Raw genomic sequence first — 136,205 nt, 5'->3', positions numbered from 1 at the left:
CCAGGCAATGTTTCGTCCTGCACCGAAGGGAGAACTGTTGTTAAAATGAATTTTAGGGACGTTACAGTAACACTTAAAAAAACGGGATAACTTTTAAAACAGGTTTTAGATCTCAACATGTATAAAGCACCCGCCCCTCCCAGGTCATATAATGTCGGAAAGCTGGGTAGATGGGAGGATACAGCTCGTTCGAATGCGCATTTGGTGGCTCTGAAAAGAGCCTTTGTGCTGTGTACGTAGGAGGGACGAGTATCTATGCTCTCTCCCCTCGGATCCTGCGGGCCAGCTGGATGTCTTTGGGCATGATGGTCACTCTCTTGGCGTGGATGGCGCACAGGTTGGTGTCCTCGAAGAGCCCCACCAGATAAGCCTCGCTGGCCTCTTGCAGAGCCATGACTGCTGAGCTCTGGAAGCGCAGGTCGGTCTTGAAGTCCTGGGCGATCTCACGTACTAAGCGCTGGAAGGGCAACTTGCGGATCAGCAGCTCGGTGGACTTCTGGTAGCGGCGGATCTCTCGCAGAGCAACAGTGCCGGGACGGTAGCGGTGAGGCTTCTTCACGCCGCCAGTAGCTGGGGCGCTTTTCCTGGCAGCTTTGGTCGCCAGCTGCTTGCGGGGAGCTTTCCCGCCGGTGGACTTGCGAGCGGTTTGCTTAGTTCTAGCCATTATTCAAAATTATAATGAATATTAAAGACGGCAGCTTAACAATCCTATTTATACATAGCGCTGCACGATGATTGGATGAGTTAAGCATTCCCCCCTCCTTTGATTGGCTTAAAATAAACTGTGGACTATTTCAAATTAACCCGCCAGTAGTAACGTACTTCCCAGATCAACGGTATACTAAGTCTTATTAGCAACTCGGGAATGAATTTGAGCGGGAAAGCATTACTTTGTTTCCACGCAGCGTTCAAACAGATGTTATATTTACTGTGTGGGAAAAACAGCCACCATTAACCCCATGCTCACCACCAGTTATTGGGATCCGCCGATCATTTGTTGCCACCGAACAGCCAGAAATTGCAGTCAACACTTTCTTCACATTTTAGTTTTTTCTTATTTTTATTGGTATTCTCTTAAAACTAAGCCGATATCAATCCATCACACAAGTACCCAGCAGCATCAATAAAGGTCCAGTACCCGTTGGAGTCCCCCTGTTCTCTGAAATATGCCAGTCACACTTCTCCAAAATGCTCCACGTGTATAGTATAACCATGTATGTCACCGTGCCATTAGAATATGGTCTCTCAGGGTTATATCATAGGACAAAAGGTTTCCCTTTCTGAGGCAGGTGATAGCTTGGCAAATAAGGTTGCTTTTGGGCCAGTCAGTAAGCTGGCAACAAACATGGGCTATGCGTTACCCTGGTATCCTCACAGATGCCAAGCAATATAGAGCAGACAGATTACCTTTTATCCAGAGACACATAAAATAACACAACTTAAGTTTTCACATGTAACATAATTTGTGGGCAGTGTTAGAGCACAGTTACAATCTTTTTGTTCCTTTTTAAGCTAAACTGTGGTCATCATAAACACGCACAACTCTTTGTTCCCTCATGCTCCCCTCCCCTTCTCATATACCCCTCCTCCACTCCATGCAGTCCTTCCATTCCCTCTCCTTTATCTACCCTCTGTCTCTCACCATGGGGTATATTTAAGAAAGCATGATAGTGCTCTTACCGGCAAATTAAGCTTCCTGGGTGTCCTCCGCAAATTTATGAAAGGTGCATTGCAGCAGATATCGTGGATATCTGCTGCTTTGCACTCATCTTCGTTTTTAGGAGTAGTTGACATTCAACAGTATGGTGACTGCTCCCAGCTCAAATCTAACAAGTTCCGAAAAAATCCAATGCTGTCATCTCTGCTCCGAAGAGCAGAGCTGGGCAGCGCATGTGTGGAGGGATCACAGGATCCCTCCCTGTCACTTACAGCTCTATCTCTGCAACGATAGTTGCAGAGACAGAGCAGGGATCTCTGTGCGCATGTGCAGTTCTTCGAAATGCACATGCGCAATTGAAGGATGAAGAGAACGAGGAGTAGATCCGGAGACAGCGCTTCCGAAGAGGGGGGGTAAGTATGATTTTTTTGTAATCACAGAAACAGCAGTTTTTCGAAACAGCTGTTCCTATGATCTGTTGTTCATAAATTTGAGAAATAGTTCAATCCTTATCCATGCGATAAGGATTGATAACTATTTCTCACTTTTGCCGATGATTGATAAATGCGCCCCATGTCTCCTTGCTCAAGTCCTATACCCATCCTCACCCCCAGCTCCCCCCGTCCTACCCTAATCACAACCCACCTCCCCGCTCAAGTAACCCTGCCAATCTCATCCATATCTCCCCACTTCCCTCCCTCGCTTTCTCCTGTGCCCTCTGGAACTGCAGTGTCATGTGCAATAAACTGCCCTCTGTCCGCAACCTCTTCATCTCCATCTCTCTTAGGGGTCTATTATTACCCTACGCTTTTTCAGTATAAACTTTTCAATCCCCATCCCATAGATGCGGATTCAAAAGTTTCTCAAATTTATTAACTCTCCGTTGGTGCCCCCTTTGGTTCCTTCCACTTACCTTGTCTTCCGATCAGCACCTGTAAGACAAGAGAGACAGCACAATGACAGCCCTTCCCAACACCTCTGTTACTTACCCGATCCAGAGGGACCGCTATGGAACTCACCACACCGGACGTTACCTTAGACCGACCACTCTCACGTCCTGAGACGCTGTGCCCCACAGGCCTGCGCCCGCGGCCGTTAAGCCCGTCTTGTCCTGAACTTGGGTGCCCTTCCGGACGGATGGATGGGGTTCTATAAACCGCTCCAGAACTCTTCTTAGTACCTACTTAGGAACCGAGTGTTCCGTACTCTACGTCAGGTCCTAGCGTCCTGCTAAAAGAGTAATTGGTACTCACTTGTTCCGCGCAGGAAACTCAGCTTGACCCGCCTTCTTCGGGTCTTCCAGGCTCTCCAACCGCCGGCGCCTCTTCTCCTGTTTGGCGCTGTCAAAGGCTGCTTTGCGGGGGCGCTCTTAGCCCTTACAAGGGCTCCCCACCGACGATCTCTGCTCCGGCGTCTTGCTTGAAGTCTTCGGGCATCAGGGTAGCTCACAGCCCTTACAAGGGCTGCCTAACGCTTCCGCCGCTGCTGGACGTCTGGACGCGCCGCTGCTGGACGTCTGGACGCGACGTCCTCCTACTTCCCCTCCGCCGCCGCACAGCCCTCGCGTTGGCGCCCGGCGACAGAAAAAGCCGCGGGCACACTGACGATATCAGCCGTTGCCGCGAGCCCTGATTGGCTAGCGGTGGCACCAGTAGTTTGAATGGCCGGAGGCGAGCCAGGATTGGTTCGCCGACCCGGCCGCTGATTGGCCAGCAGCGGGAAGTAAGCCGGGATTGGCTCATTTGCCCGCTGCCACCGGGACCTTTCCAGGGAGGAATGAATACTCACCGCTGGACTGGTGAGTAGCTTTGTCCTGCGCCTCCCTCTCGGCCGCCTTGTCGCCGGGGCACTTCTCCACACTGCTCACCCCTCTTTCAATCCCTTTGCGCATGCTTCGACCGGTGACCTCGGGCATGCGCACAGAAATCCCTGAATGAAGAACATGCGGAAAGTGACATGGAGGGATCATGTGATCCCTTCACACATGCGCTGTGCAGCTCTGCTCTTCTGAGCAGAGCTGTTTTCAGTGAAAGTTTTCAATCATGTTAATGTTCGCCAGCTTCAGATGGCGTATATTAACATGGTTGAAAGCTAAGTTTCGGTCACTGTTGCATAGAGTTACTGAGCACTTCCCATGCACTGTTATGGGGAGTGCTCAGTAAAACGATGAGAGATGCAAAGCAGCAGATATCTGAGATATCTGCAGCGATGCTAGAATAATACATAGTAATTTAGCCGATAATCCTCGAAAACTGTTGTTTTCGAGGATTTACCGCTAAATTAAAAGACGGATAGCTTTGATAAATAGGCCCCTCTACCTTCTAGCCATCACTGAAACTTGGCTCTCTTTTTCCGACACAGCTTCCCCCACTGCTCTCTCCCATGGGGGCATATACTTTAACCCATTCCACCAGACCGGATGACCCTCCAGGAGATGGAGTATTGACATTACCATAACTAGCCATTTTAGTGCCCTGGACGAGACAGGGAACCGGCGCCCCCCATCTAAGTGGGAGGAGTGCCAGTCGTCGAGTGGGCGTGATCAACCTTATGTGGGGGGCGTGGCTAGCGCTTTACAAGTTCTAGACCGCACTGAAGCCCCCTCCCTCCCCATTCTTCTCGGTCTGGCTTTGTAAGGATCTTTATGTAATAAGCCTCCATAGAATCAAAGTACTTTAAATGCAGATATCACATGCTAGCTGTATAAAAATTAATTGGTTATTGAAATAAAACTCACTGAAACAAATTAAAACATAAATGTAACGGTACCATCTGTATCACACTGCCCAATCATCACACTGTGCCCTCCATCACAGTTTCTCCTTTATCACACCGTGCCATGGAGCCATCTTTATCACAGTGGCCCCCTTATCACCACCACCCGAAATGAATTATATATATATATATATATATATATATATATACATATACATACATACACATATATACACACACATACAATATAAAGAGCCTCCTAGTGTCCGCCATACCTTACAGAGAGCATTCCTGTGACCTCCATACAATACAGAGAGCATTAGTTTGATCACCATACAATACAGAGAGCATTCCTATGACCCCATACTATACAGAGAGCATTCCTATAACCACCATACTATACAGAGAGCATTCCTATGACCGCCATACTATACAGAGAGCATTTCTATGACCACCATACTATACAGAGAGCATTCCTATGACCACCATACAATACAGAGAGCATTCTTATGACTGCAATACAGATAAATACCTCACCTGAAATTAAATCAACTAATTGGCTGGAATAATCATATGACTGGATGGTCGCCACTAACATTACTAAGTGACGCTAGTAAATCAGACAATTCGCTTATACAGTCACATGACCGGACGGTTGCCATCAACATCGTTAGGCGACGTCAGCAAATCAGATTATTGGCTGATGCAGTCCCATGACCGGACGGTTGCTATCAATGTCGCTGAGTGACGTCAGCAATTATGGGAGGATTTTCCCATTTATAAAGCCAATTAACACACATCCCGGCTTGCCTCGAAAAAGCCTCTTAGCGAAACGCGCGTCAACGGACGCTGCGTATGCTACTCATGATAGATTTAGATTGTGAAAGCATTTAAGATTATCTAGAGAGACAACCAACTACTAAGTAGCTATGAAGTGATGCTCATTAGATATAGCGCTTTTTCATTGAAGTAATGTGTGAATGAGAATTCCAAAAAAGTAGCTCTGTATGAATGATATCTATACTAAGGAACAAGTAAATATATACTAGATAGAAAATCAGTCCCTAAAACGTGGAGTGAATGAAGTTTTGAGTATTATATACATGTACCAATGACAATAATTGAGCTATACAAATACTCTAGAAATAGACATTTGGGGGGAAAAACTTTTACTCAATAGTAATGGTTTGATGTGGATTGGATTAACAATTCCCACTGAAACTTTATAAATAAGCAACTTCTTTTGCTGCAGTAATTGAGCAACATTAGCTCTGAATAAATATCACTTGTTCTGAAATACAAAAATACTTCTTACCAAACAGACTTTAAAAAAAGTGGACCTGTAAAGTATAACTAGAAATGGATAACTGAGTTCTATATTTCACTATATTTCAAGGGTCCCGTATAATACGTTCATACCATATATAGTGACTATTGGTACAATATAATATATCACTTATAGGACGTCATGCCGCCAATGACCAAAGGTGGCAGACATCCCAGTTAATCCAATTTGTTCTCTTTAGTACATTTAGAAGTATCAGCTATACTTCAGAGTAGCAGCGCAGCAAGGTATTTTTTCCTGTTTCTACCTTCTTAACAGTACATATTAACCTGGTAAATACAATTCACATTCTATTTTAATATTTCGCTACAGGCCTACGAGAAAACACTCTCCATATAATAAATAAATAATATACTTTTGAATGCAAATTAATAAAGTTATATATTTAAAAAAATTCTGGCCATTAGAGTGCCTCTATTCTAAGACACACTTTTATTTTTCTCCTTTTTTGTCAATTGTTACCTCGCCAGCTGACTGATACTGAGGGCCGCGACTTGCATGTCCCTTGCAGCGAAGTCCATACCTTCTTGCGGTGGTTCCTGGTGAAAACCATGGGCGTGTTAGACTCTGCGCCTAAGTACTCAGTAGCGCCAACTGCTGGCAGGTATCATCAATTCCACCTAGTGATTCTGACAAACGTAGTCTCTCCCTGACCCCTAGTTGGTTTGTGGTTAGGTCCCTGGTGGATCCGCTGGTAACAGTGTAAGAGTGCCCCACCATAGCCTCACAGTTGGAGTTGGTGGGAGGCTGGGTAGTGTCATTACAGGTGACGTTAGGACGCAAGGAGTCAGGAGCTAAGGAGATGAGTGATCAGGTGAGTAAAACACTAAGTCCCCTTTTTCAGAACGGGCTCCCACCTTTTGGTGGGTGGAGTACTTGGGCGGGATTGTTCCTAGGCCCTCGTACTCTCGGCGCCGAAGTATTAGACTAGAGCAAAATAAGGTGTCGGCAGCCGGGGTAGAGTCAGTGTCTCTGACTCGCAGCCGTCACCTCGGACATTGCCCTTTCGTCGAAGGGTAGTAGAGCCTCCAGTTTGTTTCCCCGTGCAAGGGTCGTACCGGTGGCGTGCAGGAGGAGGAGGAGCAAGGCGAGCCTCAGATCATGGGAGGTGGTTTTCCATAGTATTCCCTCGGGATCAGGTGAGTAACTGGGGGTGGGATAGGGGATTGTGCTGCACGCTTTGTACCATTTTTAGCACCCCTTACATTCTTCTCCTGCCCTCCCCTCTCACCCAAATCTAGCTTTCCTAGGTGCAATCTAGATGCTCTTGACCCCACTACTTTCTCCTCCTCTCTCGATCCTCATGCCACCGCGATTCTCCGAGCCTGCAGGAAGTGTCCCGGCCGTCTCCTCGGCGACCGGGTTGTCACTTACTGGTTCGCCCCGTCCGTTTCCTAGACAAGAGTGGGGACGTTGTGAGTGATAGCGCCGCGTCCCAACATTAGGGGCAGCCGGGCGCGTGCGCTAGTACTTGAATTAATTAATTAAACAGCTCCTGGGGCCGATTATCATGCTGTCCTCTGTGTTTTGCCATTGATCAGTCTCTGTATATAAGGCATGGATGGCTTAGCCTCCCTGTCGGTTATAGTTCCAATTTTCTGTGTATTAGCCTGGTGCTGTGCTTGAACAAATATTTCTATTAGGCTTCCTGTGTATGACCTTTGGCTTTGTTCTTGTGGACTTGATTCTTGCCTGTTGCCCTGACCCTTGCTTCATTCCTGGATTATCCTTGTCTGCTGCCAGTCCTGACATCTTGCCTGGCCTTGACCACAATACCTGCTCCTGGACCCAGACCGTGGCCTATCTTTTGACCATGCTAGATTCTACACCCCGTTACTCTACGCTACAGTACGTTCATACACCTGTACAACCGCGAGTATAAGTCCTTGCCTGTACAACCGCGAGTATAAGTCCTGGGGGCAACCAAGTACCTGTGAGCATAACGAGCTCTACTGGAAAGGCGGCTGCTAGAGGTGAAGAACTCTCTACCTGGTTCTACAGGTTGATGACAAGTCGTAGCATTATAACCGGTCAGTGAAGTTCTGGAAGAGTTCGCTTCCATGGATGAAAGCGGGACGAACCCCACTCCAGCCCAAGTTGTTGCAGGCCAGATCCAGACCATATCACAGGTGGTCCAGAACCTAGTTCAGCATTTGTCTGCCCAGGAAGAGGCCACCAGAGCCTCGCAAGCCCAGCAAGGCCTTCCGGGTCCTGCAATGGAGCCCAAATTGAAGCTACAAGACCGCGTCTACGGTGACAAGGCTTCTTTTCACAATTTTAAGGAGAGCTGCAAACTCTACTTTCGCTTGAGACCACGCTTCTCTGGCTCTGAACAGCAAAGAGTTGGCATCATTATCTCCCTGCTCCAGGGTGATCCTCAGTCCTGGGCGTTTAGCCTTGCTTCCACATGCCCTCCACTATAGTCCGTTGATGCATTATTTGATGCCCTGGGGTTGCTTTATGAAGAGCCTGACAGAGCTGCATCGGCTGAATCACATCTCAGGGCACTAAAACGGGGTCACCGCTCTGCTGAGGAATATTGTGCTGAGTTCAGGCGCTGGTCCACAGATAACGAGTGGAATGATCTGGCACTCCGGAGCCAGTTCCGTTTGGGTCTCTCGGAACACATAAAAGACTCCCTGTTGTAATATCCTATTCCTGCTACACTGGAGAGTCTAATGCAATTGGTCATTAAAATTGACCGTAGATTTAAAGAGAGAAAAGCTGAGAGGGATACTACCGTCACCTCATGCTCTTTTTAGACTCCTCCTGCTGCACCTTTTGAAGCTGCTGAGCCCATGCAGCTAAGTGCTTATCGCCTTTCTTCGGAAGAGAAAACCCAGAGACGAACCTTAGCCCGTTGTCTATATTGTGGCAACTGGTGTCATCTCCTCCAAAACTGTGCCAACAAGTCAGACCAGCCGGGAAAAGAACAGGCCTAGAGATGGTGGAAGAGGTTTGTCTAGGTCTGCAGATTATATCTTCCAATAAAGCACTCTTGGTTCCTGCAGTAATTTCCTTTGGTGCACAATCCACATCTGTCTCTGCTTTCCTAGACAGCGGTGCTGCAGGGAATTTTCTGGATCTGGATTTCGCTTGTACTTTGGGATTTCCTGCCATTAAGCTCGAGTCGCCCATCACTGTATGTGGTCTGGATGGTGGTCCTTTACCAGGTGGTAAAATTTGTTCCCAACCACAACTGTTGCCGCTCACAGTGGGGGCGCTACATTCTGAAGTCTTGTCCATTGTTATGAATCCCAGTGCATTCACAAAGTGCAACGGAAGTGTAAGGCTAAGTGTCTTTATTCAGGTAAATATATTAACAAAGATAACTCAAATCCACGGATAACAGGTTCCAAAAGAGACTGTATAGTAAAATGTCAGGAACAAGTATAATAAGTTTACCCCAGTCCAGAAGGCACAAGGCTGTCCAGGAAAGCAGACAGAGTCCAGGGATCAAATAGAGACCAGACAAACAAATCCAAATAGCCAGGCAGAGATCAAGCAAATAGGCGAGGTCCAGAAGTCTTTTCAAAAGGTCAGGGCAACAGGCAAAACAGTGTGGTCCAAGGTACAGGCAAATGATTCAGGGTCTCAGGCAAGCAGGCAAGGTCCAAGGTACAGGCAGGGGTCATACACAGAAGTTCAGTCCAGCAGGTATATACCAAATAGCACAAGAGCAGGTTAGCAGCAGCCAGGAACAAATGGATGAACTGCTCAGAGCACAGCTAGAGGCAGGTACTTAAAACAGTGTACAAGGTGCAGTTCTAATTAGCATCAGACAAGGAGATTAACTCCTTCAGGCATGTTGCAGAGTTCAGGTGCAGGACAGCAGCAGCACCTCTGATGGATTATAGGTACTGCTGCCAGATACAAAACAAAGGCAGTCATAACATACCCCCCCCCCCTTTAAGGAGCGGATTCCAGACGCTCCATACATGCTCCCTTCAGGTTTTTCTCCTCTTCTTTTTCTTTTTATAAGATCTCCCTGGAGACACAATTGGGCTCTTCTCTAATGGAGTACAGAGAAGACCCGATTCTTCAGAAGCAGAAGAATTGTAAAGTTTGTCCACTAACTCTCTAGTATCCTCCACAAATTCAATTTCAGAGTCTGAGTCCCAGCCTAGAGTCGGGATAGGACCTTTTATTTTATCACCCGATGATGATATGCCCAAAAAGCCAGTCACCAAGGTTGGTGTTTGTTGTGACTGAAGTGGCAAAGCAAAGGTTTTTCCATTCTTGTTAACCTTCTCCCTAGGTGACCTAGACTGTCTGATGGAAGACACATTCATAGAGGTCTTATGGACAAGTGCAGGAACTGACGCACAGGCTGGAACGGGCACAGACAAATCGTAATCAAATGACTTGACTGTGGATGGAGTCTACTTCTGACAAACAGTATTAACAGTCCATGGTATTATGAATAATGGGGTCATCTGAATTTAGTAATGAGAAGTCCCAGGTTTGTGGCTCCCCTCTAAAACACATAATAATTGAACCCACTTGGTTAAATTGATCAACAAAATAAACCGGACAATCTTGAAACTGTTTCATGGAAAGTTTGAGTACCATAACAAACTGTTTGATGTCTCCATCAAAGAAGACTGGAGGAGGATCTGATGACTCGGAAAAGGCTTTTGGGCATTCAGGCTCAATAGCAGTCTCTGGAGAGTACCCAGCTTGTGCAGCAGTCTCTGGAGAGTCCTCAACTGGAACGGCAGAGCAGGAGTCCCGACTGGGATGGCAAGTTAGGCACACTTGATGGGAAGCCCGTACTGGGCACAGAACTCTGACTGGATTGCACTGTGAGATGTCTCAGAGCAGACAGCACTATGAGATGCCTCAGAGCAGACAGCACTGTGAGATGCCTCAGAGCAAACAGCACTGTGAGATGCCTCAATGCAGAAAGTACCAAGTGGTAACTCGGGCTGAACCGCATGGACAGTCAACTCGGGCTGAAACGCATGGGCAGGCAACTCGGGCTGGACCGCATGGACAAGCAACTCGGGCTGGACCGCATGTACAGGCAACTCGGGCTGAACCGCATGGAGAGGCAACCCGGGCTGAACCGCATGGACAGGCAACTCGATAGGGGACTGGAGGTACAGGGCCCTCTCTGGAACGGGCTGGAGGGACAGGGCCCTCTCTGGAACAGGCTGTAGGGACAGGGTCCTCTCTGGAATGGGCTGGAGGGACAGAGCCCTCTCTGGAGGAGACTGTAAGGGCAGCGCCCCCTCTGGAGCTGAAGACTCAGGAGTAGAGGCAGCGGCTGAAGCCCAGGGAGTAGAGGCAGCGGCTGAAGACCCGGGAGTAGAGGCAGCGGCTAAAGACCCGGGAGTAGAGGCAGCGGCTGAAGACTCGGGAGTAGAGGGAGCAGACTCAGGACCGGACACAGTGGACTCAGGACCGGACACAGCGGACTCAGGACTGAAGGCAGAGGCTGGCACCTCGGAACAGGAGGCAATGGCCGGAGACCCAGTGCCGGCGGTAGCTGGAACTGGCATCACAGGATAGGCAGTAGCTGGAACTGACACCGCAGGACAGGCGGCAACTGGAACTGGCACCGCAGGACAGACGGCAACTGGAACTGGCACCGCAGGACAGGTGGCAACTGGAACTGGCACCGCAGGACAGGTGGCAACTGGAACTGGCAGATTAGGCTGAAGTAAAGCAACAGGAGGTGCTGTGCAGAACAATCTAGGGTCTGGAGAGGAGCACACTGAAGGCTGCTCCATAGGATGTTGTGGTCTGCGGAGCGGACAACTTTGTAAGAGATGTTCGCCACTGGCACAGTAGAGGCATAGTTTACCAATCCTTCTGCGCCATCGTTCCTCCTCAGTGAGAGGGGGATGCAGGTAGCTTGGTCGTTTAGAATCCCTAATGGTAGGGACCGCTGGCAATATCATAGATGCAGCACCAATGTCAGAAAAAGTTCTGGGAGAATTCTCTGCAGTCTGAATGCTTTCATTAGAGGAGTTTGTTGCTTTAAAATCAGAATTAGTGTTGAAATTACTTATCACAGCAGCAGGAATAGTTTTGAGTAGTTCTTGGAGTAAAATGGATAGTTGTATGATTTGGTAACAGAGATGAACAATGTCCATTTGCAGCATTTGTAATTGTGGATTTACAGACATGTCTAATAGCCAAACACATAGTTCAATGCAACAACACTAGGAATTTCAGGACTAAGTCAGAGGGTGTGCAATCAGCAGGCCCAGATTGTATGGCAGTTCATCATGTTATGAATCCCAGTGCAGTCACAAAGTGCAACAGAAGTGTAAGGCAAAGTGCATTTATTCAGGTTAATATATTAACAAAGATAACTGAAATAAACGGATAACAGGTTCCAAAAGAGACTGTATAGTAAAATGGCAGGAACAAGTATGATAAGTTTACCCCAGTCCAGAAGGCACAAGGATGTCCAGGAAAGCAGACAGAGTCCAGGGATCAAATAGAGACCAGAAAAACAAATCCAAATAGCCAGGCAGATATCAAGCAAATAGGCGAGGTCCAGAAGTCTGTCCAAAAGGTCAGGGCAACAGGTAAAACAGCGTGGTCCAAGGTACAGGCAAATGATTTGGGGTCTCAGGCAAGCAGGCAAGGTCCAAGGTAAAGGCAGGGGCAGGGCCATCTTTTCCATTGGGCACGGTGGGCAGCTGCCCGGGGGCCCCCACGAGCAAGTGGGCCCCATAGGCACTTCTCTTAATGAGAATAAATAATCCTGCAAAAGAAAAAAAAACAACAAAAGAAAAACTACATGGGTCACTGAGCAAGTACATCTATCAATCTCTATATATCTAGATCTATATCTGTATCTGTATACATCTAAATATCTATATCTATATATATATCTATATATATGGGCCCCGGTGCACTGCTTTTCCCGGGGGCCCATAATGTTGTTAAGATGGCCCTGTGCAGGGGTCATACACAGAAGTTCAGTCCAGCAGGTATACCAAATAGCACAGGAGCAGGTTAGCAGCAGCCAAGAACAAATGGATGAACTGCTCAGAGCACAGCTAGAGGCAGGTACTTAAAGCAGTGCAACAGGTGCAGTTCTAATTAGCATCAGACAAGGAGATTAACTCCTTCAGGCATGTTGCAGAGTTCAGGAGCAGGACAGTAGCAGCACCTCTGATGGATTATAGGTTCTGCTGCCAGATAAAAAACAAAGACAGTCATAACATCCATTTATCTAATTAATTGCTCTTCCGTTCTGGTGATCTTGGGGCATACCTGGCTGCAGCTCCACAGTCCGGTCATCGATTGGAACAAGGGAGACATCATTCATTGGAGTCCTTCTTGTTCTTCATCCTGCTTATCTGTGCCTGTTCGTCTGCTCCAGGTTCCTCTAGATCAGCTTCCGTCACCCTACAATAAGTTTTCTGATGTATTCCCTAAGCAGTCAGCTGACACGCTACCTCCTCATCATGATTATGATTGCACTATTGACATAGATCCTGGCTCTAAAACTCCCAAAAGGGAGACTGTACTCTCTCTCGTTACCAGAAACACATTCCATGGAGGAGTATATTAAGGATAACCTTAAAATGGGCTTTATTAGGCCTTCTAAATCCCCGGTAGGAGCCAGGTTCTTCTTTGTGACTAAAAAAGGACGGTTCTCTTCGACCTTGAATTGACTTTAGTGGGTTAAATACAATCACATCAGAAACACCTACCCACTTCCACTCATATCAGTCCTTTTTTTTTATAAACTCAGAAGTGCTTCAGTATTCACCAAGATTGATCTACGAGGAGCATACAACCTTATACGTATCAAGGACAGGGATGAAGGGAAGACCGCATTCAACACCCACTCAGGTCACTATGAGTACCTGTCCATGCCTTTTCGTTTATGCAACACACATGCTGTCTTTCAGGATCTAATAAGCGATGTTCTATGAGAGTTATTAGGGCGCTTTGTCATGTTATACCTGATATATTCTTCATTCGTGGACCAACACCGCCTTCACGTGAAACATGTCCTTTCTAAACTTCTGCAACATCAACTCATTGCCAAGCTAGAAAAGTGTGAATTTGAGATCCATAAGGTCTCATTTCTAGGCTATATTTCTAGGATGGGTTACTCATGGATCCCAGCAAGGTCCAAGCAGTCTTAGATTGGGTATGCCCAACCAATCTGAAGGCCGTACAAAGATTCCTAGGCTTTAGAATTATTACCTGATATTTATTAATTCCTTCTTGGACCTGGTAGCTCCTCTAACTGCCCTAATCTGCCAAACGTCTAAATTCCAGATAAGCACGCTGGGCCTTGTTTTCTACCCGCTTCAAGTTTATTATTTCTTACAGACCTGGTTCCAAGAATGTTTAAGCGGATGCACGGACGCACTCTCCCGCCGCTTTATGACCTCTCATGCCCCTTCCACTGTTCCGCTCTCTACAGTTCCTTCATCCTCAATTCATTTAGGATTGACCCAGGATTTGGGTGCTGCTCTCCACCATTTCCAAAGAATTGCTCCTCCTTAGACTCCTTCAGATAAATTGTTTGTACCAGTCCATCTCAGGAAGGCTGTACTATCTGAGGCTCATGACAACAAGATTGCCGGACATCCTGGAGTTTTCAAAACCACTGAAGTCCTCCTGCGCACAGTTTTGTGGCCCTATTTGGCCACTGATTTTAAAGAGTTTGCACTCTCATGTAGAGATTGTGCTAGAAACAAGAGTATCAGAAGCTCTCCGTCGGGTCAAATAATGTCGTTGTCCACTCCAAGTAAACCTTGGTCACATCTGTCGATGGACCTCATTGTAGATTTACCCTGGTCACCCGGTCACAAAACAATCTGGGTGGTGGTAGATGAATTTAACAAGATGGCCCACTTTATCGCTTTGGCAGGTCTACCCAATGCCCGAACTCTGGCATCACTATTCATTCGCTATATCTTCCATCTCCACGGTCTGCCTGAAGATATTGATTCTGATCGTGGGTCTCAGTTCATGGCTCAGTTTTGGAGATCTTTCTGCAACCACCTTGACATCAACATCAGTCTGTCTTTTGCCTACCATCCACAGTCAAACAGAAAAAGTCAATCAGTCATTGGAACAATTCATCTTATTATATTTTTCCAAATGCCATAACAATTGATCTTCTTTACTTCCGTGGGACGAATTTGCCTATAATAACTCTTGCCATTTTTCCACCCGCACATCTCCATTCTTTTGCAACTATGGCCTCCATCCCAGGTCTAATTCTCTTGCTTCAATCAACTCTTCTGGTTCTCCTGGGGTACGCCAAACAGCCTCCCATCTCACAATTATTTGGAAGAAGTTCCATTCCGCCCTGCTTCAGGCCACCTCTCGGTCAATTTTTTTTGCAGATCGTCATTTCAGGAACTGTTCTCTTAAGGTGTGAGACAAAGTCTGGTTGTCCACCCGGAATATTAGGCTCAAACAACCCTGCAATAAATTGGGACCTAGGTTCATTAGACCGTTTTCTATTGTTAAAAAAAGTTAACCCTGTTGCCTTCAGGCTGAAGATTCCACCTTCTTTGAGAATCCCTAATATGTTTTACTGTTCCCTCCTGAAACTTGTTGTCTCGTCCTCCAAGTTTGAGACTCCTGAACAACCCAAACCCCGACCAGTCAACTTGCATGGTTCTCATGAATTTATTGTGGAGAAATTCTCGACTCCAAGAGGATTCAGGGACAAACCCATTTTCTGGTGCATCCGAAGGGATCCAGTCCAGAAGAACGCTCTTGGGTTCCTGAGAGGCGCCTGCACGCTGACAGACTGCTCAATAGATTATTGAAACAATTCCCTGGAAAACTTGGTTTTTGAGGTTCCTTGATCCCTCCTCAAGGGGGGGGGGGGGTGGGAAGTACTGTAACGGGTCGTGGTGGTCCCTCAGGTCACCGCAACTATCCATGCCCGCAGGAAGTGTCCAGGCTGTCTCCATGCCGGGACGTCACTTCCTGTATCACCCCGGCCGTTGCCTAGACAACAGTCGGGACGCTGTGAGTGATAGTGCCGGGTCTCAGGATTAGGGGCAACCAGGCACGTGCGCAAGTAATTGAATTAATTAATCAGCTTCTGGGGCTGATTATCATGCTGTCCTCTCTGTTTTGACATTGGTCAGTGTCTGTTTATAAGGCAGTGAGGGCTTAGCCTCCCTGCAGGTTATAGTTCCTGTTTTCTGTGTCTTAGCCTGCTGCTGTGCTTGGCTTTGTTCTTGTGGATTTGATTCTTGCCTGTTGCCCTGACCCTTGCTTTGTTCCTGCTTTATCCCAGTCTGCTGCCATTCCTGACCTTGACCATGATATCTGCTCTGGACCCAGACCTTGGCCTGTCTTTTTACCACGCTAGACTCTACACCACATTACTCTACGCTACGGTACGTTCATACACCTGTACCACCGCGAGAATAAGTCCTGGGGGCATCCGAGTACCTTTGAGCATAACAAGCTCTACGTGGAAGGCGGCTGCTAGAGGTGAGGAACTCTCTACCTGATTCTACAGGTTGAATATAAGACCGTTAGTCGTAACACTTCCATCGTACATTCGTAGTTGACTTCTTTGTCCTCTTTTTCACTGTTCGCTGAACACCTAAATTGTCCACCAGTAGCGGTGTTGCATAATGCCCCTCAAGGGGAGCCGCGTTGTTCCAATAACGTGCCGTCTAGGGATATCACCGGATGACGTCATCCACACGCAGTTCGATGGACCGTGATGCAACCGGAACCAAAGTGTCGCCAGTCCTGGCTCTTAAACTCCCACTGTTTTGTCCTTTGTAGTCCCTATAAAGAGAGTCTAAGACCACACGTAACTTGCAATCCGGTTGCTGGGGCTACCCAAGATTGTCCTCAGGGGCCTTATGGGAGGCAGGATAGCGGGCAAGGCCCTGTGGGGCTGTCTCCTACTAGGACTGGAAGAGGGGTCTGGATGACCGTATCTTTGGCAGGTGGGGGATTTGCTACATCCTCAATGTGTGGGAACATGAACCAGAAGTCCTCCATCACCACCAGTGGGTCAACTTGTTCTTCCGCAATTGGTACCACCAAGTGTGATTCTGAAAATAAACAGGGTCGCAGCATATTCCTGTGCTGTACTGTCACCCGTCCATCTCCATGTTCGGGCACTATATCATGCACCGGCCATCTGGATACATGTGCCTTCAGACTACGTACGGTGTTACCTGTCAGCGATCACTCAACTTGTAGCTCAGCCTCTTCATGCATACCTGCACCCTCTGTCCCAAGCGTCATGCTCCTGACGTTGCTAGCGACAGACCTTGGTGCAACCGTTTGCTAACCACATTGTGAGCTACCCCCAACTGGTGGTTACTGCTGCTAGACACAGCTGGTTGGTTCCATTTTCTTCATTATCAGGGGATGTGAGTGAGTGATAGGTCTTGCATCTCCCTTCCCTGGCAGTTGAACACTAAAATTTACGGTGTGTACCCAGTGGTGTATTGAACGCAGTTGTTATAAAACTATGCCACTTCTTGCACACATTTAACCCTTGTTACTCAGTGTCTCGACTTATCCCAAGCACATCTTCCTCCTCCAGGTCCAAAGACTCTGGCCTAAGCCACTGATCTGTCCCGTAAGGATCTCACCTGGTTCTGGTGGTGGGGTAGACAGCAGTACACAGTTCCTGGATGTCCCATTGGAACTCATTAGTGCGGTCACTCAGCTAGAGTGGAGGTTGACACTGTCATGTAGCAAAGTATGAGGCAACAGGGGAGAAATTGGGCCACGCATATGTGCAAAATAGTGGTAGCAGAGTTGTTGTCTGACATTCGTTGGGTGACTTCCCCAACCCCAAATCCCCAATTGCAAGTAACCCATTGGCAGACGGGGCTTCTCGATGCCTATCTCCTGGTTAACCCTGTGGCTGGCTGTCTGACTGGTTTGCTGGCTGTCGAGATTATGAGCCAAATATATGAAATGTGATATCAGGGATAAAGTTGCCTGTACTACTATGTGACATGTAGTGGAATGCAAAGCAACCTCATCTATGACATAACTTTAAAGCTGCAATGAACCGCTATAGGAGACAAAAGCTTTCACTGTAAACAATGTCCTGTCATTGAAGTAACTCTTAACACATAACAAGACACCAGGGATCCAGATCAGAGAGGGGGGCTGCCAATCACACACAAAGGGACCATGTGATCCGAGAGCGCATGCATGTTTCCTATAATCCACATAAGAAAAATCTAATCCTTCCTAAATATACTTCCTATAATTGATATTAATACTTAACAAACATGTGTCCATTATTTATGAATATAATTTCTCCCCCTAATCTTCGCTCCTAATAAAGAGAGAACAATGTTATACAGCTAATATGTCAGTTATACAGCTAATATGTCACAATACAAAAACAGGACTAACATCTGTATTGAGGCACATTGTAACAGTCTCTCTTAGAATGCAGGGAAGTGTACAGACTGAAACAAAGAACAGATTTAATATACAGTGTCAAATCACATATTATATTTACTATGTATCATAACCGCTGCATGAACAGTGGCAATCACATCTCCATTTTCACAGTGCTACATTGTCCCATGCTATGAATTAAAACTATTGTATGTATGATTAAAACAAATACCCAGTTCTGTGGTGAATGCTTTCTGCTGTCCTTTGAAATGTAAGAGGGAATGAGCCAGGCTGACTTAAACTTTACTTTCATTCATGCCATCTCCCTGCTCTTACCAGACCTCACATATATTATAAAGTCTGCACCAAGATATCAATTATAGGGACACATATTTAGAGTTTTCTGGAAAGATAATATATTGTTCAAATCGTGAGTTGCACCGTTTAATGTTTTACACAGACTGCAATACCACTGGTCACATTTACTCAGCAAAGGTATCTGTGCAAGATGTAATTATTATATAATCTGGTATGCTTTACAATCGTGCATTGTTACCAGCAGGACGCGATAGTCTCTTATTAACAAACTTTTCTAAGGCAACACTGACACGCAGCGATCACCTTTGCATATGTTTCAAATAGCTAATCGTGTATCCTCGAGGATACAAAAGTTAAACAGATCACCGATATATAGTGGGGAGAATTCCACACATTCTACCGAGTACTAGGGCAATATTACAGCTCTCTAATGGAAGAGATGGGCGGCCCTGAAAAGGACCTTTGTGTGTGTAATGAAATTAGACGAGAGGAGTCAGTGCTCAGCCTCCGAATCCATACAGAGTACGGCCCTGTCTCTTCAGAGCATAGACCACATCCATAGCGGTGACAGTCTTCCGCTTGGCGTGCTCAGTGTAGGTGACGGCGTCCCGGATGACGTTCTCCAGGAAAACCTTCAGCACCCCACGGGTCTCTTCATAAATGAGGCCAGAAATACGCTTTACACCTCCTCTACGAGCCAGGCGGCGGATCGCGGGCTTTGTGATACCCTGGATATTATCCCGCAAGACTTTCCTGTGCCTCTTGGCGCCTCCTTTTCCGAGTCCTTTACCGCCTTTCCCTCTGCCAGACATGTTCAAAGGTAATCTTCTTTCCGTCTACAACAAACGAACTAAGTTACACGCTAGACAAGCTGTCCTTTTATACAGGAGAGGCGGACCTGATTGGGAACTTGAGGGAAATAGGGGAGGAGCACCAAGCAACAGGTTCCTGAGTCATACCAACACTGCCAGTTTTCAGGCCGTTGTAGTACAATTATATTTTGGTCCTGTAATGTCAATCAGGGCGACCTTTTGTTGTTAGAACGCAGAACGTAGATGTGTTCGGTTAACTCAGTATATGTTTCTGTTTTCTGAGCTCTCAGGCTGGGAATAAAGCGCTGCTTGCACTTTCACTCACTTTCTGTACCAGTCTGTGACCATTTATTCAGCGGCGGTGGCTGCATTCTGCATGCTCCGTGTTCAAACTGCCGTGTGACCATCCTTTCAGTGTTGTCTGGTAGGAGACTGTCGCAAATGTTAAATCGGGAATAGTGATTACTGGACATATTCAGAGCTGACGATTGTGGTGCATGACTGTATGCCTGTCAGTATGGAACATCTGTGTAACGTGACAGTCTCACAGGAGTCTGAAGGTTTAAAAAGGTAGAAATAAGACGTGAGAAGTGAAACATGACATAAAAGGAGAAGTAGGAAGGTTTACTCTGCTCAGTCACTGGGGGATCCGGGAGCTTTCTTTGGGCGCATCCACGTATTTGATCATAAGTTAAGATACAGAGAGGAGATTTAGGGAGATGGGGGTGTTGGGTGTATTTTCAGTGTATTTGCCCGGGGTTCCTCAATATAAAAAGTCTACACACGACGAAAGGGCGTCACAATGTGCTGATGAAATAAAGGACAACGAGCCGGTATTATTACACTTCATATTAAACTCATTTCTTTCAGCCATAGAAACACAAAGCGGGAGCCGACATTCTAGAACGGCGTCCATGAGGATAATGGGCGTGGTAACAATACCCCCGGAATCTGCGCACATGATTGGCTCTTCACCACAGCCAATGGCTTCGCATACCTGGGCTCTATATAACAACTCAGTTGATGATTATCTGCATGTAAAAGTTTTGTTTCTATTTGGTGCACGGAAAATGTCAGAGACAGCTCCCGCCGCAGCGCCCGCTGCTCCAGCAGAGGCCCCCGTCAAGGGAAAGCGTCAGCCGAAGAAAGCAGCTGCAGGAAGCTCCAAGAAGGGCAACAAAACGTCCGGTCCAAGCGTGTCTGAGCAGATTGTTAAATGCGTGTCCGCATCCAAGGAGCGCAGCGGTGTTTCCCTGGCCGCCCTGAAGAAGACCCTCGCTGCTGGAGGTTACGATGTGGAGAAGAATAACAGCCGCCTGAAAGTGGCGCTCAAGAGCTTGGTGACGAAAGAGACCCTGATCCAGGTGAAAGGCAGCGGCGCCTCCGGTTCCTTCAAGCTGAACAAGAAGCAGCTGGAGAGCAAGGATAAGGCAGCTAAGAAGAAGGTGGCGGTGGTTAAACCCAAGAAAGCGGCAGCCAAGAAAGTGCCCAAGTCCCCGAAGAAGTCTCCCAGCGCAGCCAAGAGCCCGAAAAAGGCCAAGAAACCGGCAGCAGCCAAGAAAGCAGTAAAAAGCCCTAAGAAGCCGAAACCTGCTGTGAAACCCAAGAAGGCGGCCAAGAGCCCGGCTAAAAAGGCAGCTAAGCCCAAAGTGGCTAAGAGTCCGGCTAAAAAGGCAGCTAAGCCCAAAGTAGCCAAGAGCCCGGCTAAAAAGGCAGCTAAGCCGAAGAAGGCTGCTCCTAAGAAGAAGTAACTTGGAGCCGCACTCCTGTCAATCACACAAAGGCTCTTTTCAGAGCCACCCACTCGGTCTCGACAGAGCTATATAGTATATATCCCCCTCCACACACACTTTTCTGTTACTCTATGGGGGTGGATGTGTGCGCTATGAAGCTGAGCTCTAGAGTAGCTGTTTCTTTCCGGCGGTGGTGCGAGAAAAGAGATTATAGCCGTATATACTGACTCCTGCCGTCTTATTATAAAGTGTCTGCAGCTTGTTTAAACGTAACGTCAGTGCACCGTGACAGTGCCATATATGGTTCACTTTTGTTTAATAGACGACACCGCCAATCTGGATGGGGGAGTTTAGTTCAACTGTGTCCGTTATCTAACGAGCATTACAATGTAACCTCGTCTAACTCGAGTTAACACACAGCTAAAGCGGGATGTTATAGTCGTGGATCAGCTCTTTAGGGACGGGGTGGGTGGCTCTGAAAAGAGCCTTTGTGTTGTGGGGACAATTATCCAGCAGGAAATTACTTGCTCTTGGTTGGTTTATGGCTCTCGGTTTTCTTGGGCAGTAGGACGGCCTGGATGTTGGGCAGGACTCCTCCTTGGGCGATAGTCACCCCACCGAGTAGCTTGTTGAGCTCTTCATCGTTGCGCACAGCCAGCTGTAGGTGACGGGGGATGATGCGGGTCTTCTTGTTATCACGGGCGGCATTCCCAGCCAGCTCCAGAATCTCAGCAGTCAGGTACTCCAGCACCGCTGCCAGATACACCGGGGCGCCAGCTCCCACACGCTCCGCATAGTTCCCCTTCCTCAGCAGACGGTGAACGCGACCGACCGGGAATTGGAGACCGGCTCGAGATGAGCGAGTCTTGGCCTTAGCACGGGTCTTACCGCCCTGTTTGCCTCTTCCAGACATTTCAACTTATGTGTAAGTCAATCTACAACAATAAGGCTATCTGTCCCGCCTCCGTATATTTATACGCTGTAGGGACAGACACCCTTCTCTCATTGGTCCGCTATCAAATTAGCTAGTGCCGCTCAAGTTCAAACAAACACCAATCCGCAGCAGCGGGTGGGATTTGACATCGCACAACATCCAGTAGTGCACAGAGCAGACTGTGGGTCTCATTTACATGGGCTGCCTATAAATAGAGCGGCTGTGGGAGGTATCAGGAACAGTTTCTGCACATTGTGATTGGGATCGTTTTGTCGCTATAATGCCTGAACCAGCCAAGTCTGCCCCAGCAGCCAAAAAGGGCTCAAAGAAAGCCGTCACCAAGACCCAGAAGAAAGATGGCAAGAAGCGGAGAAAGAGCAGGAAGGAGAGTTATGCTATTTATGTCTACAAGGTGCTGAAGCAGGTCCACCCCGACACCGGCATCTCCTCTAAGGCCATGGGCATCATGAACTCCTTCGTCAACGACATCTTTGAGCGCATTGCTGGAGAAGCTTCCCGCCTGGCTCACTACAACAAGCGCTCCACCATCACCTCCAGGGAGATCCAGACCGCCGTACGTCTGCTGCTGCCCGGAGAGCTGGCCAAGCACGCCGTGTCCGAGGGCACCAAGGCCGTCACCAAATACACCAGCGCCAAATAATTCACCCGTGATATCCTGAGACCACAAAGGCTCTTTTCAGAGCCACCCACCTTCTCTCTGATCGGGCTGTATTCACATTCCCTGTAAGTCATGGATAACAGGTTTTCCTATACTGTACCACCACCATCCCCTGTACGAATGTTTATTACAATACATACAATTCTACCAGCCAACGTTCTAAATAAGCCGACTTCAATTTAATATTTTGTCTGTCTTGCAGTATCTATTTAACGGCTTGTAGAATGAATCCGCTCTCGCCCATTGGGTAACCCAGACGTACTTTAGTTACTCTAGGAATCAGTATAGACCCAGGCAATGTTTCGTCCTGCACCGAAGGGAGAACTGTTGTTAAAATGAATTTTAGGGACGTTACAGTAACACTTAAAAAAACGGGATAACTTTTAAAACAGGTTTTAGATCTCAACATGTATAAAGCACCCGCCCCTCCCAGGTCATATAATGTCGGAAAGCTGGGTAGATGGGAGGATACAGCTCGTTCGAATGCGCATTTGGTGGCTCTGAAAAGAGCCTTTGTGCTGTGTACGTAGGAGGGACGAGTATCTATGCTCTCTCCCCTCGGATCCTGCGGGCCAGCTGGATGTCTTTGGGCATGATGGTCACTCTCTTGGCGTGGATGGCGCACAGGTTGGTGTCCTCGAAGAGCCCCACCAGATAAGCCTCGCTGGCCTCTTGCAGAGCCATGACTGCTGAGCTCTGGAAGCGCAGGTCGGTCTTGAAGTCCTGGGCGATCTCACGTACTAAGCGCTGGAAGGGCAACTTGCGGATCAGCAGCTCGGTGGACTTCTGGTAGCGGCGGATCTCTCGCAGAGCAACAGTGCCGGGACGGTAGCGGTGAGGCTTCTTCACGCCGCCAGTAGCTGGGGCGCTTTTCCTGGCAGCTTTGGTCGCCAGCTGCTTGCGGGGAGCTTTCCCGCCGGTGGACTTGCGAGCGGTTTGCTTAGTTCTAGCCATTATTCAAAATTATAATGAATATTAAAGACGGCAGCTTAACAATCCTATTTATACATAGCGCTGCACGATGATTGGATGAGTTAAGCATTCCCCCCTCCTTTGATTGGCTTAAAATAAACTGTGGACTATTTCAAATTAACCCGCCAGTAGTAACGTACTTCCCAGATCAACGGTATACTAAGTCTTATTAGCAACTCGGGAATGAATTTGAGCGGGAAAGCATTACTTTGTTTCCACGCAGCGTTCAAACAGATGTTATATTTACTGTGTGGGAAAAACAGCCACCATTAACCCCATGCTCACCACCAGTTATTGGGATCCGCCGATCATTTGTTGCCACCGAACAGCCAGAAATTGCAGTCAACACTTTCTTCACATTTTAGTTTTTTCTTATTTTTATTGGTATTCTCTTAAAACTAAGCCGATATCAATCCATCACACAAGTACCCAGCAGCATCAATAAAGGTCCAGTACCCGTTGGAGTCCCCCTGTTCTCTGAAATATGCCAGTCACACTTCTCCAAAATGCTCCACGTGTATAGTATAACCATGTATGTCACCGTGCCATTAGAATATGGTCTCTCAGGGTTATATCATAGGACAAAAGGTTTCCCTTTCTGAGGCAGGTGATAGCTTGGCAAATAAGGTTGCTTTTGGGCCAGTCAGTAAGCTGGCAACAAACATGGGCTATGCGTTACCCTGGTATCCTCACAGATGCCAAGCAATATAGAGCAGACAGATTACCTTTTATCCAGAGACACATAAAATAACACAACTTAAGTTTTCACATGTAACATAATTTGTGGGCAGTGTTAGAGCACAGTTACAATCTTTTTGTTCCTTTTTAAGCTAAACTGTGGTCATCATAAACACGCACAACTCTTTGTTCCCTCATGCTCCCCTCCCCTTCTCATATACCCCTCCTCCACTCCATGCAGTCCTTCCATTCCCTCTCCTTTATCTACCCTCTGTCTCTCACCATGGGGTATATTTAAGAAAGCATGATAGTGCTCTTACCGGCAAATTAAGCTTCCTGGGTGTCCTCCGCAAATTTATGAAAGGTGCATTGCAGCAGATATCGTGGATATCTGCTGCTTTGCACTCATCTTCGTTTTTAGGAGTAGTTGACATTCAACAGTATGGTGACTGCTCCCAGCTCAAATCTAACAAGTTCCGAAAAAATCCAATGCTGTCATCTCTGCTCCGAAGAGCAGAGCTGGGCAGCGCATGTGTGGAGGGATCACAGGATCCCTCCCTGTCACTTACAGCTCTATCTCTGCAACGATAGTTGCAGAGACAGAGCAGGGATCTCTGTGCGCATGTGCAGTTCTTCGAAATGCACATGCGCAATTGAAGGATGAAGAGAACGAGGAGTAGATCCGGAGACAGCGCTTCCGAAGAGGGGGGGTAAGTATGATTTTTTTGTAATCACAGAAACAGCAGTTTTTCGAAACAGCTGTTCCTATGATCTGTTGTTCATAAATTTGAGAAATAGTTCAATCCTTATCCATGCGATAAGGATTGATAACTATTTCTCACTTTTGCCGATGATTGATAAATGCGCCCCATGTCTCCTTGCTCAAGTCCTATACCCATCCTCACCCCCAGCTCCCCCCGTCCTACCCTAATCACAACCCACCTCCCCGCTCAAGTAACCCTGCCAATCTCATCCATATCTCCCCACTTCCCTCCCTCGCTTTCTCCTGTGCCCTCTGGAACTGCAGTGTCATGTGCAATAAACTGCCCTCTGTCCGCAACCTCTTCATCTCCATCTCTCTTAGGGGTCTATTATTACCCTACGCTTTTTCAGTATAAACTTTTCAATCCCCATCCCATAGATGCGGATTCAAAAGTTTCTCAAATTTATTAACTCTCCGTTGGTGCCCCCTTTGGTTCCTTCCACTTACCTTGTCTTCCGATCAGCACCTGTAAGACAAGAGAGACAGCACAATGACAGCCCTTCCCAACACCTCTGTTACTTACCCGATCCAGAGGGACCGCTATGGAACTCACCACACCGGACGTTACCTTAGACCGACCACTCTCACGTCCTGAGACGCTGTGCCCCACAGGCCTGCGCCCGCGGCCGTTAAGCCCGTCTTGTCCTGAACTTGGGTGCCCTTCCGGACGGATGGATGGGGTTCTATAAACCGCTCCAGAACTCTTCTTAGTACCTACTTAGGAACCGAGTGTTCCGTACTCTACGTCAGGTCCTAGCGTCCTGCTAAAAGAGTAATTGGTACTCACTTGTTCCGCGCAGGAAACTCAGCTTGACCCGCCTTCTTCGGGTCTTCCAGGCTCTCCAACCGCCGGCGCCTCTTCTCCTGTTTGGCGCTGTCAAAGGCTGCTTTGCGGGGGCGCTCTTAGCCCTTACAAGGGCTCCCCACCGACGATCTCTGCTCCGGCGTCTTGCTTGAAGTCTTCGGGCATCAGGGTAGCTCACAGCCCTTACAAGGGCTGCCTAACGCTTCCGCCGCTGCTGGACGTCTGGACGCGCCGCTGCTGGACGTCTGGACGCGACGTCCTCCTACTTCCCCTCCGCCGCCGCACAGCCCTCGCGTTGGCGCCCGGCGACAGAAAAAGCCGCGGGCACACTGACGATATCAGCCGTTGCCGCGAGCCCTGATTGGCTAGCGGTGGCACCAGTAGTTTGAATGGCCGGAGGCGAGCCAGGATTGGTTCGCCGACCCGGCCGCTGATTGGCCAGCAGCGGGAAGTAAGCCGGGATTGGCTCATTTGCCCGCTGCCACCGGGACCTTTCCAGGGAGGAATGAATACTCACCGCTGGACTGGTGAGTAGCTTTGTCCTGCGCCTCCCTCTCGGCCGCCTTGTCGCCGGGGCACTTCTCCACACTGCTCACCCCTCTTTCAATCCCTTTGCGCATGCTTCGACCGGTGACCTCGGGCATGCGCACAGAAATCCCTGAATGAAGAACATGCGGAAAGTGACATGGAGGGATCATGTGATCCCTTCACACATGCGCTGTGCAGCTCTGCTCTTCTGAGCAGAGCTGTTTTCAGTGAAAGTTTTCAATCATGTTAATGTTCGCCAGCTTCAGATGGCGTATATTAACATGGTTGAAAGCTAAGTTTCGGTCACTGTTGCATAGAGTTACTGAGCACTTCCCATGCACTGTTATGGGGAGTGCTCAGTAAAACGATGAGAGATGCAAAGCAGCAGATATCTGAGATATCTGCAGCGATGCTAGAATAATACATAGTAATTTAGCCGATAATCCTCGAAAACTGTTGTTTTCGAGGATTTACCGCTAAATTAAAAGACGGATAGCTTTGATAAATAGGCCCCTCTACCTTCTAGCCATCACTGAAACTTGGCTCTCTTTTTCCGACACAGCTTCCCCCACTGCTCTCTCCCATGGGGGCATATACTTTAACCCATTCCACCAGACCGGATGACCCTCCAGGAGATGGAGTATTGACATTACCATAACTAGCCATTTTAGTGCCCTGGACGAGACAGGGAACCGGCGCCCCCCATCTAAGTGGGAGTGCCAGTCGTCGAGTGGGCGTGATCAACCTTATGTGGGGGGCGTGGCTAGCGCTTTACAAGTTCTAGACCGCACTGAAGCCCCCTCCCTCCCCATTCTTCTCGGTCTGGCTTTGTAAGGATCTTTATGTAATAAGCCTCCATAGAATCAAAGTACTTTAAATGCAGATATCACATGCTAGCTGTATAAAAATTAATTGGTTATTGAAATAAAACTCACTGAAACAAATTAAAACATAAATGTAACGGTACCATCTGTATCACACTGCCCAATCATCACACTGTGCCCTCCATCACAGTTTCTCCTTTATCACACCGTGCCATGGAGCCATCTTTATCACAGTGGCCCCCTTATCACCACCACCCGAAATGAATTATATATATATATATATATATATATATATATATATATATACATACATACACATATATACACACACATACAATATAAAGAGCCTCCTAGTGTCCGCCATACCTTACAGAGAGCATTCCTGTGACCTCCATACAATACAGAGAGCATTAGTTTGATCACCATACAATACAGAGAGCATTCCTATGACCCCATACTATACAGAGAGCATTCCTATAACCACCATACTATACAGAGAGCATTCCTATGACCGCCATACTATACAGAGAGCATTTCTATGACCACCATACTATACAGAGAGCATTCCTATGACCACCATACAATACAGAGAGCATTCTTATGACTGCAATACAGATAAATACCTCACCTGAAATTAAATCAACTAATTGGCTGGAATAATCATATGACTGGATGGTCGCCACTAACATTACTAAGTGACGCTAGTAAATCAGACAATTCGCTTATACAGTCACATGACCGGACGGTTGCCATCAACATCGTTAGGCGACGTCAGCAAATCAGATTATTGGCTGATGCAGTCCCATGACCGGACGGTTGCTATCAATGTCGCTGAGTGACGTCAGCAATTATGGGAGGATTTTCCCATTTATAAAGCCAATTAACACACATCCCGGCTTGCCTCGAAAAAGCCTCTTAGCGAAACGCGCGTCAACGGACGCTGCGTATGCTACTCATGATAGATTTAGATTGTGAAAGCATTTAAGATTATCTAGAGAGACAACCAACTACTAAGTAGCTATGAAGTGATGCTCATTAGATATAGCGCTTTTTCATTGAAGTAATGTGTGAATGAGAATTCCAAAAAAGTAGCTCTGTATGAATGATATCTATACTAAGGAACAAGTAAATATATACTAGATAGAAAATCAGTCCCTAAAACGTGGAGTGAATGAAGTTTTGAGTATTATATACATGTACCAATGACAATAATTGAGCTATACAAATACTCTAGAAATAGACATTTGGGGGGAAAAACTTTTACTCAATAGTAATGGTTTGATGTGGATTGGATTAACAATTCCCACTGAAACTTTATAAATAAGCAACTTCTTTTGCTGCAGTAATTGAGCAACATTAGCTCTGAATAAATATCACTTGTTCTGAAATACAAAAATACTTCTTACCAAACAGACTTTAAAAAAAGTGGACCTGTAAAGTATAACTAGAAATGGATAACTGAGTTCTATATTTCACTATATTTCAAGGGTCCCGTATAATACGTTCATACCATATATAGTGACTATTGGTACAATATAATATATCACTTATAGGACGTCATGCCGCCAATGACCAAAGGTGGCAGACATCCCAGTTAATCCAATTTGTTCTCTTTAGTACATTTAGAAGTATCAGCTATACTTCAGAGTAGCAGCGCAGCAAGGTATTTTTTCCTGTTTCTACCTTCTTAACAGTACATATTAACCTGGTAAATACAATTCACATTCTATTTTAATATTTCGCTACAGGCCTACGAGAAAACACTCTCCATATAATAAATAAATAATATACTTTTGAATGCAAATTAATAAAGTTATATATTTAAAAAAATTCTGGCCATTAGAGTGCCTCTATTCTAAGACACACTTTTATTTTTCTCCTTTTTTGTCAATTGTTACCTCGCCAGCTGACTGATACTGAGGGCCGCGACTTGCATGTCCCTTGCAGCGAAGTCCATACCTTCTTGCGGTGGTTCCTGGTGAAAACCATGGGCGTGTTAGACTCTGCGCCTAAGTACTCAGTAGCGCCAACTGCTGGCAGGTATCATCAATTCCACCTAGTGATTCTGACAAACGTAGTCTCTCCCTGACCCCTAGTTGGTTTGTGGTTAGGTCCCTGGTGGATCCGCTGGTAACAGTGTAAGAGTGCCCCACCATAGCCTCACAGTTGGAGTTGGTGGGAGGCTGGGTAGTGTCATTACAGGTGACGTTAGGACGCAAGGAGTCAGGAGCTAAGGAGATGAGTGATCAGGTGAGTAAAACACTAAGTCCCCTTTTTCAGAACGGGCTCCCACCTTTTGGTGGGTGGAGTACTTGGGCGGGATTGTTCCTAGGCCCTCGTACTCTCGGCGCCGAAGTATTAGACTAGAGCAAAATAAGGTGTCGGCAGCCGGGGTAGAGTCAGTGTCTCTGACTCGCAGCCGTCACCTCGGACATTGCCCTTTCGTCGAAGGGTAGTAGAGCCTCCAGTTTGTTTCCCCGTGCAAGGGTCGTACCGGTGGCGTGCAGGAGGAGGAGGAGCAAGGCGAGCCTCAGATCATGGGAGGTGGTTTTCCATAGTATTCCCTCGGGATCAGGTGAGTAACTGGGGGTGGGATAGGGGATTGTGCTGCACGCTTTGTACCATTTTTAGCACCCCTTACATTCTTCTCCTGCCCTCCCCTCTCACCCAAATCTAGCTTTCCTAGGTGCAATCTAGATGCTCTTGACCCCACTACTTTCTCCTCCTCTCTCGATCCTCATGCCACCGCGATTCTCCGAGCCTGCAGGAAGTGTCCCGGCCGTCTCCTCGGCGACCGGGTTGTCACTTACTGGTTCGCCCCGTCCGTTTCCTAGACAAGAGTGGGGACGTTGTGAGTGATAGCGCCGCGTCCCAACATTAGGGGCAGCCGGGCGCGTGCGCTAGTACTTGAATTAATTAATTAAACAGCTCCTGGGGCCGATTATCATGCTGTCCTCTGTGTTTTGCCATTGATCAGTCTCTGTATATAAGGCATGGATGGCTTAGCCTCCCTGTCGGTTATAGTTCCAATTTTCTGTGTATTAGCCTGGTGCTGTGCTTGAACAAATATTTCTATTAGGCTTCCTGTGTATGACCTTTGGCTTTGTTCTTGTGGACTTGATTCTTGCCTGTTGCCCTGACCCTTGCTTCATTCCTGGATTATCCTTGTCTGCTGCCAGTCCTGACATCTTGCCTGGCCTTGACCACAATACCTGCTCCTGGACCCAGACCGTGGCCTATCTTTTGACCATGCTAGATTCTACACCCCGTTACTCTACGCTACAGTACGTTCATACACCTGTACAACCGCGAGTATAAGTCCTTGCCTGTACAACCGCGAGTATAAGTCCTGGGGGCAACCAAGTACCTGTGAGCATAACGAGCTCTACTGGAAAGGCGGCTGCTAGAGGTGAAGAACTCTCTACCTGGTTCTACAGGTTGATGACAAGTCGTAGCATTATAACCGGTCAGTGAAGTTCTGGAAGAGTTCGCTTCCATGGATGAAAGCGGGACGAACCCCACTCCAGCCCAAGTTGTTGCAGGCCAGATCCAGACCATATCACAGGTGGTCCAGAACCTAGTTCAGCATTTGTCTGCCCAGGAAGAGGCCACCAGAGCCTCGCAAGCCCAGCAAGGCCTTCCGGGTCCTGCAATGGAGCCCAAATTGAAGCTACAAGACCGCGTCTACGGTGACAAGGCTTCTTTTCACAATTTTAAGGAGAGCTGCAAACTCTACTTTCGCTTGAGACCACGCTTCTCTGGCTCTGAACAGCAAAGAGTTGGCATCATTATCTCCCTGCTCCAGGGTGATCCTCAGTCCTGGGCGTTTAGCCTTGCTTCCACATGCCCTCCACTATAGTCCGTTGATGCATTATTTGATGCCCTGGGGTTGCTTTATGAAGAGCCTGACAGAGCTGCATCGGCTGAATCACATCTCAGGGCACTAAAACGGGGTCACCGCTCTGCTGAGGAATATTGTGCTGAGTTCAGGCGCTGGTCCACAGATAACGAGTGGAATGATCTGGCACTCCGGAGCCAGTTCCGTTTGGGTCTCTCGGAACACATAAAAGACTCCCTGTTGTAATATCCTATTCCTGCTACACTGGAGAGTCTAATGCAATTGGTCATTAAAATTGACCGTAGATTTAAAGAGAGAAAAGCTGAGAGGGATACTACCGTCACCTCATGCTCTTTTTAGACTCCTCCTGCTGCACCTTTTGAAGCTGCTGAGCCCATGCAGCTAAGTGCTTATCGCCTTTCTTCGGAAGAGAAAACCCAGAGACGAACCTTAGCCCGTTGTCTATATTGTGGCAACTGGTGTCATCTCCTCCAAAACTGTGCCAACAAGTCAGACCAGCCGGGAAAAGAACAGGCCTAGAGATGGTGGAAGAGGTTTGTCTAGGTCTGCAGATTATATCTTCCAATAAAGCACTCTTGGTTCCTGCAGTAATTTCCTTTGGTGCACAATCCACATCTGTCTCTGCTTTCCTAGACAGCGGTGCTGCAGGGAATTTTCTGGATCTGGATTTCGCTTGTACTTTGGGATTTCCTGCCATTAAGCTCGAGTCGCCCATCACTGTATGTGGTCTGGATGGTGGTCCTTTACCAGGTGGTAAAATTTGTTCCCAACCACAACTGTTGCCGCTCACAGTGGGGGCGCTACATTCTGAAGTCTTGTCCATTGTTATGAATCCCAGTGCATTCACAAAGTGCAACGGAAGTGTAAGGCTAAGTGTCTTTATTCAGGTAAATATATTAACAAAGATAACTCAAATCCACGGATAACAGGTTCCAAAAGAGACTGTATAGTAAAATGTCAGGAACAAGTATAATAAGTTTACCCCAGTCCAGAAGGCACAAGGCTGTCCAGGAAAGCAGACAGAGTCCAGGGATCAAATAGAGACCAGACAAACAAATCCAAATAGCCAGGCAGAGATCAAGCAAATAGGCGAGGTCCAGAAGTCTTTTCAAAAGGTCAGGGCAACAGGCAAAACAGTGTGGTCCAAGGTACAGGCAAATGATTCAGGGTCTCAGGCAAGCAGGCAAGGTCCAAGGTACAGGCAGGGGTCATACACAGAAGTTCAGTCCAGCAGGTATATACCAAATAGCACAAGAGCAGGTTAGCAGCAGCCAGGAACAAATGGATGAACTGCTCAGAGCACAGCTAGAGGCAGGTACTTAAAACAGTGTACAAGGTGCAGTTCTAATTAGCATCAGACAAGGAGATTAACTCCTTCAGGCATGTTGCAGAGTTCAGGTGCAGGACAGCAGCAGCACCTCTGATGGATTATAGGTACTGCTGCCAGATACAAAACAAAGGCAGTCATAACATACCCCCCCCCCCTTTAAGGAGCGGATTCCAGACGCTCCATACATGCTCCCTTCAGGTTTTTCTCCTCTTCTTTTTCTTTTTATAAGATCTCCCTGGAGACACAATTGGGCTCTTCTCTAATGGAGTACAGAGAAGACCCGATTCTTCAGAAGCAGAAGAATTGTAAAGTTTGTCCACTAACTCTCTAGTATCCTCCACAAATTCAATTTCAGAGTCTGAGTCCCAGCCTAGAGTCGGGATAGGACCTTTTATTTTATCACCCGATGATGATATGCCCAAAAAGCCAGTCACCAAGGTTGGTGTTTGTTGTGACTGAAGTGGCAAAGCAAAGGTTTTTCCATTCTTGTTAACCTTCTCCCTAGGTGACCTAGACTGTCTGATGGAAGACACATTCATAGAGGTCTTATGGACAAGTGCAGGAACTGACGCACAGGCTGGAACGGGCACAGACAAATCGTAATCAAATGACTTGACTGTGGATGGAGTCTACTTCTGACAAACAGTATTAACAGTCCATGGTATTATGAATAATGGGGTCATCTGAATTTAGTAATGAGAAGTCCCAGGTTTGTGGCTCCCCTCTAAAACACATAATAATTGAACCCACTTGGTTAAATTGATCAACAAAATAAACCGGACAATCTTGAAACTGTTTCATGGAAAGTTTGAGTACCATAACAAACTGTTTGATGTCTCCATCAAAGAAGACTGGAGGAGGATCTGATGACTCGGAAAAGGCTTTTGGGCATTCAGGCTCAATAGCAGTCTCTGGAGAGTACCCAGCTTGTGCAGCAGTCTCTGGAGAGTCCTCAACTGGAACGGCAGAGCAGGAGTCCCGACTGGGATGGCAAGTTAGGCACACTTGATGGGAAGCCCGTACTGGGCACAGAACTCTGACTGGATTGCACTGTGAGATGTCTCAGAGCAGACAGCACTATGAGATGCCTCAGAGCAGACAGCACTGTGAGATGCCTCAGAGCAAACAGCACTGTGAGATGCCTCAATGCAGAAAGTACCAAGTGGTAACTCGGGCTGAACCGCATGGACAGTCAACTCGGGCTGAAACGCATGGGCAGGCAACTCGGGCTGGACCGCATGGACAAGCAACTCGGGCTGGACCGCATGTACAGGCAACTCGGGCTGAACCGCATGGAGAGGCAACCCGGGCTGAACCGCATGGACAGGCAACTCGATAGGGGACTGGAGGTACAGGGCCCTCTCTGGAACGGGCTGGAGGGACAGGGCCCTCTCTGGAACAGGCTGTAGGGACAGGGTCCTCTCTGGAATGGGCTGGAGGGACAGAGCCCTCTCTGGAGGAGACTGTAAGGGCAGCGCCCCCTCTGGAGCTGAAGACTCAGGAGTAGAGGCAGCGGCTGAAGCCCAGGGAGTAGAGGCAGCGGCTGAAGACCCGGGAGTAGAGGCAGCGGCTAAAGACCCGGGAGTAGAGGCAGCGGCTGAAGACTCGGGAGTAGAGGGAGCAGACTCAGGACCGGACACAGTGGACTCAGGACCGGACACAGCGGACTCAGGACTGAAGGCAGAGGCTGGCACCTCGGAACAGGAGGCAATGGCCGGAGACCCAGTGCCGGCGGTAGCTGGAACTGGCATCACAGGATAGGCAGTAGCTGGAACTGACACCGCAGGACAGGCGGCAACTGGAACTGGCACCGCAGGACAGACGGCAACTGGAACTGGCACCGCAGGACAGGTGGCAACTGGAACTGGCACCGCAGGACAGGTGGCAACTGGAACTGGCAGATTAGGCTGAAGTAAAGCAACAGGAGGTGCTGTGCAGAACAATCTAGGGTCTGGAGAGGAGCACACTGAAGGCTGCTCCATAGGATGTTGTGGTCTGCGGAGCGGACAACTTTGTAAGAGATGTTCGCCACTGGCACAGTAGAGGCATAGTTTACCAATCCTTCTGCGCCATCGTTCCTCCTCAGTGAGAGGGGGATGCAGGTAGCTTGGTCGTTTAGAATCCCTAATGGTAGGGACCGCTGGCAATATCATAGATGCAGCACCAATGTCAGAAAAAGTTCTGGGAGAATTCTCTGCAGTCTGAATGCTTTCATTAGAGGAGTTTGTTGCTTTAAAATCAGAATTAGTGTTGAAATTACTTATCACAGCAGCAGGAATAGTTTTGAGTAGTTCTTGGAGTAAAATGGATAGTTGTATGATTTGGTAACAGAGATGAACAATGTCCATTTGCAGCATTTGTAATTGTGGATTTACAGACATGTCTAATAGCCAAACACATAGTTCAATGCAACAACACTAGGAATTTCAGGACTAAGTCAGAGGGTGTGCAATCAGCAGGCCCAGATTGTATGGCAGTTCATCATGTTATGAATCCCAGTGCAGTCACAAAGTGCAACAGAAGTGTAAGGCAAAGTGCATTTATTCAGGTTAATATATTAACAAAGATAACTGAAATAAACGGATAACAGGTTCCAAAAGAGACTGTATAGTAAAATGGCAGGAACAAGTATGATAAGTTTACCCCAGTCCAGAAGGCACAAGGATGTCCAGGAAAGCAGACAGAGTCCAGGGATCAAATAGAGACCAGAAAAACAAATCCAAATAGCCAGGCAGATATCAAGCAAATAGGCGAGGTCCAGAAGTCTGTCCAAAAGGTCAGGGCAACAGGTAAAACAGCGTGGTCCAAGGTACAGGCAAATGATTTGGGGTCTCAGGCAAGCAGGCAAGGTCCAAGGTAAAGGCAGGGGCAGGGCCATCTTTTCCATTGGGCACGGTGGGCAGCTGCCCGGGGGCCCCCACGAGCAAGTGGGCCCCATAGGCACTTCTCTTAATGAGAATAAATAATCCTGCAAAAGAAAAAAAAACAACAAAAGAAAAACTACATGGGTCACTGAGCAAGTACATCTATCAATCTCTATATATCTAGATCTATATCTGTATCTGTATACATCTAAATATCTATATCTATATATATATCTATATATATGGGCCCCGGTGCACTGCTTTTCCCGGGGGCCCATAATGTTGTTAAGATGGCCCTGTGCAGGGGTCATACACAGAAGTTCAGTCCAGCAGGTATACCAAATAGCACAGGAGCAGGTTAGCAGCAGCCAAGAACAAATGGATGAACTGCTCAGAGCACAGCTAGAGGCAGGTACTTAAAGCAGTGCAACAGGTGCAGTTCTAATTAGCATCAGACAAGGAGATTAACTCCTTCAGGCATGTTGCAGAGTTCAGGAGCAGGACAGTAGCAGCACCTCTGATGGATTATAGGTTCTGCTGCCAGATAAAAAACAAAGACAGTCATAACATCCATTTATCTAATTAATTGCTCTTCCGTTCTGGTGATCTTGGGGCATACCTGGCTGCAGCTCCACAGTCCGGTCATCGATTGGAACAAGGGAGACATCATTCATTGGAGTCCTTCTTGTTCTTCATCCTGCTTATCTGTGCCTGTTCGTCTGCTCCAGGTTCCTCTAGATCAGCTTCCGTCACCCTACAATAAGTTTTCTGATGTATTCCCTAAGCAGTCAGCTGACACGCTACCTCCTCATCATGATTATGATTGCACTATTGACATAGATCCTGGCTCTAAAACTCCCAAAAGGGAGACTGTACTCTCTCTCGTTACCAGAAACACATTCCATGGAGGAGTATATTAAGGATAACCTTAAAATGGGCTTTATTAGGCCTTCTAAATCCCCGGTAGGAGCCAGGTTCTTCTTTGTGACTAAAAAAGGACGGTTCTCTTCGACCTTGAATTGACTTTAGTGGGTTAAATACAATCACATCAGAAACACCTACCCACTTCCACTCATATCAGTCCTTTTTTTTTATAAACTCAGAAGTGCTTCAGTATTCACCAAGATTGATCTACGAGGAGCATACAACCTTATACGTATCAAGGACAGGGATGAAGGGAAGACCGCATTCAACACCCACTCAGGTCACTATGAGTACCTGTCCATGCCTTTTCGTTTATGCAACACACATGCTGTCTTTCAGGATCTAATAAGCGATGTTCTATGAGAGTTATTAGGGCGCTTTGTCATGTTATACCTGATATATTCTTCATTCGTGGACCAACACCGCCTTCACGTGAAACATGTTCTTTCTAAACTTCTGCAACATCAACTCATTGCCAAGCTAGAAAAGTGTGAATTTGAGATCCATAAGGTCTCATTTCTAGGCTATATTTCTAGGATGGGTTACTCATGGATCCCAGCAAGGTCCAAGCAGTCTTAGATTGGGTATGCCCAACCAATCTGAAGGCCGTACAAAGATTCCTAGGCTTTAGAATTATTACCTGATATTTATTAATTCCTTCTTGGACCTGGTAGCTCCTCTAACTGCCCTAATCTGCCAAACGTCTAAATTCCAGATAAGCACGCTGGGCCTTGTTTTCTACCCGCTTCAAGTTTATTATTTCTTACAGACCTGGTTCCAAGAATGTTTAAGCGGATGCACGGACGCACTCTCCCGCCGCTTTATGACCTCTCATGCCCCTTCCACTGTTCCGCTCTCTACAGTTCCTTCATCCTCAATTCATTTAGGATTGACCCAGGATTTGGGTGCTGCTCTCCACCATTTCCAAAGAATTGCTCCTCCTTAGACTCCTTCAGATAAATTGTTTGTACCAGTCCATCTCAGGAAGGCTGTACTATCTGAGGCTCATGACAACAAGATTGCCGGACATCCTGGAGTTTTCAAAACCACTGAAGTCCTCCTGCGCACAGTTTTGTGGCCCTATTTGGCCACTGATTTTAAAGAGTTTGCACTCTCATGTAGAGATTGTGCTAGAAACAAGAGTATCAGAAGCTCTCCGTCGGGTCAAATAATGTCGTTGTCCACTCCAAGTAAACCTTGGTCACATCTGTCGATGGACCTCATTGTAGATTTACCCTGGTCACCCGGTCACAAAACAATCTGGGTGGTGGTAGATGAATTTAACAAGATGGCCCACTTTATCGCTTTGGCAGGTCTACCCAATGCCCGAACTCTGGCATCACTATTCATTCGCTATATCTTCCATCTCCACGGTCTGCCTGAAGATATTGATTCTGATCGTGGGTCTCAGTTCATGGCTCAGTTTTGGAGATCTTTCTGCAACCACCTTGACATCAACATCAGTCTGTCTTTTGCCTACCATCCACAGTCAAACAGACAAACAGAAAAAGTCAATCAGTCATTGGAACAATTCATCTTATTATATTTTTCCAAATGCCATAACAATTGATCTTCTTTACTTCCGTGGGACGAATTTGCCTATAATAACTCTTGCCATTTTTCCACCCGCACATCTCCATTCTTTTGCAACTATGGCCTCCATCCCAGGTCTAATTCTCTTGCTTCAATCAACTCTTCTGGTTCTCCTGGGGTACGCCAAACAGCCTCCCATCTCACAATTATTTGGAAGAAGTTCCATTCCGCCCTGCTTCAGGCCACCTCTCGGTCAATTTTTTTTGCAGATCGTCATTTCAGGAACTGTTCTCTTAAGGTGTGAGACAAAGTCTGGTTGTCCACCCGGAATATTAGGCTCAAACAACCCTGCAATAAATTGGGACCTAGGTTCATTAGACCGTTTTCTATTGTTAAAAAAAGTTAACCCTGTTGCCTTCAGGCTGAAGATTCCACCTTCTTTGAGAATCCCTAATATGTTTTACTGTTCCCTCCTGAAACTTGTTGTCTCGTCCTCCAAGTTTGAGACTCCTGAACAACCCAAACCCCGACCAGTCAACTTGCATGGTTCTCATGAATTTATTGTGGAGAAATTCTCGACTCCAAGAGGATTCAGGGACAAACCCATTTTCTGGTGCATCCGAAGGGATCCAGTCCAGAAGAACGCTCTTGGGTTCCTGAGAGGCGCCTGCACGCTGACAGACTGCTCAATAGATTATTGAAACAATTCCCTGGAAAACTTGGTTTTTGAGGTTCCTTGATCCCTCCTCAAGGGGGGGGGGGGGTGGGAAGTACTGTAACGGGTCGTGGTGGTCCCTCAGGTCACCGCAACTATCCATGCCCGCAGGAAGTGTCCAGGCTGTCTCCATGCCGGGACGTCACTTCCTGTATCACCCCGGCCGTTGCCTAGACAACAGTCGGGACGCTGTGAGTGATAGTGCCGGGTCTCAGGATTAGGGGCAACCAGGCACGTGCGCAAGTAATTGAATTAATTAATCAGCTTCTGGGGCTGATTATCATGCTGTCCTCTCTGTTTTGACATTGGTCAGTGTCTGTTTATAAGGCAGTGAGGGCTTAGCCTCCCTGCAGGTTATAGTTCCTGTTTTCTGTGTCTTAGCCTGCTGCTGTGCTTGGCTTTGTTCTTGTGGATTTGATTCTTGCCTGTTGCCCTGACCCTTGCTTTGTTCCTGCTTTATCCCAGTCTGCTGCCATTCCTGACCTTGACCATGATATCTGCTCTGGACCCAGACCTTGGCCTGTCTTTTTACCACGCTAGACTCTACACCACATTACTCTACGCTACGGTACGTTCATACACCTGTACCACCGCGAGAATAAGTCCTGGGGGCATCCGAGTACCTTTGAGCATAACAAGCTCTACGTGGAAGGCGGCTGCTAGAGGTGAGGAACTCTCTACCTGATTCTACAGGTTGAATATAAGACCGTTAGTCGTAACACTTCCATCGTACATTCGTAGTTGACTTCTTTGTCCTCTTTTTCACTGTTCGCTGAACACCTAAATTGTCCACCAGTAGCGGTGTTGCATAATGCCCCTCAAGGGGAGCCGCGTTGTTCCAATAACGTGCCGTCTAGGGATATCACCGGATGACGTCATCCACACGCAGTTCGATGGACCGTGATGCAACCGGAACCAAAGTGTCGCCAGTCCTGGCTCTTAAACTCCCACTGTTTTGTCCTTTGTAGTCCCTATAAAGAGAGTCTAAGACCACACGTAACTTGCAATCCGGTTGCTGGGGCTACCCAAGATTGTCCTCAGGGGCCTTATGGGAGGCAGGATAGCGGGCAAGGCCCTGTGGGGCTGTCTCCTACTAGGACTGGAAGAGGGGTCTGGATGACCGTATCTTTGGCAGGTGGGGGATTTGCTACATCCTCAATGTGTGGGAACATGAACCAGAAGTCCTCCATCACCACCAGTGGGTCAACTTGTTCTTCCGCAATTGGTACCACCAAGTGTGATTCTGAAAATAAACAGGGTCGCAGCATATTCCTGTGCTGTACTGTCACCCGTCCATCTCCATGTTCGGGCACTATATCATGCACCGGCCATCTGGATACATGTGCCTTCAGACTACGTACGGTGTTACCTGTCAGCGATCACTCAACTTGTAGCTCAGCCTCTTCATGCATACCTGCACCCTCTGTCCCAAGCGTCATGCTCCTGACGTTGCTAGCGACAGACCTTGGTGCAACCGTTTGCTAACCACATTGTGAGCTACCCCCAACTGGTGGTTACTGCTGCTAGACACAGCTGGTTGGTTCCATTTTCTTCATTATCAGGGGATGTGAGTGAGTGATAGGTCTTGCATCTCCCTTCCCTGGCAGTTGAACACTAAAATTTACGGTGTGTACCCAGTGGTGTATTGAACGCAGTTGTTATAAAACTATGCCACTTCTTGCACACATTTAACCCTTGTTACTCAGTGTCTCGACTTATCCCAAGCACATCTTCCTCCTCCAGGTCCAAAGACTCTGGCCTAAGCCACTGATCTGTCCCGTAAGGATCTCACCTGGTTCTGGTGGTGGGGTAGACAGCAGTACACAGTTCCTGGATGTCCCATTGGAACTCATTAGTGCGGTCACTCAGCTAGAGTGGAGGTTGACACTGTCATGTAGCAAAGTATGAGGCAACAGGGGAGAAATTGGGCCACGCATATGTGCAAAATAGTGGTAGCAGAGTTGTTGTCTGACATTCGTTGGGTGACTTCCCCAACCCCAAATCCCCAATTGCAAGTAACCCATTGGCAGACGGGGCTTCTCGATGCCTATCTCCTGGTTAACCCTGTGGCTGGCTGTCTGACTGGTTTGCTGGCTGTCGAGATTATGAGCCAAATATATGAAATGTGATATCAGGGATAAAGTTGCCTGTACTACTATGTGACATGTAGTGGAATGCAAAGCAACCTCATCTATGACATAACTTTAAAGCTGCAATGAACCGCTATAGGAGACAAAAGCTTTCACTGTAAACAATGTCCTGTCATTGAAGTAACTCTTAACACATAACAAGACACCAGGGATCCAGATCAGAGAGGGGGGCTGCCAATCACACACAAAGGGACCATGTGATCCGAGAGCGCATGCATGTTTCCTATAATCCACATAAGAAAAATCTAATCCTTCCTAAATATACTTCCTATAATTGATATTAATACTTAACAAACATGTGTCCATTATTTATGAATATAATTTCTCCCCCTAATCTTCGCTCCTAATAAAGAGAGAACAATGTTATACAGCTAATATGTCAGTTATACAGCTAATATGTCACAATACAAAAACAGGACTAACATCTGTATTGAGGCACATTGTAACAGTCTCTCTTAGAATGCAGGGAAGTGTACAGACTGAAACAAAGAACAGATTTAATATACAGTGTCAAATCACATATTATATTTACTATGTATCATAACCGCTGCATGAACAGTGGCAATCACATCTCCATTTTCACAGTGCTACATTGTCCCATGCTATGAATTAAAACTATTGTATGTATGATTAAAACAAATACCCAGTTCTGTGGTGAATGCTTTCTGCTGTCCTTTGAAATGTAAGAGGGAATGAGCCAGGCTGACTTAAACTTTACTTTCATTCATGCCATCTCCCTGCTCTTACCAGACCTCACATATATTATAAAGTCTGCACCAAGATATCAATTATAGGGACACATATTTAGAGTTTTCTGGAAAGATAATATATTGTTCAAATCGTGAGTTGCACCGTTTAATGTTTTACACAGACTGCAATACCACTGGTCACATTTACTCAGCAAAGGTATCTGTGCAAGATGTAATTATTATATAATCTGGTATGCTTTACAATCGTGCATTGTTACCAGCAGGACGCGATAGTCTCTTATTAACAAACTTTTCTAAGGCAACACTGACACGCAGCGATCACCTTTGCATATGTTTCAAATAGCTAATCGTGTATCCTCGAGGATACAAAAGTTAAACAGATCACCGATATATAGTGGGGAGAATTCCACACATTCTACCGAGTACTAGGGCAATATTACAGCTCTCTAATGGAAGAGATGGGCGGCCCTGAAAAGGACCTTTGTGTGTGTAATGAAATTAGACGAGAGGAGTCAGTGCTCAGCCTCCGAATCCATACAGAGTACGGCCCTGTCTCTTCAGAGCATAGACCACATCCATAGCGGTGACAGTCTTCCGCTTGGCGTGCTCAGTGTAGGTGACGGCGTCCCGGATGACGTTCTCCAGGAAAACCTTCAGCACCCCACGGGTCTCTTCATAAATGAGGCCAGAAATACGCTTCACACCTCCTCTACGAGCCAGGCGGCGGATCGCGGGCTTTGTGATACCCTGGATATTATCCCGCAAGACTTTCCTGTGCCTCTTGGCGCCTCCTTTTCCGAGTCCTTTACCGCCTTTCCCTCTGCCAGACATGTTCAAAGGTAATCTTCTTTCCGTCTACAACAAACGAACTAAGTTACACGCTAGACAAGCTGTCCTTTTATACAGGAGAGGCGGACCTGATTGGGAACTTGAGGGAAATAGGGGAGGAGCACCAAGCAACAGGTTCCTGAGTCATACCAACACTGCCAGTTTTCAGGCCGTTGTAGTACAATTATATTTTGGTCCTGTAATGTCAATCAGGGCGACCTTTTGTTGTTAGAACGCAGAACGTAGATGTGTTCGGTTAACTCAGTATATGTTTCTGTTTTCTGAGCTCTCAGGCTGGGAATAAAGCGCTGCTTGCACTTTCACTCACTTTCTGTACCAGTCTGTGACCATTTATTCAGCGGCGGTGGCTGCATTCTGCATGCTCCGTGTTCAAACTGCCGTGTGACCATCCTTTCAGTGTTGTCTGGTAGGAGACTGTCGCAAATGTTAAATCGGGAATAGTGATTACTGGACATATTCAGAGCTGACGATTGTGGTGCATGACTGTATGCCTGTCAGTATGGAACATCTGTGTAACGTGACAGTCTCACAGGAGTCTGAAGGTTTAAAAAGGTAGAAATAAGACGTGAGAAGTGAAACATGACATAAAAGGAGAAGTAGGAAGGTTTACTCTGCTCAGTCACTGGGGGATCCGGGAGCTTTCTTTGGGCGCATCCACGTATTTGATCATAAGTTAAGATACAGAGAGGAGATTTAGGGAGATGGGGGTGTTGGGTGTATTTTCAGTGTATTTGCCCGGGGTTCCTCAATATAAAAAGTCTACACACGACGAAAGGGCGTCACAATGTGCTGATGAAATAAAGGACAACGAGCCGGTATTATTACACTTCATATTAAACTCATTTCTTTCAGCCATAGAAACACAAAGCGGGAGCCGACATTCTAGAACGGCGTCCATGAGGATAATGGGCGTGGTAACAATACCCCCGGAATCTGCGCACATGATTGGCTCTTCACCACAGCCAATGGCTTCGCATTCCTGGGCTCTATATAACAACTCAGTTGATGATTATCTGCATGTAAAAGTTTTGTTTCTATTTGGTGCACGGAAAATGTCAGAGACAGCTCCCGCCGCAGCGCCCGCTGCTCCAGCAGAGGCCCCCGTCAAGGGAAAGCGTCAGCCGAAGAAAGCAGCTGCAGGAAGCTCCAAGAAGGGCAACAAAACGTCCGGTCCAAGCGTGTCTGAGCAGATTGTTAAATGCGTGTCCGCATCCAAGGAGCGCAGCGGTGTTTCCCTGGCCGCCCTGAAGAAGACCCTCGCTGCTGGAGGTTACGATGTGGAGAAGAATAACAGCCGCCTGAAAGTGGCGCTCAAGAGCTTGGTGACGAAAGAGACCCTGATCCAGGTGAAAGGCAGCGGCGCCTCCGGTTCCTTCAAGCTGAACAAGAAGCAGCTGGAGAGCAAGGATAAGGCAGCTAAGAAGAAGGTGGCGGTGGTTAAACCCAAGAAAGCGGCAGCCAAGAAAGTGCCCAAGTCCCCGAAGAAGTCTCCCAGCGCAGCCAAGAGCCCGAAAAAGGCCAAGAAACCGGCAGCAGCCAAGAAAGCAGTAAAAAGCCCTAAGAAGCCGAAACCTGCTGTGAAACCCAAGAAGGCGGCCAAGAGCCCGGCTAAAAAGGCAGCTAAGCCCAAAGTGGCTAAGAGTCCGGCTAAAAAGGCAGCTAAGCCCAAAGTAGCCAAGAGCCCGGCTAAAAAGGCAGCTAAGCCGAAGAAGGCTGCTCCTAAGAAGAAGTAACTTGGAGCCGCACTCCTGTCAATCACACAAAGGCTCTTTTCAGAGCCACCCACTCGGTCTCGACAGAGCTATATAGTATATATCCCCCTCCACACACACTTTTCTGTTACTCTATGGGGGTGGATGTGTGCGCTATGAAGCTGAGCTCTAGAGTAGCTGTTTCTTTCCGGCGGTGGTGCGAGAAAAGAGATTATAGCCGTATATACTGACTCCTGCCGTCTTATTATAAAGTGTCTGCAGCTTGTTTAAACGTAACGTCAGTGCACCGTGACAGTGCCATATATGGTTCACTTTTGTTTAATAGACGACACCGCCAATCTGGATGGGGGAGTTTAGTTCAACTGTGTCCGTTATCTAACGAGCATTACAATGTAACCTCGTCTAACTCGAGTTAACACACAGCTAAAGCGGGATGTTATAGTCGTGGATCAGCTCTTTAGGGACGGGGTGGGTGGCTCTGAAAAGAGCCTTTGTGTTGTGGGGACAATTATCCAGCAGGAAATTACTTGCTCTTGGTTGGTTTATGGCTCTCGGTTTTCTTGGGCAGTAGGACGGCCTGGATGTTGGGCAGGACTCCTCCTTGGGCGATAGTCACCCCACCGAGTAGCTTGTTGAGCTCTTCATCGTTGCGCACAGCCAGCTGTAGGTGACGGGGGATGATGCGGGTCTTCTTGTTATCACGGGCGGCATTCCCAGCCAGCTCCAGAATCTCAGCAGTCAGGTACTCCAGCACCGCTGCCAGATACACCGGGGCGCCAGCTCCCACACGCTCCGCATAGTTCCCCTTCCTCAGCAGACGGTGAACGCGACCGACCGGGAATTGGAGACCGGCTCGAGATGAGCGAGTCTTGGCCTTAGCACGGGTCTTACCGCCCTGTTTGCCTCTTCCAGACATTTCAACTTATGTGTAAGTCAATCTACAACAATAAGGCTATCTGTCCCGCCTCCGTATATTTATACGCTGTAGGGACAGACACCCTTCTCTCATTGGTCCGCTATCAAATTAGCTAGTGCCGCTCAAGTTCAAACAAACACCAATCCGCAGCAGCGGGTGGGATTTGACATCGCACAACATCCAGTAGTGCACAGAGCAGACTGTGGGTCTCATTTACATGGGCTGCCTATAAATAGAGCGGCTGTGGGAGGTATCAGGAACAGTTTCTGCACATTGTGATTGGGATCGTTTTGTCGCTATAATGCCTGAACCAGCCAAGTCTGCCCCAGCAGCCAAAAAGGGCTCAAAGAAAGCCGTCACCAAGACCCAGAAGAAAGATGGCAAGAAGCGGAGAAAGAGCAGGAAGGAGAGTTATGCTATTTATGTCTACAAGGTGCTGAAGCAGGTCCACCCCGACACCGGCATCTCCTCTAAGGCCATGGGCATCATGAACTCCTTCGTCAACGACATCTTTGAGCGCATTGCTGGAGAAGCTTCCCGCCTGGCTCACTACAACAAGCGCTCCACCATCACCTCCAGGGAGATCCAGACCGCCGTACGTCTGCTGCTGCCCGGAGAGCTGGCCAAGCACGCCGTGTCCGAGGGCACCAAGGCCGTCACCAAATACACCAGCGCCAAATAATTCACCCGTGATATCCTGAGACCACAAAGGCTCTTTTCAGAGCCACCCACCTTCTCTCTGATCGGGCTGTATTCACATTCCCTGTAAGTCATGGATAACAGGTTTTCCTATACTGTACCACCACCATCCCCTGTACGAATGTTTATTACAATACATACAATTCTACCAGCCAACGTTCTAAATAAGCCGACTTCAATTTAATATTTTGTCTGTCTTGCAGTATCTATTTAACGGCTTGTAGAATGAATCCGCTCTCGCCCATTGGGTAACCCAGACGTACTTTAGTTACTCTAGGAATCAGTATAGACCCAGGCAATGTTTCGTCCTGCACCGAAGGGAGAACTGTTGTTAAAATGAATTTTAGGGACGTTACAGTAACACTTAAAAAAACGGGATAACTTTTAAAACAGGTTTTAGATCTCAACATGTATAAAGCACCCGCCCCTCCCAGGTCATATAATGTCGGAAAGCTGGGTAGATGGGAGGATACAGCTCGTTCGAATGCGCATTTGGTGGCTCTGAAAAGAGCCTTTGTGCTGTGTACGTAGGAGGGACGAGTATCTATGCTCTCTCCCCTCGGATCCTGCGGGCCAGCTGGATGTCTTTGGGCATGATGGTCACTCTCTTGGCGTGGATGGCGCACAGGTTGGTGTCCTCGAAGAGCCCCACCAGATAAGCCTCGCTGGCCTCTTGCAGAGCCATGACTGCTGAGCTCTGGAAGCGCAGGTCGGTCTTGAAGTCCTGGGCGATCTCACGTACTAAGCGCTGGAAGGGCAACTTGCGGATCAGCAGCTCGGTGGACTTCTGGTAGCGGCGGATCTCTCGCAGAGCAACAGTGCCGGGACGGTAGCGGTGAGGCTTCTTCACGCCGCCAGTAGCTGGGGCGCTTTTCCTGGCAGCTTTGGTCGCCAGCTGCTTGCGGGGAGCTTTCCCGCCGGTGGACTTGCGAGCGGTTTGCTTAGTTCTAGCCATTATTCAAAATTATAATGAATATTAAAGACGGCAGCTTAACAATCCTATTTATACATAGCGCTGCACGATGATTGGATGAGTTAAGCATTCCCCCCTCCTTTGATTGGCTTAAAATAAACTGTGGACTATTTCAAATTAACCCGCCAGTAGTAACGTACTTCCCAGATCAACGGTATACTAAGTCTTATTAGCAACTCGGGAATGAATTTGAGCGGGAAAGCATTACTTTGTTTCCACGCAGCGTTCAAACAGATGTTATATTTACTGTGTGGGAAAAACAGCCACCATTAACCCCATGCTCACCACCAGTTATTGGGATCCGCCGATCATTTGTTGCCACCGAACAGCCAGAAATTGCAGTCAACACTTTCTTCACATTTTAGTTTTTTCTTATTTTTATTGGTATTCTCTTAAAACTAAGCCGATATCAATCCATCACACAAGTACCCAGCAGCATCAATAAAGGTCCAGTACCCGTTGGAGTCCCCCTGTTCTCTGAAATATGCCAGTCACACTTCTCCAAAATGCTCCACGTGTATAGTATAACCATGTATGTCACCGTGCCATTAGAATATGGTCTCTCAGGGTTATATCATAGGACAAAAGGTTTCCCTTTCTGAGGCAGGTGATAGCTTGGCAAATAAGGTTGCTTTTGGGCCAGTCAGTAAGCTGGCAACAAACATGGGCTATGCGTTACCCTGGTATCCTCACAGATGCCAAGCAATATAGAGCAGACAGATTACCTTTTATCCAGAGACACATAAAATAACACAACTTAAGTTTTCACATGTAACATAATTTGTGGGCAGTGTTAGAGCACAGTTACAATCTTTTTGTTCCTTTTTAAGCTAAACTGTGGTCATCATAAACACGCACAACTCTTTGTTCCCTCATGCTCCCCTCCCCTTCTCATATACCCCTCCTCCACTCCATGCAGTCCTTCCATTCCCTCTCCTTTATCTACCCTCTGTCTCTCACCATGGGGTATATTTAAGAAAGCATGATAGTGCTCTTACCGGCAAATTAAGCTTCCTGGGTGTCCTCCGCAAATTTATGAAAGGTGCATTGCAGCAGATATCGTGGATATCTGCTGCTTTGCACTCATCTTCGTTTTTAGGAGTAGTTGACATTCAACAGTATGGTGACTGCTCCCAGCTCAAATCTAACAAGTTCCGAAAAAATCCAATGCTGTCATCTCTGCTCCGAAGAGCAGAGCTGGGCAGCGCATGTGTGGAGGGATCACAGGATCCCTCCCTGTCACTTACAGCTCTATCTCTGCAACGATAGTTGCAGAGACAGAGCAGGGATCTCTGTGCGCATGTGCAGTTCTTCGAAATGCACATGCGCAATTGAAGGATGAAGAGAACGAGGAGTAGATCCGGAGACAGCGCTTCCGAAGAGGGGGGGTAAGTATGATTTTTTTGTAATCACAGAAACAGCAGTTTTTCGAAACAGCTGTTCCTATGATCTGTTGTTCATAAATTTGAGAAATAGTTCAATCCTTATCCATGCGATAAGGATTGATAACTATTTCTCACTTTTGCCGATGATTGATAAATGCGCCCCATGTCTCCTTGCTCAAGTCCTATACCCATCCTCACCCCCAGCTCCCCCCGTCCTACCCTAATCACAACCCACCTCCCCGCTCAAGTAACCCTGCCAATCTCATCCATATCTCCCCACTTCCCTCCCTCGCTTTCTCCTGTGCCCTCTGGAACTGCAGTGTCATGTGCAATAAACTGCCCTCTGTCCGCAACCTCTTCATCTCCATCTCTCTTAGGGGTCTATTATTACCCTACGCTTTTTCAGTATAAACTTTTCAATCCCCATCCCATAGATGCGGATTCAAAAGTTTCTCAAATTTATTAACTCTCCGTTGGTGCCCCCTTTGGTTCCTTCCACTTACCTTGTCTTCCGATCAGCACCTGTAAGACAAGAGAGACAGCACAATGACAGCCCTTCCCAACACCTCTGTTACTTACCCGATCCAGAGGGACCGCTATGGAACTCACCACACCGGACGTTACCTTAGACCGACCACTCTCACGTCCTGAGACGCTGTGCCCCACAGGCCTGCGCCCGCGGCCGTTAAGCCCGTCTTGTCCTGAACTTGGGTGCCCTTCCGGACGGATGGATGGGGTTCTATAAACCGCTCCAGAACTCTTCTTAGTACCTACTTAGGAACCGAGTGTTCCGTACTCTACGTCAGGTCCTAGCGTCCTGCTAAAAGAGTAATTGGTACTCACTTGTTCCGCGCAGGAAACTCAGCTTGACCCGCCTTCTTCGGGTCTTCCAGGCTCTCCAACCGCCGGCGCCTCTTCTCCTGTTTGGCGCTGTCAAAGGCTGCTTTGCGGGGGCGCTCTTAGCCCTTACAAGGGCTCCCCACCGACGATCTCTGCTCCGGCGTCTTGCTTGAAGTCTTCGGGCATCAGGGTAGCTCACAGCCCTTACAAGGGCTCCCTAACGCTTCCGCCGCTGCTGGACGTCTGGACGCGCCGCTGCTGGACGTCTGGACGCGACGTCCTCCTACTTCCCCTCCGCCGCCGCACAGCCCTCGCGTTAGCGCCCGGCGACAGAAAAAGCCGCGGGCACACTGACGATATCAGCCGTTGCCGCGAGCCCTGATTGGCTAGCGGTGGCACCAGTAGTTTGAATGGCCGGAGGCGAGCCAGGATTGGTTCGCCGACCCGGCCGCTGATTGGCCAGCAGCGGGAAGTAAGCCGGGATTGGCTCATTTGCCCGCTGCCACCGGGACCTTTCCAGGGAGGAATGAATACTCACCGCTGGACTGGTGAGTAGCTTTGTCCTGCGCCTCCCTCTCGGCCGCCTTGTCGCCGGGGCACTTCTCCACACTGCTCACCCCTCTTTCAATCCCTTTGCGCATGCTTCGACCGGTGACCTCGGGCATGCGCACAGAAATCCCTGAATGAAGAACATGCGGAAAGTGACATGGAGGGATCATGTGATCCCTTCACACATGCGCTGTGCAGCTCTGCTCTTCTGAGCAGAGCTGTTTTCAGTGAAAGTTTTCAATCATGTTAATGTTCGCCAGCTTCAGATGGCGTATATTAACATGGTTGAAAGCTAAGTTTCGGTCACTGTTGCATAGAGTTACTGAGCACTTCCCATGCACTGTTATGGGGAGTGCTCAGTAAAACGATGAGAGATGCAAAGCAGCAGATATCTGAGATATCTGCAGCGATGCTAGAATAATACATAGTAATTTAGCCGATAATCCTCGAAAACTGTTGTTTTCGAGGATTTACCGCTAAATTAAAAGACGGATAGCTTTGATAAATAGGCCCCTCTACCTTCTAGCCATCACTGAAACTTGGCTCTCTTTTTCCGACACAGCTTCCCCCACTGCTCTCTCCCATGGGGGCATATACTTTAACCCATTCCACCAGACCGGATGACCCTCCAGGAGATGGAGTATTGACATTACCATAACTAGCCATTTTAGTGCCCTGGACGAGACAGGGAACCGGCGCCCCCCATCTAAGTGGGAGTGCCAGTCGTCGAGTGGGCGTGATCAACCTTATGTGGGGGGCGTGGCTAGCGCTTTACAAGTTCTAGACCGCACTGAAGCCCCCTCCCTCCCCATTCTTCTCGGTCTGGCTTTGTAAGGATCTTTATGTAATAAGCCTCCATAGAATCAAAGTACTTTAAATGCAGATATCACATGCTAGCTGTATAAAAATTAATTGGTTATTGAAATAAAACTCACTGAAACAAATTAAAACATAAATGTAACGGTACCATCTGTATCACACTGCCCAATCATCACACTGTGCCCTCCATCACAGTTTCTCCTTTATCACACCGTGCCATGGAGCCATCTTTATCACAGTGGCCCCCTTATCACCACCACCCGAAATGAATTATATATATATATATATATATATATATATATATATATATATACATACATACACATATATACACACACATACAATATAAAGAGCCTCCTAGTGTCCGCCATACCTTACAGAGAGCATTCCTGTGACCTCCATACAATACAGAGAGCATTAGTTTGATCACCATACAATACAGAGAGCATTCCTATGACCCCATACTATACAGAGAGCATTCCTATAACCACCATACTATACAGAGAGCATTCCTATGACCGCCATACTATACAGAGAGCATTTCTATGACCACCATACTATACAGAGAGCATTCCTATGACCACCATACAATACAGAGAGCATTCTTATGACTGCAATACAGATAAATACCTCACCTGAAATTAAATCAACTAATTGGCTGGAATAATCATATGACTGGATGGTCGCCACTAACATTACTAAGTGACGCTAGTAAATCAGACAATTCGCTTATACAGTCACATGACCGGACGGTTGCCATCAACATCGTTAGGCGACGTCAGCAAATCAGATTATTGGCTGATGCAGTCCCATGACCGGACGGTTGCTATCAATGTCGCTGAGTGACGTCAGCAATTATGGGAGGATTTTCCCATTTATAAAGCCAATTAACACACATCCCGGCTTGCCTCGAAAAAGCCTCTTAGCGAAACGCGCGTCAACGGACGCTGCGTATGCTACTCATGATAGATTTAGATTGTGAAAGCATTTAAGATTATCTAGAGAGACAACCAACTACTAAGTAGCTATGAAGTGATGCTCATTAGATATAGCGCTTTTTCATTGAAGTAATGTGTGAATGAGAATTCCAAAAAAGTAGCTCTGTATGAATGATATCTATACTAAGGAACAAGTAAATATATACTAGATAGAAAATCAGTCCCTAAAACGTGGAGTGAATGAAGTTTTGAGTATTATATACATGTACCAATGACAATAATTGAGCTATACAAATACTCTAGAAATAGACATTTGGGGGGAAAAACTTTTACTCAATAGTAATGGTTTGATGTGGATTGGATTAACAATTCCCACTGAAACTTTATAAATAAGCAACTTCTTTTGCTGCAGTAATTGAGCAACATTAGCTCTGAATAAATATCACTTGTTCTGAAATACAAAAATACTTCTTACCAAACAGACTTTAAAAAAAGTGGACCTGTAAAGTATAACTAGAAATGGATAACTGAGTTCTATATTTCACTATATTTCAAGGGTCCCGTATAATACGTTCATACCATATATAGTGACTATTGGTACAATATAATATATCACTTATAGGACGTCATGCCGCCAATGACCAAAGGTGGCAGACATCCCAGTTAATCCAATTTGTTCTCTTTAGTACATTTAGAAGTATCAGCTATACTTCAGAGTAGCAGCGCAGCAAGGTATTTTTTCCTGTTTCTACCTTCTTAACAGTACATATTAACCTGGTAAATACAATTCACATTCTATTTTAATATTTCGCTACAGGCCTACGAGAAAACACTCTCCATATAATAAATAAATAATATACTTTTGAATGCAAATTAATAAAGTTATATATTTAAAAAAATTCTGGCCATTAGAGTGCCTCTATTCTAAGACACACTTTTATTTTTCTCCTTTTTTGTCAATTGTTACCTCGCCAGCTGACTGATACTGAGGGCCGCGACTTGCATGTCCCTTGCAGCGAAGTCCATACCTTCTTGCGGTGGTTCCTGGTGAAAACCATGGGCGTGTTAGACTCTGCGCCTAAGTACTCAGTAGCGCCAACTGCTGGCAGGTATCATCAATTCCACCTAGTGATTCTGACAAACGTAGTCTCTCCCTGACCCCTAGTTGGTTTGTGGTTAGGTCCCTGGTGGATCCGCTGGTAACAGTGTAAGAGTGCCCCACCATAGCCTCACAGTTGGAGTTGGTGGGAGGCTGGGTAGTGTCATTACAGGTGACGTTAGGACGCAAGGAGTCAGGAGCTAAGGAGATGAGTGATCAGGTGAGTAAAACACTAAGTCCCCTTTTTCAGAACGGGCTCCCACCTTTTGGTGGGTGGAGTACTTGGGCGGGATTGTTCCTAGGCCCTCGTACTCTCGGCGCCGAAGTATTAGACTAGAGCAAAATAAGGTGTCGGCAGCCGGGGTAGAGTCAGTGTCTCTGACTCGCAGCCGTCACCTCGGACATTGCCCTTTCGTCGAAGGGTAGTAGAGCCTCCAGTTTGTTTCCCCGTGCAAGGGTCGTACCGGTGGCGTGCAGGAGGAGGAGGAGCAAGGCGAGCCTCAGATCATGGGAGGTGGTTTTCCATAGTATTCCCTCGGGATCAGGTGAGTAACTGGGGGTGGGATAGGGGATTGTGCTGCACGCTTTGTACCATTTTTAGCACCCCTTACATTCTTCTCCTGCCCTCCCCTCTCACCCAAATCTAGCTTTCCTAGGTGCAATCTAGATGCTCTTGACCCCACTACTTTCTCCTCCTCTCTCGATCCTCATGCCACCGCGATTCTCCGAGCCTGCAGGAAGTGTCCCGGCCGTCTCCTCGGCGACCGGGTTGTCACTTACTGGTTCGCCCCGTCCGTTTCCTAGACAAGAGTGGGGACGTTGTGAGTGATAGCGCCGCGTCCCAACATTAGGGGCAGCCGGGCGCGTGCGCTAGTACTTGAATTAATTAATTAAACAGCTCCTGGGGCCGATTATCATGCTGTCCTCTGTGTTTTGCCATTGATCAGTCTCTGTATATAAGGCATGGATGGCTTAGCCTCCCTGTCGGTTATAGTTCCAATTTTCTGTGTATTAGCCTGGTGCTGTGCTTGAACAAATATTTCTATTAGGCTTCCTGTGTATGACCTTTGGCTTTGTTCTTGTGGACTTGATTCTTGCCTGTTGCCCTGACCCTTGCTTCATTCCTGGATTATCCTTGTCTGCTGCCAGTCCTGACATCTTGCCTGGCCTTGACCACAATACCTGCTCCTGGACCCAGACCGTGGCCTATCTTTTGACCATGCTAGATTCTACACCCCGTTACTCTACGCTACAGTACGTTCATACACCTGTACAACCGCGAGTATAAGTCCTTGCCTGTACAACCGCGAGTATAAGTCCTGGGGGCAACCAAGTACCTGTGAGCATAACGAGCTCTACTGGAAAGGCGGCTGCTAGAGGTGAAGAACTCTCTACCTGGTTCTACAGGTTGATGACAAGTCGTAGCATTATAACCGGTCAGTGAAGTTCTGGAAGAGTTCGCTTCCATGGATGAAAGCGGGACGAACCCCACTCCAGCCCAAGTTGTTGCAGGCCAGATCCAGACCATATCACAGGTGGTCCAGAACCTAGTTCAGCATTTGTCTGCCCAGGAAGAGGCCACCAGAGCCTCGCAAGCCCAGCAAGGCCTTCCGGGTCCTGCAATGGAGCCCAAATTGAAGCTACAAGACCGCGTCTACGGTGACAAGGCTTCTTTTCACAATTTTAAGGAGAGCTGCAAACTCTACTTTCGCTTGAGACCACGCTTCTCTGGCTCTGAACAGCAAAGAGTTGGCATCATTATCTCCCTGCTCCAGGGTGATCCTCAGTCCTGGGCGTTTAGCCTTGCTTCCACATGCCCTCCACTATAGTCCGTTGATGCATTATTTGATGCCCTGGGGTTGCTTTATGAAGAGCCTGACAGAGCTGCATCGGCTGAATCACATCTCAGGGCACTAAAACGGGGTCACCGCTCTGCTGAGGAATATTGTGCTGAGTTCAGGCGCTGGTCCACAGATAACGAGTGGAATGATCTGGCACTCCGGAGCCAGTTCCGTTTGGGTCTCTCGGAACACATAAAAGACTCCCTGTTGTAATATCCTATTCCTGCTACACTGGAGAGTCTAATGCAATTGGTCATTAAAATTGACCGTAGATTTAAAGAGAGAAAAGCTGAGAGGGATACTACCGTCACCTCATGCTCTTTTTAGACTCCTCCTGCTGCACCTTTTGAAGCTGCTGAGCCCATGCAGCTAAGTGCTTATCGCCTTTCTTCGGAAGAGAAAACCCAGAGACGAACCTTAGCCCGTTGTCTATATTGTGGCAACTGGTGTCATCTCCTCCAAAACTGTGCCAACAAGTCAGACCAGCCGGGAAAAGAACAGGCCTAGAGATGGTGGAAGAGGTTTGTCTAGGTCTGCAGATTATATCTTCCAATAAAGCACTCTTGGTTCCTGCAGTAATTTCCTTTGGTGCACAATCCACATCTGTCTCTGCTTTCCTAGACAGCGGTGCTGCAGGGAATTTTCTGGATCTGGATTTCGCTTGTACTTTGGGATTTCCTGCCATTAAGCTCGAGTCGCCCATCACTGTATGTGGTCTGGATGGTGGTCCTTTACCAGGTGGTAAAATTTGTTCCCAACCACAACTGTTGCCGCTCACAGTGGGGGCGCTACATTCTGAAGTCTTGTCCATTGTTATGAATCCCAGTGCATTCACAAAGTGCAACGGAAGTGTAAGGCTAAGTGTCTTTATTCAGGTAAATATATTAACAAAGATAACTCAAATCCACGGATAACAGGTTCCAAAAGAGACTGTATAGTAAAATGTCAGGAACAAGTATAATAAGTTTACCCCAGTCCAGAAGGCACAAGGCTGTCCAGGAAAGCAGACAGAGTCCAGGGATCAAATAGAGACCAGACAAACAAATCCAAATAGCCAGGCAGAGATCAAGCAAATAGGCGAGGTCCAGAAGTCTTTTCAAAAGGTCAGGGCAACAGGCAAAACAGTGTGGTCCAAGGTACAGGCAAATGATTCAGGGTCTCAGGCAAGCAGGCAAGGTCCAAGGTACAGGCAGGGGTCATACACAGAAGTTCAGTCCAGCAGGTATATACCAAATAGCACAAGAGCAGGTTAGCAGCAGCCAGGAACAAATGGATGAACTGCTCAGAGCACAGCTAGAGGCAGGTACTTAAAACAGTGTACAAGGTGCAGTTCTAATTAGCATCAGACAAGGAGATTAACTCCTTCAGGCATGTTGCAGAGTTCAGGTGCAGGACAGCAGCAGCACCTCTGATGGATTATAGGTACTGCTGCCAGATACAAAACAAAGGCAGTCATAACATACCCCCCCCCCCTTTAAGGAGCGGATTCCAGACGCTCCATACATGCTCCCTTCAGGTTTTTCTCCTCTTCTTTTTCTTTTTATAAGATCTCCCTGGAGACACAATTGGGCTCTTCTCTAATGGAGTACAGAGAAGACCCGATTCTTCAGAAGCAGAAGAATTGTAAAGTTTGTCCACTAACTCTCTAGTATCCTCCACAAATTCAATTTCAGAGTCTGAGTCCCAGCCTAGAGTCGGGATAGGACCTTTTATTTTATCACCCGATGATGATATGCCCAAAAAGCCAGTCACCAAGGTTGGTGTTTGTTGTGACTGAAGTGGCAAAGCAAAGGTTTTTCCATTCTTGTTAACCTTCTCCCTAGGTGACCTAGACTGTCTGATGGAAGACACATTCATAGAGGTCTTATGGACAAGTGCAGGAACTGACGCACAGGCTGGAACGGGCACAGACAAATCGTAATCAAATGACTTGACTGTGGATGGAGTCTACTTCTGACAAACAGTATTAACAGTCCATGGTATTATGAATAATGGGGTCATCTGAATTTAGTAATGAGAAGTCCCAGGTTTGTGGCTCCCCTCTAAAACACATAATAATTGAACCCACTTGGTTAAATTGATCAACAAAATAAACCGGACAATCTTGAAACTGTTTCATGGAAAGTTTGAGTACCATAACAAACTGTTTGATGTCTCCATCAAAGAAGACTGGAGGAGGATCTGATGACTCGGAAAAGGCTTTTGGGCATTCAGGCTCAATAGCAGTCTCTGGAGAGTACCCAGCTTGTGCAGCAGTCTCTGGAGAGTCCTCAACTGGAACGGCAGAGCAGGAGTCCCGACTGGGATGGCAAGTTAGGCACACTTGATGGGAAGCCCGTACTGGGCACAGAACTCTGACTGGATTGCACTGTGAGATGTCTCAGAGCAGACAGCACTATGAGATGCCTCAGAGCAGACAGCACTGTGAGATGCCTCAGAGCAAACAGCACTGTGAGATGCCTCAATGCAGAAAGTACCAAGTGGTAACTCGGGCTGAACCGCATGGACAGTCAACTCGGGCTGAAACGCATGGGCAGGCAACTCGGGCTGGACCGCATGGACAAGCAACTCGGGCTGGACCGCATGTACAGGCAACTCGGGCTGAACCGCATGGAGAGGCAACCCGGGCTGAACCGCATGGACAGGCAACTCGATAGGGGACTGGAGGTACAGGGCCCTCTCTGGAACGGGCTGGAGGGACAGGGCCCTCTCTGGAACAGGCTGTAGGGACAGGGTCCTCTCTGGAATGGGCTGGAGGGACAGAGCCCTCTCTGGAGGAGACTGTAAGGGCAGCGCCCCCTCTGGAGCTGAAGACTCAGGAGTAGAGGCAGCGGCTGAAGCCCAGGGAGTAGAGGCAGCGGCTGAAGACCCGGGAGTAGAGGCAGCGGCTAAAGACCCGGGAGTAGAGGCAGCGGCTGAAGACTCGGGAGTAGAGGGAGCAGACTCAGGACCGGACACAGTGGACTCAGGACCGGACACAGCGGACTCAGGACTGAAGGCAGAGGCTGGCACCTCGGAACAGGAGGCAATGGCCGGAGACCCAGTGCCGGCGGTAGCTGGAACTGGCATCACAGGATAGGCAGTAGCTGGAACTGACACCGCAGGACAGGCGGCAACTGGAACTGGCACCGCAGGACAGACGGCAACTGGAACTGGCACCGCAGGACAGGTGGCAACTGGAACTGGCACCGCAGGACAGGTGGCAACTGGAACTGGCAGATTAGGCTGAAGTAAAGCAACAGGAGGTGCTGTGCAGAACAATCTAGGGTCTGGAGAGGAGCACACTGAAGGCTGCTCCATAGGATGTTGTGGTCTGCGGAGCGGACAACTTTGTAAGAGATGTTCGCCACTGGCACAGTAGAGGCATAGTTTACCAATCCTTCTGCGCCATCGTTCCTCCTCAGTGAGAGGGGGATGCAGGTAGCTTGGTCGTTTAGAATCCCTAATGGTAGGGACCGCTGGCAATATCATAGATGCAGCACCAATGTCAGAAAAAGTTCTGGGAGAATTCTCTGCAGTCTGAATGCTTTCATTAGAGGAGTTTGTTGCTTTAAAATCAGAATTAGTGTTGAAATTACTTATCACAGCAGCAGGAATAGTTTTGAGTAGTTCTTGGAGTAAAATGGATAGTTGTATGATTTGGTAACAGAGATGAACAATGTCCATTTGCAGCATTTGTAATTGTGGATTTACAGACATGTCTAATAGCCAAACACATAGTTCAATGCAACAACACTAGGAATTTCAGGACTAAGTCAGAGGGTGTGCAATCAGCAGGCCCAGATTGTATGGCAGTTCATCATGTTATGAATCCCAGTGCAGTCACAAAGTGCAACAGAAGTGTAAGGCAAAGTGCATTTATTCAGGTTAATATATTAACAAAGATAACTGAAATAAACGGATAACAGGTTCCAAAAGAGACTGTATAGTAAAATGGCAGGAACAAGTATGATAAGTTTACCCCAGTCCAGAAGGCACAAGGATGTCCAGGAAAGCAGACAGAGTCCAGGGATCAAATAGAGACCAGAAAAACAAATCCAAATAGCCAGGCAGATATCAAGCAAATAGGCGAGGTCCAGAAGTCTGTCCAAAAGGTCAGGGCAACAGGTAAAACAGCGTGGTCCAAGGTACAGGCAAATGATTTGGGGTCTCAGGCAAGCAGGCAAGGTCCAAGGTAAAGGCAGGGGCAGGGCCATCTTTTCCATTGGGCACGGTGGGCAGCTGCCCGGGGGCCCCCACGAGCAAGTGGGCCCCATAGGCACTTCTCTTAATGAGAATAAATAATCCTGCAAAAGAAAAAAAAACAACAAAAGAAAAACTACATGGGTCACTGAGCAAGTACATCTATCAATCTCTATATATCTAGATCTATATCTGTATCTGTATACATCTAAATATCTATATCTATATATATATCTATATATATGGGCCCCGGTGCACTGCTTTTCCCGGGGGCCCATAATGTTGTTAAGATGGCCCTGTGCAGGGGTCATACACAGAAGTTCAGTCCAGCAGGTATACCAAATAGCACAGGAGCAGGTTAGCAGCAGCCAAGAACAAATGGATGAACTGCTCAGAGCACAGCTAGAGGCAGGTACTTAAAGCAGTGCAACAGGTGCAGTTCTAATTAGCATCAGACAAGGAGATTAACTCCTTCAGGCATGTTGCAGAGTTCAGGAGCAGGACAGTAGCAGCACCTCTGATGGATTATAGGTTCTGCTGCCAGATAAAAAACAAAGACAGTCATAACATCCATTTATCTAATTAATTGCTCTTCCGTTCTGGTGATCTTGGGGCATACCTGGCTGCAGCTCCACAGTCCGGTCATCGATTGGAACAAGGGAGACATCATTCATTGGAGTCCTTCTTGTTCTTCATCCTGCTTATCTGTGCCTGTTCGTCTGCTCCAGGTTCCTCTAGATCAGCTTCCGTCACCCTACAATAAGTTTTCTGATGTATTCCCTAAGCAGTCAGCTGACACGCTACCTCCTCATCATGATTATGATTGCACTATTGACATAGATCCTGGCTCTAAAACTCCCAAAAGGGAGACTGTACTCTCTCTCGTTACCAGAAACACATTCCATGGAGGAGTATATTAAGGATAACCTTAAAATGGGCTTTATTAGGCCTTCTAAATCCCCGGTAGGAGCCAGGTTCTTCTTTGTGACTAAAAAAGGACGGTTCTCTTCGACCTTGAATTGACTTTAGTGGGTTAAATACAATCACATCAGAAACACCTACCCACTTCCACTCATATCAGTCCTTTTTTTTTATAAACTCAGAAGTGCTTCAGTATTCACCAAGATTGATCTACGAGGAGCATACAACCTTATACGTATCAAGGACAGGGATGAAGGGAAGACCGCATTCAACACCCACTCAGGTCACTATGAGTACCTGTCCATGCCTTTTCGTTTATGCAACACACATGCTGTCTTTCAGGATCTAATAAGCGATGTTCTATGAGAGTTATTAGGGCGCTTTGTCATGTTATACCTGATATATTCTTCATTCGTGGACCAACACCGCCTTCACGTGAAACATGTCCTTTCTAAACTTCTGCAACATCAACTCATTGCCAAGCTAGAAAAGTGTGAATTTGAGATCCATAAGGTCTCATTTCTAGGCTATATTTCTAGGATGGGTTACTCATGGATCCCAGCAAGGTCCAAGCAGTCTTAGATTGGGTATGCCCAACCAATCTGAAGGCCGTACAAAGATTCCTAGGCTTTAGAATTATTACCTGATATTTATTAATTCCTTCTTGGACCTGGTAGCTCCTCTAACTGCCCTAATCTGCCAAACGTCTAAATTCCAGATAAGCACGCTGGGCCTTGTTTTCTACCCGCTTCAAGTTTATTATTTCTTACAGACCTGGTTCCAAGAATGTTTAAGCGGATGCACGGACGCACTCTCCCGCCGCTTTATGACCTCTCATGCCCCTTCCACTGTTCCGCTCTCTACAGTTCCTTCATCCTCAATTCATTTAGGATTGACCCAGGATTTGGGTGCTGCTCTCCACCATTTCCAAAGAATTGCTCCTCCTTAGACTCCTTCAGATAAATTGTTTGTACCAGTCCATCTCAGGAAGGCTGTACTATCTGAGGCTCATGACAACAAGATTGCCGGACATCCTGGAGTTTTCAAAACCACTGAAGTCCTCCTGCGCACAGTTTTGTGGCCCTATTTGGCCACTGATTTTAAAGAGTTTGCACTCTCATGTAGAGATTGTGCTAGAAACAAGAGTATCAGAAGCTCTCCGTCGGGTCAAATAATGTCGTTGTCCACTCCAAGTAAACCTTGGTCACATCTGTCGATGGACCTCATTGTAGATTTACCCTGGTCACCCGGTCACAAAACAATCTGGGTGGTGGTAGATGAATTTAACAAGATGGCCCACTTTATCGCTTTGGCAGGTCTACCCAATGCCCGAACTCTGGCATCACTATTCATTCGCTATATCTTCCATCTCCACGGTCTGCCTGAAGATATTGATTCTGATCGTGGGTCTCAGTTCATGGCTCAGTTTTGGAGATCTTTCTGCAACCACCTTGACATCAACATCAGTCTGTCTTTTGCCTACCATCCACAGTCAAACAGAAAAAGTCAATCAGTCATTGGAACAATTCATCTTATTATATTTTTCCAAATGCCATAACAATTGATCTTCTTTACTTCCGTGGGACGAATTTGCCTATAATAACTCTTGCCATTTTTCCACCCGCACATCTCCATTCTTTTGCAACTATGGCCTCCATCCCAGGTCTAATTCTCTTGCTTCAATCAACTCTTCTGGTTCTCCTGGGGTACGCCAAACAGCCTCCCATCTCACAATTATTTGGAAGAAGTTCCATTCCGCCCTGCTTCAGGCCACCTCTCGGTCAATTTTTTTTGCAGATCGTCATTTCAGGAACTGTTCTCTTAAGGTGTGAGACAAAGTCTGGTTGTCCACCCGGAATATTAGGCTCAAACAACCCTGCAATAAATTGGGACCTAGGTTCATTAGACCGTTTTCTATTGTTAAAAAAAGTTAACCCTGTTGCCTTCAGGCTGAAGATTCCACCTTCTTTGAGAATCCCTAATATGTTTTACTGTTCCCTCCTGAAACTTGTTGTCTCGTCCTCCAAGTTTGAGACTCCTGAACAACCCAAACCCCGACCAGTCAACTTGCATGGTTCTCATGAATTTATTGTGGAGAAATTCTCGACTCCAAGAGGATTCAGGGACAAACCCATTTTCTGGTGCATCCGAAGGGATCCAGTCCAGAAGAACGCTCTTGGGTTCCTGAGAGGCGCCTGCACGCTGACAGACTGCTCAATAGATTATTGAAACAATTCCCTGGAAAACTTGGTTTTTGAGGTTCCTTGATCCCTCCTCAAGGGGGGGGGGGGGTGGGAAGTACTGTAACGGGTCGTGGTGGTCCCTCAGGTCACCGCAACTATCCATGCCCGCAGGAAGTGTCCAGGCTGTCTCCATGCCGGGACGTCACTTCCTGTATCACCCCGGCCGTTGCCTAGACAACAGTCGGGACGCTGTGAGTGATAGTGCCGGGTCTCAGGATTAGGGGCAACCAGGCACGTGCGCAAGTAATTGAATTAATTAATCAGCTTCTGGGGCTGATTATCATGCTGTCCTCTCTGTTTTGACATTGGTCAGTGTCTGTTTATAAGGCAGTGAGGGCTTAGCCTCCCTGCAGGTTATAGTTCCTGTTTTCTGTGTCTTAGCCTGCTGCTGTGCTTGGCTTTGTTCTTGTGGATTTGATTCTTGCCTGTTGCCCTGACCCTTGCTTTGTTCCTGCTTTATCCCAGTCTGCTGCCATTCCTGACCTTGACCATGATATCTGCTCTGGACCCAGACCTTGGCCTGTCTTTTTACCACGCTAGACTCTACACCACATTACTCTACGCTACGGTACGTTCATACACCTGTACCACCGCGAGAATAAGTCCTGGGGGCATCCGAGTACCTTTGAGCATAACAAGCTCTACGTGGAAGGCGGCTGCTAGAGGTGAGGAACTCTCTACCTGATTCTACAGGTTGAATATAAGACCGTTAGTCGTAACACTTCCATCGTACATTCGTAGTTGACTTCTTTGTCCTCTTTTTCACTGTTCGCTGAACACCTAAATTGTCCACCAGTAGCGGTGTTGCATAATGCCCCTCAAGGGGAGCCGCGTTGTTCCAATAACGTGCCGTCTAGGGATATCACCGGATGACGTCATCCACACGCAGTTCGATGGACCGTGATGCAACCGGAACCAAAGTGTCGCCAGTCCTGGCTCTTAAACTCCCACTGTTTTGTCCTTTGTAGTCCCTATAAAGAGAGTCTAAGACCACACGTAACTTGCAATCCGGTTGCTGGGGCTACCCAAGATTGTCCTCAGGGGCCTTATGGGAGGCAGGATAGCGGGCAAGGCCCTGTGGGGCTGTCTCCTACTAGGACTGGAAGAGGGGTCTGGATGACCGTATCTTTGGCAGGTGGGGGATTTGCTACATCCTCAATGTGTGGGAACATGAACCAGAAGTCCTCCATCACCACCAGTGGGTCAACTTGTTCTTCCGCAATTGGTACCACCAAGTGTGATTCTGAAAATAAACAGGGTCGCAGCATATTCCTGTGCTGTACTGTCACCCGTCCATCTCCATGTTCGGGCACTATATCATGCACCGGCCATCTGGATACATGTGCCTTCAGACTACGTACGGTGTTACCTGTCAGCGATCACTCAACTTGTAGCTCAGCCTCTTCATGCATACCTGCACCCTCTGTCCCAAGCGTCATGCTCCTGACGTTGCTAGCGACAGACCTTGGTGCAACCGTTTGCTAACCACATTGTGAGCTACCCCCAACTGGTGGTTACTGCTGCTAGACACAGCTGGTTGGTTCCATTTTCTTCATTATCAGGGGATGTGAGTGAGTGATAGGTCTTGCATCTCCCTTCCCTGGCAGTTGAACACTAAAATTTACGGTGTGTACCCAGTGGTGTATTGAACGCAGTTGTTATAAAACTATGCCACTTCTTGCACACATTTAACCCTTGTTACTCAGTGTCTCGACTTATCCCAAGCACATCTTCCTCCTCCAGGTCCAAAGACTCTGGCCTAAGCCACTGATCTGTCCCGTAAGGATCTCACCTGGTTCTGGTGGTGGGGTAGACAGCAGTACACAGTTCCTGGATGTCCCATTGGAACTCATTAGTGCGGTCACTCAGCTAGAGTGGAGGTTGACACTGTCATGTAGCAAAGTATGAGGCAACAGGGGAGAAATTGGGCCACGCATATGTGCAAAATAGTGGTAGCAGAGTTGTTGTCTGACATTCGTTGGGTGACTTCCCCAACCCCAAATCCCCAATTGCAAGTAACCCATTGGCAGACGGGGCTTCTCGATGCCTATCTCCTGGTTAACCCTGTGGCTGGCTGTCTGACTGGTTTGCTGGCTGTCGAGATTATGAGCCAAATATATGAAATGTGATATCAGGGATAAAGTTGCCTGTACTACTATGTGACATGTAGTGGAATGCAAAGCAACCTCATCTATGACATAACTTTAAAGCTGCAATGAACCGCTATAGGAGACAAAAGCTTTCACTGTAAACAATGTCCTGTCATTGAAGTAACTCTTAACACATAACAAGACACCAGGGATCCAGATCAGAGAGGGGGGCTGCCAATCACACACAAAGGGACCATGTGATCCGAGAGCGCATGCATGTTTCCTATAATCCACATAAGAAAAATCTAATCCTTCCTAAATATACTTCCTATAATTGATATTAATACTTAACAAACATGTGTCCATTATTTATGAATATAATTTCTCCCCCTAATCTTCGCTCCTAATAAAGAGAGAACAATGTTATACAGCTAATATGTCAGTTATACAGCTAATATGTCACAATACAAAAACAGGACTAACATCTGTATTGAGGCACATTGTAACAGTCTCTCTTAGAATGCAGGGAAGTGTACAGACTGAAACAAAGAACAGATTTAATATACAGTGTCAAATCACATATTATATTTACTATGTATCATAACCGCTGCATGAACAGTGGCAATCACATCTCCATTTTCACAGTGCTACATTGTCCCATGCTATGAATTAAAACTATTGTATGTATGATTAAAACAAATACCCAGTTCTGTGGTGAATGCTTTCTGCTGTCCTTTGAAATGTAAGAGGGAATGAGCCAGGCTGACTTAAACTTTACTTTCATTCATGCCATCTCCCTGCTCTTACCAGACCTCACATATATTATAAAGTCTGCACCAAGATATCAATTATAGGGACACATATTTAGAGTTTTCTGGAAAGATAATATATTGTTCAAATCGTGAGTTGCACCGTTTAATGTTTTACACAGACTGCAATACCACTGGTCACATTTACTCAGCAAAGGTATCTGTGCAAGATGTAATTATTATATAATCTGGTATGCTTTACAATCGTGCATTGTTACCAGCAGGACGCGATAGTCTCTTATTAACAAACTTTTCTAAGGCAACACTGACACGCAGCGATCACCTTTGCATATGTTTCAAATAGCTAATCGTGTATCCTCGAGGATACAAAAGTTAAACAGATCACCGATATATAGTGGGGAGAATTCCACACATTCTACCGAGTACTAGGGCAATATTACAGCTCTCTAATGGAAGAGATGGGCGGCCCTGAAAAGGACCTTTGTGTGTGTAATGAAATTAGACGAGAGGAGTCAGTGCTCAGCCTCCGAATCCATACAGAGTACGGCCCTGTCTCTTCAGAGCATAGACCACATCCATAGCGGTGACAGTCTTCCGCTTGGCGTGCTCAGTGTAGGTGACGGCGTCCCGGATGACGTTCTCCAGGAAAACCTTCAGCACCCCACGGGTCTCTTCATAAATGAGGCCAGAAATACGCTTTACACCTCCTCTACGAGCCAGGCGGCGGATCGCGGGCTTTGTGATACCCTGGATATTATCCCGCAAGACTTTCCTGTGCCTCTTGGCGCCTCCTTTTCCGAGTCCTTTACCGCCTTTCCCTCTGCCAGACATGTTCAAAGGTAATCTTCTTTCCGTCTACAACAAACGAACTAAGTTACACGCTAGACAAGCTGTCCTTTTATACAGGAGAGGCGGACCTGATTGGGAACTTGAGGGAAATAGGGGAGGAGCACCAAGCAACAGGTTCCTGAGTCATACCAACACTGCCAGTTTTCAGGCCGTTGTAGTACAATTATATTTTGGTCCTGTAATGTCAATCAGGGCGACCTTTTGTTGTTAGAACGCAGAACGTAGATGTGTTCGGTTAACTCAGTATATGTTTCTGTTTTCTGAGCTCTCAGGCTGGGAATAAAGCGCTGCTTGCACTTTCACTCACTTTCTGTACCAGTCTGTGACCATTTATTCAGCGGCGGTGGCTGCATTCTGCATGCTCCGTGTTCAAACTGCCGTGTGACCATCCTTTCAGTGTTGTCTGGTAGGAGACTGTCGCAAATGTTAAATCGGGAATAGTGATTACTGGACATATTCAGAGCTGACGATTGTGGTGCATGACTGTATGCCTGTCAGTATGGAACATCTGTGTAACGTGACAGTCTCACAGGAGTCTGAAGGTTTAAAAAGGTAGAAATAAGACGTGAGAAGTGAAACATGACATAAAAGGAGAAGTAGGAAGGTTTACTCTGCTCAGTCACTGGGGGATCCGGGAGCTTTCTTTGGGCGCATCCACGTATTTGATCATAAGTTAAGATACAGAGAGGAGATTTAGGGAGATGGGGGTGTTGGGTGTATTTTCAGTGTATTTGCCCGGGGTTCCTCAATATAAAAAGTCTACACACGACGAAAGGGCGTCACAATGTGCTGATGAAATAAAGGACAACGAGCCGGTATTATTACACTTCATATTAAACTCATTTCTTTCAGCCATAGAAACACAAAGCGGGAGCCGACATTCTAGAACGGCGTCCATGAGGATAATGGGCGTGGTAACAATACCCCCGGAATCTGCGCACATGATTGGCTCTTCACCACAGCCAATGGCTTCGCATACCTGGGCTCTATATAACAACTCAGTTGATGATTATCTGCATGTAAAAGTTTTGTTTCTATTTGGTGCACGGAAAATGTCAGAGACAGCTCCCGCCGCAGCGCCCGCTGCTCCAGCAGAGGCCCCCGTCAAGGGAAAGCGTCAGCCGAAGAAAGCAGCTGCAGGAAGCTCCAAGAAGGGCAACAAAACGTCCGGTCCAAGCGTGTCTGAGCAGATTGTTAAATGCGTGTCCGCATCCAAGGAGCGCAGCGGTGTTTCCCTGGCCGCCCTGAAGAAGACCCTCGCTGCTGGAGGTTACGATGTGGAGAAGAATAACAGCCGCCTGAAAGTGGCGCTCAAGAGCTTGGTGACGAAAGAGACCCTGATCCAGGTGAAAGGCAGCGGCGCCTCCGGTTCCTTCAAGCTGAACAAGAAGCAGCTGGAGAGCAAGGATAAGGCAGCTAAGAAGAAGGTGGCGGTGGTTAAACCCAAGAAAGCGGCAGCCAAGAAAGTGCCCAAGTCCCCGAAGAAGTCTCCCAGCGCAGCCAAGAGCCCGAAAAAGGCCAAGAAACCGGCAGCAGCCAAGAAAGCAGTAAAAAGCCCTAAGAAGCCGAAACCTGCTGTGAAACCCAAGAAGGCGGCCAAGAGCCCGGCTAAAAAGGCAGCTAAGCCCAAAGTGGCTAAGAGTCCGGCTAAAAAGGCAGCTAAGCCCAAAGTAGCCAAGAGCCCGGCTAAAAAGGCAGCTAAGCCGAAGAAGGCTGCTCCTAAGAAGAAGTAACTTGGAGCCGCACTCCTGTCAATCACACAAAGGCTCTTTTCAGAGCCACCCACTCGGTCTCGACAGAGCTATATAGTATATATCCCCCTCCACACACACTTTTCTGTTACTCTATGGGGGTGGATGTGTGCGCTATGAAGCTGAGCTCTAGAGTAGCTGTTTCTTTCCGGCGGTGGTGCGAGAAAAGAGATTATAGCCGTATATACTGACTCCTGCCGTCTTATTATAAAGTGTCTGCAGCTTGTTTAAACGTAACGTCAGTGCACCGTGACAGTGCCATATATGGTTCACTTTTGTTTAATAGACGACACCGCCAATCTGGATGGGGGAGTTTAGTTCAACTGTGTCCGTTATCTAACGAGCATTACAATGTAACCTCGTCTAACTCGAGTTAACACACAGCTAAAGCGGGATGTTATAGTCGTGGATCAGCTCTTTAGGGACGGGGTGGGTGGCTCTGAAAAGAGCCTTTGTGTTGTGGGGACAATTATCCAGCAGGAAATTACTTGCTCTTGGTTGGTTTATGGCTCTCGGTTTTCTTGGGCAGTAGGACGGCCTGGATGTTGGGCAGGACTCCTCCTTGGGCGATAGTCACCCCACCGAGTAGCTTGTTGAGCTCTTCATCGTTGCGCACAGCCAGCTGTAGGTGACGGGGGATGATGCGGGTCTTCTTGTTATCACGGGCGGCATTCCCAGCCAGCTCCAGAATCTCAGCAGTCAGGTACTCCAGCACCGCTGCCAGATACACCGGGGCGCCAGCTCCCACACGCTCCGCATAGTTCCCCTTCCTCAGCAGACGGTGAACGCGACCGACCGGGAATTGGAGACCGGCTCGAGATGAGCGAGTCTTGGCCTTAGCACGGGTCTTACCGCCCTGTTTGCCTCTTCCAGACATTTCAACTTATGTGTAAGTCAATCTACAACAATAAGGCTATCTGTCCCGCCTCCGTATATTTATACGCTGTAGGGACAGACACCCTTCTCTCATTGGTCCGCTATCAAATTAGCTAGTGCCGCTCAAGTTCAAACAAACACCAATCCGCAGCAGCGGGTGGGATTTGACATCGCACAACATCCAGTAGTGCACAGAGCAGACTGTGGGTCTCATTTACATGGGCTGCCTATAAATAGAGCGGCTGTGGGAGGTATCAGGAACAGTTTCTGCACATTGTGATTGGGATCGTTTTGTCGCTATAATGCCTGAACCAGCCAAGTCTGCCCCAGCAGCCAAAAAGGGCTCAAAGAAAGCCGTCACCAAGACCCAGAAGAAAGATGGCAAGAAGCGGAGAAAGAGCAGGAAGGAGAGTTATGCTATTTATGTCTACAAGGTGCTGAAGCAGGTCCACCCCGACACCGGCATCTCCTCTAAGGCCATGGGCATCATGAACTCCTTCGTCAACGACATCTTTGAGCGCATTGCTGGAGAAGCTTCCCGCCTGGCTCACTACAACAAGCGCTCCACCATCACCTCCAGGGAGATCCAGACCGCCGTACGTCTGCTGCTGCCCGGAGAGCTGGCCAAGCACGCCGTGTCCGAGGGCACCAAGGCCGTCACCAAATACACCAGCGCCAAATAATTCACCCGTGATATCCTGAGACCACAAAGGCTCTTTTCAGAGCCACCCACCTTCTCTCTGATCGGGCTGTATTCACATTCCCTGTAAGTCATGGATAACAGGTTTTCCTATACTGTACCACCACCATCCCCTGTACGAATGTTTATTACAATACATACAATTCTACCAGCCAACGTTCTAAATAAGCCGACTTCAATTTAATATTTTGTCTGTCTTGCAGTATCTATTTAACGGCTTGTAGAATGAATCCGCTCTCGCCCATTGGGTAACCCAGACGTACTTTAGTTACTCTAGGAATCAGTATAGACCCAGGCAATGTTTCGTCCTGCACCGAAGGGAGAACTGTTGTTAAAATGAATTTTAGGGACGTTACAGTAACACTTAAAAAAACGGGATAACTTTTAAAACAGGTTTTAGATCTCAACATGTATAAAGCACCCGCCCCTCCCAGGTCATATAATGTCGGAAAGCTGGGTAGATGGGAGGATACAGCTCGTTCGAATGCGCATTTGGTGGCTCTGAAAAGAGCCTTTGTGCTGTGTACGTAGGAGGGACGAGTATCTATGCTCTCTCCCCTCGGATCCTGCGGGCCAGCTGGATGTCTTTGGGCATGATGGTCACTCTCTTGGCGTGGATGGCGCACAGGTTGGTGTCCTCGAAGAGCCCCACCAGATAAGCCTCGCTGGCCTCTTGCAGAGCCATGACTGCTGAGCTCTGGAAGCGCAGGTCGGTCTTGAAGTCCTGGGCGATCTCACGTACTAAGCGCTGGAAGGGCAACTTGCGGATCAGCAGCTCGGTGGACTTCTGGTAGCGGCGGATCTCTCGCAGAGCAACAGTGCCGGGACGGTAGCGGTGAGGCTTCTTCACGCCGCCAGTAGCTGGGGCGCTTTTCCTGGCAGCTTTGGTCGCCAGCTGCTTGCGGGGAGCTTTCCCGCCGGTGGACTTGCGAGCGGTTTGCTTAGTTCTAGCCATTATTCAAAATTATAATGAATATTAAAGACGGCAGCTTAACAATCCTATTTATACATAGCGCTGCACGATGATTGGATGAGTTAAGCATTCCCCCCTCCTTTGATTGGCTTAAAATAAACTGTGGACTATTTCAAATTAACCCGCCAGTAGTAACGTACTTCCCAGATCAACGGTATACTAAGTCTTATTAGCAACTCGGGAATGAATTTGAGCGGGAAAGCATTACTTTGTTTCCACGCAGCGTTCAAACAGATGTTATATTTACTGTGTGGGAAAAACAGCCACCATTAACCCCATGCTCACCACCAGTTATTGGGATCCGCCGATCATTTGTTGCCACCGAACAGCCAGAAATTGCAGTCAACACTTTCTTCACATTTTAGTTTTTTCTTATTTTTATTGGTATTCTCTTAAAACTAAGCCGATATCAATCCATCACACAAGTACCCAGCAGCATCAATAAAGGTCCAGTACCCGTTGGAGTCCCCCTGTTCTCTGAAATATGCCAGTCACACTTCTCCAAAATGCTCCACGTGTATAGTATAACCATGTATGTCACCGTGCCATTAGAATATGGTCTCTCAGGGTTATATCATAGGACAAAAGGTTTCCCTTTCTGAGGCAGGTGATAGCTTGGCAAATAAGGTTGCTTTTGGGCCAGTCAGTAAGCTGGCAACAAACATGGGCTATGCGTTACCCTGGTATCCTCACAGATGCCAAGCAATATAGAGCAGACAGATTACCTTTTATCCAGAGACACATAAAATAACACAACTTAAGTTTTCACATGTAACATAATTTGTGGGCAGTGTTAGAGCACAGTTACAATCTTTTTGTTCCTTTTTAAGCTAAACTGTGGTCATCATAAACACGCACAACTCTTTGTTCCCTCATGCTCCCCTCCCCTTCTCATATACCCCTCCTCCACTCCATGCAGTCCTTCCATTCCCTCTCCTTTATCTACCCTCTGTCTCTCACCATGGGGTATATTTAAGAAAGCATGATAGTGCTCTTACCGGCAAATTAAGCTTCCTGGGTGTCCTCCGCAAATTTATGAAAGGTGCATTGCAGCAGATATCGTGGATATCTGCTGCTTTGCACTCATCTTCGTTTTTAGGAGTAGTTGACATTCAACAGTATGGTGACTGCTCCCAGCTCAAATCTAACAAGTTCCGAAAAAATCCAATGCTGTCATCTCTGCTCCGAAGAGCAGAGCTGGGCAGCGCATGTGTGGAGGGATCACAGGATCCCTCCCTGTCACTTACAGCTCTATCTCTGCAACGATAGTTGCAGAGACAGAGCAGGGATCTCTGTGCGCATGTGCAGTTCTTCGAAATGCACATGCGCAATTGAAGGATGAAGAGAACGAGGAGTAGATCCGGAGACAGCGCTTCCGAAGAGGGGGGGTAAGTATGATTTTTTTGTAATCACAGAAACAGCAGTTTTTCGAAACAGCTGTTCCTATGATCTGTTGTTCATAAATTTGAGAAATAGTTCAATCCTTATCCATGCGATAAGGATTGATAACTATTTCTCACTTTTGCCGATGATTGATAAATGCGCCCCATGTCTCCTTGCTCAAGTCCTATACCCATCCTCACCCCCAGCTCCCCCCGTCCTACCCTAATCACAACCCACCTCCCCGCTCAAGTAACCCTGCCAATCTCATCCATATCTCCCCACTTCCCTCCCTCGCTTTCTCCTGTGCCCTCTGGAACTGCAGTGTCATGTGCAATAAACTGCCCTCTGTCCGCAACCTCTTCATCTCCATCTCTCTTAGGGGTCTATTATTACCCTACGCTTTTTCAGTATAAACTTTTCAATCCCCATCCCATAGATGCGGATTCAAAAGTTTCTCAAATTTATTAACTCTCCGTTGGTGCCCCCTTTGGTTCCTTCCACTTACCTTGTCTTCCGATCAGCACCTGTAAGACAAGAGAGACAGCACAATGACAGCCCTTCCCAACACCTCTGTTACTTACCCGATCCAGAGGGACCGCTATGGAACTCACCACACCGGACGTTACCTTAGACCGACCACTCTCACGTCCTGAGACGCTGTGCCCCACAGGCCTGCGCCCGCGGCCGTTAAGCCCGTCTTGTCCTGAACTTGGGTGCCCTTCCGGACGGATGGATGGGGTTCTATAAACCGCTCCAGAACTCTTCTTAGTACCTACTTAGGAACCGAGTGTTCCGTACTCTACGTCAGGTCCTAGCGTCCTGCTAAAAGAGTAATTGGTACTCACTTGTTCCGCGCAGGAAACTCAGCTTGACCCGCCTTCTTCGGGTCTTCCAGGCTCTCCAACCGCCGGCGCCTCTTCTCCTGTTTGGCGCTGTCAAAGGCTGCTTTGCGGGGGCGCTCTTAGCCCTTACAAGGGCTCCCCACCGACGATCTCTGCTCCGGCGTCTTGCTTGAAGTCTTCGGGCATCAGGGTAGCTCACAGCCCTTACAAGGGCTGCCTAACGCTTCCGCCGCTGCTGGACGTCTGGACGCGCCGCTGCTGGACGTCTGGACGCGACGTCCTCCTACTTCCCCTCCGCCGCCGCACAGCCCTCGCGTTGGCGCCCGGCGACAGAAAAAGCCGCGGGCACACTGACGATATCAGCCGTTGCCGCGAGCCCTGATTGGCTAGCGGTGGCACCAGTAGTTTGAATGGCCGGAGGCGAGCCAGGATTGGTTCGCCGACCCGGCCGCTGATTGGCCAGCAGCGGGAAGTAAGCCGGGATTGGCTCATTTGCCCGCTGCCACCGGGACCTTTCCAGGGAGGAATGAATACTCACCGCTGGACTGGTGAGTAGCTTTGTCCTGCGCCTCCCTCTCGGCCGCCTTGTCGCCGGGGCACTTCTCCACACTGCTCACCCCTCTTTCAATCCCTTTGCGCATGCTTCGACCGGTGACCTCGGGCATGCGCACAGAAATCCCTGAATGAAGAACATGCGGAAAGTGACATGGAGGGATCATGTGATCCCTTCACACATGCGCTGTGCAGCTCTGCTCTTCTGAGCAGAGCTGTTTTCAGTGAAAGTTTTCAATCATGTTAATGTTCGCCAGCTTCAGATGGCGTATATTAACATGGTTGAAAGCTAAGTTTCGGTCACTGTTGCATAGAGTTACTGAGCACTTCCCATGCACTGTTATGGGGAGTGCTCAGTAAAACGATGAGAGATGCAAAGCAGCAGATATCTGAGATATCTGCAGCGATGCTAGAATAATACATAGTAATTTAGCCGATAATCCTCGAAAACTGTTGTTTTCGAGGATTTACCGCTAAATTAAAAGACGGATAGCTTTGATAAATAGGCCCCTCTACCTTCTAGCCATCACTGAAACTTGGCTCTCTTTTTCCGACACAGCTTCCCCCACTGCTCTCTCCCATGGGGGCATATACTTTAACCCATTCCACCAGACCGGATGACCCTCCAGGAGATGGAGTATTGACATTACCATAACTAGCCATTTTAGTGCCCTGGACGAGACAGGGAACCGGCGCCCCCCATCTAAGTGGGAGTGCCAGTCGTCGAGTGGGCGTGATCAACCTTATGTGGGGGGCGTGGCTAGCGCTTTACAAGTTCTAGACCGCACTGAAGCCCCCTCCCTCCCCATTCTTCTCGGTCTGGCTTTGTAAGGATCTTTATGTAATAAGCCTCCATAGAATCAAAGTACTTTAAATGCAGATATCACATGCTAGCTGTATAAAAATTAATTGGTTATTGAAATAAAACTCACTGAAACAAATTAAAACATAAATGTAACGGTACCATCTGTATCACACTGCCCAATCATCACACTGTGCCCTCCATCACAGTTTCTCCTTTATCACACCGTGCCATGGAGCCATCTTTATCACAGTGGCCCCCTTATCACCACCACCCGAAATGAATTATATATATATATATATATATATATATATATATATATATATACATACATACACATATATACACACACATACAATATAAAGAGCCTCCTAGTGTCCGCCATACCTTACAGAGAGCATTCCTGTGACCTCCATACAATACAGAGAGCATTAGTTTGATCACCATACAATACAGAGAGCATTCCTATGACCCCATACTATACAGAGAGCATTCCTATAACCACCATACTATACAGAGAGCATTCCTATGACCGCCATACTATACAGAGAGCATTTCTATGACCACCATACTATACAGAGAGCATTCCTATGACCACCATACAATACAGAGAGCATTCTTATGACTGCAATACAGATAAATACCTCACCTGAAATTAAATCAACTAATTGGCTGGAATAATCATATGACTGGATGGTCGCCACTAACATTACTAAGTGACGCTAGTAAATCAGACAATTCGCTTATACAGTCACATGACCGGACGGTTGCCATCAACATCGTTAGGCGACGTCAGCAAATCAGATTATTGGCTGATGCAGTCCCATGACCGGACGGTTGCTATCAATGTCGCTGAGTGACGTCAGCAATTATGGGAGGATTTTCCCATTTATAAAGCCAATTAACACACATCCCGGCTTGCCTCGAAAAAGCCTCTTAGCGAAACGCGCGTCAACGGACGCTGCGTATGCTACTCATGATAGATTTAGATTGTGAAAGCATTTAAGATTATCTAGAGAGACAACCAACTACTAAGTAGCTATGAAGTGATGCTCATTAGATATAGCGCTTTTTCATTGAAGTAATGTGTGAATGAGAATTCCAAAAAAGTAGCTCTGTATGAATGATATCTATACTAAGGAACAAGTAAATATATACTAGATAGAAAATCAGTCCCTAAAACGTGGAGTGAATGAAGTTTTGAGTATTATATACATGTACCAATGACAATAATTGAGCTATACAAATACTCTAGAAATAGACATTTGGGGGGAAAAACTTTTACTCAATAGTAATGGTTTGATGTGGATTGGATTAACAATTCCCACTGAAACTTTATAAATAAGCAACTTCTTTTGCTGCAGTAATTGAGCAACATTAGCTCTGAATAAATATCACTTGTTCTGAAATACAAAAATACTTCTTACCAAACAGACTTTAAAAAAAGTGGACCTGTAAAGTATAACTAGAAATGGATAACTGAGTTCTATATTTCACTATATTTCAAGGGTCCCGTATAATACGTTCATACCATATATAGTGACTATTGGTACAATATAATATATCACTTATAGGACGTCATGCCGCCAATGACCAAAGGTGGCAGACATCCCAGTTAATCCAATTTGTTCTCTTTAGTACATTTAGAAGTATCAGCTATACTTCAGAGTAGCAGCGCAGCAAGGTATTTTTTCCTGTTTCTACCTTCTTAACAGTACATATTAACCTGGTAAATACAATTCACATTCTATTTTAATATTTCGCTACAGGCCTACGAGAAAACACTCTCCATATAATAAATAAATAATATACTTTTGAATGCAAATTAATAAAGTTATATATTTAAAAAAATTCTGGCCATTAGAGTGCCTCTATTCTAAGACACACTTTTATTTTTCTCCTTTTTTGTCAATTGTTACCTCGCCAGCTGACTGATACTGAGGGCCGCGACTTGCATGTCCCTTGCAGCGAAGTCCATACCTTCTTGCGGTGGTTCCTGGTGAAAACCATGGGCGTGTTAGACTCTGCGCCTAAGTACTCAGTAGCGCCAACTGCTGGCAGGTATCATCAATTCCACCTAGTGATTCTGACAAACGTAGTCTCTCCCTGACCCCTAGTTGGTTTGTGGTTAGGTCCCTGGTGGATCCGCTGGTAACAGTGTAAGAGTGCCCCACCATAGCCTCACAGTTGGAGTTGGTGGGAGGCTGGGTAGTGTCATTACAGGTGACGTTAGGACGCAAGGAGTCAGGAGCTAAGGAGATGAGTGATCAGGTGAGTAAAACACTAAGTCCCCTTTTTCAGAACGGGCTCCCACCTTTTGGTGGGTGGAGTACTTGGGCGGGATTGTTCCTAGGCCCTCGTACTCTCGGCGCCGAAGTATTAGACTAGAGCAAAATAAGGTGTCGGCAGCCGGGGTAGAGTCAGTGTCTCTGACTCGCAGCCGTCACCTCGGACATTGCCCTTTCGTCGAAGGGTAGTAGAGCCTCCAGTTTGTTTCCCCGTGCAAGGGTCGTACCGGTGGCGTGCAGGAGGAGGAGGAGCAAGGCGAGCCTCAGATCATGGGAGGTGGTTTTCCATAGCATTCCCTCGGGATCAGGTGAGTAACTGGGGGTGGGATAGGGGATTGTGCTGCACGCTTTGTACCATTTTTAGCACCCCTTACATTCTTCTCCTGCCCTCCCCTCTCACCCAAATCTAGCTTTCCTAGGTGCAATCTAGATGCTCTTGACCCCACTACTTTCTCCTCCTCTCTCGATCCTCATGCCACCGCGATTCTCCGAGCCTGCAGGAAGTGTCCCGGCCGTCTCCTCGGCGACCGGGTTGTCACTTACTGGTTCGCCCCGTCCGTTTCCTAGACAAGAGTGGGGACGTTGTGAGTGATAGCGCCGCGTCCCAACATTAGGGGCAGCCGGGCGCGTGCGCTAGTACTTGAATTAATTAATTAAACAGCTCCTGGGGCCGATTATCATGCTGTCCTCTGTGTTTTGCCATTGATCAGTCTCTGTATATAAGGCATGGATGGCTTAGCCTCCCTGTCGGTTATAGTTCCAATTTTCTGTGTATTAGCCTGGTGCTGTGCTTGAACAAATATTTCTATTAGGCTTCCTGTGTATGACCTTTGGCTTTGTTCTTGTGGACTTGATTCTTGCCTGTTGCCCTGACCCTTGCTTCATTCCTGGATTATCCTTGTCTGCTGCCAGTCCTGACATCTTGCCTGGCCTTGACCACAATACCTGCTCCTGGACCCAGACCGTGGCCTATCTTTTGACCATGCTAGATTCTACACCCCGTTACTCTACGCTACAGTACGTTCATACACCTGTACAACCGCGAGTATAAGTCCTTGCCTGTACAACCGCGAGTATAAGTCCTGGGGGCAACCAAGTACCTGTGAGCATAACGAGCTCTACTGGAAAGGCGGCTGCTAGAGGTGAAGAACTCTCTACCTGGTTCTACAGGTTGATGACAAGTCGTAGCATTATAACCGGTCAGTGAAGTTCTGGAAGAGTTCGCTTCCATGGATGAAAGCGGGACGAACCCCACTCCAGCCCAAGTTGTTGCAGGCCAGATCCAGACCATATCACAGGTGGTCCAGAACCTAGTTCAGCATTTGTCTGCCCAGGAAGAGGCCACCAGAGCCTCGCAAGCCCAGCAAGGCCTTCCGGGTCCTGCAATGGAGCCCAAATTGAAGCTACAAGACCGCGTCTACGGTGACAAGGCTTCTTTTCACAATTTTAAGGAGAGCTGCAAACTCTACTTTCGCTTGAGACCACGCTTCTCTGGCTCTGAACAGCAAAGAGTTGGCATCATTATCTCCCTGCTCCAGGGTGATCCTCAGTCCTGGGCGTTTAGCCTTGCTTCCACATGCCCTCCACTATAGTCCGTTGATGCATTATTTGATGCCCTGGGGTTGCTTTATGAAGAGCCTGACAGAGCTGCATCGGCTGAATCACATCTCAGGGCACTAAAACGGGGTCACCGCTCTGCTGAGGAATATTGTGCTGAGTTCAGGCGCTGGTCCACAGATAACGAGTGGAATGATCTGGCACTCCGGAGCCAGTTCCGTTTGGGTCTCTCGGAACACATAAAAGACTCCCTGTTGTAATATCCTATTCCTGCTACACTGGAGAGTCTAATGCAATTGGTCATTAAAATTGACCGTAGATTTAAAGAGAGAAAAGCTGAGAGGGATACTACCGTCACCTCATGCTCTTTTTAGACTCCTCCTGCTGCACCTTTTGAAGCTGCTGAGCCCATGCAGCTAAGTGCTTATCGCCTTTCTTCGGAAGAGAAAACCCAGAGACGAACCTTAGCCCGTTGTCTATATTGTGGCAACTGGTGTCATCTCCTCCAAAACTGTGCCAACAAGTCAGACCAGCCGGGAAAAGAACAGGCCTAGAGATGGTGGAAGAGGTTTGTCTAGGTCTGCAGATTATATCTTCCAATAAAGCACTCTTGGTTCCTGCAGTAATTTCCTTTGGTGCACAATCCACATCTGTCTCTGCTTTCCTAGACAGCGGTGCTGCAGGGAATTTTCTGGATCTGGATTTCGCTTGTACTTTGGGATTTCCTGCCATTAAGCTCGAGTCGCCCATCACTGTATGTGGTCTGGATGGTGGTCCTTTACCAGGTGGTAAAATTTGTTCCCAACCACAACTGTTGCCGCTCACAGTGGGGGCGCTACATTCTGAAGTCTTGTCCATTGTTATGAATCCCAGTGCATTCACAAAGTGCAACGGAAGTGTAAGGCTAAGTGTCTTTATTCAGGTAAATATATTAACAAAGATAACTCAAATCCACGGATAACAGGTTCCAAAAGAGACTGTATAGTAAAATGTCAGGAACAAGTATAATAAGTTTACCCCAGTCCAGAAGGCACAAGGCTGTCCAGGAAAGCAGACAGAGTCCAGGGATCAAATAGAGACCAGACAAACAAATCCAAATAGCCAGGCAGAGATCAAGCAAATAGGCGAGGTCCAGAAGTCTTTTCAAAAGGTCAGGGCAACAGGCAAAACAGTGTGGTCCAAGGTACAGGCAAATGATTCAGGGTCTCAGGCAAGCAGGCAAGGTCCAAGGTACAGGCAGGGGTCATACACAGAAGTTCAGTCCAGCAGGTATATACCAAATAGCACAAGAGCAGGTTAGCAGCAGCCAGGAACAAATGGATGAACTGCTCAGAGCACAGCTAGAGGCAGGTACTTAAAACAGTGTACAAGGTGCAGTTCTAATTAGCATCAGACAAGGAGATTAACTCCTTCAGGCATGTTGCAGAGTTCAGGTGCAGGACAGCAGCAGCACCTCTGATGGATTATAGGTACTGCTGCCAGATACAAAACAAAGGCAGTCATAACATACCCCCCCCCCCTTTAAGGAGCGGATTCCAGACGCTCCATACATGCTCCCTTCAGGTTTTTCTCCTCTTCTTTTTCTTTTTATAAGATCTCCCTGGAGACACAATTGGGCTCTTCTCTAATGGAGTACAGAGAAGACCCGATTCTTCAGAAGCAGAAGAATTGTAAAGTTTGTCCACTAACTCTCTAGTATCCTCCACAAATTCAATTTCAGAGTCTGAGTCCCAGCCTAGAGTCGGGATAGGACCTTTTATTTTATCACCCGATGATGATATGCCCAAAAAGCCAGTCACCAAGGTTGGTGTTTGTTGTGACTGAAGTGGCAAAGCAAAGGTTTTTCCATTCTTGTTAACCTTCTCCCTAGGTGACCTAGACTGTCTGATGGAAGACACATTCATAGAGGTCTTATGGACAAGTGCAGGAACTGACGCACAGGCTGGAACGGGCACAGACAAATCGTAATCAAATGACTTGACTGTGGATGGAGTCTACTTCTGACAAACAGTATTAACAGTCCATGGTATTATGAATAATGGGGTCATCTGAATTTAGTAATGAGAAGTCCCAGGTTTGTGGCTCCCCTCTAAAACACATAATAATTGAACCCACTTGGTTAAATTGATCAACAAAATAAACCGGACAATCTTGAAACTGTTTCATGGAAAGTTTGAGTACCATAACAAACTGTTTGATGTCTCCATCAAAGAAGACTGGAGGAGGATCTGATGACTCGGAAAAGGCTTTTGGGCATTCAGGCTCAATAGCAGTCTCTGGAGAGTACCCAGCTTGTGCAGCAGTCTCTGGAGAGTCCTCAACTGGAACGGCAGAGCAGGAGTCCCGACTGGGATGGCAAGTTAGGCACACTTGATGGGAAGCCCGTACTGGGCACAGAACTCTGACTGGATTGCACTGTGAGATGTCTCAGAGCAGACAGCACTATGAGATGCCTCAGAGCAGACAGCACTGTGAGATGCCTCAGAGCAAACAGCACTGTGAGATGCCTCAATGCAGAAAGTACCAAGTGGTAACTCGGGCTGAACCGCATGGACAGTCAACTCGGGCTGAAACGCATGGGCAGGCAACTCGGGCTGGACCGCATGGACAAGCAACTCGGGCTGGACCGCATGTACAGGCAACTCGGGCTGAACCGCATGGAGAGGCAACCCGGGCTGAACCGCATGGACAGGCAACTCGATAGGGGACTGGAGGTACAGGGCCCTCTCTGGAACGGGCTGGAGGGACAGGGCCCTCTCTGGAACAGGCTGTAGGGACAGGGTCCTCTCTGGAATGGGCTGGAGGGACAGAGCCCTCTCTGGAGGAGACTGTAAGGGCAGCGCCCCCTCTGGAGCTGAAGACTCAGGAGTAGAGGCAGCGGCTGAAGCCCAGGGAGTAGAGGCAGCGGCTGAAGACCCGGGAGTAGAGGCAGCGGCTAAAGACCCGGGAGTAGAGGCAGCGGCTGAAGACTCGGGAGTAGAGGGAGCAGACTCAGGACCGGACACAGTGGACTCAGGACCGGACACAGCGGACTCAGGACTGAAGGCAGAGGCTGGCACCTCGGAACAGGAGGCAATGGCCGGAGACCCAGTGCCGGCGGTAGCTGGAACTGGCATCACAGGATAGGCAGTAGCTGGAACTGACACCGCAGGACAGGCGGCAACTGGAACTGGCACCGCAGGACAGACGGCAACTGGAACTGGCACCGCAGGACAGGTGGCAACTGGAACTGGCACCGCAGGACAGGTGGCAACTGGAACTGGCAGATTAGGCTGAAGTAAAGCAACAGGAGGTGCTGTGCAGAACAATCTAGGGTCTGGAGAGGAGCACACTGAAGGCTGCTCCATAGGATGTTGTGGTCTGCGGAGCGGACAACTTTGTAAGAGATGTTCGCCACTGGCACAGTAGAGGCATAGTTTACCAATCCTTCTGCGCCATCGTTCCTCCTCAGTGAGAGGGGGATGCAGGTAGCTTGGTCGTTTAGAATCCCTAATGGTAGGGACCGCTGGCAATATCATAGATGCAGCACCAATGTCAGAAAAAGTTCTGGGAGAATTCTCTGCAGTCTGAATGCTTTCATTAGAGGAGTTTGTTGCTTTAAAATCAGAATTAGTGTTGAAATTACTTATCACAGCAGCAGGAATAGTTTTGAGTAGTTCTTGGAGTAAAATGGATAGTTGTATGATTTGGTAACAGAGATGAACAATGTCCATTTGCAGCATTTGTAATTGTGGATTTACAGACATGTCTAATAGCCAAACACATAGTTCAATGCAACAACACTAGGAATTTCAGGACTAAGTCAGAGGGTGTGCAATCAGCAGGCCCAGATTGTATGGCAGTTCATCATGTTATGAATCCCAGTGCAGTCACAAAGTGCAACAGAAGTGTAAGGCAAAGTGCATTTATTCAGGTTAATATATTAACAAAGATAACTGAAATAAACGGATAACAGGTTCCAAAAGAGACTGTATAGTAAAATGGCAGGAACAAGTATGATAAGTTTACCCCAGTCCAGAAGGCACAAGGATGTCCAGGAAAGCAGACAGAGTCCAGGGATCAAATAGAGACCAGAAAAACAAATCCAAATAGCCAGGCAGATATCAAGCAAATAGGCGAGGTCCAGAAGTCTGTCCAAAAGGTCAGGGCAACAGGTAAAACAGCGTGGTCCAAGGTACAGGCAAATGATTTGGGGTCTCAGGCAAGCAGGCAAGGTCCAAGGTAAAGGCAGGGGCAGGGCCATCTTTTCCATTGGGCACGGTGGGCAGCTGCCCGGGGGCCCCCACGAGCAAGTGGGCCCCATAGGCACTTCTCTTAATGAGAATAAATAATCCTGCAAAAGAAAAAAAAACAACAAAAGAAAAACTACATGGGTCACTGAGCAAGTACATCTATCAATCTCTATATATCTAGATCTATATCTGTATCTGTATACATCTAAATATCTATATCTATATATATATCTATATATATGGGCCCCGGTGCACTGCTTTTCCCGGGGGCCCATAATGTTGTTAAGATGGCCCTGTGCAGGGGTCATACACAGAAGTTCAGTCCAGCAGGTATACCAAATAGCACAGGAGCAGGTTAGCAGCAGCCAAGAACAAATGGATGAACTGCTCAGAGCACAGCTAGAGGCAGGTACTTAAAGCAGTGCAACAGGTGCAGTTCTAATTAGCATCAGACAAGGAGATTAACTCCTTCAGGCATGTTGCAGAGTTCAGGAGCAGGACAGTAGCAGCACCTCTGATGGATTATAGGTTCTGCTGCCAGATAAAAAACAAAGACAGTCATAACATCCATTTATCTAATTAATTGCTCTTCCGTTCTGGTGATCTTGGGGCATACCTGGCTGCAGCTCCACAGTCCGGTCATCGATTGGAACAAGGGAGACATCATTCATTGGAGTCCTTCTTGTTCTTCATCCTGCTTATCTGTGCCTGTTCGTCTGCTCCAGGTTCCTCTAGATCAGCTTCCGTCACCCTACAATAAGTTTTCTGATGTATTCCCTAAGCAGTCAGCTGACACGCTACCTCCTCATCATGATTATGATTGCACTATTGACATAGATCCTGGCTCTAAAACTCCCAAAAGGGAGACTGTACTCTCTCTCGTTACCAGAAACACATTCCATGGAGGAGTATATTAAGGATAACCTTAAAATGGGCTTTATTAGGCCTTCTAAATCCCCGGTAGGAGCCAGGTTCTTCTTTGTGACTAAAAAAGGACGGTTCTCTTCGACCTTGAATTGACTTTAGTGGGTTAAATACAATCACATCAGAAACACCTACCCACTTCCACTCATATCAGTCCTTTTTTTTTATAAACTCAGAAGTGCTTCAGTATTCACCAAGATTGATCTACGAGGAGCATACAACCTTATACGTATCAAGGACAGGGATGAAGGGAAGACCGCATTCAACACCCACTCAGGTCACTATGAGTACCTGTCCATGCCTTTTCGTTTATGCAACACACATGCTGTCTTTCAGGATCTAATAAGCGATGTTCTATGAGAGTTATTAGGGCGCTTTGTCATGTTATACCTGATATATTCTTCATTCGTGGACCAACACCGCCTTCACGTGAAACATGTTCTTTCTAAACTTCTGCAACATCAACTCATTGCCAAGCTAGAAAAGTGTGAATTTGAGATCCATAAGGTCTCATTTCTAGGCTATATTTCTAGGATGGGTTACTCATGGATCCCAGCAAGGTCCAAGCAGTCTTAGATTGGGTATGCCCAACCAATCTGAAGGCCGTACAAAGATTCCTAGGCTTTAGAATTATTACCTGATATTTATTAATTCCTTCTTGGACCTGGTAGCTCCTCTAACTGCCCTAATCTGCCAAACGTCTAAATTCCAGATAAGCACGCTGGGCCTTGTTTTCTACCCGCTTCAAGTTTATTATTTCTTACAGACCTGGTTCCAAGAATGTTTAAGCGGATGCACGGACGCACTCTCCCGCCGCTTTATGACCTCTCATGCCCCTTCCACTGTTCCGCTCTCTACAGTTCCTTCATCCTCAATTCATTTAGGATTGACCCAGGATTTGGGTGCTGCTCTCCACCATTTCCAAAGAATTGCTCCTCCTTAGACTCCTTCAGATAAATTGTTTGTACCAGTCCATCTCAGGAAGGCTGTACTATCTGAGGCTCATGACAACAAGATTGCCGGACATCCTGGAGTTTTCAAAACCACTGAAGTCCTCCTGCGCACAGTTTTGTGGCCCTATTTGGCCACTGATTTTAAAGAGTTTGCACTCTCATGTAGAGATTGTGCTAGAAACAAGAGTATCAGAAGCTCTCCGTCGGGTCAAATAATGTCGTTGTCCACTCCAAGTAAACCTTGGTCACATCTGTCGATGGACCTCATTGTAGATTTACCCTGGTCACCCGGTCACAAAACAATCTGGGTGGTGGTAGATGAATTTAACAAGATGGCCCACTTTATCGCTTTGGCAGGTCTACCCAATGCCCGAACTCTGGCATCACTATTCATTCGCTATATCTTCCATCTCCACGGTCTGCCTGAAGATATTGATTCTGATCGTGGGTCTCAGTTCATGGCTCAGTTTTGGAGATCTTTCTGCAACCACCTTGACATCAACATCAGTCTGTCTTTTGCCTACCATCCACAGTCAAACAGACAAACAGAAAAAGTCAATCAGTCATTGGAACAATTCATCTTATTATATTTTTCCAAATGCCATAACAATTGATCTTCTTTACTTCCGTGGGACGAATTTGCCTATAATAACTCTTGCCATTTTTCCACCCGCACATCTCCATTCTTTTGCAACTATGGCCTCCATCCCAGGTCTAATTCTCTTGCTTCAATCAACTCTTCTGGTTCTCCTGGGGTACGCCAAACAGCCTCCCATCTCACAATTATTTGGAAGAAGTTCCATTCCGCCCTGCTTCAGGCCACCTCTCGGTCAATTTTTTTTGCAGATCGTCATTTCAGGAACTGTTCTCTTAAGGTGTGAGACAAAGTCTGGTTGTCCACCCGGAATATTAGGCTCAAACAACCCTGCAATAAATTGGGACCTAGGTTCATTAGACCGTTTTCTATTGTTAAAAAAAGTTAACCCTGTTGCCTTCAGGCTGAAGATTCCACCTTCTTTGAGAATCCCTAATATGTTTTACTGTTCCCTCCTGAAACTTGTTGTCTCGTCCTCCAAGTTTGAGACTCCTGAACAACCCAAACCCCGACCAGTCAACTTGCATGGTTCTCATGAATTTATTGTGGAGAAATTCTCGACTCCAAGAGGATTCAGGGACAAACCCATTTTCTGGTGCATCCGAAGGGATCCAGTCCAGAAGAACGCTCTTGGGTTCCTGAGAGGCGCCTGCACGCTGACAGACTGCTCAATAGATTATTGAAACAATTCCCTGGAAAACTTGGTTTTTGAGGTTCCTTGATCCCTCCTCAAGGGGGGGGGGGGGTGGGAAGTACTGTAACGGGTCGTGGTGGTCCCTCAGGTCACCGCAACTATCCATGCCCGCAGGAAGTGTCCAGGCTGTCTCCATGCCGGGACGTCACTTCCTGTATCACCCCGGCCGTTGCCTAGACAACAGTCGGGACGCTGTGAGTGATAGTGCCGGGTCTCAGGATTAGGGGCAACCAGGCACGTGCGCAAGTAATTGAATTAATTAATCAGCTTCTGGGGCTGATTATCATGCTGTCCTCTCTGTTTTGACATTGGTCAGTGTCTGTTTATAAGGCAGTGAGGGCTTAGCCTCCCTGCAGGTTATAGTTCCTGTTTTCTGTGTCTTAGCCTGCTGCTGTGCTTGGCTTTGTTCTTGTGGATTTGATTCTTGCCTGTTGCCCTGACCCTTGCTTTGTTCCTGCTTTATCCCAGTCTGCTGCCATTCCTGACCTTGACCATGATATCTGCTCTGGACCCAGACCTTGGCCTGTCTTTTTACCACGCTAGACTCTACACCACATTACTCTACGCTACGGTACGTTCATACACCTGTACCACCGCGAGAATAAGTCCTGGGGGCATCCGAGTACCTTTGAGCATAACAAGCTCTACGTGGAAGGCGGCTGCTAGAGGTGAGGAACTCTCTACCTGATTCTACAGGTTGAATATAAGACCGTTAGTCGTAACACTTCCATCGTACATTCGTAGTTGACTTCTTTGTCCTCTTTTTCACTGTTCGCTGAACACCTAAATTGTCCACCAGTAGCGGTGTTGCATAATGCCCCTCAAGGGGAGCCGCGTTGTTCCAATAACGTGCCGTCTAGGGATATCACCGGATGACGTCATCCACACGCAGTTCGATGGACCGTGATGCAACCGGAACCAAAGTGTCGCCAGTCCTGGCTCTTAAACTCCCACTGTTTTGTCCTTTGTAGTCCCTATAAAGAGAGTCTAAGACCACACGTAACTTGCAATCCGGTTGCTGGGGCTACCCAAGATTGTCCTCAGGGGCCTTATGGGAGGCAGGATAGCGGGCAAGGCCCTGTGGGGCTGTCTCCTACTAGGACTGGAAGAGGGGTCTGGATGACCGTATCTTTGGCAGGTGGGGGATTTGCTACATCCTCAATGTGTGGGAACATGAACCAGAAGTCCTCCATCACCACCAGTGGGTCAACTTGTTCTTCCGCAATTGGTACCACCAAGTGTGATTCTGAAAATAAACAGGGTCGCAGCATATTCCTGTGCTGTACTGTCACCCGTCCATCTCCATGTTCGGGCACTATATCATGCACCGGCCATCTGGATACATGTGCCTTCAGACTACGTACGGTGTTACCTGTCAGCGATCACTCAACTTGTAGCTCAGCCTCTTCATGCATACCTGCACCCTCTGTCCCAAGCGTCATGCTCCTGACGTTGCTAGCGACAGACCTTGGTGCAACCGTTTGCTAACCACATTGTGAGCTACCCCCAACTGGTGGTTACTGCTGCTAGACACAGCTGGTTGGTTCCATTTTCTTCATTATCAGGGGATGTGAGTGAGTGATAGGTCTTGCATCTCCCTTCCCTGGCAGTTGAACACTAAAATTTACGGTGTGTACCCAGTGGTGTATTGAACGCAGTTGTTATAAAACTATGCCACTTCTTGCACACATTTAACCCTTGTTACTCAGTGTCTCGACTTATCCCAAGCACATCTTCCTCCTCCAGGTCCAAAGACTCTGGCCTAAGCCACTGATCTGTCCCGTAAGGATCTCACCTGGTTCTGGTGGTGGGGTAGACAGCAGTACACAGTTCCTGGATGTCCCATTGGAACTCATTAGTGCGGTCACTCAGCTAGAGTGGAGGTTGACACTGTCATGTAGCAAAGTATGAGGCAACAGGGGAGAAATTGGGCCACGCATATGTGCAAAATAGTGGTAGCAGAGTTGTTGTCTGACATTCGTTGGGTGACTTCCCCAACCCCAAATCCCCAATTGCAAGTAACCCATTGGCAGACGGGGCTTCTCGATGCCTATCTCCTGGTTAACCCTGTGGCTGGCTGTCTGACTGGTTTGCTGGCTGTCGAGATTATGAGCCAAATATATGAAATGTGATATCAGGGATAAAGTTGCCTGTACTACTATGTGACATGTAGTGGAATGCAAAGCAACCTCATCTATGACATAACTTTAAAGCTGCAATGAACCGCTATAGGAGACAAAAGCTTTCACTGTAAACAATGTCCTGTCATTGAAGTAACTCTTAACACATAACAAGACACCAGGGATCCAGATCAGAGAGGGGGGCTGCCAATCACACACAAAGGGACCATGTGATCCGAGAGCGCATGCATGTTTCCTATAATCCACATAAGAAAAATCTAATCCTTCCTAAATATACTTCCTATAATTGATATTAATACTTAACAAACATGTGTCCATTATTTATGAATATAATTTCTCCCCCTAATCTTCGCTCCTAATAAAGAGAGAACAATGTTATACAGCTAATATGTCAGTTATACAGCTAATATGTCACAATACAAAAACAGGACTAACATCTGTATTGAGGCACATTGTAACAGTCTCTCTTAGAATGCAGGGAAGTGTACAGACTGAAACAAAGAACAGATTTAATATACAGTGTCAAATCACATATTATATTTACTATGTATCATAACCGCTGCATGAACAGTGGCAATCACATCTCCATTTTCACAGTGCTACATTGTCCCATGCTATGAATTAAAACTATTGTATGTATGATTAAAACAAATACCCAGTTCTGTGGTGAATGCTTTCTGCTGTCCTTTGAAATGTAAGAGGGAATGAGCCAGGCTGACTTAAACTTTACTTTCATTCATGCCATCTCCCTGCTCTTACCAGACCTCACATATATTATAAAGTCTGCACCAAGATATCAATTATAGGGACACATATTTAGAGTTTTCTGGAAAGATAATATATTGTTCAAATCGTGAGTTGCACCGTTTAATGTTTTACACAGACTGCAATACCACTGGTCACATTTACTCAGCAAAGGTATCTGTGCAAGATGTAATTATTATATAATCTGGTATGCTTTACAATCGTGCATTGTTACCAGCAGGACGCGATAGTCTCTTATTAACAAACTTTTCTAAGGCAACACTGACACGCAGCGATCACCTTTGCATATGTTTCAAATAGCTAATCGTGTATCCTCGAGGATACAAAAGTTAAACAGATCACCGATATATAGTGGGGAGAATTCCACACATTCTACCGAGTACTAGGGCAATATTACAGCTCTCTAATGGAAGAGATGGGCGGCCCTGAAAAGGACCTTTGTGTGTGTAATGAAATTAGACGAGAGGAGTCAGTGCTCAGCCTCCGAATCCATACAGAGTACGGCCCTGTCTCTTCAGAGCATAGACCACATCCATAGCGGTGACAGTCTTCCGCTTGGCGTGCTCAGTGTAGGTGACGGCGTCCCGGATGACGTTCTCCAGGAAAACCTTCAGCACCCCACGGGTCTCTTCATAAATGAGGCCAGAAATACGCTTCACACCTCCTCTACGAGCCAGGCGGCGGATCGCGGGCTTTGTGATACCCTGGATATTATCCCGCAAGACTTTCCTGTGCCTCTTGGCGCCTCCTTTTCCGAGTCCTTTACCGCCTTTCCCTCTGCCAGACATGTTCAAAGGTAATCTTCTTTCCGTCTACAACAAACGAACTAAGTTACACGCTAGACAAGCTGTCCTTTTATACAGGAGAGGCGGACCTGATTGGGAACTTGAGGGAAATAGGGGAGGAGCACCAAGCAACAGGTTCCTGAGTCATACCAACACTGCCAGTTTTCAGGCCGTTGTAGTACAATTATATTTTGGTCCTGTAATGTCAATCAGGGCGACCTTTTGTTGTTAGAACGCAGAACGTAGATGTGTTCGGTTAACTCAGTATATGTTTCTGTTTTCTGAGCTCTCAGGCTGGGAATAAAGCGCTGCTTGCACTTTCACTCACTTTCTGTACCAGTCTGTGACCATTTATTCAGCGGCGGTGGCTGCATTCTGCATGCTCCGTGTTCAAACTGCCGTGTGACCATCCTTTCAGTGTTGTCTGGTAGGAGACTGTCGCAAATGTTAAATCGGGAATAGTGATTACTGGACATATTCAGAGCTGACGATTGTGGTGCATGACTGTATGCCTGTCAGTATGGAACATCTGTGTAACGTGACAGTCTCACAGGAGTCTGAAGGTTTAAAAAGGTAGAAATAAGACGTGAGAAGTGAAACATGACATAAAAGGAGAAGTAGGAAGGTTTACTCTGCTCAGTCACTGGGGGATCCGGGAGCTTTCTTTGGGCGCATCCACGTATTTGATCATAAGTTAAGATACAGAGAGGAGATTTAGGGAGATGGGGGTGTTGGGTGTATTTTCAGTGTATTTGCCCGGGGTTCCTCAATATAAAAAGTCTACACACGACGAAAGGGCGTCACAATGTGCTGATGAAATAAAGGACAACGAGCCGGTATTATTACACTTCATATTAAACTCATTTCTTTCAGCCATAGAAACACAAAGCGGGAGCCGACATTCTAGAACGGCGTCCATGAGGATAATGGGCGTGGTAACAATACCCCCGGAATCTGCGCACATGATTGGCTCTTCACCACAGCCAATGGCTTCGCATTCCTGGGCTCTATATAACAACTCAGTTGATGATTATCTGCATGTAAAAGTTTTGTTTCTATTTGGTGCACGGAAAATGTCAGAGACAGCTCCCGCCGCAGCGCCCGCTGCTCCAGCAGAGGCCCCCGTCAAGGGAAAGCGTCAGCCGAAGAAAGCAGCTGCAGGAAGCTCCAAGAAGGGCAACAAAACGTCCGGTCCAAGCGTGTCTGAGCAGATTGTTAAATGCGTGTCCGCATCCAAGGAGCGCAGCGGTGTTTCCCTGGCCGCCCTGAAGAAGACCCTCGCTGCTGGAGGTTACGATGTGGAGAAGAATAACAGCCGCCTGAAAGTGGCGCTCAAGAGCTTGGTGACGAAAGAGACCCTGATCCAGGTGAAAGGCAGCGGCGCCTCCGGTTCCTTCAAGCTGAACAAGAAGCAGCTGGAGAGCAAGGATAAGGCAGCTAAGAAGAAGGTGGCGGTGGTTAAACCCAAGAAAGCGGCAGCCAAGAAAGTGCCCAAGTCCCCGAAGAAGTCTCCCAGCGCAGCCAAGAGCCCGAAAAAGGCCAAGAAACCGGCAGCAGCCAAGAAAGCAGTAAAAAGCCCTAAGAAGCCGAAACCTGCTGTGAAACCCAAGAAGGCGGCCAAGAGCCCGGCTAAAAAGGCAGCTAAGCCCAAAGTGGCTAAGAGTCCGGCTAAAAAGGCAGCTAAGCCCAAAGTAGCCAAGAGCCCGGCTAAAAAGGCAGCTAAGCCGAAGAAGGCTGCTCCTAAGAAGAAGTAACTTGGAGCCGCACTCCTGTCAATCACACAAAGGCTCTTTTCAGAGCCACCCACTCGGTCTCGACAGAGCTATATAGTATATATCCCCCTCCACACACACTTTTCTGTTACTCTATGGGGGTGGATGTGTGCGCTATGAAGCTGAGCTCTAGAGTAGCTGTTTCTTTCCGGCGGTGGTGCGAGAAAAGAGATTATAGCCGTATATACTGACTCCTGCCGTCTTATTATAAAGTGTCTGCAGCTTGTTTAAACGTAACGTCAGTGCACCGTGACAGTGCCATATATGGTTCACTTTTGTTTAATAGACGACACCGCCAATCTGGATGGGGGAGTTTAGTTCAACTGTGTCCGTTATCTAACGAGCATTACAATGTAACCTCGTCTAACTCGAGTTAACACACAGCTAAAGCGGGATGTTATAGTCGTGGATCAGCTCTTTAGGGACGGGGTGGGTGGCTCTGAAAAGAGCCTTTGTGTTGTGGGGACAATTATCCAGCAGGAAATTACTTGCTCTTGGTTGGTTTATGGCTCTCGGTTTTCTTGGGCAGTAGGACGGCCTGGATGTTGGGCAGGACTCCTCCTTGGGCGATAGTCACCCCACCGAGTAGCTTGTTGAGCTCTTCATCGTTGCGCACAGCCAGCTGTAGGTGACGGGGGATGATGCGGGTCTTCTTGTTATCACGGGCGGCATTGCCAGCCAGCTCCAGAATCTCAGCAGTCAGGTACTCCAGCACCGCTGCCAGATACACCGGGGCGCCAGCTCCCACACGCTCCGCATAGTTCCCCTTCCTCAGCAGACGGTGAACGCGACCGACCGGGAATTGGAGACCGGCTCGAGATGAGCGAGTCTTGGCCTTAGCACGGGTCTTACCGCCCTGTTTGCCTCTTCCAGACATTTCAACTTATGTGTAAGTCAATCTACAACAATAAGGCTATCTGTCCCGCCTCCGTATATTTATACGCTGTAGGGACAGACACCCTTCTCTCATTGGTCCGCTATCAAATTAGCTAGTGCCGCTCAAGTTCAAACAAACACCAATCCGCAGCAGCGGGTGGGATTTGACATCGCACAACATCCAGTAGTGCACAGAGCAGACTGTGGGTCTCATTTACATGGGCTGCCTATAAATAGAGCGGCTGTGGGAGGTATCAGGAACAGTTTCTGCACATTGTGATTGGGATCGTTTTGTCGCTATAATGCCTGAACCAGCCAAGTCTGCCCCAGCAGCCAAAAAGGGCTCAAAGAAAGCCGTCACCAAGACCCAGAAGAAAGATGGCAAGAAGCGGAGAAAGAGCAGGAAGGAGAGTTATGCTATTTATGTCTACAAGGTGCTGAAGCAGGTCCACCCCGACACCGGCATCTCCTCTAAGGCCATGGGCATCATGAACTCCTTCGTCAACGACATCTTTGAGCGCATTGCTGGAGAAGCTTCCCGCCTGGCTCACTACAACAAGCGCTCCACCATCACCTCCAGGGAGATCCAGACCGCCGTACGTCTGCTGCTGCCCGGAGAGCTGGCCAAGCACGCCGTGTCCGAGGGCACCAAGGCCGTCACCAAATACACCAGCGCCAAATAATTCACCCGTGATATCCTGAGACCACAAAGGCTCTTTTCAGAGCCACCCACCTTCTCTCTGATCGGGCTGTATTCACATTCCCTGTAAGTCATGGATAACAGGTTTTCCTATACTGTACCACCACCATCCCCTGTACGAATGTTTATTACAATACATACAATTCTACCAGCCAACGTTCTAAATAAGCCGACTTCAATTTAATATTTTGTCTGTCTTGCAGTATCTATTTAACGGCTTGTAGAATGAATCCGCTCTCGCCCATTGGGTAACCCAGACGTACTTTAGTTACTCTAGGAATCAGTATAGACCCAGGCAATGTTTCGTCCTGCACCGAAGGGAGAACTGTTGTTAAAATGAATTTTAGGGACGTTACAGTAACACTTAAAAAAACGGGATAACTTTTAAAACAGGTTTTAGATCTCAACATGTATAAAGCACCCGCCCCTCCCAGGTCATATAATGTCGGAAAGCTGGGTAGATGGGAGGATACAGCTCGTTCGAATGCGCATTTGGTGGCTCTGAAAAGAGCCTTTGTGCTGTGTACGTAGGAGGGACGAGTATCTATGCTCTCTCCCCTCGGATCCTGCGGGCCAGCTGGATGTCTTTGGGCATGATGGTCACTCTCTTGGCGTGGATGGCGCACAGGTTGGTGTCCTCGAAGAGCCCCACCAGATAAGCCTCGCTGGCCTCTTGCAGAGCCATGACTGCTGAGCTCTGGAAGCGCAGGTCGGTCTTGAAGTCCTGGGCGATCTCACGTACTAAGCGCTGGAAGGGCAACTTGCGGATCAGCAGCTCGGTGGACTTCTGGTAGCGGCGGATCTCTCGCAGAGCAACAGTGCCGGGACGGTAGCGGTGAGGCTTCTTCACGCCGCCAGTAGCTGGGGCGCTTTTCCTGGCAGCTTTGGTCGCCAGCTGCTTGCGGGGAGCTTTCCCGCCGGTGGACTTGCGAGCGGTTTGCTTAGTTCTAGCCATTATTCAAAATTATAATGAATATTAAAGACGGCAGCTTAACAATCCTATTTATACATAGCGCTGCACGATGATTGGATGAGTTAAGCATTCCCCCCTCCTTTGATTGGCTTAAAATAAACTGTGGACTATTTCAAATTAACCCGCCAGTAGTAACGTACTTCCCAGATCAACGGTATACTAAGTCTTATTAGCAACTCGGGAATGAATTTGAGCGGGAAAGCATTACTTTGTTTCCACGCAGCGTTCAAACAGATGTTATATTTACTGTGTGGGAAAAACAGCCACCATTAACCCCATGCTCACCACCAGTTATTGGGATCCGCCGATCATTTGTTGCCACCGAACAGCCAGAAATTGCAGTCAACACTTTCTTCACATTTTAGTTTTTTCTTATTTTTATTGGTATTCTCTTAAAACTAAGCCGATATCAATCCATCACACAAGTACCCAGCAGCATCAATAAAGGTCCAGTACCCGTTGGAGTCCCCCTGTTCTCTGAAATATGCCAGTCACACTTCTCCAAAATGCTCCACGTGTATAGTATAACCATGTATGTCACCGTGCCATTAGAATATGGTCTCTCAGGGTTATATCATAGGACAAAAGGTTTCCCTTTCTGAGGCAGGTGATAGCTTGGCAAATAAGGTTGCTTTTGGGCCAGTCAGTAAGCTGGCAACAAACATGGGCTATGCGTTACCCTGGTATCCTCACAGATGCCAAGCAATATAGAGCAGACAGATTACCTTTTATCCAGAGACACATAAAATAACACAACTTAAGTTTTCACATGTAACATAATTTGTGGGCAGTGTTAGAGCACAGTTACAATCTTTTTGTTCCTTTTTAAGCTAAACTGTGGTCATCATAAACACGCACAACTCTTTGTTCCCTCATGCTCCCCTCCCCTTCTCATATACCCCTCCTCCACTCCATGCAGTCCTTCCATTCCCTCTCCTTTATCTACCCTCTGTCTCTCACCATGGGGTATATTTAAGAAAGCATGATAGTGCTCTTACCGGCAAATTAAGCTTCCTGGGTGTCCTCCGCAAATTTATGAAAGGTGCATTGCAGCAGATATCGTGGATATCTGCTGCTTTGCACTCATCTTCGTTTTTAGGAGTAGTTGACATTCAACAGTATGGTGACTGCTCCCAGCTCAAATCTAACAAGTTCCGAAAAAATCCAATGCTGTCATCTCTGCTCCGAAGAGCAGAGCTGGGCAGCGCATGTGTGGAGGGATCACAGGATCCCTCCCTGTCACTTACAGCTCTATCTCTGCAACGATAGTTGCAGAGACAGAGCAGGGATCTCTGTGCGCATGTGCAGTTCTTCGAAATGCACATGCGCAATTGAAGGATGAAGAGAACGAGGAGTAGATCCGGAGACAGCGCTTCCGAAGAGGGGGGGTAAGTATGATTTTTTTGTAATCACAGAAACAGCAGTTTTTCGAAACAGCTGTTCCTATGATCTGTTGTTCATAAATTTGAGAAATAGTTCAATCCTTATCCATGCGATAAGGATTGATAACTATTTCTCACTTTTGCCGATGATTGATAAATGCGCCCCATGTCTCCTTGCTCAAGTCCTATACCCATCCTCACCCCCAGCTCCCCCCGTCCTACCCTAATCACAACCCACCTCCCCGCTCAAGTAACCCTGCCAATCTCATCCATATCTCCCCACTTCCCTCCCTCGCTTTCTCCTGTGCCCTCTGGAACTGCAGTGTCATGTGCAATAAACTGCCCTCTGTCCGCAACCTCTTCATCTCCATCTCTCTTAGGGGTCTATTATTACCCTACGCTTTTTCAGTATAAACTTTTCAATCCCCATCCCATAGATGCGGATTCAAAAGTTTCTCAAATTTATTAACTCTCCGTTGGTGCCCCCTTTGGTTCCTTCCACTTACCTTGTCTTCCGATCAGCACCTGTAAGACAAGAGAGACAGCACAATGACAGCCCTTCCCAACACCTCTGTTACTTACCCGATCCAGAGGGACCGCTATGGAACTCACCACACCGGACGTTACCTTAGACCGACCACTCTCACGTCCTGAGACGCTGTGCCCCACAGGCCTGCGCCCGCGGCCGTTAAGCCCGTCTTGTCCTGAACTTGGGTGCCCTTCCGGACGGATGGATGGGGTTCTATAAACCGCTCCAGAACTCTTCTTAGTACCTACTTAGGAACCGAGTGTTCCGTACTCTACGTCAGGTCCTAGCGTCCTGCTAAAAGAGTAATTGGTACTCACTTGTTCCGCGCAGGAAACTCAGCTTGACCCGCCTTCTTCGGGTCTTCCAGGCTCTCCAACCGCCGGCGCCTCTTCTCCTGTTTGGCGCTGTCAAAGGCTGCTTTGCGGGGGCGCTCTTAGCCCTTACAAGGGCTCCCCACCGACGATCTCTGCTCCGGCGTCTTGCTTGAAGTCTTCGGGCATCAGGGTAGCTCACAGCCCTTACAAGGGCTCCCTAACGCTTCCGCCGCTGCTGGACGTCTGGACGCGCCGCTGCTGGACGTCTGGACGCGACGTCCTCCTACTTCCCCTCCGCCGCCGCACAGCCCTCGCGTTAGCGCCCGGCGACAGAAAAAGCCGCGGGCACACTGACGATATCAGCCGTTGCCGCGAGCCCTGATTGGCTAGCGGTGGCACCAGTAGTTTGAATGGCCGGAGGCGAGCCAGGATTGGTTCGCCGACCCGGCCGCTGATTGGCCAGCAGCGGGAAGTAAGCCGGGATTGGCTCATTTGCCCGCTGCCACCGGGACCTTTCCAGGGAGGAATGAATACTCACCGCTGGACTGGTGAGTAGCTTTGTCCTGCGCCTCCCTCTCGGCCGCCTTGTCGCCGGGGCACTTCTCCACACTGCTCACCCCTCTTTCAATCCCTTTGCGCATGCTTCGACCGGTGACCTCGGGCATGCGCACAGAAATCCCTGAATGAAGAACATGCGGAAAGTGACATGGAGGGATCATGTGATCCCTTCACACATGCGCTGTGCAGCTCTGCTCTTCTGAGCAGAGCTGTTTTCAGTGAAAGTTTTCAATCATGTTAATGTTCGCCAGCTTCAGATGGCGTATATTAACATGGTTGAAAGCTAAGTTTCGGTCACTGTTGCATAGAGTTACTGAGCACTTCCCATGCACTGTTATGGGGAGTGCTCAGTAAAACGATGAGAGATGCAAAGCAGCAGATATCTGAGATATCTGCAGCGATGCTAGAATAATACATAGTAATTTAGCCGATAATCCTCGAAAACTGTTGTTTTCGAGGATTTACCGCTAAATTAAAAGACGGATAGCTTTGATAAATAGGCCCCTCTACCTTCTAGCCATCACTGAAACTTGGCTCTCTTTTTCCGACACAGCTTCCCCCACTGCTCTCTCCCATGGGGGCATATACTTTAACCCATTCCACCAGACCGGATGACCCTCCAGGAGATGGAGTATTGACATTACCATAACTAGCCATTTTAGTGCCCTGGACGAGACAGGGAACCGGCGCCCCCCATCTAAGTGGGAGTGCCAGTCGTCGAGTGGGCGTGATCAACCTTATGTGGGGGGCGTGGCTAGCGCTTTACAAGTTCTAGACCGCACTGAAGCCCCCTCCCTCCCCATTCTTCTCGGTCTGGCTTTGTAAGGATCTTTATGTAATAAGCCTCCATAGAATCAAAGTACTTTAAATGCAGATATCACATGCTAGCTGTATAAAAATTAATTGGTTATTGAAATAAAACTCACTGAAACAAATTAAAACATAAATGTAACGGTACCATCTGTATCACACTGCCCAATCATCACACTGTGCCCTCCATCACAGTTTCTCCTTTATCACACCGTGCCATGGAGCCATCTTTATCACAGTGGCCCCCTTATCACCACCACCCGAAATGAATTATATATATATATATATATATATATATATATATATATATATACATACATACACATATATACACACACATACAATATAAAGAGCCTCCTAGTGTCCGCCATACCTTACAGAGAGCATTCCTGTGACCTCCATACAATACAGAGAGCATTAGTTTGATCACCATACAATACAGAGAGCATTCCTATGACCCCATACTATACAGAGAGCATTCCTATAACCACCATACTATACAGAGAGCATTCCTATGACCGCCATACTATACAGAGAGCATTTCTATGACCACCATACTATACAGAGAGCATTCCTATGACCACCATACAATACAGAGAGCATTCTTATGACTGCAATACAGATAAATACCTCACCTGAAATTAAATCAACTAATTGGCTGGAATAATCATATGACTGGATGGTCGCCACTAACATTACTAAGTGACGCTAGTAAATCAGACAATTCGCTTATACAGTCACATGACCGGACGGTTGCCATCAACATCGTTAGGCGACGTCAGCAAATCAGATTATTGGCTGATGCAGTCCCATGACCGGACGGTTGCTATCAATGTCGCTGAGTGACGTCAGCAATTATGGGAGGATTTTCCCATTTATAAAGCCAATTAACACACATCCCGGCTTGCCTCGAAAAAGCCTCTTAGCGAAACGCGCGTCAACGGACGCTGCGTATGCTACTCATGATAGATTTAGATTGTGAAAGCATTTAAGATTATCTAGAGAGACAACCAACTACTAAGTAGCTATGAAGTGATGCTCATTAGATATAGCGCTTTTTCATTGAAGTAATGTGTGAATGAGAATTCCAAAAAAGTAGCTCTGTATGAATGATATCTATACTAAGGAACAAGTAAATATATACTAGATAGAAAATCAGTCCCTAAAACGTGGAGTGAATGAAGTTTTGAGTATTATATACATGTACCAATGACAATAATTGAGCTATACAAATACTCTAGAAATAGACATTTGGGGGGAAAAACTTTTACTCAATAGTAATGGTTTGATGTGGATTGGATTAACAATTCCCACTGAAACTTTATAAATAAGCAACTTCTTTTGCTGCAGTAATTGAGCAACATTAGCTCTGAATAAATATCACTTGTTCTGAAATACAAAAATACTTCTTACCAAACAGACTTTAAAAAAAGTGGACCTGTAAAGTATAACTAGAAATGGATAACTGAGTTCTATATTTCACTATATTTCAAGGGTCCCGTATAATACGTTCATACCATATATAGTGACTATTGGTACAATATAATATATCACTTATAGGACGTCATGCCGCCAATGACCAAAGGTGGCAGACATCCCAGTTAATCCAATTTGTTCTCTTTAGTACATTTAGAAGTATCAGCTATACTTCAGAGTAGCAGCGCAGCAAGGTATTTTTTCCTGTTTCTACCTTCTTAACAGTACATATTAACCTGGTAAATACAATTCACATTCTATTTTAATATTTCGCTACAGGCCTACGAGAAAACACTCTCCATATAATAAATAAATAATATACTTTTGAATGCAAATTAATAAAGTTATATATTTAAAAAAATTCTGGCCATTAGAGTGCCTCTATTCTAAGACACACTTTTATTTTTCTCCTTTTTTGTCAATTGTTACCTCGCCAGCTGACTGATACTGAGGGCCGCGACTTGCATGTCCCTTGCAGCGAAGTCCATACCTTCTTGCGGTGGTTCCTGGTGAAAACCATGGGCGTGTTAGACTCTGCGCCTAAGTACTCAGTAGCGCCAACTGCTGGCAGGTATCATCAATTCCACCTAGTGATTCTGACAAACGTAGTCTCTCCCTGACCCCTAGTTGGTTTGTGGTTAGGTCCCTGGTGGATCCGCTGGTAACAGTGTAAGAGTGCCCCACCATAGCCTCACAGTTGGAGTTGGTGGGAGGCTGGGTAGTGTCATTACAGGTGACGTTAGGACGCAAGGAGTCAGGAGCTAAGGAGATGAGTGATCAGGTGAGTAAAACACTAAGTCCCCTTTTTCAGAACGGGCTCCCACCTTTTGGTGGGTGGAGTACTTGGGCGGGATTGTTCCTAGGCCCTCGTACTCTCGGCGCCGAAGTATTAGACTAGAGCAAAATAAGGTGTCGGCAGCCGGGGTAGAGTCAGTGTCTCTGACTCGCAGCCGTCACCTCGGACATTGCCCTTTCGTCGAAGGGTAGTAGAGCCTCCAGTTTGTTTCCCCGTGCAAGGGTCGTACCGGTGGCGTGCAGGAGGAGGAGGAGCAAGGCGAGCCTCAGATCATGGGAGGTGGTTTTCCATAGTATTCCCTCGGGATCAGGTGAGTAACTGGGGGTGGGATAGGGGATTGTGCTGCACGCTTTGTACCATTTTTAGCACCCCTTACATTCTTCTCCTGCCCTCCCCTCTCACCCAAATCTAGCTTTCCTAGGTGCAATCTAGATGCTCTTGACCCCACTACTTTCTCCTCCTCTCTCGATCCTCATGCCACCGCGATTCTCCGAGCCTGCAGGAAGTGTCCCGGCCGTCTCCTCGGCGACCGGGTTGTCACTTACTGGTTCGCCCCGTCCGTTTCCTAGACAAGAGTGGGGACGTTGTGAGTGATAGCGCCGCGTCCCAACATTAGGGGCAGCCGGGCGCGTGCGCTAGTACTTGAATTAATTAATTAAACAGCTCCTGGGGCCGATTATCATGCTGTCCTCTGTGTTTTGCCATTGATCAGTCTCTGTATATAAGGCATGGATGGCTTAGCCTCCCTGTCGGTTATAGTTCCAATTTTCTGTGTATTAGCCTGGTGCTGTGCTTGAACAAATATTTCTATTAGGCTTCCTGTGTATGACCTTTGGCTTTGTTCTTGTGGACTTGATTCTTGCCTGTTGCCCTGACCCTTGCTTCATTCCTGGATTATCCTTGTCTGCTGCCAGTCCTGACATCTTGCCTGGCCTTGACCACAATACCTGCTCCTGGACCCAGACCGTGGCCTATCTTTTGACCATGCTAGATTCTACACCCCGTTACTCTACGCTACAGTACGTTCATACACCTGTACAACCGCGAGTATAAGTCCTTGCCTGTACAACCGCGAGTATAAGTCCTGGGGGCAACCAAGTACCTGTGAGCATAACGAGCTCTACTGGAAAGGCGGCTGCTAGAGGTGAAGAACTCTCTACCTGGTTCTACAGGTTGATGACAAGTCGTAGCATTATAACCGGTCAGTGAAGTTCTGGAAGAGTTCGCTTCCATGGATGAAAGCGGGACGAACCCCACTCCAGCCCAAGTTGTTGCAGGCCAGATCCAGACCATATCACAGGTGGTCCAGAACCTAGTTCAGCATTTGTCTGCCCAGGAAGAGGCCACCAGAGCCTCGCAAGCCCAGCAAGGCCTTCCGGGTCCTGCAATGGAGCCCAAATTGAAGCTACAAGACCGCGTCTACGGTGACAAGGCTTCTTTTCACAATTTTAAGGAGAGCTGCAAACTCTACTTTCGCTTGAGACCACGCTTCTCTGGCTCTGAACAGCAAAGAGTTGGCATCATTATCTCCCTGCTCCAGGGTGATCCTCAGTCCTGGGCGTTTAGCCTTGCTTCCACATGCCCTCCACTATAGTCCGTTGATGCATTATTTGATGCCCTGGGGTTGCTTTATGAAGAGCCTGACAGAGCTGCATCGGCTGAATCACATCTCAGGGCACTAAAACGGGGTCACCGCTCTGCTGAGGAATATTGTGCTGAGTTCAGGCGCTGGTCCACAGATAACGAGTGGAATGATCTGGCACTCCGGAGCCAGTTCCGTTTGGGTCTCTCGGAACACATAAAAGACTCCCTGTTGTAATATCCTATTCCTGCTACACTGGAGAGTCTAATGCAATTGGTCATTAAAATTGACCGTAGATTTAAAGAGAGAAAAGCTGAGAGGGATACTACCGTCACCTCATGCTCTTTTTAGACTCCTCCTGCTGCACCTTTTGAAGCTGCTGAGCCCATGCAGCTAAGTGCTTATCGCCTTTCTTCGGAAGAGAAAACCCAGAGACGAACCTTAGCCCGTTGTCTATATTGTGGCAACTGGTGTCATCTCCTCCAAAACTGTGCCAACAAGTCAGACCAGCCGGGAAAAGAACAGGCCTAGAGATGGTGGAAGAGGTTTGTCTAGGTCTGCAGATTATATCTTCCAATAAAGCACTCTTGGTTCCTGCAGTAATTTCCTTTGGTGCACAATCCACATCTGTCTCTGCTTTCCTAGACAGCGGTGCTGCAGGGAATTTTCTGGATCTGGATTTCGCTTGTACTTTGGGATTTCCTGCCATTAAGCTCGAGTCGCCCATCACTGTATGTGGTCTGGATGGTGGTCCTTTACCAGGTGGTAAAATTTGTTCCCAACCACAACTGTTGCCGCTCACAGTGGGGGCGCTACATTCTGAAGTCTTGTCCATTGTTATGAATCCCAGTGCATTCACAAAGTGCAACGGAAGTGTAAGGCTAAGTGTCTTTATTCAGGTAAATATATTAACAAAGATAACTCAAATCCACGGATAACAGGTTCCAAAAGAGACTGTATAGTAAAATGTCAGGAACAAGTATAATAAGTTTACCCCAGTCCAGAAGGCACAAGGCTGTCCAGGAAAGCAGACAGAGTCCAGGGATCAAATAGAGACCAGACAAACAAATCCAAATAGCCAGGCAGAGATCAAGCAAATAGGCGAGGTCCAGAAGTCTTTTCAAAAGGTCAGGGCAACAGGCAAAACAGTGTGGTCCAAGGTACAGGCAAATGATTCAGGGTCTCAGGCAAGCAGGCAAGGTCCAAGGTACAGGCAGGGGTCATACACAGAAGTTCAGTCCAGCAGGTATATACCAAATAGCACAAGAGCAGGTTAGCAGCAGCCAGGAACAAATGGATGAACTGCTCAGAGCACAGCTAGAGGCAGGTACTTAAAACAGTGTACAAGGTGCAGTTCTAATTAGCATCAGACAAGGAGATTAACTCCTTCAGGCATGTTGCAGAGTTCAGGTGCAGGACAGCAGCAGCACCTCTGATGGATTATAGGTACTGCTGCCAGATACAAAACAAAGGCAGTCATAACATACCCCCCCCCCCTTTAAGGAGCGGATTCCAGACGCTCCATACATGCTCCCTTCAGGTTTTTCTCCTCTTCTTTTTCTTTTTATAAGATCTCCCTGGAGACACAATTGGGCTCTTCTCTAATGGAGTACAGAGAAGACCCGATTCTTCAGAAGCAGAAGAATTGTAAAGTTTGTCCACTAACTCTCTAGTATCCTCCACAAATTCAATTTCAGAGTCTGAGTCCCAGCCTAGAGTCGGGATAGGACCTTTTATTTTATCACCCGATGATGATATGCCCAAAAAGCCAGTCACCAAGGTTGGTGTTTGTTGTGACTGAAGTGGCAAAGCAAAGGTTTTTCCATTCTTGTTAACCTTCTCCCTAGGTGACCTAGACTGTCTGATGGAAGACACATTCATAGAGGTCTTATGGACAAGTGCAGGAACTGACGCACAGGCTGGAACGGGCACAGACAAATCGTAATCAAATGACTTGACTGTGGATGGAGTCTACTTCTGACAAACAGTATTAACAGTCCATGGTATTATGAATAATGGGGTCATCTGAATTTAGTAATGAGAAGTCCCAGGTTTGTGGCTCCCCTCTAAAACACATAATAATTGAACCCACTTGGTTAAATTGATCAACAAAATAAACCGGACAATCTTGAAACTGTTTCATGGAAAGTTTGAGTACCATAACAAACTGTTTGATGTCTCCATCAAAGAAGACTGGAGGAGGATCTGATGACTCGGAAAAGGCTTTTGGGCATTCAGGCTCAATAGCAGTCTCTGGAGAGTACCCAGCTTGTGCAGCAGTCTCTGGAGAGTCCTCAACTGGAACGGCAGAGCAGGAGTCCCGACTGGGATGGCAAGTTAGGCACACTTGATGGGAAGCCCGTACTGGGCACAGAACTCTGACTGGATTGCACTGTGAGATGTCTCAGAGCAGACAGCACTATGAGATGCCTCAGAGCAGACAGCACTGTGAGATGCCTCAGAGCAAACAGCACTGTGAGATGCCTCAATGCAGAAAGTACCAAGTGGTAACTCGGGCTGAACCGCATGGACAGTCAACTCGGGCTGAAACGCATGGGCAGGCAACTCGGGCTGGACCGCATGGACAAGCAACTCGGGCTGGACCGCATGTACAGGCAACTCGGGCTGAACCGCATGGAGAGGCAACCCGGGCTGAACCGCATGGACAGGCAACTCGATAGGGGACTGGAGGTACAGGGCCCTCTCTGGAACGGGCTGGAGGGACAGGGCCCTCTCTGGAACAGGCTGTAGGGACAGGGTCCTCTCTGGAATGGGCTGGAGGGACAGAGCCCTCTCTGGAGGAGACTGTAAGGGCAGCGCCCCCTCTGGAGCTGAAGACTCAGGAGTAGAGGCAGCGGCTGAAGCCCAGGGAGTAGAGGCAGCGGCTGAAGACCCGGGAGTAGAGGCAGCGGCTAAAGACCCGGGAGTAGAGGCAGCGGCTGAAGACTCGGGAGTAGAGGGAGCAGACTCAGGACCGGACACAGTGGACTCAGGACCGGACACAGCGGACTCAGGACTGAAGGCAGAGGCTGGCACCTCGGAACAGGAGGCAATGGCCGGAGACCCAGTGCCGGCGGTAGCTGGAACTGGCATCACAGGATAGGCAGTAGCTGGAACTGACACCGCAGGACAGGCGGCAACTGGAACTGGCACCGCAGGACAGACGGCAACTGGAACTGGCACCGCAGGACAGGTGGCAACTGGAACTGGCACCGCAGGACAGGTGGCAACTGGAACTGGCAGATTAGGCTGAAGTAAAGCAACAGGAGGTGCTGTGCAGAACAATCTAGGGTCTGGAGAGGAGCACACTGAAGGCTGCTCCATAGGATGTTGTGGTCTGCGGAGCGGACAACTTTGTAAGAGATGTTCGCCACTGGCACAGTAGAGGCATAGTTTACCAATCCTTCTGCGCCATCGTTCCTCCTCAGTGAGAGGGGGATGCAGGTAGCTTGGTCGTTTAGAATCCCTAATGGTAGGGACCGCTGGCAATATCATAGATGCAGCACCAATGTCAGAAAAAGTTCTGGGAGAATTCTCTGCAGTCTGAATGCTTTCATTAGAGGAGTTTGTTGCTTTAAAATCAGAATTAGTGTTGAAATTACTTATCACAGCAGCAGGAATAGTTTTGAGTAGTTCTTGGAGTAAAATGGATAGTTGTATGATTTGGTAACAGAGATGAACAATGTCCATTTGCAGCATTTGTAATTGTGGATTTACAGACATGTCTAATAGCCAAACACATAGTTCAATGCAACAACACTAGGAATTTCAGGACTAAGTCAGAGGGTGTGCAATCAGCAGGCCCAGATTGTATGGCAGTTCATCATGTTATGAATCCCAGTGCAGTCACAAAGTGCAACAGAAGTGTAAGGCAAAGTGCATTTATTCAGGTTAATATATTAACAAAGATAACTGAAATAAACGGATAACAGGTTCCAAAAGAGACTGTATAGTAAAATGGCAGGAACAAGTATGATAAGTTTACCCCAGTCCAGAAGGCACAAGGATGTCCAGGAAAGCAGACAGAGTCCAGGGATCAAATAGAGACCAGAAAAACAAATCCAAATAGCCAGGCAGATATCAAGCAAATAGGCGAGGTCCAGAAGTCTGTCCAAAAGGTCAGGGCAACAGGTAAAACAGCGTGGTCCAAGGTACAGGCAAATGATTTGGGGTCTCAGGCAAGCAGGCAAGGTCCAAGGTAAAGGCAGGGGCAGGGCCATCTTTTCCATTGGGCACGGTGGGCAGCTGCCCGGGGGCCCCCACGAGCAAGTGGGCCCCATAGGCACTTCTCTTAATGAGAATAAATAATCCTGCAAAAGAAAAAAAAACAACAAAAGAAAAACTACATGGGTCACTGAGCAAGTACATCTATCAATCTCTATATATCTAGATCTATATCTGTATCTGTATACATCTAAATATCTATATCTATATATATATCTATATATATGGGCCCCGGTGCACTGCTTTTCCCGGGGGCCCATAATGTTGTTAAGATGGCCCTGTGCAGGGGTCATACACAGAAGTTCAGTCCAGCAGGTATACCAAATAGCACAGGAGCAGGTTAGCAGCAGCCAAGAACAAATGGATGAACTGCTCAGAGCACAGCTAGAGGCAGGTACTTAAAGCAGTGCAACAGGTGCAGTTCTAATTAGCATCAGACAAGGAGATTAACTCCTTCAGGCATGTTGCAGAGTTCAGGAGCAGGACAGTAGCAGCACCTCTGATGGATTATAGGTTCTGCTGCCAGATAAAAAACAAAGACAGTCATAACATCCATTTATCTAATTAATTGCTCTTCCGTTCTGGTGATCTTGGGGCATACCTGGCTGCAGCTCCACAGTCCGGTCATCGATTGGAACAAGGGAGACATCATTCATTGGAGTCCTTCTTGTTCTTCATCCTGCTTATCTGTGCCTGTTCGTCTGCTCCAGGTTCCTCTAGATCAGCTTCCGTCACCCTACAATAAGTTTTCTGATGTATTCCCTAAGCAGTCAGCTGACACGCTACCTCCTCATCATGATTATGATTGCACTATTGACATAGATCCTGGCTCTAAAACTCCCAAAAGGGAGACTGTACTCTCTCTCGTTACCAGAAACACATTCCATGGAGGAGTATATTAAGGATAACCTTAAAATGGGCTTTATTAGGCCTTCTAAATCCCCGGTAGGAGCCAGGTTCTTCTTTGTGACTAAAAAAGGACGGTTCTCTTCGACCTTGAATTGACTTTAGTGGGTTAAATACAATCACATCAGAAACACCTACCCACTTCCACTCATATCAGTCCTTTTTTTTTATAAACTCAGAAGTGCTTCAGTATTCACCAAGATTGATCTACGAGGAGCATACAACCTTATACGTATCAAGGACAGGGATGAAGGGAAGACCGCATTCAACACCCACTCAGGTCACTATGAGTACCTGTCCATGCCTTTTCGTTTATGCAACACACATGCTGTCTTTCAGGATCTAATAAGCGATGTTCTATGAGAGTTATTAGGGCGCTTTGTCATGTTATACCTGATATATTCTTCATTCGTGGACCAACACCGCCTTCACGTGAAACATGTCCTTTCTAAACTTCTGCAACATCAACTCATTGCCAAGCTAGAAAAGTGTGAATTTGAGATCCATAAGGTCTCATTTCTAGGCTATATTTCTAGGATGGGTTACTCATGGATCCCAGCAAGGTCCAAGCAGTCTTAGATTGGGTATGCCCAACCAATCTGAAGGCCGTACAAAGATTCCTAGGCTTTAGAATTATTACCTGATATTTATTAATTCCTTCTTGGACCTGGTAGCTCCTCTAACTGCCCTAATCTGCCAAACGTCTAAATTCCAGATAAGCACGCTGGGCCTTGTTTTCTACCCGCTTCAAGTTTATTATTTCTTACAGACCTGGTTCCAAGAATGTTTAAGCGGATGCACGGACGCACTCTCCCGCCGCTTTATGACCTCTCATGCCCCTTCCACTGTTCCGCTCTCTACAGTTCCTTCATCCTCAATTCATTTAGGATTGACCCAGGATTTGGGTGCTGCTCTCCACCATTTCCAAAGAATTGCTCCTCCTTAGACTCCTTCAGATAAATTGTTTGTACCAGTCCATCTCAGGAAGGCTGTACTATCTGAGGCTCATGACAACAAGATTGCCGGACATCCTGGAGTTTTCAAAACCACTGAAGTCCTCCTGCGCACAGTTTTGTGGCCCTATTTGGCCACTGATTTTAAAGAGTTTGCACTCTCATGTAGAGATTGTGCTAGAAACAAGAGTATCAGAAGCTCTCCGTCGGGTCAAATAATGTCGTTGTCCACTCCAAGTAAACCTTGGTCACATCTGTCGATGGACCTCATTGTAGATTTACCCTGGTCACCCGGTCACAAAACAATCTGGGTGGTGGTAGATGAATTTAACAAGATGGCCCACTTTATCGCTTTGGCAGGTCTACCCAATGCCCGAACTCTGGCATCACTATTCATTCGCTATATCTTCCATCTCCACGGTCTGCCTGAAGATATTGATTCTGATCGTGGGTCTCAGTTCATGGCTCAGTTTTGGAGATCTTTCTGCAACCACCTTGACATCAACATCAGTCTGTCTTTTGCCTACCATCCACAGTCAAACAGAAAAAGTCAATCAGTCATTGGAACAATTCATCTTATTATATTTTTCCAAATGCCATAACAATTGATCTTCTTTACTTCCGTGGGACGAATTTGCCTATAATAACTCTTGCCATTTTTCCACCCGCACATCTCCATTCTTTTGCAACTATGGCCTCCATCCCAGGTCTAATTCTCTTGCTTCAATCAACTCTTCTGGTTCTCCTGGGGTACGCCAAACAGCCTCCCATCTCACAATTATTTGGAAGAAGTTCCATTCCGCCCTGCTTCAGGCCACCTCTCGGTCAATTTTTTTTGCAGATCGTCATTTCAGGAACTGTTCTCTTAAGGTGTGAGACAAAGTCTGGTTGTCCACCCGGAATATTAGGCTCAAACAACCCTGCAATAAATTGGGACCTAGGTTCATTAGACCGTTTTCTATTGTTAAAAAAAGTTAACCCTGTTGCCTTCAGGCTGAAGATTCCACCTTCTTTGAGAATCCCTAATATGTTTTACTGTTCCCTCCTGAAACTTGTTGTCTCGTCCTCCAAGTTTGAGACTCCTGAACAACCCAAACCCCGACCAGTCAACTTGCATGGTTCTCATGAATTTATTGTGGAGAAATTCTCGACTCCAAGAGGATTCAGGGACAAACCCATTTTCTGGTGCATCCGAAGGGATCCAGTCCAGAAGAACGCTCTTGGGTTCCTGAGAGGCGCCTGCACGCTGACAGACTGCTCAATAGATTATTGAAACAATTCCCTGGAAAACTTGGTTTTTGAGGTTCCTTGATCCCTCCTCAAGGGGGGGGGGGGGTGGGAAGTACTGTAACGGGTCGTGGTGGTCCCTCAGGTCACCGCAACTATCCATGCCCGCAGGAAGTGTCCAGGCTGTCTCCATGCCGGGACGTCACTTCCTGTATCACCCCGGCCGTTGCCTAGACAACAGTCGGGACGCTGTGAGTGATAGTGCCGGGTCTCAGGATTAGGGGCAACCAGGCACGTGCGCAAGTAATTGAATTAATTAATCAGCTTCTGGGGCTGATTATCATGCTGTCCTCTCTGTTTTGACATTGGTCAGTGTCTGTTTATAAGGCAGTGAGGGCTTAGCCTCCCTGCAGGTTATAGTTCCTGTTTTCTGTGTCTTAGCCTGCTGCTGTGCTTGGCTTTGTTCTTGTGGATTTGATTCTTGCCTGTTGCCCTGACCCTTGCTTTGTTCCTGCTTTATCCCAGTCTGCTGCCATTCCTGACCTTGACCATGATATCTGCTCTGGACCCAGACCTTGGCCTGTCTTTTTACCACGCTAGACTCTACACCACATTACTCTACGCTACGGTACGTTCATACACCTGTACCACCGCGAGAATAAGTCCTGGGGGCATCCGAGTACCTTTGAGCATAACAAGCTCTACGTGGAAGGCGGCTGCTAGAGGTGAGGAACTCTCTACCTGATTCTACAGGTTGAATATAAGACCGTTAGTCGTAACACTTCCATCGTACATTCGTAGTTGACTTCTTTGTCCTCTTTTTCACTGTTCGCTGAACACCTAAATTGTCCACCAGTAGCGGTGTTGCATAATGCCCCTCAAGGGGAGCCGCGTTGTTCCAATAACGTGCCGTCTAGGGATATCACCGGATGACGTCATCCACACGCAGTTCGATGGACCGTGATGCAACCGGAACCAAAGTGTCGCCAGTCCTGGCTCTTAAACTCCCACTGTTTTGTCCTTTGTAGTCCCTATAAAGAGAGTCTAAGACCACACGTAACTTGCAATCCGGTTGCTGGGGCTACCCAAGATTGTCCTCAGGGGCCTTATGGGAGGCAGGATAGCGGGCAAGGCCCTGTGGGGCTGTCTCCTACTAGGACTGGAAGAGGGGTCTGGATGACCGTATCTTTGGCAGGTGGGGGATTTGCTACATCCTCAATGTGTGGGAACATGAACCAGAAGTCCTCCATCACCACCAGTGGGTCAACTTGTTCTTCCGCAATTGGTACCACCAAGTGTGATTCTGAAAATAAACAGGGTCGCAGCATATTCCTGTGCTGTACTGTCACCCGTCCATCTCCATGTTCGGGCACTATATCATGCACCGGCCATCTGGATACATGTGCCTTCAGACTACGTACGGTGTTACCTGTCAGCGATCACTCAACTTGTAGCTCAGCCTCTTCATGCATACCTGCACCCTCTGTCCCAAGCGTCATGCTCCTGACGTTGCTAGCGACAGACCTTGGTGCAACCGTTTGCTAACCACATTGTGAGCTACCCCCAACTGGTGGTTACTGCTGCTAGACACAGCTGGTTGGTTCCATTTTCTTCATTATCAGGGGATGTGAGTGAGTGATAGGTCTTGCATCTCCCTTCCCTGGCAGTTGAACACTAAAATTTACGGTGTGTACCCAGTGGTGTATTGAACGCAGTTGTTATAAAACTATGCCACTTCTTGCACACATTTAACCCTTGTTACTCAGTGTCTCGACTTATCCCAAGCACATCTTCCTCCTCCAGGTCCAAAGACTCTGGCCTAAGCCACTGATCTGTCCCGTAAGGATCTCACCTGGTTCTGGTGGTGGGGTAGACAGCAGTACACAGTTCCTGGATGTCCCATTGGAACTCATTAGTGCGGTCACTCAGCTAGAGTGGAGGTTGACACTGTCATGTAGCAAAGTATGAGGCAACAGGGGAGAAATTGGGCCACGCATATGTGCAAAATAGTGGTAGCAGAGTTGTTGTCTGACATTCGTTGGGTGACTTCCCCAACCCCAAATCCCCAATTGCAAGTAACCCATTGGCAGACGGGGCTTCTCGATGCCTATCTCCTGGTTAACCCTGTGGCTGGCTGTCTGACTGGTTTGCTGGCTGTCGAGATTATGAGCCAAATATATGAAATGTGATATCAGGGATAAAGTTGCCTGTACTACTATGTGACATGTAGTGGAATGCAAAGCAACCTCATCTATGACATAACTTTAAAGCTGCAATGAACCGCTATAGGAGACAAAAGCTTTCACTGTAAACAATGTCCTGTCATTGAAGTAACTCTTAACACATAACAAGACACCAGGGATCCAGATCAGAGAGGGGGGCTGCCAATCACACACAAAGGGACCATGTGATCCGAGAGCGCATGCATGTTTCCTATAATCCACATAAGAAAAATCTAATCCTTCCTAAATATACTTCCTATAATTGATATTAATACTTAACAAACATGTGTCCATTATTTATGAATATAATTTCTCCCCCTAATCTTCGCTCCTAATAAAGAGAGAACAATGTTATACAGCTAATATGTCAGTTATACAGCTAATATGTCACAATACAAAAACAGGACTAACATCTGTATTGAGGCACATTGTAACAGTCTCTCTTAGAATGCAGGGAAGTGTACAGACTGAAACAAAGAACAGATTTAATATACAGTGTCAAATCACATATTATATTTACTATGTATCATAACCGCTGCATGAACAGTGGCAATCACATCTCCATTTTCACAGTGCTACATTGTCCCATGCTATGAATTAAAACTATTGTATGTATGATTAAAACAAATACCCAGTTCTGTGGTGAATGCTTTCTGCTGTCCTTTGAAATGTAAGAGGGAATGAGCCAGGCTGACTTAAACTTTACTTTCATTCATGCCATCTCCCTGCTCTTACCAGACCTCACATATATTATAAAGTCTGCACCAAGATATCAATTATAGGGACACATATTTAGAGTTTTCTGGAAAGATAATATATTGTTCAAATCGTGAGTTGCACCGTTTAATGTTTTACACAGACTGCAATACCACTGGTCACATTTACTCAGCAAAGGTATCTGTGCAAGATGTAATTATTATATAATCTGGTATGCTTTACAATCGTGCATTGTTACCAGCAGGACGCGATAGTCTCTTATTAACAAACTTTTCTAAGGCAACACTGACACGCAGCGATCACCTTTGCATATGTTTCAAATAGCTAATCGTGTATCCTCGAGGATACAAAAGTTAAACAGATCACCGATATATAGTGGGGAGAATTCCACACATTCTACCGAGTACTAGGGCAATATTACAGCTCTCTAATGGAAGAGATGGGCGGCCCTGAAAAGGACCTTTGTGTGTGTAATGAAATTAGACGAGAGGAGTCAGTGCTCAGCCTCCGAATCCATACAGAGTACGGCCCTGTCTCTTCAGAGCATAGACCACATCCATAGCGGTGACAGTCTTCCGCTTGGCGTGCTCAGTGTAGGTGACGGCGTCCCGGATGACGTTCTCCAGGAAAACCTTCAGCACCCCACGGGTCTCTTCATAAATGAGGCCAGAAATACGCTTTACACCTCCTCTACGAGCCAGGCGGCGGATCGCGGGCTTTGTGATACCCTGGATATTATCCCGCAAGACTTTCCTGTGCCTCTTGGCGCCTCCTTTTCCGAGTCCTTTACCGCCTTTCCCTCTGCCAGACATGTTCAAAGGTAATCTTCTTTCCGTCTACAACAAACGAACTAAGTTACACGCTAGACAAGCTGTCCTTTTATACAGGAGAGGCGGACCTGATTGGGAACTTGAGGGAAATAGGGGAGGAGCACCAAGCAACAGGTTCCTGAGTCATACCAACACTGCCAGTTTTCAGGCCGTTGTAGTACAATTATATTTTGGTCCTGTAATGTCAATCAGGGCGACCTTTTGTTGTTAGAACGCAGAACGTAGATGTGTTCGGTTAACTCAGTATATGTTTCTGTTTTCTGAGCTCTCAGGCTGGGAATAAAGCGCTGCTTGCACTTTCACTCACTTTCTGTACCAGTCTGTGACCATTTATTCAGCGGCGGTGGCTGCATTCTGCATGCTCCGTGTTCAAACTGCCGTGTGACCATCCTTTCAGTGTTGTCTGGTAGGAGACTGTCGCAAATGTTAAATCGGGAATAGTGATTACTGGACATATTCAGAGCTGACGATTGTGGTGCATGACTGTATGCCTGTCAGTATGGAACATCTGTGTAACGTGACAGTCTCACAGGAGTCTGAAGGTTTAAAAAGGTAGAAATAAGACGTGAGAAGTGAAACATGACATAAAAGGAGAAGTAGGAAGGTTTACTCTGCTCAGTCACTGGGGGATCCGGGAGCTTTCTTTGGGCGCATCCACGTATTTGATCATAAGTTAAGATACAGAGAGGAGATTTAGGGAGATGGGGGTGTTGGGTGTATTTTCAGTGTATTTGCCCGGGGTTCCTCAATATAAAAAGTCTACACACGACGAAAGGGCGTCACAATGTGCTGATGAAATAAAGGACAACGAGCCGGTATTATTACACTTCATATTAAACTCATTTCTTTCAGCCATAGAAACACAAAGCGGGAGCCGACATTCTAGAACGGCGTCCATGAGGATAATGGGCGTGGTAACAATACCCCCGGAATCTGCGCACATGATTGGCTCTTCACCACAGCCAATGGCTTCGCATTCCTGGGCTCTATATAACAACTCAGTTGATGATTATCTGCATGTAAAAGTTTTGTTTCTATTTGGTGCACGGAAAATGTCAGAGACAGCTCCCGCCGCAGCGCCCGCTGCTCCAGCAGAGGCCCCCGTCAAGGGAAAGCGTCAGCCGAAGAAAGCAGCTGCAGGAAGCTCCAAGAAGGGCAACAAAACGTCCGGTCCAAGCGTGTCTGAGCAGATTGTTAAATGCGTGTCCGCATCCAAGGAGCGCAGCGGTGTTTCCCTGGCCGCCCTGAAGAAGACCCTCGCTGCTGGAGGTTACGATGTGGAGAAGAATAACAGCCGCCTGAAAGTGGCGCTCAAGAGCTTGGTGACGAAAGAGACCCTGATCCAGGTGAAAGGCAGCGGCGCCTCCGGTTCCTTCAAGCTGAACAAGAAGCAGCTGGAGAGCAAGGATAAGGCAGCTAAGAAGAAGGTGGCGGTGGTTAAACCCAAGAAAGCGGCAGCCAAGAAAGTGCCCAAGTCCCCGAAGAAGTCTCCCAGCGCAGCCAAGAGCCCGAAAAAGGCCAAGAAACCGGCAGCAGCCAAGAAAGCAGTAAAAAGCCCTAAGAAGCCGAAACCTGCTGTGAAACCCAAGAAGGCGGCCAAGAGCCCGGCTAAAAAGGCAGCTAAGCCCAAAGTGGCTAAGAGTCCGGCTAAAAAGGCAGCTAAGCCCAAAGTAGCCAAGAGCCCGGCTAAAAAGGCAGCTAAGCCGAAGAAGGCTGCTCCTAAGAAGAAGTAACTTGGAGCCGCACTCCTGTCAATCACACAAAGGCTCTTTTCAGAGCCACCCACTCGGTCTCGACAGAGCTATATAGTATATATCCCCCTCCACACACACTTTTCTGTTACTCTATGGGGGTGGATGTGTGCGCTATGAAGCTGAGCTCTAGAGTAGCTGTTTCTTTCCGGCGGTGGTGCGAGAAAAGAGATTATAGCCGTATATACTGACTCCTGCCGTCTTATTATAAAGTGTCTGCAGCTTGTTTAAACGTAACGTCAGTGCACCGTGACAGTGCCATATATGGTTCACTTTTGTTTAATAGACGACACCGCCAATCTGGATGGGGGAGTTTAGTTCAACTGTGTCCGTTATCTAACGAGCATTACAATGTAACCTCGTCTAACTCGAGTTAACACACAGCTAAAGCGGGATGTTATAGTCGTGGATCAGCTCTTTAGGGACGGGGTGGGTGGCTCTGAAAAGAGCCTTTGTGTTGTGGGGACAATTATCCAGCAGGAAATTACTTGCTCTTGGTTGGTTTATGGCTCTCGGTTTTCTTGGGCAGTAGGACGGCCTGGATGTTGGGCAGGACTCCTCCTTGGGCGATAGTCACCCCACCGAGTAGCTTGTTGAGCTCTTCATCGTTGCGCACAGCCAGCTGTAGGTGACGGGGGATGATGCGGGTCTTCTTGTTATCACGGGCGGCATTCCCAGCCAGCTCCAGAATCTCAGCAGTCAGGTACTCCAGCACCGCTGCCAGATACACCGGGGCGCCAGCTCCCACACGCTCCGCATAGTTCCCCTTCCTCAGCAGACGGTGAACGCGACCGACCGGGAATTGGAGACCGGCTCGAGATGAGCGAGTCTTGGCCTTAGCACGGGTCTTACCGCCCTGTTTGCCTCTTCCAGACATTTCAACTTATGTGTAAGTCAATCTACAACAATAAGGCTATCTGTCCCGCCTCCGTATATTTATACGCTGTAGGGACAGACACCCTTCTCTCATTGGTCCGCTATCAAATTAGCTAGTGCCGCTCAAGTTCAAACAAACACCAATCCGCAGCAGCGGGTGGGATTTGACATCGCACAACATCCAGTAGTGCACAGAGCAGACTGTGGGTCTCATTTACATGGGCTGCCTATAAATAGAGCGGCTGTGGGAGGTATCAGGAACAGTTTCTGCACATTGTGATTGGGATCGTTTTGTCGCTATAATGCCTGAACCAGCCAAGTCTGCCCCAGCAGCCAAAAAGGGCTCAAAGAAAGCCGTCACCAAGACCCAGAAGAAAGATGGCAAGAAGCGGAGAAAGAGCAGGAAGGAGAGTTATGCTATTTATGTCTACAAGGTGCTGAAGCAGGTCCACCCCGACACCGGCATCTCCTCTAAGGCCATGGGCATCATGAACTCCTTCGTCAACGACATCTTTGAGCGCATTGCTGGAGAAGCTTCCCGCCTGGCTCACTACAACAAGCGCTCCACCATCACCTCCAGGGAGATCCAGACCGCCGTACGTCTGCTGCTGCCCGGAGAGCTGGCCAAGCACGCCGTGTCCGAGGGCACCAAGGCCGTCACCAAATACACCAGCGCCAAATAATTCACCCGTGATATCCTGAGACCACAAAGGCTCTTTTCAGAGCCACCCACCTTCTCTCTGATCGGGCTGTATTCACATTCCCTGTAAGTCATGGATAACAGGTTTTCCTATACTGTACCACCACCATCCCCTGTACGAATGTTTATTACAATACATACAATTCTACCAGCCAACGTTCTAAATAAGCCGACTTCAATTTAATATTTTGTCTGTCTTGCAGTATCTATTTAACGGCTTGTAGAATGAATCCGCTCTCGCCCATTGGGTAACCCAGACGTACTTTAGTTACTCTAGGAATCAGTATAGACCCAGGCAATGTTTCGTCCTGCACCGAAGGGAGAACTGTTGTTAAAATGAATTTTAGGGACGTTACAGTAACACTTAAAAAAACGGGATAACTTTTAAAACAGGTTTTAGATCTCAACATGTATAAAGCACCCGCCCCTCCCAGGTCATATAATGTCGGAAAGCTGGGTAGATGGGAGGATACAGCTCGTTCGAATGCGCATTTGGTGGCTCTGAAAAGAGCCTTTGTGCTGTGTACGTAGGAGGGACGAGTATCTATGCTCTCTCCCCTCGGATCCTGCGGGCCAGCTGGATGTCTTTGGGCATGATGGTCACTCTCTTGGCGTGGATGGCGCACAGGTTGGTGTCCTCGAAGAGCCCCACCAGATAAGCCTCGCTGGCCTCTTGCAGAGCCATGACTGCTGAGCTCTGGAAGCGCAGGTCGGTCTTGAAGTCCTGGGCGATCTCACGTACTAAGCGCTGGAAGGGCAACTTGCGGATCAGCAGCTCGGTGGACTTCTGGTAGCGGCGGATCTCTCGCAGAGCAACAGTGCCGGGACGGTAGCGGTGAGGCTTCTTCACGCCGCCAGTAGCTGGGGCGCTTTTCCTGGCAGCTTTGGTCGCCAGCTGCTTGCGGGGAGCTTTCCCGCCGGTGGACTTGCGAGCGGTTTGCTTAGTTCTAGCCATTATTCAAAATTATAATGAATATTAAAGACGGCAGCTTAACAATCCTATTTATACATAGCGCTGCACGATGATTGGATGAGTTAAGCATTCCCCCCTCCTTTGATTGGCTTAAAATAAACTGTGGACTATTTCAAATTAACCCGCCAGTAGTAACGTACTTCCCAGATCAACGGTATACTAAGTCTTATTAGCAACTCGGGAATGAATTTGAGCGGGAAAGCATTACTTTGTTTCCACGCAGCGTTCAAACAGATGTTATATTTACTGTGTGGGAAAAACAGCCACCATTAACCCCATGCTCACCACCAGTTATTGGGATCCGCCGATCATTTGTTGCCACCGAACAGCCAGAAATTGCAGTCAACACTTTCTTCACATTTTAGTTTTTTCTTATTTTTATTGGTATTCTCTTAAAACTAAGCCGATATCAATCCATCACACAAGTACCCAGCAGCATCAATAAAGGTCCAGTACCCGTTGGAGTCCCCCTGTTCTCTGAAATATGCCAGTCACACTTCTCCAAAATGCTCCACGTGTATAGTATAACCATGTATGTCACCGTGCCATTAGAATATGGTCTCTCAGGGTTATATCATAGGACAAAAGGTTTCCCTTTCTGAGGCAGGTGATAGCTTGGCAAATAAGGTTGCTTTTGGGCCAGTCAGTAAGCTGGCAACAAACATGGGCTATGCGTTACCCTGGTATCCTCACAGATGCCAAGCAATATAGAGCAGACAGATTACCTTTTATCCAGAGACACATAAAATAACACAACTTAAGTTTTCACATGTAACATAATTTGTGGGCAGTGTTAGAGCACAGTTACAATCTTTTTGTTCCTTTTTAAGCTAAACTGTGGTCATCATAAACACGCACAACTCTTTGTTCCCTCATGCTCCCCTCCCCTTCTCATATACCCCTCCTCCACTCCATGCAGTCCTTCCATTCCCTCTCCTTTATCTACCCTCTGTCTCTCACCATGGGGTATATTTAAGAAAGCATGATAGTGCTCTTACCGGCAAATTAAGCTTCCTGGGTGTCCTCCGCAAATTTATGAAAGGTGCATTGCAGCAGATATCGTGGATATCTGCTGCTTTGCACTCATCTTCGTTTTTAGGAGTAGTTGACATTCAACAGTATGGTGACTGCTCCCAGCTCAAATCTAACAAGTTCCGAAAAAATCCAATGCTGTCATCTCTGCTCCGAAGAGCAGAGCTGGGCAGCGCATGTGTGGAGGGATCACAGGATCCCTCCCTGTCACTTACAGCTCTATCTCTGCAACGATAGTTGCAGAGACAGAGCAGGGATCTCTGTGCGCATGTGCAGTTCTTCGAAATGCACATGCGCAATTGAAGGATGAAGAGAACGAGGAGTAGATCCGGAGACAGCGCTTCCGAAGAGGGGGGGTAAGTATGATTTTTTTGTAATCACAGAAACAGCAGTTTTTCGAAACAGCTGTTCCTATGATCTGTTGTTCATAAATTTGAGAAATAGTTCAATCCTTATCCATGCGATAAGGATTGATAACTATTTCTCACTTTTGCCGATGATTGATAAATGCGCCCCATGTCTCCTTGCTCAAGTCCTATACCCATCCTCACCCCCAGCTCCCCCCGTCCTACCCTAATCACAACCCACCTCCCCGCTCAAGTAACCCTGCCAATCTCATCCATATCTCCCCACTTCCCTCCCTCGCTTTCTCCTGTGCCCTCTGGAACTGCAGTGTCATGTGCAATAAACTGCCCTCTGTCCGCAACCTCTTCATCTCCATCTCTCTTAGGGGTCTATTATTACCCTACGCTTTTTCAGTATAAACTTTTCAATCCCCATCCCATAGATGCGGATTCAAAAGTTTCTCAAATTTATTAACTCTCCGTTGGTGCCCCCTTTGGTTCCTTCCACTTACCTTGTCTTCCGATCAGCACCTGTAAGACAAGAGAGACAGCACAATGACAGCCCTTCCCAACACCTCTGTTACTTACCCGATCCAGAGGGACCGCTATGGAACTCACCACACCGGACGTTACCTTAGACCGACCACTCTCACGTCCTGAGACGCTGTGCCCCACAGGCCTGCGCCCGCGGCCGTTAAGCCCGTCTTGTCCTGAACTTGGGTGCCCTTCCGGACGGATGGATGGGGTTCTATAAACCGCTCCAGAACTCTTCTTAGTACCTACTTAGGAACCGAGTGTTCCGTACTCTACGTCAGGTCCTAGCGTCCTGCTAAAAGAGTAATTGGTACTCACTTGTTCCGCGCAGGAAACTCAGCTTGACCCGCCTTCTTCGGGTCTTCCAGGCTCTCCAACCGCCGGCGCCTCTTCTCCTGTTTGGCGCTGTCAAAGGCTGCTTTGCGGGGGCGCTCTTAGCCCTTACAAGGGCTCCCCACCGACGATCTCTGCTCCGGCGTCTTGCTTGAAGTCTTCGGGCATCAGGGTAGCTCACAGCCCTTACAAGGGCTCCCTAACGCTTCCGCCGCTGCTGGACGTCTGGACGCGCCGCTGCTGGACGTCTGGACGCGACGTCCTCCTACTTCCCCTCCGCCGCCGCACAGCCCTCGCGTTAGCGCCCGGCGACAGAAAAAGCCGCGGGCACACTGACGATATCAGCCGTTGCCGCGAGCCCTGATTGGCTAGCGGTGGCACCAGTAGTTTGAATGGCCGGAGGCGAGCCAGGATTGGTTCGCCGACCCGGCCGCTGATTGGCCAGCAGCGGGAAGTAAGCCGGGATTGGCTCATTTGCCCGCTGCCACCGGGACCTTTCCAGGGAGGAATGAATACTCACCGCTGGACTGGTGAGTAGCTTTGTCCTGCGCCTCCCTCTCGGCCGCCTTGTCGCCGGGGCACTTCTCCACACTGCTCACCCCTCTTTCAATCCCTTTGCGCATGCTTCGACCGGTGACCTCGGGCATGCGCACAGAAATCCCTGAATGAAGAACATGCGGAAAGTGACATGGAGGGATCATGTGATCCCTTCACACATGCGCTGTGCAGCTCTGCTCTTCTGAGCAGAGCTGTTTTCAGTGAAAGTTTTCAATCATGTTAATGTTCGCCAGCTTCAGATGGCGTATATTAACATGGTTGAAAGCTAAGTTTCGGTCACTGTTGCATAGAGTTACTGAGCACTTCCCATGCACTGTTATGGGGAGTGCTCAGTAAAACGATGAGAGATGCAAAGCAGCAGATATCTGAGATATCTGCAGCGATGCTAGAATAATACATAGTAATTTAGCCGATAATCCTCGAAAACTGTTGTTTTCGAGGATTTACCGCTAAATTAAAAGACGGATAGCTTTGATAAATAGGCCCCTCTACCTTCTAGCCATCACTGAAACTTGGCTCTCTTTTTCCGACACAGCTTCCCCCACTGCTCTCTCCCATGGGGGCATATACTTTAACCCATTCCACCAGACCGGATGACCCTCCAGGAGATGGAGTATTGACATTACCATAACTAGCCATTTTAGTGCCCTGGACGAGACAGGGAACCGGCGCCCCCCATCTAAGTGGGAGTGCCAGTCGTCGAGTGGGCGTGATCAACCTTATGTGGGGGGCGTGGCTAGCGCTTTACAAGTTCTAGACCGCACTGAAGCCCCCTCCCTCCCCATTCTTCTCGGTCTGGCTTTGTAAGGATCTTTATGTAATAAGCCTCCATAGAATCAAAGTACTTTAAATGCAGATATCACATGCTAGCTGTATAAAAATTAATTGGTTATTGAAATAAAACTCACTGAAACAAATTAAAACATAAATGTAACGGTACCATCTGTATCACACTGCCCAATCATCACACTGTGCCCTCCATCACAGTTTCTCCTTTATCACACCGTGCCATGGAGCCATCTTTATCACAGTGGCCCCCTTATCACCACCACCCGAAATGAATTATATATATATATATATATATATATATATATATATATATACATACATACACATATATACACACACATACAATATAAAGAGCCTCCTAGTGTCCGCCATACCTTACAGAGAGCATTCCTGTGACCTCCATACAATACAGAGAGCATTAGTTTGATCACCATACAATACAGAGAGCATTCCTATGACCCCATACTATACAGAGAGCATTCCTATAACCACCATACTATACAGAGAGCATTCCTATGACCGCCATACTATACAGAGAGCATTTCTATGACCACCATACTATACAGAGAGCATTCCTATGACCACCATACAATACAGAGAGCATTCTTATGACTGCAATACAGATAAATACCTCACCTGAAATTAAATCAACTAATTGGCTGGAATAATCATATGACTGGATGGTCGCCACTAACATTACTAAGTGACGCTAGTAAATCAGACAATTCGCTTATACAGTCACATGACCGGACGGTTGCCATCAACATCGTTAGGCGACGTCAGCAAATCAGATTATTGGCTGATGCAGTCCCATGACCGGACGGTTGCTATCAATGTCGCTGAGTGACGTCAGCAATTATGGGAGGATTTTCCCATTTATAAAGCCAATTAACACACATCCCGGCTTGCCTCGAAAAAGCCTCTTAGCGAAACGCGCGTCAACGGACGCTGCGTATGCTACTCATGATAGATTTAGATTGTGAAAGCATTTAAGATTATCTAGAGAGACAACCAACTACTAAGTAGCTATGAAGTGATGCTCATTAGATATAGCGCTTTTTCATTGAAGTAATGTGTGAATGAGAATTCCAAAAAAGTAGCTCTGTATGAATGATATCTATACTAAGGAACAAGTAAATATATACTAGATAGAAAATCAGTCCCTAAAACGTGGAGTGAATGAAGTTTTGAGTATTATATACATGTACCAATGACAATAATTGAGCTATACAAATACTCTAGAAATAGACATTTGGGGGGAAAAACTTTTACTCAATAGTAATGGTTTGATGTGGATTGGATTAACAATTCCCACTGAAACTTTATAAATAAGCAACTTCTTTTGCTGCAGTAATTGAGCAACATTAGCTCTGAATAAATATCACTTGTTCTGAAATACAAAAATACTTCTTACCAAACAGACTTTAAAAAAAGTGGACCTGTAAAGTATAACTAGAAATGGATAACTGAGTTCTATATTTCACTATATTTCAAGGGTCCCGTATAATACGTTCATACCATATATAGTGACTATTGGTACAATATAATATATCACTTATAGGACGTCATGCCGCCAATGACCAAAGGTGGCAGACATCCCAGTTAATCCAATTTGTTCTCTTTAGTACATTTAGAAGTATCAGCTATACTTCAGAGTAGCAGCGCAGCAAGGTATTTTTTCCTGTTTCTACCTTCTTAACAGTACATATTAACCTGGTAAATACAATTCACATTCTATTTTAATATTTCGCTACAGGCCTACGAGAAAACACTCTCCATATAATAAATAAATAATATACTTTTGAATGCAAATTAATAAAGTTATATATTTAAAAAAATTCTGGCCATTAGAGTGCCTCTATTCTAAGACACACTTTTATTTTTCTCCTTTTTTGTCAATTGTTACCTCGCCAGCTGACTGATACTGAGGGCCGCGACTTGCATGTCCCTTGCAGCGAAGTCCATACCTTCTTGCGGTGGTTCCTGGTGAAAACCATGGGCGTGTTAGACTCTGCGCCTAAGTACTCAGTAGCGCCAACTGCTGGCAGGTATCATCAATTCCACCTAGTGATTCTGACAAACGTAGTCTCTCCCTGACCCTTAGTTGGTTTGTGGTTAGGTCCCTGGTGGATCCGCTGGTAACAGTGTAAGAGTGCCCCACCATAGCCTCACAGTTGGAGTTGGTGGGAGGCTGGGTAGTGTCATTACAGGTGACGTTAGGACGCAAGGAGTCAGGAGCTAAGGAGATGAGTGATCAGGTGAGTAAAACACTAAGTCCCCTTTTTCAGAACGGGCTCCCACCTTTTGGTGGGTGGAGTACTTGGGCGGGATTGTTCCTAGGCCCTCGTACTCTCGGCGCCGAAGTATTAGACTAGAGCAAAATAAGGTGTCGGCAGCCGGGGTAGAGTCAGTGTCTCTGACTCGCAGCCGTCACCTCGGACATTGCCCTTTCGTCGAAGGGTAGTAGAGCCTCCAGTTTGTTTCCCCGTGCAAGGGTCGTACCGGTGGCGTGCAGGAGGAGGAGGAGCAAGGCGAGCCTCAGATCATGGGAGGTGGTTTTCCATAGTATTCCCTCGGGATCAGGTGAGTAACTGGGGGTGGGATAGGGGATTGTGCTGCACGCTTTGTACCATTTTTAGCACCCCTTACATTCTTCTCCTGCCCTCCCCTCTCACCCAAATCTAGCTTTCCTAGGTGCAATCTAGATGCTCTTGACCCCACTACTTTCTCCTCCTCTCTCGATCCTCATGCCACCGCGATTCTCCGAGCCTGCAGGAAGTGTCCCGGCCGTCTCCTCGGCGACCGGGTTGTCACTTACTGGTTCGCCCCGTCCGTTTCCTAGACAAGAGTGGGGACGTTGTGAGTGATAGCGCCGCGTCCCAACATTAGGGGCAGCCGGGCGCGTGCGCTAGTACTTGAATTAATTAATTAAACAGCTCCTGGGGCCGATTATCATGCTGTCCTCTGTGTTTTGCCATTGATCAGTCTCTGTATATAAGGCATGGATGGCTTAGCCTCCCTGTCGGTTATAGTTCCAATTTTCTGTGTATTAGCCTGGTGCTGTGCTTGAACAAATATTTCTATTAGGCTTCCTGTGTATGACCTTTGGCTTTGTTCTTGTGGACTTGATTCTTGCCTGTTGCCCTGACCCTTGCTTCATTCCTGGATTATCCTTGTCTGCTGCCAGTCCTGACATCTTGCCTGGCCTTGACCACAATACCTGCTCCTGGACCCAGACCGTGGCCTATCTTTTGACCATGCTAGATTCTACACCCCGTTACTCTACGCTACAGTACGTTCATACACCTGTACAACCGCGAGTATAAGTCCTTGCCTGTACAACCGCGAGTATAAGTCCTGGGGGCAACCAAGTACCTGTGAGCATAACGAGCTCTACTGGAAAGGCGGCTGCTAGAGGTGAAGAACTCTCTACCTGGTTCTACAGGTTGATGACAAGTCGTAGCATTATAACCGGTCAGTGAAGTTCTGGAAGAGTTCGCTTCCATGGATGAAAGCGGGACGAACCCCACTCCAGCCCAAGTTGTTGCAGGCCAGATCCAGACCATATCACAGGTGGTCCAGAACCTAGTTCAGCATTTGTCTGCCCAGGAAGAGGCCACCAGAGCCTCGCAAGCCCAGCAAGGCCTTCCGGGTCCTGCAATGGAGCCCAAATTGAAGCTACAAGACCGCGTCTACGGTGACAAGGCTTCTTTTCACAATTTTAAGGAGAGCTGCAAACTCTACTTTCGCTTGAGACCACGCTTCTCTGGCTCTGAACAGCAAAGAGTTGGCATCATTATCTCCCTGCTCCAGGGTGATCCTCAGTCCTGGGCGTTTAGCCTTGCTTCCACATGCCCTCCACTATAGTCCGTTGATGCATTATTTGATGCCCTGGGGTTGCTTTATGAAGAGCCTGACAGAGCTGCATCGGCTGAATCACATCTCAGGGCACTAAAACGGGGTCACCGCTCTGCTGAGGAATATTGTGCTGAGTTCAGGCGCTGGTCCACAGATAACGAGTGGAATGATCTGGCACTCCGGAGCCAGTTCCGTTTGGGTCTCTCGGAACACATAAAAGACTCCCTGTTGTAATATCCTATTCCTGCTACACTGGAGAGTCTAATGCAATTGGTCATTAAAATTGACCGTAGATTTAAAGAGAGAAAAGCTGAGAGGGATACTACCGTCACCTCATGCTCTTTTTAGACTCCTCCTGCTGCACCTTTTGAAGCTGCTGAGCCCATGCAGCTAAGTGCTTATCGCCTTTCTTCGGAAGAGAAAACCCAGAGACGAACCTTAGCCCGTTGTCTATATTGTGGCAACTGGTGTCATCTCCTCCAAAACTGTGCCAACAAGTCAGACCAGCCGGGAAAAGAACAGGCCTAGAGATGGTGGAAGAGGTTTGTCTAGGTCTGCAGATTATATCTTCCAATAAAGCACTCTTGGTTCCTGCAGTAATTTCCTTTGGTGCACAATCCACATCTGTCTCTGCTTTCCTAGACAGCGGTGCTGCAGGGAATTTTCTGGATCTGGATTTCGCTTGTACTTTGGGATTTCCTGCCATTAAGCTCGAGTCGCCCATCACTGTATGTGGTCTGGATGGTGGTCCTTTACCAGGTGGTAAAATTTGTTCCCAACCACAACTGTTGCCGCTCACAGTGGGGGCGCTACATTCTGAAGTCTTGTCCATTGTTATGAATCCCAGTGCATTCACAAAGTGCAACGGAAGTGTAAGGCTAAGTGTCTTTATTCAGGTAAATATATTAACAAAGATAACTCAAATCCACGGATAACAGGTTCCAAAAGAGACTGTATAGTAAAATGTCAGGAACAAGTATAATAAGTTTACCCCAGTCCAGAAGGCACAAGGCTGTCCAGGAAAGCAGACAGAGTCCAGGGATCAAATAGAGACCAGACAAACAAATCCAAATAGCCAGGCAGAGATCAAGCAAATAGGCGAGGTCCAGAAGTCTTTTCAAAAGGTCAGGGCAACAGGCAAAACAGTGTGGTCCAAGGTACAGGCAAATGATTCAGGGTCTCAGGCAAGCAGGCAAGGTCCAAGGTACAGGCAGGGGTCATACACAGAAGTTCAGTCCAGCAGGTATATACCAAATAGCACAAGAGCAGGTTAGCAGCAGCCAGGAACAAATGGATGAACTGCTCAGAGCACAGCTAGAGGCAGGTACTTAAAACAGTGTACAAGGTGCAGTTCTAATTAGCATCAGACAAGGAGATTAACTCCTTCAGGCATGTTGCAGAGTTCAGGTGCAGGACAGCAGCAGCACCTCTGATGGATTATAGGTACTGCTGCCAGATACAAAACAAAGGCAGTCATAACATACCCCCCCCCCCTTTAAGGAGCGGATTCCAGACGCTCCATACATGCTCCCTTCAGGTTTTTCTCCTCTTCTTTTTCTTTTTATAAGATCTCCCTGGAGACACAATTGGGCTCTTCTCTAATGGAGTACAGAGAAGACCCGATTCTTCAGAAGCAGAAGAATTGTAAAGTTTGTCCACTAACTCTCTAGTATCCTCCACAAATTCAATTTCAGAGTCTGAGTCCCAGCCTAGAGTCGGGATAGGACCTTTTATTTTATCACCCGATGATGATATGCCCAAAAAGCCAGTCACCAAGGTTGGTGTTTGTTGTGACTGAAGTGGCAAAGCAAAGGTTTTTCCATTCTTGTTAACCTTCTCCCTAGGTGACCTAGACTGTCTGATGGAAGACACATTCATAGAGGTCTTATGGACAAGTGCAGGAACTGACGCACAGGCTGGAACGGGCACAGACAAATCGTAATCAAATGACTTGACTGTGGATGGAGTCTACTTCTGACAAACAGTATTAACAGTCCATGGTATTATGAATAATGGGGTCATCTGAATTTAGTAATGAGAAGTCCCAGGTTTGTGGCTCCCCTCTAAAACACATAATAATTGAACCCACTTGGTTAAATTGATCAACAAAATAAACCGGACAATCTTGAAACTGTTTCATGGAAAGTTTGAGTACCATAACAAACTGTTTGATGTCTCCATCAAAGAAGACTGGAGGAGGATCTGATGACTCGGAAAAGGCTTTTGGGCATTCAGGCTCAATAGCAGTCTCTGGAGAGTACCCAGCTTGTGCAGCAGTCTCTGGAGAGTCCTCAACTGGAACGGCAGAGCAGGAGTCCCGACTGGGATGGCAAGTTAGGCACACTTGATGGGAAGCCCGTACTGGGCACAGAACTCTGACTGGATTGCACTGTGAGATGTCTCAGAGCAGACAGCACTATGAGATGCCTCAGAGCAGACAGCACTGTGAGATGCCTCAGAGCAAACAGCACTGTGAGATGCCTCAATGCAGAAAGTACCAAGTGGTAACTCGGGCTGAACCGCATGGACAGTCAACTCGGGCTGAAACGCATGGGCAGGCAACTCGGGCTGGACCGCATGGACAAGCAACTCGGGCTGGACCGCATGTACAGGCAACTCGGGCTGAACCGCATGGAGAGGCAACCCGGGCTGAACCGCATGGACAGGCAACTCGATAGGGGACTGGAGGTACAGGGCCCTCTCTGGAACGGGCTGGAGGGACAGGGCCCTCTCTGGAACAGGCTGTAGGGACAGGGTCCTCTCTGGAATGGGCTGGAGGGACAGAGCCCTCTCTGGAGGAGACTGTAAGGGCAGCGCCCCCTCTGGAGCTGAAGACTCAGGAGTAGAGGCAGCGGCTGAAGCCCAGGGAGTAGAGGCAGCGGCTGAAGACCCGGGAGTAGAGGCAGCGGCTAAAGACCCGGGAGTAGAGGCAGCGGCTGAAGACTCGGGAGTAGAGGGAGCAGACTCAGGACCGGACACAGTGGACTCAGGACCGGACACAGCGGACTCAGGACTGAAGGCAGAGGCTGGCACCTCGGAACAGGAGGCAATGGCCGGAGACCCAGTGCCGGCGGTAGCTGGAACTGGCATCACAGGATAGGCAGTAGCTGGAACTGACACCGCAGGACAGGCGGCAACTGGAACTGGCACCGCAGGACAGACGGCAACTGGAACTGGCACCGCAGGACAGGTGGCAACTGGAACTGGCACCGCAGGACAGGTGGCAACTGGAACTGGCAGATTAGGCTGAAGTAAAGCAACAGGAGGTGCTGTGCAGAACAATCTAGGGTCTGGAGAGGAGCACACTGAAGGCTGCTCCATAGGATGTTGTGGTCTGCGGAGCGGACAACTTTGTAAGAGATGTTCGCCACTGGCACAGTAGAGGCATAGTTTACCAATCCTTCTGCGCCATCGTTCCTCCTCAGTGAGAGGGGGATGCAGGTAGCTTGGTCGTTTAGAATCCCTAATGGTAGGGACCGCTGGCAATATCATAGATGCAGCACCAATGTCAGAAAAAGTTCTGGGAGAATTCTCTGCAGTCTGAATGCTTTCATTAGAGGAGTTTGTTGCTTTAAAATCAGAATTAGTGTTGAAATTACTTATCACAGCAGCAGGAATAGTTTTGAGTAGTTCTTGGAGTAAAATGGATAGTTGTATGATTTGGTAACAGAGATGAACAATGTCCATTTGCAGCATTTGTAATTGTGGATTTACAGACATGTCTAATAGCCAAACACATAGTTCAATGCAACAACACTAGGAATTTCAGGACTAAGTCAGAGGGTGTGCAATCAGCAGGCCCAGATTGTATGGCAGTTCATCATGTTATGAATCCCAGTGCAGTCACAAAGTGCAACAGAAGTGTAAGGCAAAGTGCATTTATTCAGGTTAATATATTAACAAAGATAACTGAAATAAACGGATAACAGGTTCCAAAAGAGACTGTATAGTAAAATGGCAGGAACAAGTATGATAAGTTTACCCCAGTCCAGAAGGCACAAGGATGTCCAGGAAAGCAGACAGAGTCCAGGGATCAAATAGAGACCAGAAAAACAAATCCAAATAGCCAGGCAGATATCAAGCAAATAGGCGAGGTCCAGAAGTCTGTCCAAAAGGTCAGGGCAACAGGTAAAACAGCGTGGTCCAAGGTACAGGCAAATGATTTGGGGTCTCAGGCAAGCAGGCAAGGTCCAAGGTAAAGGCAGGGGCAGGGCCATCTTTTCCATTGGGCACGGTGGGCAGCTGCCCGGGGGCCCCCACGAGCAAGTGGGCCCCATAGGCACTTCTCTTAATGAGAATAAATAATCCTGCAAAAGAAAAAAAAACAACAAAAGAAAAACTACATGGGTCACTGAGCAAGTACATCTATCAATCTCTATATATCTAGATCTATATCTGTATCTGTATACATCTAAATATCTATATCTATATATATATCTATATATATGGGCCCCGGTGCACTGCTTTTCCCGGGGGCCCATAATGTTGTTAAGATGGCCCTGTGCAGGGGTCATACACAGAAGTTCAGTCCAGCAGGTATACCAAATAGCACAGGAGCAGGTTAGCAGCAGCCAAGAACAAATGGATGAACTGCTCAGAGCACAGCTAGAGGCAGGTACTTAAAGCAGTGCAACAGGTGCAGTTCTAATTAGCATCAGACAAGGAGATTAACTCCTTCAGGCATGTTGCAGAGTTCAGGAGCAGGACAGTAGCAGCACCTCTGATGGATTATAGGTTCTGCTGCCAGATAAAAAACAAAGACAGTCATAACATCCATTTATCTAATTAATTGCTCTTCCGTTCTGGTGATCTTGGGGCATACCTGGCTGCAGCTCCACAGTCCGGTCATCGATTGGAACAAGGGAGACATCATTCATTGGAGTCCTTCTTGTTCTTCATCCTGCTTATCTGTGCCTGTTCGTCTGCTCCAGGTTCCTCTAGATCAGCTTCCGTCACCCTACAATAAGTTTTCTGATGTATTCCCTAAGCAGTCAGCTGACACGCTACCTCCTCATCATGATTATGATTGCACTATTGACATAGATCCTGGCTCTAAAACTCCCAAAAGGGAGACTGTACTCTCTCTCGTTACCAGAAACACATTCCATGGAGGAGTATATTAAGGATAACCTTAAAATGGGCTTTATTAGGCCTTCTAAATCCCCGGTAGGAGCCAGGTTCTTCTTTGTGACTAAAAAAGGACGGTTCTCTTCGACCTTGAATTGACTTTAGTGGGTTAAATACAATCACATCAGAAACACCTACCCACTTCCACTCATATCAGTCCTTTTTTTTTATAAACTCAGAAGTGCTTCAGTATTCACCAAGATTGATCTACGAGGAGCATACAACCTTATACGTATCAAGGACAGGGATGAAGGGAAGACCGCATTCAACACCCACTCAGGTCACTATGAGTACCTGTCCATGCCTTTTCGTTTATGCAACACACATGCTGTCTTTCAGGATCTAATAAGCGATGTTCTATGAGAGTTATTAGGGCGCTTTGTCATGTTATACCTGATATATTCTTCATTCGTGGACCAACACCGCCTTCACGTGAAACATGTCCTTTCTAAACTTCTGCAACATCAACTCATTGCCAAGCTAGAAAAGTGTGAATTTGAGATCCATAAGGTCTCATTTCTAGGCTATATTTCTAGGATGGGTTACTCATGGATCCCAGCAAGGTCCAAGCAGTCTTAGATTGGGTATGCCCAACCAATCTGAAGGCCGTACAAAGATTCCTAGGCTTTAGAATTATTACCTGATATTTATTAATTCCTTCTTGGACCTGGTAGCTCCTCTAACTGCCCTAATCTGCCAAACGTCTAAATTCCAGATAAGCACGCTGGGCCTTGTTTTCTACCCGCTTCAAGTTTATTATTTCTTACAGACCTGGTTCCAAGAATGTTTAAGCGGATGCACGGACGCACTCTCCCGCCGCTTTATGACCTCTCATGCCCCTTCCACTGTTCCGCTCTCTACAGTTCCTTCATCCTCAATTCATTTAGGATTGACCCAGGATTTGGGTGCTGCTCTCCACCATTTCCAAAGAATTGCTCCTCCTTAGACTCCTTCAGATAAATTGTTTGTACCAGTCCATCTCAGGAAGGCTGTACTATCTGAGGCTCATGACAACAAGATTGCCGGACATCCTGGAGTTTTCAAAACCACTGAAGTCCTCCTGCGCACAGTTTTGTGGCCCTATTTGGCCACTGATTTTAAAGAGTTTGCACTCTCATGTAGAGATTGTGCTAGAAACAAGAGTATCAGAAGCTCTCCGTCGGGTCAAATAATGTCGTTGTCCACTCCAAGTAAACCTTGGTCACATCTGTCGATGGACCTCATTGTAGATTTACCCTGGTCACCCGGTCACAAAACAATCTGGGTGGTGGTAGATGAATTTAACAAGATGGCCCACTTTATCGCTTTGGCAGGTCTACCCAATGCCCGAACTCTGGCATCACTATTCATTCGCTATATCTTCCATCTCCACGGTCTGCCTGAAGATATTGATTCTGATCGTGGGTCTCAGTTCATGGCTCAGTTTTGGAGATCTTTCTGCAACCACCTTGACATCAACATCAGTCTGTCTTTTGCCTACCATCCACAGTCAAACAGAAAAAGTCAATCAGTCATTGGAACAATTCATCTTATTATATTTTTCCAAATGCCATAACAATTGATCTTCTTTACTTCCGTGGGACGAATTTGCCTATAATAACTCTTGCCATTTTTCCACCCGCACATCTCCATTCTTTTGCAACTATGGCCTCCATCCCAGGTCTAATTCTCTTGCTTCAATCAACTCTTCTGGTTCTCCTGGGGTACGCCAAACAGCCTCCCATCTCACAATTATTTGGAAGAAGTTCCATTCCGCCCTGCTTCAGGCCACCTCTCGGTCAATTTTTTTTGCAGATCGTCATTTCAGGAACTGTTCTCTTAAGGTGTGAGACAAAGTCTGGTTGTCCACCCGGAATATTAGGCTCAAACAACCCTGCAATAAATTGGGACCTAGGTTCATTAGACCGTTTTCTATTGTTAAAAAAAGTTAACCCTGTTGCCTTCAGGCTGAAGATTCCACCTTCTTTGAGAATCCCTAATATGTTTTACTGTTCCCTCCTGAAACTTGTTGTCTCGTCCTCCAAGTTTGAGACTCCTGAACAACCCAAACCCCGACCAGTCAACTTGCATGGTTCTCATGAATTTATTGTGGAGAAATTCTCGACTCCAAGAGGATTCAGGGACAAACCCATTTTCTGGTGCATCCGAAGGGATCCAGTCCAGAAGAACGCTCTTGGGTTCCTGAGAGGCGCCTGCACGCTGACAGACTGCTCAATAGATTATTGAAACAATTCCCTGGAAAACTTGGTTTTTGAGGTTCCTTGATCCCTCCTCAAGGGGGGGGGGGGGTGGGAAGTACTGTAACGGGTCGTGGTGGTCCCTCAGGTCACCGCAACTATCCATGCCCGCAGGAAGTGTCCAGGCTGTCTCCATGCCGGGACGTCACTTCCTGTATCACCCCGGCCGTTGCCTAGACAACAGTCGGGACGCTGTGAGTGATAGTGCCGGGTCTCAGGATTAGGGGCAACCAGGCACGTGCGCAAGTAATTGAATTAATTAATCAGCTTCTGGGGCTGATTATCATGCTGTCCTCTCTGTTTTGACATTGGTCAGTGTCTGTTTATAAGGCAGTGAGGGCTTAGCCTCCCTGCAGGTTATAGTTCCTGTTTTCTGTGTCTTAGCCTGCTGCTGTGCTTGGCTTTGTTCTTGTGGATTTGATTCTTGCCTGTTGCCCTGACCCTTGCTTTGTTCCTGCTTTATCCCAGTCTGCTGCCATTCCTGACCTTGACCATGATATCTGCTCTGGACCCAGACCTTGGCCTGTCTTTTTACCACGCTAGACTCTACACCACATTACTCTACGCTACGGTACGTTCATACACCTGTACCACCGCGAGAATAAGTCCTGGGGGCATCCGAGTACCTTTGAGCATAACAAGCTCTACGTGGAAGGCGGCTGCTAGAGGTGAGGAACTCTCTACCTGATTCTACAGGTTGAATATAAGACCGTTAGTCGTAACACTTCCATCGTACATTCGTAGTTGACTTCTTTGTCCTCTTTTTCACTGTTCGCTGAACACCTAAATTGTCCACCAGTAGCGGTGTTGCATAATGCCCCTCAAGGGGAGCCGCGTTGTTCCAATAACGTGCCGTCTAGGGATATCACCGGATGACGTCATCCACACGCAGTTCGATGGACCGTGATGCAACCGGAACCAAAGTGTCGCCAGTCCTGGCTCTTAAACTCCCACTGTTTTGTCCTTTGTAGTCCCTATAAAGAGAGTCTAAGACCACACGTAACTTGCAATCCGGTTGCTGGGGCTACCCAAGATTGTCCTCAGGGGCCTTATGGGAGGCAGGATAGCGGGCAAGGCCCTGTGGGGCTGTCTCCTACTAGGACTGGAAGAGGGGTCTGGATGACCGTATCTTTGGCAGGTGGGGGATTTGCTACATCCTCAATGTGTGGGAACATGAACCAGAAGTCCTCCATCACCACCAGTGGGTCAACTTGTTCTTCCGCAATTGGTACCACCAAGTGTGATTCTGAAAATAAACAGGGTCGCAGCATATTCCTGTGCTGTACTGTCACCCGTCCATCTCCATGTTCGGGCACTATATCATGCACCGGCCATCTGGATACATGTGCCTTCAGACTACGTACGGTGTTACCTGTCAGCGATCACTCAACTTGTAGCTCAGCCTCTTCATGCATACCTGCACCCTCTGTCCCAAGCGTCATGCTCCTGACGTTGCTAGCGACAGACCTTGGTGCAACCGTTTGCTAACCACATTGTGAGCTACCCCCAACTGGTGGTTACTGCTGCTAGACACAGCTGGTTGGTTCCATTTTCTTCATTATCAGGGGATGTGAGTGAGTGATAGGTCTTGCATCTCCCTTCCCTGGCAGTTGAACACTAAAATTTACGGTGTGTACCCAGTGGTGTATTGAACGCAGTTGTTATAAAACTATGCCACTTCTTGCACACATTTAACCCTTGTTACTCAGTGTCTCGACTTATCCCAAGCACATCTTCCTCCTCCAGGTCCAAAGACTCTGGCCTAAGCCACTGATCTGTCCCGTAAGGATCTCACCTGGTTCTGGTGGTGGGGTAGACAGCAGTACACAGTTCCTGGATGTCCCATTGGAACTCATTAGTGCGGTCACTCAGCTAGAGTGGAGGTTGACACTGTCATGTAGCAAAGTATGAGGCAACAGGGGAGAAATTGGGCCACGCATATGTGCAAAATAGTGGTAGCAGAGTTGTTGTCTGACATTCGTTGGGTGACTTCCCCAACCCCAAATCCCCAATTGCAAGTAACCCATTGGCAGACGGGGCTTCTCGATGCCTATCTCCTGGTTAACCCTGTGGCTGGCTGTCTGACTGGTTTGCTGGCTGTCGAGATTATGAGCCAAATATATGAAATGTGATATCAGGGATAAAGTTGCCTGTACTACTATGTGACATGTAGTGGAATGCAAAGCAACCTCATCTATGACATAACTTTAAAGCTGCAATGAACCGCTATAGGAGACAAAAGCTTTCACTGTAAACAATGTCCTGTCATTGAAGTAACTCTTAACACATAACAAGACACCAGGGATCCAGATCAGAGAGGGGGGCTGCCAATCACACACAAAGGGACCATGTGATCCGAGAGCGCATGCATGTTTCCTATAATCCACATAAGAAAAATCTAATCCTTCCTAAATATACTTCCTATAATTGATATTAATACTTAACAAACATGTGTCCATTATTTATGAATATAATTTCTCCCCCTAATCTTCGCTCCTAATAAAGAGAGAACAATGTTATACAGCTAATATGTCAGTTATACAGCTAATATGTCACAATACAAAAACAGGACTAACATCTGTATTGAGGCACATTGTAACAGTCTCTCTTAGAATGCAGGGAAGTGTACAGACTGAAACAAAGAACAGATTTAATATACAGTGTCAAATCACATATTATATTTACTATGTATCATAACCGCTGCATGAACAGTGGCAATCACATCTCCATTTTCACAGTGCTACATTGTCCCATGCTATGAATTAAAACTATTGTATGTATGATTAAAACAAATACCCAGTTCTGTGGTGAATGCTTTCTGCTGTCCTTTGAAATGTAAGAGGGAATGAGCCAGGCTGACTTAAACTTTACTTTCATTCATGCCATCTCCCTGCTCTTACCAGACCTCACATATATTATAAAGTCTGCACCAAGATATCAATTATAGGGACACATATTTAGAGTTTTCTGGAAAGATAATATATTGTTCAAATCGTGAGTTGCACCGTTTAATGTTTTACACAGACTGCAATACCACTGGTCACATTTACTCAGCAAAGGTATCTGTGCAAGATGTAATTATTATATAATCTGGTATGCTTTACAATCGTGCATTGTTACCAGCAGGACGCGATAGTCTCTTATTAACAAACTTTTCTAAGGCAACACTGACACGCAGCGATCACCTTTGCATATGTTTCAAATAGCTAATCGTGTATCCTCGAGGATACAAAAGTTAAACAGATCACCGATATATAGTGGGGAGAATTCCACACATTCTACCGAGTACTAGGGCAATATTACAGCTCTCTAATGGAAGAGATGGGCGGCCCTGAAAAGGACCTTTGTGTGTGTAATGAAATTAGACGAGAGGAGTCAGTGCTCAGCCTCCGAATCCATACAGAGTACGGCCCTGTCTCTTCAGAGCATAGACCACATCCATAGCGGTGACAGTCTTCCGCTTGGCGTGCTCAGTGTAGGTGACGGCGTCCCGGATGACGTTCTCCAGGAAAACCTTCAGCACCCCACGGGTCTCTTCATAAATGAGGCCAGAAATACGCTTTACACCTCCTCTACGAGCCAGGCGGCGGATCGCGGGCTTTGTGATACCCTGGATATTATCCCGCAAGACTTTCCTGTGCCTCTTGGCGCCTCCTTTTCCGAGTCCTTTACCGCCTTTCCCTCTGCCAGACATGTTCAAAGGTAATCTTCTTTCCGTCTACAACAAACGAACTAAGTTACACGCTAGACAAGCTGTCCTTTTATACAGGAGAGGCGGACCTGATTGGGAACTTGAGGGAAATAGGGGAGGAGCACCAAGCAACAGGTTCCTGAGTCATACCAACACTGCCAGTTTTCAGGCCGTTGTAGTACAATTATATTTTGGTCCTGTAATGTCAATCAGGGCGACCTTTTGTTGTTAGAACGCAGAACGTAGATGTGTTCGGTTAACTCAGTATATGTTTCTGTTTTCTGAGCTCTCAGGCTGGGAATAAAGCGCTGCTTGCACTTTCACTCACTTTCTGTACCAGTCTGTGACCATTTATTCAGCGGCGGTGGCTGCATTCTGCATGCTCCGTGTTCAAACTGCCGTGTGACCATCCTTTCAGTGTTGTCTGGTAGGAGACTGTCGCAAATGTTAAATCGGGAATAGTGATTACTGGACATATTCAGAGCTGACGATTGTGGTGCATGACTGTATGCCTGTCAGTATGGAACATCTGTGTAACGTGACAGTCTCACAGGAGTCTGAAGGTTTAAAAAGGTAGAAATAAGACGTGAGAAGTGAAACATGACATAAAAGGAGAAGTAGGAAGGTTTACTCTGCTCAGTCACTGGGGGATCCGGGAGCTTTCTTTGGGCGCATCCACGTATTTGATCATAAGTTAAGATACAGAGAGGAGATTTAGGGAGATGGGGGTGTTGGGTGTATTTTCAGTGTATTTGCCCGGGGTTCCTCAATATAAAAAGTCTACACACGACGAAAGGGCGTCACAATGTGCTGATGAAATAAAGGACAACGAGCCGGTATTATTACACTTCATATTAAACTCATTTCTTTCAGCCATAGAAACACAAAGCGGGAGCCGACATTCTAGAACGGCGTCCATGAGGATAATGGGCGTGGTAACAATACCCCCGGAATCTGCGCACATGATTGGCTCTTCACCACAGCCAATGGCTTCGCATACCTGGGCTCTATATAACAACTCAGTTGATGATTATCTGCATGTAAAAGTTTTGTTTCTATTTGGTGCACGGAAAATGTCAGAGACAGCTCCCGCCGCAGCGCCCGCTGCTCCAGCAGAGGCCCCCGTCAAGGGAAAGCGTCAGCCGAAGAAAGCAGCTGCAGGAAGCTCCAAGAAGGGCAACAAAACGTCCGGTCCAAGCGTGTCTGAGCAGATTGTTAAATGCGTGTCCGCATCCAAGGAGCGCAGCGGTGTTTCCCTGGCCGCCCTGAAGAAGACCCTCGCTGCTGGAGGTTACGATGTGGAGAAGAATAACAGCCGCCTGAAAGTGGCGCTCAAGAGCTTGGTGACGAAAGAGACCCTGATCCAGGTGAAAGGCAGCGGCGCCTCCGGTTCCTTCAAGCTGAACAAGAAGCAGCTGGAGAGCAAGGATAAGGCAGCTAAGAAGAAGGTGGCGGTGGTTAAACCCAAGAAAGCGGCAGCCAAGAAAGTGCCCAAGTCCCCGAAGAAGTCTCCCAGCGCAGCCAAGAGCCCGAAAAAGGCCAAGAAACCGGCAGCAGCCAAGAAAGCAGTAAAAAGCCCTAAGAAGCCGAAACCTGCTGTGAAACCCAAGAAGGCGGCCAAGAGCCCGGCTAAAAAGGCAGCTAAGCCCAAAGTGGCTAAGAGTCCGGCTAAAAAGGCAGCTAAGCCCAAAGTAGCCAAGAGCCCGGCTAAAAAGGCAGCTAAGCCGAAGAAGGCTGCTCCTAAGAAGAAGTAACTTGGAGCCGCACTCCTGTCAATCACACAAAGGCTCTTTTCAGAGCCACCCACTCGGTCTCGACAGAGCTATATAGTATATATCCCCCTCCACACACACTTTTCTGTTACTCTATGGGGGTGGATGTGTGCGCTATGAAGCTGAGCTCTAGAGTAGCTGTTTCTTTCCGGCGGTGGTGCGAGAAAAGAGATTATAGCCGTATATACTGACTCCTGCCGTCTTATTATAAAGTGTCTGCAGCTTGTTTAAACGTAACGTCAGTGCACCGTGACAGTGCCATATATGGTTCACTTTTGTTTAATAGACGACACCGCCAATCTGGATGGGGGAGTTTAGTTCAACTGTGTCCGTTATCTAACGAGCATTACAATGTAACCTCGTCTAACTCGAGTTAACACACAGCTAAAGCGGGATGTTATAGTCGTGGATCAGCTCTTTAGGGACGGGGTGGGTGGCTCTGAAAAGAGCCTTTGTGTTGTGGGGACAATTATCCAGCAGGAAATTACTTGCTCTTGGTTGGTTTATGGCTCTCGGTTTTCTTGGGCAGTAGGACGGCCTGGATGTTGGGCAGGACTCCTCCTTGGGCGATAGTCACCCCACCGAGTAGCTTGTTGAGCTCTTCATCGTTGCGCACAGCCAGCTGTAGGTGACGGGGGATGATGCGGGTCTTCTTGTTATCACGGGCGGCATTCCCAGCCAGCTCCAGAATCTCAGCAGTCAGGTACTCCAGCACCGCTGCCAGATACACCGGGGCGCCAGCTCCCACACGCTCCGCATAGTTCCCCTTCCTCAGCAGACGGTGAACGCGACCGACCGGGAATTGGAGACCGGCTCGAGATGAGCGAGTCTTGGCCTTAGCACGGGTCTTACCGCCCTGTTTGCCTCTTCCAGACATTTCAACTTATGTGTAAGTCAATCTACAACAATAAGGCTATCTGTCCCGCCTCCGTATATTTATACGCTGTAGGGACAGACACCCTTCTCTCATTGGTCCGCTATCAAATTAGCTAGTGCCGCTCAAGTTCAAACAAACACCAATCCGCAGCAGCGGGTGGGATTTGACATCGCACAACATCCAGTAGTGCACAGAGCAGACTGTGGGTCTCATTTACATGGGCTGCCT

At 47.4% G+C, this 136,205-nt stretch overlaps 29 protein-coding genes across 41 annotated transcripts; 11 read left to right on the top strand and 18 right to left on the bottom strand.

Annotated features, from left to right (window-relative positions):
- Positions 1 to 201: 201 nt before the first annotated feature.
- Positions 202 to 666, bottom strand: LOC142114816 (histone H3). Its single transcript, XM_075194103.1, has one exon. It carries the CDS (start codon positions 662 to 664, stop codon positions 254 to 256), a length of 411 nt encoding a protein of 136 aa, XP_075050204.1. The 5' UTR covers positions 665 to 666; the 3' UTR covers positions 202 to 253.
- An 18,211-nt stretch (positions 667 to 18,877) lies between these two features.
- Positions 18,878 to 19,189, bottom strand: LOC142114786 (histone H4). Its single transcript, XM_075194066.1, has one exon. It carries the CDS (start codon positions 19,187 to 19,189, stop codon positions 18,878 to 18,880), a length of 312 nt encoding a protein of 103 aa, XP_075050167.1.
- A 1,070-nt stretch (positions 19,190 to 20,259) lies between these two features.
- On the top strand, positions 20,260 to 20,992 carry LOC142114801 (histone H1-like). Of its 3 annotated transcripts, none has more exons than XM_075194090.1 (2): positions 20,260 to 20,838; positions 20,902 to 20,992. In XM_075194090.1, exons 1-2 carry the CDS (start codon positions 20,260 to 20,262, stop codon positions 20,938 to 20,940), a joined length of 618 nt encoding a protein of 205 aa, XP_075050191.1. In that variant the 3' UTR covers positions 20,941 to 20,992. The 3 variants fall into 3 exon arrangements, with proteins under 3 accessions (XP_075050191.1, XP_075050190.1, XP_075050189.1); XM_075194089.1 differs by having other exon boundaries at positions 20,887 to 20,992; XM_075194088.1 differs by having other exon boundaries at positions 20,260 to 20,992.
- A 398-nt stretch (positions 20,993 to 21,390) lies between these two features.
- Positions 21,391 to 21,912, bottom strand: LOC142114793 (histone H2A type 1-like). The gene has a single exon (XM_075194072.1). The coding sequence runs from the start codon at positions 21,833 to 21,835 to the stop codon at positions 21,443 to 21,445; it is 393 nt and encodes a 130-aa protein (XP_075050173.1). The 5' UTR covers positions 21,836 to 21,912; the 3' UTR covers positions 21,391 to 21,442.
- Positions 21,913 to 22,111: 199 nt separating this feature from the next.
- Positions 22,112 to 22,564, top strand: LOC142114815 (histone H2B 1.1). Its single transcript, XM_075194102.1, has one exon. It carries the CDS (start codon positions 22,137 to 22,139, stop codon positions 22,515 to 22,517), a length of 381 nt encoding a protein of 126 aa, XP_075050203.1. The 5' UTR covers positions 22,112 to 22,136; the 3' UTR covers positions 22,518 to 22,564.
- Positions 22,565 to 23,026: 462 nt separating this feature from the next.
- On the bottom strand, positions 23,027 to 23,491 carry LOC142114814 (histone H3). Its single transcript, XM_075194101.1, has one exon. It carries the CDS (start codon positions 23,487 to 23,489, stop codon positions 23,079 to 23,081), a length of 411 nt encoding a protein of 136 aa, XP_075050202.1. The 5' UTR covers positions 23,490 to 23,491; the 3' UTR covers positions 23,027 to 23,078.
- Positions 23,492 to 41,709: 18,218 nt separating this feature from the next.
- Positions 41,710 to 42,092, bottom strand: LOC142114780 (histone H4). The gene has a single exon (XM_075194061.1). It carries the CDS (start codon positions 42,019 to 42,021, stop codon positions 41,710 to 41,712), a length of 312 nt encoding a protein of 103 aa, XP_075050162.1. The 5' UTR covers positions 42,022 to 42,092.
- A 999-nt stretch (positions 42,093 to 43,091) lies between these two features.
- On the top strand, positions 43,092 to 43,824 carry LOC142114797 (histone H1-like). Of its 3 annotated transcripts, none has more exons than XM_075194081.1 (2): positions 43,092 to 43,670; positions 43,734 to 43,824. In XM_075194081.1, exons 1-2 carry the CDS (start codon positions 43,092 to 43,094, stop codon positions 43,770 to 43,772), a joined length of 618 nt encoding a protein of 205 aa, XP_075050182.1. In that variant the 3' UTR covers positions 43,773 to 43,824. The 3 variants fall into 3 exon arrangements, with proteins under 3 accessions (XP_075050182.1, XP_075050181.1, XP_075050180.1); XM_075194080.1 differs by having other exon boundaries at positions 43,719 to 43,824; XM_075194079.1 differs by having other exon boundaries at positions 43,092 to 43,824.
- A 398-nt stretch (positions 43,825 to 44,222) lies between these two features.
- Positions 44,223 to 44,744, bottom strand: LOC142114789 (histone H2A type 1-like). The gene has a single exon (XM_075194069.1). The coding sequence runs from the start codon at positions 44,665 to 44,667 to the stop codon at positions 44,275 to 44,277; it is 393 nt and encodes a 130-aa protein (XP_075050170.1). The 5' UTR covers positions 44,668 to 44,744; the 3' UTR covers positions 44,223 to 44,274.
- A 199-nt stretch (positions 44,745 to 44,943) lies between these two features.
- Positions 44,944 to 45,396, top strand: LOC142114810 (histone H2B 1.1). The gene has a single exon (XM_075194098.1). It carries the CDS (start codon positions 44,969 to 44,971, stop codon positions 45,347 to 45,349), a length of 381 nt encoding a protein of 126 aa, XP_075050199.1. The 5' UTR covers positions 44,944 to 44,968; the 3' UTR covers positions 45,350 to 45,396.
- Positions 45,397 to 45,858: 462 nt separating this feature from the next.
- On the bottom strand, positions 45,859 to 46,323 carry LOC142114809 (histone H3). Its single transcript, XM_075194097.1, has one exon. The coding sequence runs from the start codon at positions 46,319 to 46,321 to the stop codon at positions 45,911 to 45,913; it is 411 nt and encodes a 136-aa protein (XP_075050198.1). The 5' UTR covers positions 46,322 to 46,323; the 3' UTR covers positions 45,859 to 45,910.
- Positions 46,324 to 64,438: 18,115 nt separating this feature from the next.
- LOC142114784 (histone H4) lies at positions 64,439 to 64,921 on the bottom strand. The gene has a single exon (XM_075194064.1). It carries the CDS (start codon positions 64,845 to 64,847, stop codon positions 64,536 to 64,538), a length of 312 nt encoding a protein of 103 aa, XP_075050165.1. The 5' UTR covers positions 64,848 to 64,921; the 3' UTR covers positions 64,439 to 64,535.
- Positions 64,922 to 65,917: 996 nt separating this feature from the next.
- LOC142114799 (histone H1-like) lies at positions 65,918 to 66,650 on the top strand. 3 transcript variants are annotated; one of them, XM_075194087.1, is made up of 2 exons: positions 65,918 to 66,496; positions 66,560 to 66,650. In XM_075194087.1, exons 1-2 carry the CDS (start codon positions 65,918 to 65,920, stop codon positions 66,596 to 66,598), a joined length of 618 nt encoding a protein of 205 aa, XP_075050188.1. In that variant the 3' UTR covers positions 66,599 to 66,650. The 3 variants fall into 3 exon arrangements, with proteins under 3 accessions (XP_075050188.1, XP_075050187.1, XP_075050186.1); XM_075194086.1 differs by having other exon boundaries at positions 66,545 to 66,650; XM_075194085.1 differs by having other exon boundaries at positions 65,918 to 66,650.
- A 398-nt stretch (positions 66,651 to 67,048) lies between these two features.
- On the bottom strand, positions 67,049 to 67,570 carry LOC142114788 (histone H2A type 1-like). Its single transcript, XM_075194068.1, has one exon. It carries the CDS (start codon positions 67,491 to 67,493, stop codon positions 67,101 to 67,103), a length of 393 nt encoding a protein of 130 aa, XP_075050169.1. The 5' UTR covers positions 67,494 to 67,570; the 3' UTR covers positions 67,049 to 67,100.
- Positions 67,571 to 67,769: 199 nt separating this feature from the next.
- LOC142114808 (histone H2B 1.1) lies at positions 67,770 to 68,222 on the top strand. Its single transcript, XM_075194096.1, has one exon. The coding sequence runs from the start codon at positions 67,795 to 67,797 to the stop codon at positions 68,173 to 68,175; it is 381 nt and encodes a 126-aa protein (XP_075050197.1). The 5' UTR covers positions 67,770 to 67,794; the 3' UTR covers positions 68,176 to 68,222.
- Positions 68,223 to 68,684: 462 nt separating this feature from the next.
- On the bottom strand, positions 68,685 to 69,149 carry LOC142114807 (histone H3). Its single transcript, XM_075194095.1, has one exon. The coding sequence runs from the start codon at positions 69,145 to 69,147 to the stop codon at positions 68,737 to 68,739; it is 411 nt and encodes a 136-aa protein (XP_075050196.1). The 5' UTR covers positions 69,148 to 69,149; the 3' UTR covers positions 68,685 to 68,736.
- An 18,220-nt stretch (positions 69,150 to 87,369) lies between these two features.
- Positions 87,370 to 87,752, bottom strand: LOC142114779 (histone H4). The gene has a single exon (XM_075194060.1). The coding sequence runs from the start codon at positions 87,679 to 87,681 to the stop codon at positions 87,370 to 87,372; it is 312 nt and encodes a 103-aa protein (XP_075050161.1). The 5' UTR covers positions 87,682 to 87,752.
- A 999-nt stretch (positions 87,753 to 88,751) lies between these two features.
- Positions 88,752 to 89,484, top strand: LOC142114794 (histone H1-like). Of its 3 annotated transcripts, none has more exons than XM_075194075.1 (2): positions 88,752 to 89,330; positions 89,394 to 89,484. In XM_075194075.1, the coding sequence occupies exons 1-2, from the start codon at positions 88,752 to 88,754 to the stop codon at positions 89,430 to 89,432; spliced, it is 618 nt and encodes a 205-aa protein (XP_075050176.1). In that variant the 3' UTR covers positions 89,433 to 89,484. The 3 variants fall into 3 exon arrangements, with proteins under 3 accessions (XP_075050176.1, XP_075050175.1, XP_075050174.1); XM_075194074.1 differs by having other exon boundaries at positions 89,379 to 89,484; XM_075194073.1 differs by having other exon boundaries at positions 88,752 to 89,484.
- A 398-nt stretch (positions 89,485 to 89,882) lies between these two features.
- Positions 89,883 to 90,404, bottom strand: LOC142114791 (histone H2A type 1-like). The gene has a single exon (XM_075194070.1). It carries the CDS (start codon positions 90,325 to 90,327, stop codon positions 89,935 to 89,937), a length of 393 nt encoding a protein of 130 aa, XP_075050171.1. The 5' UTR covers positions 90,328 to 90,404; the 3' UTR covers positions 89,883 to 89,934.
- Positions 90,405 to 90,603: 199 nt separating this feature from the next.
- Positions 90,604 to 91,056, top strand: LOC142114806 (histone H2B 1.1). The gene has a single exon (XM_075194094.1). It carries the CDS (start codon positions 90,629 to 90,631, stop codon positions 91,007 to 91,009), a length of 381 nt encoding a protein of 126 aa, XP_075050195.1. The 5' UTR covers positions 90,604 to 90,628; the 3' UTR covers positions 91,010 to 91,056.
- A 462-nt stretch (positions 91,057 to 91,518) lies between these two features.
- Positions 91,519 to 91,983, bottom strand: LOC142114804 (histone H3). The gene has a single exon (XM_075194093.1). It carries the CDS (start codon positions 91,979 to 91,981, stop codon positions 91,571 to 91,573), a length of 411 nt encoding a protein of 136 aa, XP_075050194.1. The 5' UTR covers positions 91,982 to 91,983; the 3' UTR covers positions 91,519 to 91,570.
- An 18,115-nt stretch (positions 91,984 to 110,098) lies between these two features.
- On the bottom strand, positions 110,099 to 110,581 carry LOC142114785 (histone H4). Its single transcript, XM_075194065.1, has one exon. The coding sequence runs from the start codon at positions 110,505 to 110,507 to the stop codon at positions 110,196 to 110,198; it is 312 nt and encodes a 103-aa protein (XP_075050166.1). The 5' UTR covers positions 110,508 to 110,581; the 3' UTR covers positions 110,099 to 110,195.
- Positions 110,582 to 111,577: 996 nt separating this feature from the next.
- LOC142114795 (histone H1-like) lies at positions 111,578 to 112,310 on the top strand. 3 transcript variants are annotated; one of them, XM_075194078.1, is made up of 2 exons: positions 111,578 to 112,156; positions 112,220 to 112,310. In XM_075194078.1, exons 1-2 carry the CDS (start codon positions 111,578 to 111,580, stop codon positions 112,256 to 112,258), a joined length of 618 nt encoding a protein of 205 aa, XP_075050179.1. In that variant the 3' UTR covers positions 112,259 to 112,310. The 3 variants fall into 3 exon arrangements, with proteins under 3 accessions (XP_075050179.1, XP_075050178.1, XP_075050177.1); XM_075194077.1 differs by having other exon boundaries at positions 112,205 to 112,310; XM_075194076.1 differs by having other exon boundaries at positions 111,578 to 112,310.
- Positions 112,311 to 112,708: 398 nt separating this feature from the next.
- LOC142114787 (histone H2A type 1-like) lies at positions 112,709 to 113,230 on the bottom strand. The gene has a single exon (XM_075194067.1). The coding sequence runs from the start codon at positions 113,151 to 113,153 to the stop codon at positions 112,761 to 112,763; it is 393 nt and encodes a 130-aa protein (XP_075050168.1). The 5' UTR covers positions 113,154 to 113,230; the 3' UTR covers positions 112,709 to 112,760.
- A 199-nt stretch (positions 113,231 to 113,429) lies between these two features.
- Positions 113,430 to 113,882, top strand: LOC142114803 (histone H2B 1.1). The gene has a single exon (XM_075194092.1). It carries the CDS (start codon positions 113,455 to 113,457, stop codon positions 113,833 to 113,835), a length of 381 nt encoding a protein of 126 aa, XP_075050193.1. The 5' UTR covers positions 113,430 to 113,454; the 3' UTR covers positions 113,836 to 113,882.
- A 462-nt stretch (positions 113,883 to 114,344) lies between these two features.
- Positions 114,345 to 114,809, bottom strand: LOC142114802 (histone H3). Its single transcript, XM_075194091.1, has one exon. The coding sequence runs from the start codon at positions 114,805 to 114,807 to the stop codon at positions 114,397 to 114,399; it is 411 nt and encodes a 136-aa protein (XP_075050192.1). The 5' UTR covers positions 114,808 to 114,809; the 3' UTR covers positions 114,345 to 114,396.
- Positions 114,810 to 132,922: 18,113 nt separating this feature from the next.
- On the bottom strand, positions 132,923 to 133,405 carry LOC142114781 (histone H4). Its single transcript, XM_075194062.1, has one exon. It carries the CDS (start codon positions 133,329 to 133,331, stop codon positions 133,020 to 133,022), a length of 312 nt encoding a protein of 103 aa, XP_075050163.1. The 5' UTR covers positions 133,332 to 133,405; the 3' UTR covers positions 132,923 to 133,019.
- A 996-nt stretch (positions 133,406 to 134,401) lies between these two features.
- LOC142114798 (histone H1-like) lies at positions 134,402 to 135,134 on the top strand. 3 transcript variants are annotated; one of them, XM_075194084.1, is made up of 2 exons: positions 134,402 to 134,980; positions 135,044 to 135,134. In XM_075194084.1, the coding sequence occupies exons 1-2, from the start codon at positions 134,402 to 134,404 to the stop codon at positions 135,080 to 135,082; spliced, it is 618 nt and encodes a 205-aa protein (XP_075050185.1). In that variant the 3' UTR covers positions 135,083 to 135,134. The 3 variants fall into 3 exon arrangements, with proteins under 3 accessions (XP_075050185.1, XP_075050184.1, XP_075050183.1); XM_075194083.1 differs by having other exon boundaries at positions 135,029 to 135,134; XM_075194082.1 differs by having other exon boundaries at positions 134,402 to 135,134.
- Positions 135,135 to 135,532: 398 nt separating this feature from the next.
- On the bottom strand, positions 135,533 to 136,054 carry LOC142114782 (histone H2A type 1-like). The gene has a single exon (XM_075194063.1). It carries the CDS (start codon positions 135,975 to 135,977, stop codon positions 135,585 to 135,587), a length of 393 nt encoding a protein of 130 aa, XP_075050164.1. The 5' UTR covers positions 135,978 to 136,054; the 3' UTR covers positions 135,533 to 135,584.
- Positions 136,055 to 136,205: the final 151 nt, after the last annotated feature.

The sequence above is a fragment of the Mixophyes fleayi genome, unplaced genomic scaffold (assembly GCF_038048845.1).
Source record: "Mixophyes fleayi isolate aMixFle1 unplaced genomic scaffold, aMixFle1.hap1 Scaffold_1507, whole genome shotgun sequence".
Taxonomy (NCBI): Eukaryota; Metazoa; Chordata; class Amphibia; order Anura; family Limnodynastidae; genus Mixophyes; species Mixophyes fleayi.
This window is presented reverse-complemented; position numbering and strand designations above follow the sequence as displayed.

Excerpts from the sequence above, each read along its gene's own strand:
- LOC142114816 (XM_075194103.1), bottom strand. The coding sequence starts at position 664 with ATGGCTAGAACTAAGCAAACCGCTCGCAAGTCCACCGGCGGGAAAGCT.
- LOC142114786 (XM_075194066.1), bottom strand. The coding sequence starts at position 19,189 with ATGTCTGGCAGAGGGAAAGGCGGTAAAGGACTCGGAAAAGGAGGCGCC.
- LOC142114801 (XM_075194088.1), top strand. The coding sequence starts at position 20,260 with ATGTCAGAGACAGCTCCCGCCGCAGCGCCCGCTGCTCCAGCAGAGGCC.
- LOC142114793 (XM_075194072.1), bottom strand. The coding sequence starts at position 21,835 with ATGTCTGGAAGAGGCAAACAGGGCGGTAAGACCCGTGCTAAGGCCAAG.
- LOC142114815 (XM_075194102.1), top strand. The coding sequence starts at position 22,137 with ATGCCTGAACCAGCCAAGTCTGCCCCAGCAGCCAAAAAGGGCTCAAAG.
- LOC142114814 (XM_075194101.1), bottom strand. The coding sequence starts at position 23,489 with ATGGCTAGAACTAAGCAAACCGCTCGCAAGTCCACCGGCGGGAAAGCT.
- LOC142114780 (XM_075194061.1), bottom strand. The coding sequence starts at position 42,021 with ATGTCTGGCAGAGGGAAAGGCGGTAAAGGACTCGGAAAAGGAGGCGCC.
- LOC142114797 (XM_075194079.1), top strand. The coding sequence starts at position 43,092 with ATGTCAGAGACAGCTCCCGCCGCAGCGCCCGCTGCTCCAGCAGAGGCC.
- LOC142114789 (XM_075194069.1), bottom strand. The coding sequence starts at position 44,667 with ATGTCTGGAAGAGGCAAACAGGGCGGTAAGACCCGTGCTAAGGCCAAG.
- LOC142114810 (XM_075194098.1), top strand. The coding sequence starts at position 44,969 with ATGCCTGAACCAGCCAAGTCTGCCCCAGCAGCCAAAAAGGGCTCAAAG.
- LOC142114809 (XM_075194097.1), bottom strand. The coding sequence starts at position 46,321 with ATGGCTAGAACTAAGCAAACCGCTCGCAAGTCCACCGGCGGGAAAGCT.
- LOC142114784 (XM_075194064.1), bottom strand. The coding sequence starts at position 64,847 with ATGTCTGGCAGAGGGAAAGGCGGTAAAGGACTCGGAAAAGGAGGCGCC.
- LOC142114799 (XM_075194085.1), top strand. The coding sequence starts at position 65,918 with ATGTCAGAGACAGCTCCCGCCGCAGCGCCCGCTGCTCCAGCAGAGGCC.
- LOC142114788 (XM_075194068.1), bottom strand. The coding sequence starts at position 67,493 with ATGTCTGGAAGAGGCAAACAGGGCGGTAAGACCCGTGCTAAGGCCAAG.
- LOC142114808 (XM_075194096.1), top strand. The coding sequence starts at position 67,795 with ATGCCTGAACCAGCCAAGTCTGCCCCAGCAGCCAAAAAGGGCTCAAAG.
- LOC142114807 (XM_075194095.1), bottom strand. The coding sequence starts at position 69,147 with ATGGCTAGAACTAAGCAAACCGCTCGCAAGTCCACCGGCGGGAAAGCT.
- LOC142114779 (XM_075194060.1), bottom strand. The coding sequence starts at position 87,681 with ATGTCTGGCAGAGGGAAAGGCGGTAAAGGACTCGGAAAAGGAGGCGCC.
- LOC142114794 (XM_075194073.1), top strand. The coding sequence starts at position 88,752 with ATGTCAGAGACAGCTCCCGCCGCAGCGCCCGCTGCTCCAGCAGAGGCC.
- LOC142114791 (XM_075194070.1), bottom strand. The coding sequence starts at position 90,327 with ATGTCTGGAAGAGGCAAACAGGGCGGTAAGACCCGTGCTAAGGCCAAG.
- LOC142114806 (XM_075194094.1), top strand. The coding sequence starts at position 90,629 with ATGCCTGAACCAGCCAAGTCTGCCCCAGCAGCCAAAAAGGGCTCAAAG.
- LOC142114804 (XM_075194093.1), bottom strand. The coding sequence starts at position 91,981 with ATGGCTAGAACTAAGCAAACCGCTCGCAAGTCCACCGGCGGGAAAGCT.
- LOC142114785 (XM_075194065.1), bottom strand. The coding sequence starts at position 110,507 with ATGTCTGGCAGAGGGAAAGGCGGTAAAGGACTCGGAAAAGGAGGCGCC.
- LOC142114795 (XM_075194076.1), top strand. The coding sequence starts at position 111,578 with ATGTCAGAGACAGCTCCCGCCGCAGCGCCCGCTGCTCCAGCAGAGGCC.
- LOC142114787 (XM_075194067.1), bottom strand. The coding sequence starts at position 113,153 with ATGTCTGGAAGAGGCAAACAGGGCGGTAAGACCCGTGCTAAGGCCAAG.
- LOC142114803 (XM_075194092.1), top strand. The coding sequence starts at position 113,455 with ATGCCTGAACCAGCCAAGTCTGCCCCAGCAGCCAAAAAGGGCTCAAAG.
- LOC142114802 (XM_075194091.1), bottom strand. The coding sequence starts at position 114,807 with ATGGCTAGAACTAAGCAAACCGCTCGCAAGTCCACCGGCGGGAAAGCT.
- LOC142114781 (XM_075194062.1), bottom strand. The coding sequence starts at position 133,331 with ATGTCTGGCAGAGGGAAAGGCGGTAAAGGACTCGGAAAAGGAGGCGCC.
- LOC142114798 (XM_075194082.1), top strand. The coding sequence starts at position 134,402 with ATGTCAGAGACAGCTCCCGCCGCAGCGCCCGCTGCTCCAGCAGAGGCC.
- LOC142114782 (XM_075194063.1), bottom strand. The coding sequence starts at position 135,977 with ATGTCTGGAAGAGGCAAACAGGGCGGTAAGACCCGTGCTAAGGCCAAG.